General features: G+C 39.0%; 1 protein-coding gene and 1 long non-coding RNA gene across 3 annotated transcripts; one reads left to right on the forward strand and one right to left on the reverse strand.

The window, feature by feature from the left end:
- Window positions 1-51,183: 51,183 nt before the first annotated feature.
- Window positions 51,184-61,312, reverse strand: LOC123863253 (uncharacterized). Its single transcript, XR_006795490.3, has 4 exons — window positions 61,174-61,312; window positions 55,081-55,143; window positions 52,372-54,870; window positions 51,184-52,275 (listed from the first exon to the last, which is right to left on the reverse strand). It is a non-coding gene; the product is annotated as an uncharacterized LOC123863253 (long non-coding RNA).
- Window positions 59,527-109,024, forward strand: ADAMTS5 (ADAM metallopeptidase with thrombospondin type 1 motif 5). 2 transcript variants are annotated; one of them, XM_045902605.3, is made up of 9 exons: window positions 59,530-59,829; window positions 60,154-62,022; window positions 73,166-73,298; window positions 84,436-84,603; window positions 92,966-93,249; window positions 94,505-94,688; window positions 95,060-95,235; window positions 97,313-97,488; window positions 101,999-109,024. In XM_045902605.3, the coding sequence occupies exons 2-9, from the start codon at window positions 60,907-60,909 to the stop codon at window positions 102,564-102,566; spliced, it is 2,805 nt and encodes a 934-aa protein (XP_045758561.1). In that variant the 5' UTR covers window positions 59,530-59,829; window positions 60,154-60,906; the 3' UTR covers window positions 102,567-109,024. The 2 variants fall into 2 exon arrangements, with proteins under 2 accessions (XP_064435891.1, XP_045758561.1); XM_064579821.1 differs by lacking the exon at window positions 97,313-97,488 and having other exon boundaries at window positions 59,527-59,829; window positions 101,999-102,119.
- Window positions 109,025-144,179: the final 35,155 nt, after the last annotated feature.

Here is a 144,179-nt window from a genome sequence, read left to right on the forward strand (position 1 = left end):
TTTATTGCATTTATTTGTTCTTTTTCTTTTCTTTCTCAGTAATGTTTGTTTTGTAATTTTCTGTGTAGTTTTGCACATCTTTCATTAGATTTACTCCCACATATTTGATATGATTGATGCTATTTTAAAGGATATTATTTAAATATTTCACTTACTATTTGTCAATTTCAAATCTACCTTGAATCAGCCAACCAACAGAATCAAGAGCAAAATATATATATATATATGTACATATATGTACATATATATATGTACATATATATATATGTATATATATGTACTATAGAATTTGTTATATTTACCTTGCTTACCCTTTCTGATTCTATTTATTTATTTATTTGGGTTAAAAATACCATCTGGTGTCATTTCTTTACTCCAATTACAACTCTACTCCCACTTACCTCCTCTGTTCCCTTATTGTCAAATATATTGCATTTTCTTTGTGTTATAGGTCCAACATTATAATTCTACCCATATGTTTATACAATTCCTGTTTAAATCAGTTAAGAAAAGAAATAACAACAAATATGCATTTGTACTGTCTTTATGAATAATTATCTTTAGAAGTGATCCTGGATTTTGTAATGATTCAAATTTCCATTTGGATATACTTGCTAACAGCCTAAAGAACTTCCTTTAGTATATAAATAGTATATATAATAGCAACAAATTCTTTTAGTTTTCATCTGTGAATGGATTCATTTTGCATTCATTGTTGAGAGGTATTTTGTTGTATATAAGATTTTTGGTTGACTTGTTTTGTGGGGCTTTTTTTGTTTTTGTTTTGTTTTCTTTTCTTTCAGCACTTTGACTATGTCATCCCACTGCCTTCTGATCTCTATTGTTTTTTTTTTCTTTTTTTTTTTTATTATGTTATGTTTATCACCATACATTACATCATTAGTTTTGGATATAGTGTTCCATGATTCATTGTTTGTGTATAACACCCAGTGCTCCATTCACTACATGCCCTCTTTAACACCCATCACCAGGCTAACCCATCTCCCCACCCTCCTCCCCTGTAGACCCTCCTCCCCTGTAGACCCTCAGTTTGTTTCTCAGAACCCATAGTCTCTCATGGTTCGTCTCCCCCTCCGATAATCATTGAGTTTTGACATGATTTGTTAGGCAGGAATAATCAACTGTATACAGAGTCCCTCATCAGTTCAATGAAATTTTCCTTTAATACTAGTTTGCCCACAAAGTGAAGAAAGAAAAAAAAGAAATGGATATTGACTTTACCAATATTGTTCTCCATCTAAACAGATTATCCTATCTTTTCTCCTTTATTTTATTAATGTAATAAGCTACAGTGATTGGTAACAAATGTTACACTGCTCTTACATTACTAAAAAAAAAACTGCTTTATGCACTACTGGATTAATTTCACTAATATTTGGTTTCAGATTTTGTGTCTATGTTCTCAAAATAAATTTGTTAGCAAATTTCCTTCCTTAAAGTGCCCATGCCTTGTTTTGACATCAACTTATGCTTGCCATTAAAAAGTTCTGGGAAATATTCCCTCCACTTCTATTCCCAAAGGACTTTTTATAATAATAATGATATTGTCTCCCTAAATTTTTGGAAGGATTCAAAGTGAAATCTTTTTGACTGGGAGTCTTCCCAGTGGAAAGCTTAAATTGTGAATTCAATTTTTTAAAGATGTACAACAATTTACATTCAATCTTCCATTTTGTGTCAATTTCAGTAAGTTGTGGTTTGTAAGATATTGGTTCATTTAATTTTAATCATTTTAGTCATAATCTTAATTGATAGATACTGTCCATATCTATTAGATCCTTTTTATTTCTTTAAGAAGTTGCAGTATCTCTCTTTTCTTTTAATCAAGACTAGGTTTGTCAGGTTACAATTTTAACAGTTTTCAACTTTCAAACAACCAAAATTTATTTTATCTACTATGTATTTTTGCTTTTTCACTGACTTCTGCTTTTACTTTTTACTATGTCCTTTCTTCTACTTCATTTAGCTCCTTTTCAATTTCTTCACATGGAAGTTTACATTGTTAATTTTTCAGACTTTCTTTTTCCTTGTTAATGTATATCTACTGATTTTTCCTCACAGCACAGCGATAAGAACATCCTAAAAAATTTTATGTGATATTGTCATTATATTTTAGTCCAAAATATTTTATCATTCCCATGTGATTTCTTCTTTGGCACATGGGTGATTTAAAAATGCATTGCTTAATCTGGAAAGTTCGGGGATTTTACTAGTTACCTTTCTATTTTTGTTAATTTTGTTTCCAGTTTAATTATATTTTTGTCGGAACATATTCTCTATGATTTCATTTTCAAATCCTTTGAAATTTATTGAGACTTGCTTTGTGGCCCAGCATGTGGTGACCTATTTTGGAAAATGTTCCACGTACACTTGAAAAGAACTGCATTTTGCAGTTGTTGACTGCAGTGGTGTGTGTGTGGGTGTGTGTGTGTGTGTGTGGAGAGAGAGAGAGAATTACATATATTACATAGTATTTAATTATACATTTATATACTGTACCAAGTTGTTTAACTATGTCAAGTTGTTTAATTATATAAGTTTCTAACACTGAATTTTTGTCTTCTTCATCTATTAGCTACTAAATGTGGCATATATAAATCTCAAATTATGACTGACTTCATCTTGCTGTCCCATAAGGTTTTTTTTGTTTTTTTTTTAAAGATTTTATTTATTTATTTGACAGAGAAAGACATAGCGAGAGAGGGAACACAAACGGGGAGTGGGAGAGGGAGAAGCAGACTCCCCACCGAGCAGGGAGCCCGATGCAGGACTCGATCCTGGGACTCCAGGATCATGACCTGAGCTGAAGGCAGTTGCTTAACCAACTGAGCCACCCAGGCGCCCGATGGCCCATAAGTTTTTATAATATATTAGTTGTTTACAAATTTAAACATTGTAATTGTTTTTGTTGAATATCTCTGTGAATAATCATTTCTGTAAATACTTGACTCATATTACTAATTCTACAGTTTTGTGTTGGTTACTATTTGCACTATTAATCTTTTCCTTCCTTTTTCTTTCAACTATCCTATACCCTTATATTAAAGATGTTTCCCATGCAAGCAATCTACAGCTGTTTGATTTTTTTAATTCAGTCTTTATAATTAACATTATCTATGAATTTAGATTAATTTCTACCATCATACTATTTGCATTCTAATTTGTCTCATCAGTGCTTTCTTTCTTCCATCCTCATTTCTTGCCTTTTCTGGATAAATCAAGTATCTTTATTTCTTCATTCCTCATCCTCTATTAGTTTATTAGTAATGCATTCTTTTTTTTTTAAAGATTTTATTTATTTATTTGACAGAGAGAGACAGCGAGAGAGGGAACACAAGCAGGGGAAGTGGGAGAGGGAGAAGCAGGCTTCCTGCCGAGCAGGGAGCCTGACCTGGGGCTGATCCCAGGACCCTGGGATCATGACCTGAGCCAAAGGCAGAAGCTTAATGACTGAGCCACCCAGGCACCCCAGTAATACATTCTATTATTGTTTTGTGGTTGGTGTTAAGGTTCTTTTTGCTATTGTGGCAAAATATACATAACATAAAACTGATCATTTTTTCCAGCATACAGTTCAGTAGCATTATTACATTCACGTTGTTGTGCAAACATCACCACCATCCATTTCCCAAACTTTTTTTCATTTTCTCGAACTGAAACTCTACCTCACTGAATGGTAACTCCTTATCCATCCTTCATGCAGTTTCTGGCACCCACCACTCTACTTCTGTCTCTAGGAATCTGACTACTCTTGGTACCCAATTAAGAGGAATCATACAATATTTGACCTTTTGTGACTGGCTTATCATGCCATTTAGCATGATGTCCCCAAGGTTGATCCATGTTGTAGCACAGGTGAGAATTCTCTTGCTTTTTAAGGATGAATCATATTTCACAGTATGTATATATCATGTTATGTTTATCCATTCATCCATCGATGAACACTTGGATTGCTTCCACCTTTCAATAACTGTGAATAATGTTGTTATAAACTTGAGTGTACCGATGTCTCCAAGGCCCTACTTTCAAGTTTTTGGGGTATATACCCAGAAGTGGAATTGCTGGATCATATGATAATTTCATGTTTAATTTTTTGAGGAACGATGATATTATTTTCTACAGCAACTGCACCCATTTCATTCCCATTCAATAGTACACAAGGGTTCCGGTTCTTCCACATCCTCACATGCTTAATAAATTTGATTCTCTAGTGAAATTTTCATCTATTTTGGATGTATTGGTGATTTTTTTCAATTACATGTCTGATAACTTACATAGCTGAAGTTATATGGTCTGTTTTTATTGTCTGCTTTGATCTCCATGCTTTCTCTCACCTTCTTCCCCTTCAAATTTAGTAATATATCTGAAAAAGAATGAATCAGATATAAAAGATTTTAGAAAGGGCATGTAGTTGTAAATAATTTTTGCAAGCAAACCTGGATTTCCAAAGACTCTCTCGCCATTAAACAACAAACAAACAAAAATCCACAACAGGTATTTAAAGGGACTAGGGGTAAGGGGAACTACAATGGAAGATTAATAAAATCACTAAGTTTACAATTAGCCTCTTCATGGTGAGAAAGAAACAATATTCTCACAGGATTATCTTACACACAAGAGCTAAGTCTTCAGACATCACCATTGCAAAAGACAGAGATAAAGTTGTTTCTGTTAGGAAGTCAGAAATTACAGGTGGAAGCCCAAGTATATCATTCTGGGTTTTCCAGAAAAACAGAACCAATAGGAGATTTTATATAGAGATAGAGATAGGTAGATGGTAGATAGATAGATAGATAGATAGATAGATAGATAGATAGATAGATAATAGATGATAGACAGACCTATCTAAAGAAACTTAACATAAGAAATTGGCTCACGTGATTATGGAGGCTGAGAAGTCCCAGGACAGTGGATGGTATAGTTCTAGTCCAAATCTGAAGGTCTGAGAGCCAGAAGAGCCAATACTGTAAGTTCTAGACCAAAGTCAAGTGCAAAGGCAAGAGAACAATGTCTCAGCTCAAAGACTGTTTGTTTTCCTGACTAGAACGTGATAAGCACACTGATCCAAAACTCATTGTGAAGGGAGAGCAAGGTGTCAGTTTTGCTTCCATATGCCATTTGTAAGTTCATATCTAGCCCTGGAACAGGGTGTTTCTGTTCACTGGTATTGGACCATTTAGAGTAGATGAGAATCTTTGACCGTGATCAGCATTAACATTCTAATTTATTAGTTTAGAGGTCATGGAGTGTCCAGATTAACCACTGTATTGATTGCTACTATTTCTATTTTGCCACCAATTCTTCACATCACCTCAGGGTAATACTTGGGTCTCTCTGCAAACCAAACTCTAAAGATCTCTTTTCAAAGATCTAGGTAATCAAAATATTTACCAAAACAAAACAAAACAAAAGCAATGTTATAGTTATGATACATCATGCTGTGATTATCTTGCCTTAGTGAAACAGTTAAATAAATTAGGTGAATTTAATTTAAATTAGGTGAAATACAATTGACTCTGGAAAAACACAGGTTTGAACTGTGTGGATCCACCTATACAGATTTTTTTTTTAATAAATATAGTACAGAATTGTAAATGTATTTTCTCTTCTTTGTGATCTTCTTAATAACTTTTTTTCTCTATAGCTTACTTTATTGTAAGAATATAGTACATTGTACATATAACATACAAAATATGTCAATCGACTGTTTATGTTATCAATAAGGCTTCCAGTTAAGTAGGCTATTAGTAGTTAAGTTTTTTAGGAGTCAAAAGTTACATGCAGATTTTCGACTAAAGGGAGTGGGGAGGAGTTAGTGTCCCTAACCCCGTGTTGTTTAAAGAACCAAATGTAGTTGAATAAATTACTTTTTATAAATTACCCATCTGAAAGTTAAAATTATTTCATATATATGTAAATATATGTTACACACACACACACACACATATATATGTAAGCTTTAGAAGAGTATTCTTCTAAGGAGGGGTGCCTGGGTGGTTCAGTCAGTTAAGCATCCGACTCCTGATTTTGGCTCAGGTCATGATCTCAGGTTCATGAAATCGAACCCTGTGAAGGGCTTTGTGCTGGGTGTGGAGCCTCCTTAAGATTCTCTCTCTCCATCTGCCCCAAACTTTCTCTCTCTCTCTCCTAAAAAAAAAAAAAAATAGGGAAGAAAATTAAGGAAATTTCCACACTTGATAATGAGGTTTCTTTATCTTATGGAAGAATTTATCTCTCAAAGTTGTTTCTTAAAAATATATTTGAAAGGATAAAATGTTCCATGATGAAATCATAATAAAATCTGCACATTAGACATGACAGCTCCTATGTAAAACATTTCTGAAAGAATTCCAAAGACTCTACTAAATAATGTCTGGCATTTCTGTAAAACCTTAGTAGATATTTTTGGTATAACATAACATTACCTCAAGGAATTCCACAAGCTGTCCCTCCCCACATCTGTTAGCAAAGTTCTTGTCAAACATGGGTCATGAAATGTGGCTGAGGGCTGTAACTCTTTCAGTCAAAACTGGTGATGTAAAATTGTCATATATTACAATTGTGTCCCACAAGGGAATTGGGAGAGTATTATTTTAATCTCTTTAAAATTCCACGTGAAGAAATAGATTTAGAGAAAATGTTTCCACTTTCTCTAGATGTTAGGTTCATACAACTAGTTAGTGGCAGAACTAATCCCAAATCAACACTATTCATTAGCTTTAAAAACTTTCCCACAGACATACATTTAAAACAGAGAAGTTTATACCCTGAAAGTCTAGACAGGCAAATGGTAGTGATTCACAAGAAGCAGAACATTTCTTGGAAGTATCTAAAGCCATGCAAATTTTTCAGCCTATGTGGAATATAACTCTGTCTCTTTTAATGTAAAAATAATGTTTTGTATACCTTACCAATAAAAAAAGAACAAAATTCAAGCAGAATAAAGAGAGCTGATACAGTATGGTAGGCACAGAGTCCAGGTTTTTTGGTTTTCTGATTGTTGTTTTGTTTTTGCTTTTTCCACCCTTGGGAGATTAAAGCCCCTCCAGAGGATGCATTTATCTGAGTTTCAGAAGCAAAGAATGACAATTTGTGTCCTATGTCATTAATCTGATCAAGTGGGAGTGTGTTTGTAGGGTGGAGGTAATTTTAAGAAGTCTAAGAAACAACAGAAATGATGTGAGATTTCAAAGTAGACATTGGCAAATCTAGGCAAATCTAAAATGCCATGAATTTTTATTAAATTCTACTACTTCATGAATAAACTGACTTATATGGCATGTTTTCCTCATAACATAAGCACCAAGATATAAGTTAAGGAAGAATGGAAATGTCAGCCAAAGGCTAGCCCACTAGCCCCATGCAACACCCTAATACCCATCCTTACTACTTTGTATTTCTGTATTCAACTCTTCAGGGTCCAAAACCCATCATTCTACCTTTTTTGTTTTTCCCAGAAAGGTAAGGCCCAAAGCAGCAAAGAGACACCAGAATAGTCCATCTCTAAGTTTGCATAGATAGAAATGAATTGTCTCTCTCTCTTTCCTTCATTAAAACTTCCTTTCTTATGTCTGAAAATTTCAAGTAGATGTTAGGAAGAAAGCAACCTGATTAAATAAATTCAAATAAAGCATGCATAGCTAAATATAAAATATTTTTATCTTTATTTATTATATTTTTAAAATATATTTTATACTTAGCTACATAAATATAGATAAATAAGTATATAAAGTTACATATAGTCTGGTTAAATTACCCCAGGATTAGGTATAATTTGAAAGGAGTACTTAATCTAAGCTCAAATGAATTTGTAATTAGCAGAGAATCTGAAAATTCAAGCATAGTAGTAACTAAAAGGGCTGGGAATGTTATATGGCAGTCTCCTTTTAAAAAAAAAAAGATTTTATTCATTTATTTGAGAGAGAGAGAGAGAGAAAGTATGAGCAGGGCAGGGTGGGGGTGGGAGGGAGAGGCAGAGGGAGGAGCCCCATGCGGGCTCCATCCCAGGGGCTCAATCCCAGGACCCCAAGATCATGACCTGAGCTGAAGGCAGATGCTTAACCAACTGAGCCACCCAGGCGCCCTGTTATATGGCGGTCTTCTTGCTGTCACTACTCAGCTGTTCTGAGTTGTCATCACCTGTGGCTTTTAAGGCTGTCTTCTTCTAAGCCAGTTTTCACACCAGGGTCAGGGGAAAGCCAAATAGCAGGACTGCCTCGATTTCAGAATTTGTTCTTTTTAAGGTCTCTGTGTCTCCCTGTGTGATTTGCTCCTGCACTCTGAATGCTTGTGAGTCTGAGTTGCCTGCTTCATTGCCCTATAAAGGTTTCTTATGAGACTGTGCTTCCCAAGCCCTTTCAACCTGGTGCTGCTTAAGGTCCAGAGGATGAAAAAGTCCATGCCACTTGGGGAAGAGAATTCTGAGCCAGCTTTCTTCATGCAGTAGTCTGGCTTTGCCTCCAACTTGTTTGTGGAAAGTTATCATGGTGCTGTGCCTGGTTTCACTTTTGCAGCCTTTCAACTGCTTACAAGGAATGATAACAATTAATTCTGTTTGTAAGATGGAGGCAGCTGGGAGGGTTCACTTGACATGATATAAGTTTCCTCTAAGGAGAGGTTATTAATGAAGAAATGTGGATTTGAGTCCACATGTATTCCTTGAGGAGTTAAGCAATTTCACCTGCTAACTGGCCAATATGGATGTGGATAATTAAAAGCAGGCAATTCACAAAATATTAACAGCCAGCAATTTGAAACCTATAAGAAGGGTGTTGACCTATCTTCACAATGTTTCCACCCTTTGGATACCCTAGAGAAATTAAGAAATATTGGCTGATACTGATCCTTGCTGTAAAGAGCAACTTTTGTGGGTTATTCTGCCAAGAATCTGTTGTTTTAAGCAATTCACAAAGAGGGCCGGATTGGTATGCGTTCTCCCTACTTGAGTATTTCTGGTTTGAATTATTCCTTGCAACAATCAGTTTTTGGGGAAGAGTGAATTTACAGTGTACCGGTATTTAGATGGTGGGAGTAGGGGGCTGTTCCCAATTCCAAGCTATATTGAGGAGTAATTAGTTGCAGTGGAATAGATCTTTTCAGAGATAAAACCAATGGCTTCCTCTTTAAAACGTTTTTCATCAGCAAGATTGTTTTCTTTTAAATGTGGTCCATCACCCCCCTCTTCTGTGTGCGTGTGTGTGTTTTTCATTTTCCAAAGCATAACAAACAACATTTTGAAGGTTACATTTAAAATAGATGTTTATTTACATGTGTAAAAGTACATAGATAACATTGGTAATCCGACACACCAATGTACAAAAAACATTTTATCCTGCAATTTGGGGGAAAATCTTATTTTTGACTCTGTATTTGTACAGTGAAGAATTTAAAACTGTATTATTCTCTTTAGTATTTTAAAACTATTATTTGTCTTTCTCTGCAAGATAAATTGGTGACCTACTAACATTCTTGCACCATTGCAGGAGTCTCATTTCAAAAAAGTTCAGATCTTATCCGATTAGCAATTACTAGAATAAAACTATTAACTAGACATTTTTTTAAGGCTTGATGTTGTGATAGTATCATTTTCTGGAAATTAAGCCACTGTAGAACTGTCAAAGAGAACCAGGTCTTAACCATTCTTTTGCAATCTGGGTTTACGAAATCCCTAAGATGGTCCAGTAAGTACCCTCTCTGAGTTGAACATTTTGTCATTTTAATCTTGGCCTCCTCTTCACAGAGATTTCAGATAAACTGAACTACCAGCAATATTGGAGCTCTAACTTGTCCACTTGAAATTTTTACTGTTATTGAATTATTTATACTTGAAACATAGGTGTTTTAATTAGTCATGTAAGGAATGTAAATTTCTCCAGTACTTTCTGCAGACACCAAACCAACTGAAATTTTCCTTTTCAACATAGCCTATCGTAAGAGCAAGATTTAAATTTTGTAAGCTTTGATTTTCTGTCAATTTTATATTTATCCATTGTAGTTATAATCTAATAACTTCACAGAAATGAGGCAGGGATGTGATGAAGTTTGAAATATAGGCTGAATTTATCACCTATCTTATCAATAGTCAAAATGATTCCAATCATAGTGATTTAAAAATCATGAAAAATTATTATTTCACTAGCTTTTGGAGATGTATCTTGAAAGAAGTTGCTGCGGCCGGTGTCAAAGAGGTTACTGCCTATGTTCTTCTCTAGGATTTTGATGGATTCCTGTCTCACATTGAGGTCTTTCATCCATTTTGAGTTTATCTTTGTGTAGGGTGTTAGAGAATGGTCGAGTTTCATTCTTCTGTATGTGGCTGTCCAATTTCCCCAGCACCATTTATTGAAGAGACTGTCTTTTTTCCATTGCATGTTTTTTCCTGCTTTGTCGAAGATTATTTGACCACAGAATTGAGGGTCCATATCTGGGTTCTCTATTCTGTTCCATTGGTCTATATGTCTGTTTTTGTGCCAGTACCATGCTGTCTTGGTGATCACAGCTTTGATACATCTCCAAAAGCTAGTGAAACAAAAGCAAAAATGAACTTTTGGGACTTCATCAAGATAAAAAGCTTCTGCACAGCAAAGGAAACAGTCAACAAAACAAAGAGGCAACCCACAGAATGGGAGAAGATATTTGCAAATGACACTACAGATAAAGGGCTGATATCCAAGATCTATAAAGAACTTCTCAAACTCAACACCCAAAAAACAAATAATCAAGTCAAAAAATGGACAGAAGACATGAAAAGACACTTCTCTGAAGAAGACATACAAATGGCTAACAGACACATGAAAAAATGTTCATCATCATTAGCCATCAGGGAAATCCAGATCAAAACCACACTGAGATACCACCTTACACCAGTTAGAATGGCAAAAATGGACAGGGAAAGAAACAACAAATGTTGGAGAGATTGTGGAGAAAGGGGAACCCTCTTACACTGTTGGTGGGAATGCAAGTTGGTACAGCCACTTTGGAAAACTATGTGGAGGTTCCTCAAAAATTTAAAAATAGAGCTACCCCATGACCCAGCAATTGCACTCTTGGGTATTTACCCCAAAGACACAGATGTAGTGAAAAGAAGGGCCATATGCACCCCAATGTTCATAGCAGCAATGTCCGCAACAGCCAAACTGTGGGAGGAGCCAAGATACCCTTCAACAGATGAATGGATAAAGAAGATGTGGCCCATATATACAATGGAATATTACTCAGTCTTCAGAAAGGATGAATACCCAACTTTTACATCAACATGGATGGGACTGGAGGAGATTATGCTAAGTGAAATAAGTCAAGCAGAGAAAGTCAATTATCATATGGTTTCACTTATTTGTGGAACATAAGGAATAGCATGGAGGACATTAGGAGAAGGAAGGGAAAAATGAAGGGGGGAATCAGAGGGAGAGGTGAACCATGAGAGACTATGGCCTTTGAGGAACAAACAGGGTTTTAGAGGGGAGGGGGAGGGGGAATTGGTTAGCCCAGTGATGGGTATTAAGGAGGGCACGTAGTGCATGGAGCACTGGGTGTTATATGAAAACAATGGATCGTGGATCACCACATCAAAAACTAATGATGTATTGTATGGTGACTAACATAATAAAATTAAAAAATAATAAAATAAAAAATTTTTAAAAATAAAGAATAAATAAATTTTAAAAAGTACACAGTGCAAAAAAAAAAATTATTAAACTAATTTCTACCAGGTTTTTTGATAATACTATACATACACTTAAAAATTTGTACTTCATCTCCAAATCATAATGGAAAGCTAAGGCACAATTTTAGTCTTTTTTCCTCTAGACTGATAGAGATATGGAGCATCAGGGAAGTTATACAATATGTCTAGGGTCTTACAGTGAGTAAATAGGAAAGGGAATATTCTGGCTGTATTCCTCACCGCCACACCATCAGATTTTCTGTTTATATCATCAGTGAATTCCAGAAAAAATATACAGTTGATCCTTGAACACAGCGGTTAGGGGTACTGATTGACTACACAGTCAAAATCACATATAACTTTTGACTCCCCCAAAACCTCAGCTACTAAGAGCCTACTGTTGGCTGGAATAATATAGACAGTCAATTAACTCATATTTTGTATGTCATGTGTGTTATATACTGTACTCTTACAATAAAGTAAGCTAGATAAAAAATGTTATTAAGAAAATCATAAGGAAAAGAAAATCCATTTAGAGGCACCTGGGGGACACAGTCAATTAAGTAGCCACCTCTTAGTTTTGGCTAAGGTCATGATCGCAGGGTTCTGGGATCGAGCCCTGAGACAGACTTTGTGTTCAGCCCATAGTCTGCTTGAGATTCTCTCTCTCCCACTGCCCCTTCCCCCATTTGCACAGGCTCAGGCTCACTCTCTCTAAAATAAATAAATAATAAACAATCCCTTGAATAAAAGAAGTAATTATGAAATTAGAAAGAGGGTAGGTTCTAAGGAGAAAAACAAGACAGAGGATAGGGATAAGGAGGGTCTGGCTTGGGGTGGGACTTCCATTTTAAGAAGAGGGGACTAGAGCAGTATTACAGAAAAGGTGTCCTTGTGACTCAAGTCCTATGGCATTGGGGGTGGGAGAGAGAAGATACCTGAGGGACAGGAAACTTTCAATGAAAAATCCCTAAGGAAGCAAGATTCCTGGAGTGTTTGAGGAGTAGCAAGAAAGCCAATGTGGCCGAGGGATAATAAATAAGAATTAGATAGTGGAAGATAAAACCAGAAAGGTAAAGGCATGCATAAGCTTTTGTAAATCATTGTCGAATTTTGGCTTTTATTTGGAATGAAATATGAAGCCATTAGGAGGATTTGAAAAGAGAAATTATATGATGTAACTTATATCTTAATAATATCACTTTTTTTAGTTCATTTTTTTATTATGTTATGTTAATCACCATACATTACATCATTATTTTTTGATGTAGTGTTCCATGATTCATTGTTTGCATATAATACCCAGTGTTCCATTCAGTATATGCCCTCTTTCATACCACCAGGCTAACCCATCCCCCCCCTCCCCTCTAGAACCTTCAGTTTATTTCTCAGAGTCCATAGTCTCTCATGGTTCACCTCTGCTGGTCCATTTACCTTTCTACTTACCCAGATGATCATTTCATATCTTCTTTCTTCTTCAACTTCTAGAACTTCTTAACACATTTTCACACTGAACTGATGAACTTTTATTTGACTGAGAAAAGTAAAGCGATCAGAAAAGAATTTTAACCAACTTTCACCCCCAAGGGAGGACCTACCTAACACCAAACTCTCCACCTGTGTTCTCGACTCCATCTCATCTCACCTCTTCTTTCTGTCATATCCCAGGCACAATCTATTCCAAATACCATTAGCTCATCTTCAAAATAACCTTCTTCCACTTTCACTGCTTCTATTCTGATCCAAGACATTGACATCTGTCACATCTCTCAACTGAACAACTGTATTAGCTGAATCACTGCTTTTTTTTTTTTTTTAACTAACCCACATTTCCTAGCCTATTTACAGCACAGGTGTTAAGTGATATTATTAAGAAAATTTATCTTAATAAAATAAGATGGAAATGTGGGTCAGTTCAGTATGAAAATGTGTTAAGAATTTCTAAAAGTTGGGGCGCCTGGGTGGCTCAGTTGGTTAAGCAACTGCCTTCGGCTCAGGTCATGATCCTGGAGTCCCTGGATCGAGTCCCACATCGGGCTCTCTGCTCGGCAGGGAGCCTGCTTCTCCCTCTGACCCTCCCCCCTCTCATGTGCTCTCTCTCTCTCTCTCTCATTCTCTCTGTCTCAAATAAATAAATAAAATCTTAAAAAAAAAGAATTTCTAGAAGTTGAAGAAGAGAGAAGATATGAAATGATCATCTGGGAAAGTAGAAAGGTAAATGGACCAGCAGATACTACAGTATGATTGCTCAACTGCTTGAAGTTAAGGATTGTAAATTTAATATATCAGACAACACAGTTTTGTGTTTGATTCAAGCCACATCAAAATGCAGGTGCAGATGTAAAGTATTTGGAGAGTTGGATTTAAGCAGGGTTGGGATTTTGCCAAAGTATTGATTATGGGAAAGAGGGACAAGGCAGTTGAAAACTATATGCAAAGAAAACCTTTTAGTTGATTATAGAATTGAGGCTGAGTAAAAAAAAAAAGTGAGAACATCAAGTAAAGCAGCCATATAATTTATTGTCTAAAATAGGGCTTTATTAATTCTTTTTTTTCCCTTATGCTGAGATAACTAACAGGTTTAACCCAACCCTCTCCTATGCAAACCAGAACATATGGCCATTATAACCCAAAGGGACATGTGACAAGGAAAAGGCCTTGGGACTGTTGGAATCAGGGTGCTGGAAGGGATGGGCCAGAAAGCTTAGAAGGTGGTACTTGAAATTGATAGTATGGAAGGTTTGCAGTTGCTGTTAACAGCAAAATCATGCCTATATGGCTGAGTGGCTGAGTAGGTGGAGGCCAAAATAACCATAAAGGAAGTCAAAACCAGAGAGGCTCATCTATGGAAAGGTCCACACAGTTGTCTTCAAGCACAAAAATTAGGAGAAGAGTACTTTGGAGAGAGTGGTATTTACTGGGGGCTAATATTTTCAGGGAATTAAGGGCTTTGTCTTGGGATCAGTAGACACTTGCTGATATTAATAATGTTATAATCCGAAGACTTTATATTTAAAACTGGGGGAATTTAGAGAGGAGGAAGTAAGAATTGTCTCAAAGAAGCAAAGAAGCAAAGAAAGCAAAGAGCATGCCTACTCATCTCTGGGCCCATGAGACCAGGTTTGTTAGGAAGATGTAGCTGCTCTTGACACCACAAGAGAAGCTGTGTGCCAATGAGCCAAGTTTCAGAGCCAGAAGGCAAAGCAAACTGTCATAAAACGATTAAGGATATGAGGAATTTGGCTGTGTCATCAAAATGGGGGGAAGGATGAAAATAATGCTGAGTGGGAAGGGCGGAAATAGGGAGTGGGAGGTGGGCTCAGAATAACAATGTTCACTCTGGAGGGAGATTAGAGACATAGGAAAATGAGATGACTGACATCTCTATAGATAAAAGGAGCGATGAGATTGGGCCTTTTAGTCCCAAGGCAAATAATGATGCTCAATCCATTTTCAGCAAAATGAAGTAACTGAATCTATTTTGTTTTGTATTGTATTTTAAGGAGTCTTTAAAGCTCTCATTCTTTTTAATCTAAGAAAATAGTAATAAAATTTTAATTTGAGGCAACATTGTTACTTATTTAAAAATTTTAGTAAATGTAATACCATTGGAAAAACATTTTAGTTAGCATAGATTTGAGTAAACTATCAAACACCACTGCATAATACATTCAAATTTTTAATTAAAAACTCTACCAGTACTTAATAGTATGTTACTTATTTTAACATATTGAAAGCTATTTAGACTAAAACTCTAAGTCAAGGGGGAACACAAATATTTGGATGACTAATAACAGAAAAGGAAAAATTCAGTTTGGATACTTCTGTTTTTTCATTTAGACAAATAGAATGACAAAAATAAAGTTGTCTGTGTAAATGTATGGTTATTAACTCATTTTCAGTGACTCTTCAGAACAACTGATATTTTATCTCTGTGTTGTTTATCTTTTGAGGGGGAAAAAAACAAGAAGGAATTCCAGGTTCTAGAACTGAACAAAACAAAATAAGTTCACATAATTTTGTAAAAGGAGACTAACTGAATCCGTACATTTGGATGGGCAGTCTCATCTCCGGTCAATGGCTAAAACCAGTGATTCTGCATTCCTATGGTTTCCACTTTGGCATTGCTATTTACTCTTGATTCCACGTGTACATATTTTTTTTTATGTTTGTTATTTTCATAGATCTTGCTAATAACTTAAGAATTGTTCTGCTAGTACACTGTTACAAAATTAGTGGGTGCTAGTCTAATATCTGTTTCAATAAAAATGAATATGAAAATAGATTGGTTGCAAATATATGCCCAAACGAGTTAAGCGGAGGGTTATCCCAAAGTACTCATGAATGACTATGCTGTTTTCCAAATATGTGTTTTATTATACTTTGAAGAGTAGAAGGATCTCTTTAGATGCTGTCTTAGTATGAATGCCAACAGGAATCGCTTGTGGCTAAGACATTCCTTCCCACACAAGCCCCAAATGCTAGGGCAGCTGTCTTCATAACAGGTTAACAAGTCCCTTAAAATGTCCCCTTGCTCTGAATGGCCAATGCGAAGTTTAAAAAGAGTCAGAGTAGGATGTGGGGAAGCAAAAGTACAAAAAAAAAGAAAAAAAAAAGTGATGTAAATAGCTTCTACTCTTCACCTAATTTCAAACGCCTAGCTTTGGTTCACTGCTTCTTTCCAATCTTTGGTGAAGAGAAGAACAACTGACGATCATTGGGGTTCTTTCAAGGAATTATGGAAAAATTCCCCCCTCAACCACTTCAGATTTAGCATGTGCTATATTTGTCTTATATATTTTATCAATATGGGGTCAAAGACCCATCTATATCAGAGGTAATAAATTTTGTTCCAGAAATTCACCGTGGAAGCCAATGTAAAATTATTTTACCCTTTATCCTTAGCTTGTGTGTTGGGTTGGCATTTCTGCTGGACTGTGAGTCTCCTGAACATTTCCTTAGTCATGAGTTTCCTATCCTGTCTTATGATTGCCTACCTGTAGAAAAGCGTGAAGATAAAACAATATGTATTCCCAATAGTTGATATAACCTGTGTCTTCTATTTTTTATTTTTTAAAGATTTTTTTTATTTATTTGTTTGAGAGAAAGAGAGAGCACGAGCAGGGGGGAAAGGCAGAGAGAGAGGAAGAAGAGACTCCCCGCTGAGAAGGGAGCCTGATGTGGCTCTCCATCCCATGACCCTGGGATCATGACCTGAGCCAAAGGCGGACCTTGACTGACTGACCCACCCAGGCACCCTAGCCTGTGTCTTTTAGACAAGATTCAGCAGCTAAACTCTTCCCCATTTTTTACAGTTCTTGGACCCCTAGTCTTAAGTTGGGTATGAATGTCTCTGGGTTTCCATTAAATTTACTAAGATTCTTGCTTTAAAATTAAGGAAGCTGATAAGAACCTAGAAAAATGTGTCTTGTCACCCATAACTTGATCATGTGAAACTCTGAGTAGGAGCAATTAGGCTCTGGCAGCTGGTACCTTCAAAATAGAAACAATTTCATGAACTCATCCAGCTTTCTTAAGAACGCATTCCCTTCCAGAACCTTCCCTTACACTCGTGCGCACGTGTGCACGCGCGCACACAGACACACCTTGTATTTCAGTAATAAATGTTCTAGCCACCACTCAGATCTTTCTAATTGCATATGTCAAAACAGAGTCTCTTCCCTGATTTAGTGGAATCTTAGTATAAAGAGATGTTGTCTGAGCTAGTGACTTTGGTTCAAGCACCTCTATCAACTTTAAAGATCAGATTAGTATTACTAACTCTACTGGTTTTCTAGGGCTGCCATAACAAGTACCATAAACTAGATGACTTATGCAACAGAAAGTTATTCCTCAGAGTTCTAGAGACTAGAAACTCAAAATCAAGATGCCAGTACCATTGGTTTCTTCCGAGAGCTATGAGGAAGAATATATACCATGCCTTTCTCTTAGTTCCTGGTGGTTTTCCAGAAATCTTTGGCCTTCCTTGGTTTGTGGCAGATTATCTCCAATCTTCATATGGTGTGTTCCCTGTGTGCCTGACTGTGACCAAATCTCCCTTTTTATGAAGCCATCAGTCATATTATACTAGGGGCCAACCCTATTCTAATATAGCCTCATTTACAATAATTACATCTGCAATGACCCTATTTTCAAATAAGGTCACACTGTAAAATACAAAGGTTAGGATTTCAGTGTATAAATTTAAGAGAGACAAAATTCAACCCCTAAAACTGACCAATAGGTCCTTGGAGGTAACAACTCTTGAATCATCATTTGATATTGTTTCTAGTCTCCCAAGTTTAAGTTTCTCCATTCCTGTTACTTATTTATGTTTGGAATACACAGAGCTCCAATGCATTCTCATCTTCTCTTTAAACCAGGGCAGTCACTTATTTATTTAATAAACATGTTTATCAAGCATATAATATCTTCTGGGTAAAGGGGACAATGTGTAAAACAAACACTAAACACCTCCAGCTCTGATAGATGTTCAGTCAAATTAGAAAATCAAAAGAGCATAGAGAATTTTATAATTGAGAAATTTTAGATATTAAAGAAAATACATTTGTCTTCTACATACAGAACACTAAGGAAGAAGTCAAGAACTTGAATTTCCATGCCTTCCCCAAAGTTTAATTTTTCATTCTTAATCATCAGTTTAGGGGAAAATCTGACATTCTAAAGGGAATAGTTCCTAGCAAGAGAAAACAGACTCCACAAGAGTTATTTTTGAGGACTCACTGAGCATCTGTAGTCCAGCAGCCACAGGAAGATATTTTTTTTTTTTTTGGCCTGGATTATATCCTTAAGACCTTGAGCAAATGTTGTTCAAAAATGTGAATGGAGAAGTTTCACTCTAGAAATGATTTCCCTTTTATGCTTTGTTCTTTGCCACAAGCAGTTTAAGCAAATCATTCTTCAAGAGGCACACTGGGATAAGATTTAAATGGACCACAGAGTGGATGGGAATTATGCAAATAAGGAGAAAGGAGAAAAAAGCATTAAGTACCAAAATAGCAGCAAGGATACAGAGAAGGTAGGCAAGACTGGAATCTCTGACTTCACGGTGACTGTGGCCCCAAGGTGAGCAGGAAGATCTAATTCTTAAACCAAGAGTAGGTAGCTTAATATCACTATTTGTCATGTATTATTAGGAAATATCTATATGAAAGATATGCCTCATTTTGAATTTTCTGTTGTTTACAATAAGAAAAAATCTGACATCTTAAAAAAAACAACTGCAAAAGAAACAAGTTTCATTCTTCAGGAAAGATCTAAAAAGTTTCAAGTATCTCACTTCATTGGTATTGGTAGTTCCAATGCAAGGATATTTTTTCAATTTCTAAGAGGGTCTAATGCAATAATGGGTATACTAGGACACAAAACTGAGACCCCACAGCATCCCCGGCTGAAAGCAATTAAGAGATCTTTGTCCTCGTTCTGAAAGGGAAAAACATTAAAAAATCACTCATCTTGTGGAGAGAAAGGAGCCATAGCTTAACTTGACTAGATATTGTCATGTTATTCTGCAAAATGAATACAGCTATTTTCACTTCCACCAGAAAAGCATGAAGATTCCTTTGATTCCATGTGGCTGGGGACATATGGCTACTCCTGGCTAATAATTAGGGGTAGAAGTGCCATATGTAATTTATTTGTCAATCCAAAGTCTCACCACCCCCCCATCCCAACTCTATCCCCACCGTACTCTCTGCCCGGAGGGATCTCCTTTTCCCACTGGCATGACCAACAATTTTGGTTGTACTGTATCAGCCTGGGTCTCTGAGCACAGTGAGCAGAGGAGTACTGTTGACTCTACAATATACATGTAGCATGAGCAATAAATAAACCTTCAGTGAATTAGCCACCAACCCCTTGGTGTTATTCATCTTCATAGCTTATACTAGTCCATCCAGACACAGACTTCATAACCATATCACTATTTGACATTAGCTGGATTTGTAATTTTTTCCAGTCTTAGCTGTATAAATTTATATTCCTATTGTTTTTTTAATGTGAATTTCTCAGATACAAAATATTCTGTGTATTTTATCATATGATTGTGAGATTTTTGTGTTTCCTCTTCAACTTTACTATTCATTGATACTGCCCATTTTATATTGCTACCCTTATATACCATTGATTTTCATGAGGTTTACTCATGTTTTTTATTAATCTTTTTTTAGTTTTAGGCATTGCAAATATTATCTTCCATTCTGGCAACTTGTCTTTAACTTTGTGCTGTCCTTTTTGAAAAAGTAATCCTTAATTTTTATAGCATCAAATCATTAATTATTTTGCCATCAATGTTTTAAGAAATTCTTTCTGATCTCTAGGCCAAAAAAAAAATTCCTAAAAAAAAAGAGATGAATTCTTACTTTTTCTTTTAATAACTTTATGGTTTTCTGCTTTTCATATTTACTTCTTTAATCAGTCTAAAGTTTTATTCTCTTCCATAAAAGGAGTAGTTTTCTCGACACCATGTATTTAAACAATCTGCCCTTTTACCATTGATTTGTAAAGCCAGATTTCTTGTATTCTCAGTTCTCATATATTTGCAATGTGATCATTGACTCAAATTTGTTAAATATTCCCACTTTGGGATCTCATTTGGTAAGCAAGGGCATCTCCTTCCTCTGGGTTTTTTGCATTTTGGGGCTGGTGGGGCCCACGTATAGGAATTGGAGCAATGCAGATGAACACAAACACTTCCATCATTGTATAAACAACATCAGTTGATAACCTTTCATACTGGGTTAATTAACTTAGCTGAACACCAAAACTGCATGAATATTCTACACCATGTTAGGAAGAGGTGAAGTATAGGGTGTTTGGTTTGGGTTCCTTAGAAGCAAAGCCAGAGATAAGAATTTATATAGAGAGCATTTATTTTTGGAGGTAAAAGAGCCCTGGTAGGAAAATTGGAAAGTAAGACAGAGAAGGCAGGTAAAAAAAAGGTAGTTACCACTGTTGGGACTAGAGCTTAACTCCACTGAGGAAACTGGGATTCAATGCAGAACACAGGCTTTGCAATTATCAGACATGAGGGTCAGGGAGCTGGGGTATTTCCAAACAAAAAATCATTGTTTGAAGACTGCATTCCTGGACTTCAGTGGGCAGAAAAGAAGTTCCAGCACCAGGAGAAAGCTCTTAGGCCCAGATGCTGGCAGCTGATAGTATGCAGGTACATGGTGTGTGCTGAGGAAACAAGAGTGAGTGTAGATCATAACAGGATAACCCGATTTCGTAAGAAGGGAAACACAGGACCTTAGAACTTAATTAATAAATGTACCCCTTGGGAATCCTAACAAAACGCTACAAAGTGGATAGTATTAATATTCCTCTTTTACACATGAAAACACTAAGGTGTAGATAGAGGTGTTGGGGATATTTCCCAAGATTTCAGAGCCAGGTTTGGTTTTTACTTTTTTTTTTTTTTTTTTTTTTTTCAGGAATTCGGGTCACTGGGATATTGAGACTCTTGGTATAAATATTTCATTATTTTTCTTGATCCCCCACTGTATTTGCAAAATACTCTGCGGGGAAAAAAACATAATATATATATGCAAGTCAATAATGAAAATGTTTCGTTTCTGGGCGCCTGGGTGGCTCAGTTGGTTAAGCGACTGCCTTCGGCTCAGGTCATGATCCTGGAGTCTCTGGATCGACGCCTGCACCGGGCTCCCTGCTCGGCAGGGAGCCTGCTTCTCCCTCTGACCCAACCCCCTCTCATGTGCTCTCTGTCTCTCTCATTCTCTCTGTCTCAAATAAATAAATAAAATCTTTAAAAAAAAAAAGAAAGAAAAAAAAGAAAATGTTTCGTTTCTACAAAATGAAAGAAACAAATAGGTAAGATGTGAAATCCAAATGCCAAATTACTTTATGGTTAAAATGCACTAACACAAACAGGAAATATTATCCAAGCAGTGAGTGGACCTCATATTTAATGTTCTCTCTTCTTATTTCCTTACATTACCCACAAAGAAAATAGTACTCCAAAGCTCTGACCTAAGAGGCTATTTACCATATTTGTCCTTAAAATCTCTCAAATTAAATCTTGGTTTCAGATTTTTTAAAATGTAAACACAATGACAGCTTTCGAAAACTATTTTCCCCATTCTAATGTTTAGCTGCAATCATTCACTGCTCTTTGTTAAAAAGAATGATATAATGTGGCAGACTATCACCCTATTTATGAGGCTTTAGATCCATGGCCAGCCTGTTTGCAACATAGTCTATGTTAGACAGTTTTGGCTGTTCTCCACCTATACTTTTTCCCGGGGGTTGATGGTAGGTTCTGAAATTCTTCTCTAGGATCTACTATCTCAAAGCTAACAAAAGAAGACAGGAGCACCTGGATGGCTCAGTCAGTTAAGCGTCCCACTCTAGATGTTGGCTCAGGTCATGATCTTGGGATGGAGGGATTGAGCCCTGCATCAGGCTCTGTGCTCAGCATGGAGTCCGCTTGTCCCCCTCCCTCCCCCTGCTTGCTCTCTCTCTCTCTCTCACAACCTCCAAAATAAATAAATAAGATCTTCAAAAAGAAAAAAAGAAGACACACATGGTTCTTGGTCATAAAAAGCTTTAATGGAACACTCTAAGATTTCATAGATTTTTCTAAATTGCCCCTAGGGAAAGTGATGTTTAATTGTCAATATTTCACATATTGCTATCCACACTTACTTGGCACAACCTCCAAGCTGGAATACCATATAATGACATCCCTGGTGATGCAATATATCTTTATGTGTCCTTCTGTATGTGCACCAAAGATATTTTGAAAAAGAGCATCTTATTTCATCACTGAAAAATGTATTCCCTGTTGTAGACTTTTACAAAAAAGAAAATTGAGGTAACTATCCCAGAATCAAAGAAAACTAGCAATTGCCAGATGTATAAGTTGAATTCAGGATTGCTAATGCTAATATGAATGTAACATCAGTGTTTTTCCCACTAAGTCATGTTTGAGGACTATGATTCCAAGTGAAGCATGGGACACTACCAATTTAAAATGTAATCTCATAGAAGTTCCTCCCGATGCCTGTAAGTGATCATTCGTTTCTAGATATTTGCTCCTCAAATATGTCTGCGAAGTGAGGCATGAGATAACACTTAACAAAGATAAGATGCTTGTTATAATTACCTGTGATAATTACCACAAAGAATCTCTCTCGGTAATGAGAGAGAAAATGAGACAGAAAAAAAATGTGCCATAAAGTGTGCCAGCTAGAGAATACACTGGAAAAGAGTTTGCTCTCAGAAAGTAAGTGGCAATGCGGGTAAATGAAGGGACTAGTGTTTCTTGTGCACTGCTGTTACTTACGTGTTGCTTTAAGCACTATTCTGTTAGGGTATGGCACACATACAAAAAGTGAAAAGACATCATCTCTGGTATCAAGAAACATGCACACATGCACACACACACAAGGGCACACATATAATCACTGGTCATTAGTGAGTAATGGGTGCAGGTATGTTTTAGAAATTCAGAGGAGATATTTCTGTGGCCTGATAAACAGTGGTGGCAGTTCAACAAATTCCCCAAATGAGATTTTCGAAAAAGCAGCAGAAATAAGATATAGGTTCTTGATAAATTTCTCTCCAAAAAATTCATTCTGGTTCAGAGAGCAACAGGATTCTCCGCTAAGAAAGGGTGCCAATAAACACTGTTTAATAAACACAATCTGCCAATAAATATTGTTTAATAACAAGGCTTTATTTCATGCTGAATACTCCCTGAAATCCAAGACAGAATGCTGGCAGGGCCATCAAAGAAGAGGCTTAGCATCATCTGATTATACTGCCGAAGCTGGTAGTTATGCCACAGACTTGTGTTAAAGGGACAAGATGATCATTTTATGGCTTAGGCAATGAAATTATTCTAACCCATCTAAAGTTTACCTATAATCTTCAGATGGTGTTCCTTTATTAGCAGTTAAGACTCCTCTAGATTTCATCTGGCTTTTTCTTCTTCAGCTAAAAATGGTGCTCTGGTTAAAATAACATGCATTGCTCAAGCCAAACAATATCATTTGTATCCTTGCTTTAGACATCTAAATTTGACGAGAGTAGAATGAAGTGAACCCTAAATGAGTATTATTCTTGAGGCATACATTATATATTCTTATCTTTTACATATTCTTGGATTAATTTAATCAATATTCAAATGATTTCCTAAATTTCTTTTTCTTATGTTAAAACCTCTTTGCTTGGTCATTTGCTCGCTCAATCAAAGTTGGTAATATGTAGCTTGATCAGGGTAAGACAGGCTCAGTAATTATTTAAGTAAGTTGAAACATCCCATTATCTAAACAAATTAATCCAGATTTTTCCCAGAAAAAGTAATCATCCAATTTTGGAAGAAATGAATGTTTTTCCACTCTTTCTTACACTCAGCCATGCATGGAAAATGTATCCTGGACAAGCGATATTATTTGTTCTGGCCAAACCTAATTCAAAGATCACTCATGTATCTCACAAATTATCACTGTTTACTAAGTGTGTGTTTCACATTCTAATAGGAATGGTGGAGAAAAAGCGAAAGTCCCCACCATCCTAGAATTTACGGCATAGGACAAGAAACTAGTCAGATATATAACTCATTTTCTATGATCAATAAAATTTTTAGTTCATGTAGTATCCTCAGATCCTGTAATCTAATTTATTGTGATATAATTAATTAAGACAACCAGAAGAATCTATGAAAATAAGACACAAGAAGCTTGCAGCGATCTAAGGTTTAATCCATGGCACAACCACCTTATATCTCATCAACTGCTATCTCATGGCTAACTCCTGCATCATGTCTTCCCTGGTCGAGTCAGTAGGTATTGCGTGGTGGAGTTGAGAGGCACCCCTACGGCATTATTATTGCATCCTCCATGTCCCTAGAGTTAAAATCAGTATCACAATATCTATGGTGAGAATTTTTTTTTAGTTGAGAAATATTAATATGCTCCACTCAAAAAGTGATCCAAGTTTTGGAGGTCTTTTGCTTATATCATCATGGGGGTCTTCTTGCAAAAAATAAGAAGACACATATGAATACAAAATTAGGTAAAGAGATTTGGAAGGTGCTAATTCGAGGGAAGCTCTGAAAGCCAAGCTTTGTCAGCCTCACAATAAATGTTTCCATTAGTAAATAAGAATAGAGCACACAATCCCTCACATAGACACCTTCATACACACACGTCGAGTGTAGGACTCTCTCACCTATAAATAAGGTTATGAAAATCTTATGACAATATTGACAGATGGGAAACTACCAAACTGTCTTCCAAAGTGGCTGTACCATTTTGCATTTCCACCAGCAGTGAATGTGATTTCCTGTTGTTCCACATCCTCACCAGCATTTAGTGTTGTCAGTATTCTGGGTTTTGGCCATTTATTAGGTGTGTAGTGGTAATGTCATTGTCATTTTAATCTCTGTATCCATGATGATATATGACGTGGAACATCTTCTCATGTATTTATTTGTCTTCTCTGTATCTTCCTTGACAAGGTGTCTGTTAAGGTCCTTGGCCCATTTTTATGGGGTTGTTTGTTTTCTTATTATTGAGTTTTAACACTTCTTTGCATATTTTGGACATAGTCCTTTATCAGTTATATCTTTTGAAAATTTTTTCTCTCAGTATGTGGTTTGTCTTTGCATTCTCTTGACAGTGTCATTCAGAGGGCAGAAATTTTAAATTTTAAGGAAGTCTAGCTCATCAACTCTTTCTTTCATAGATCACACCCTAGATGTTGTATCTAAAAGTCATCACTATTTGCACTGGGAAGGAAACCATTAACAAAACAAAAAGACAATTTACTAAATGGATGAAGATATTTTCAAATAATATATCCAGTAAGGGTTAATATTTAAAATATATAAAGAACTCCTACAACTCAATATCCTCCGCCCCCCCCAAAAAAAACAATTCAATTAAAAAATGAGCAGAGGACCTGAACAGACATTTATTCAAAGATGACATACAAATGGCCAAAAGACACATCAAAAGATGCTGAACATCACTAATCATCAGGGAAATGCAAATGAAAACCACAATGAAATATCACCTCACACGTGTCAGAATGACTAGTACCAAAAAGACAAGAAATAACAAGTGTTGGCGAGGATGTGGAGAAAAGGGAACCCTTGTGCACTGTTGGTAGAAATGTAAATTGGTGCAACCACTGTGGAACACAGTATGGAATTTCCTGAAAAACTTAAAGGTAGAAATACCATATGCTCCAGTAATTTTACTACTAGGTATTTATCCAAGGAAAACAAAAACACTAATTCAAAAAGATATATGCACCCCTATGTTTATTGCAGCATCGTTTACAACAGCCAAACTATGGAAGCAGCCCAAGTGTCCATCGATAGATGAATGGATACAGAAAATGTGGTATGTATATACAATTGAAATATTACTCAGCCATAAAAAGAATGAGATCTTGCCCTTTGTGACAACATGGATGGACCTAGAGGGTATTATGTTAAGTGAAATAAGTCAGACAGAAAAAGGCAAACACCATATGATTTCATGTATATGTAGAATCTGAAAAACAAAACAAATAACAATCAAAGAAGCAAACAAAAAACAGACCCTTAAATACAGAGAACAAACTGGTGGTTGTCAGAGGGGAAGTGAATGGGGGGATAGACAAAATAGGTGAAGGGGATTTAGAGATACAAACTTCCAGTTATAAAATAAATAAGTCAAGAGATGAAAAGTACAGCATAGGGAATATAGTCGATAGGATTGTGATAACATTGTATGATGACAGATGGTGACCATGCTGATTGTAGTAAGCACTGAGTGATGTGCAGAATTGTCAAATGTAAAGAATTGTCGAATGTGTTGTGCACCTAAAACTAATATAACATTGTAGGTCGATTATACTTCAATAAAAAAATAAATAAAAATAAAAATGATTGTTGTGATTTTTTTAACCATATCAAGATATTTTCAAAATAACCCTGTCTGTGAATGTTTTTATTAAGGTCTGTCAATTCGGAATTCTTTCAATCTAAAACCAAAGAGCATTGTTATTAAAGAAGTTTAGTTTTAAAGTCTGATTCTCTTTCAAAATGTTTTGCTACTGGTGAGATTCTATATCACCATCTATCATGGGGGCTAATAATTCACTTGAAAAACAATTGAGTTTATATATTATGAATATCTACATATGAAAGAACTTGGGAATAAAGCAATTGCCTCTTTACCTTGAAAGAGCTGTGTGTTTGAAGTAAAAGTATCACTTTAACTAGAATCATCCAAATAATTTATGTTTCTGCTCCTCTTCTATCTCATCAGTATGTACAGAAAACTTGTAAATAAAACCATTTTATTCAGATTCTAAACACAGACTGACACGCACACATGAATAAACACACTCTTATACATCCATAACCCCTACAATTAAAACAAGACTATTCCTTTCAAAGTAATACCAGCCTCTACAGTAAACCCAGAATGTTAATGTGTTTGTGCATGAGTTAGAGATAGAGCAGCTTCCCAAACCCATGTGTGGTGTTTACAAGCCTGTGCCATTTGTTTACCCCTGAATGTTTCCTGAGGCCACGTCCCACCACTTTTAAGACATTCCATCAAAGGGAATACCCAACTGCCATTCTAAAATGTGAATGTTACAAATCATTCCACCCTAGCAAAATATTTTGCTCTTCAAATTCATCTTTGAAAACCCACATAGCAAGGGCAGAAACAACAACCTTAAGGGCATAATTTCTAAGTAGCAAAAGTTAACAAGTTCTCATTATTGCTCTCATTTGGCCATTCAGCATAATTCTTTCTTCTACTTCACAAAAGCTCTGGCCAGCCATTCACCAATAATTGTCAAGATGTCAGCTAATAAACTTTATTTTAACCTTAAGTGCAGTTGGATTTTAGTGTGAGATTCTAAATGAATTAAAATCCCTTAAGACTCACAGAAATAAATACCCTTTGGAGAAATTTCAAGCATCATAATCATTGGTGAAAGAATATTTGAAGCAGGAACCTTCCCAGAAACCACATTCTGCAAACATTCACTTGCTTGGCTCCATTTCACTGAGCTGGGGGCAGCAGGGTAGTGGAGAAAGGGCCTTATCTTAACCTCAGAAAGAACTGGATTCCAACAGCAATTCAGGTATTGATTACATACATGACTATGGACAAATGATAAAACCTTTCTGATCATCAGTTTAGTTAAGTGCATAAGGAGAGTAAGAATATTTATGTCCTAAGGATATTGTTACTTAAAAGTTTAAATGCGGGCGCCTGGGTGGCTCAGTCGTTAAGCGTCTGCCTTCAGCTCAGGTCATGATCCCAGGGTCCTGGGATCGAGTCCCACATCGGGCTCCCTGCTCAGCAGGAAGCCTGCTTCTCCCTCTCCCACTCCCCCTGCTTGTGTTCCTGCTCTCGCTATCTCTCTCTCTGTCAAATAAATAAATAAAAATCTTAAAAAAAAAAAAAAGTTTAAATGCATATGAAGTGTCTGATGGATAGTAGGTGCTTAATAAATGACAATTAATAGCCATAGCATTCATCCATTTGCATCTTCAAGTAAACGTCAAAATATGATCTGTATTGTAATAATTTTGGCTCTTTTTCACAACTATAGTTTAACATTCCAATCTTTAATATTTATAAATTTAAAGTGAACTTAACAGAAACTGGTTGCTGATGTTGCTTTGTTTTTTATTTTTTAAAGATTTCACCTATTTATTTGAGAGGGGGAGGGGCAGAGGGAGAAGGACAAGTAGGCTCCCCGGTGAGCAGGGAACTGGACGAAGAGTTCCATCCCAGGACCCTGAGATCATGACCTAAGCCGAAGGCAGGTGCTTACCTAACTGAGCCACCCAGCTGCCCCCTGTTGTTGCTTTGTTAATGTGGAACTTTTTCTCAGTGTTTAAAAAAGTGTTCATTGCCCTCACACCTATTAGAATGGCTAAAACAAAAACACAAGAGACAACAAATGTTGGCGTGGATGTGGAGACAAAGGAACCCTCTTGCACTGTTGGTGGGACTGCAAACTGGTGCAGTTAATGTGGAAAAAAGTATGGAGGTTTTTCAGAATTACCCTATGTTCTAGTAATCCTACTATTGGGTATTTACCAATTAAAAAAAAAAAAAAAAGAGCCACAAAAACATTAATTGAAAGGATACATGCACTTCAATGTTTATTGCAGCATTATTTACATTAGCCAAACTATGGAAGCAGCCCAAGTGTCCATTGATAGTTGAGTGGATAAAGAAGATGTGGTATATAAATACAATGGAATATTAATATACAGTAAGAAAGAATGGAATCTTGTCATTTGCAACAACATGGATAGTGCTAGAGAGTATAATGCTAGGCAAAAGAAGTCAGTCAGAGAAAGACAAAGACCATATGATCTCATTCATATGTGGAATTTAAGAAACAAAATAAACAAGCAAAGGAAAAAAGAGAGACAAACCAAAAAACAGAGTCTTAACTATAGAGAACAAACTGATGGTTACCACAGGGGAGGTGGGTAGCGTATAGGTTAGATAGGTAATGTGGATTAGAAAGTACACTTATCATGATGAAGCAAAAAAAATAAAATAATTTTAGAAAACATGTTCCATGCTAAGCCCTTTCAACTTCTACTCTGTAGTGGCATTTTGGATAGAAATGGAACAATATCATTTGCTACTTGGATTTGAGTATAAGTGGTATGGAAATTCTACATGCTTCTGAAATCAGAGAGAGGAAATTCACACATAGAGGATTTTATGTTCTCGATAAATTCAACATCATAAAAGTATGCCTCTATTCTATAAAATATCCATGTTCAGTACCTAAACAACACTTTATTTGTATAACTAGAGAGTCAAAGCAGGGAGAGGAGAGAAAAGAAATGATTTTTGTTTGCTTTTTAAAATTTCTATTTGGAAGTAGCATTGTCACCAAAAAAATAAATAAATAAACAATTTACTATTTCATGAGGGGATAACTTGACAGGAATTATTTCATAAGCCTTTTATGCATAAATTATAGATATCTGAGTATGATATCAGAATATGCGCCAAATTTAAGTATTTATTAAGTTATACTTTGAAAAAATGAAGTTTTCCTACTGACTCTATTGTTTTATCTACTTTGTTTTCCTGGTGAGTCTATCCATAAAGTTCCAGAACTTGTGGAAGTCTAGTTGATACAATTTCTGTGAATAATTTTTTATAGGGTAAGAATAAAAATTCTTACCATTTCAAGTTTTCTCTATGTGCCAGTTACTGTTCTAAGACCTCATTTAGTCCTTAGAACAATCTGTAGGATAAGTATTACTATTCTCATTTTTAAAAAGAGAAAATTGATTATTTTTAGAGATGAAAGAGCTCCATTTTTCCAACATCACAAATGTAGGGCCAGGACCCAAACCCAGTTAATCTGATTCCAAAGATTTCATTCTCCTTAGATGGCCCTGAGCGTATACCGATGATGCCATTCATCTTCCAGATTGGATAGCTTTTAGAGGGCTCTCACCTTCTCTGGGAAGCTGCCAGCATTGGTATGGTCAAAGTGCAAAAAGTTTCTTGACCTCCAAAACTGCTCTCATAAAAGCCCGTCATGGCTTACTGTGTGAAAATAACCAGAAAACTAGAAAACAAAGTAAGGGCATTACCTAAAAAGAAAAAAGAAAAAGAAAAAAAAGTCATAGGTGACACCTGGGGTGAGCTGACAGTCTGTGTGAACAATCATGTGTGTTTGGTTTACAACAGAGAGACTGGTGTGCGTATCAGTGCTGAGGGGAAATTAGGTGAGTATAATGGATAGATGTTGATTTTTTCAATCACTATAGGTTCCATTGGCATCCCATTATACTTTCCAGGTGTTTCCTCATGGCCATCCTGCAATGCAAATAGAGCCAGAATGACCCCTTGTGACAAAATAAATATCAAACTTAATCAATTGACTTACCTAAGATTACATCACCATTTGATAACGTTGATAAGGTAGGGTAGAGGTTCTCAAACTTTTGGTGTGACTGAAATTTAACAGGAGATCAGTTAAAATTCAGATTCCTTGGTGCAACCCTAGAGGTTCAGATTCCTGGATGATGCTCCAGGAGCTACATTTTTAACACTACCTCAACTTTTTTGTGGTAAATGACCCAGTCTGTGTTTGAGAAACAGAGCTTGTCAACGAGCTTCTTTGTCTGCAAATGTTAAGGTGATTAAGGACAGTCTTGAAGAATTGTGGCCTGGAGTTTCCCAGAGTGTTGGACTCCCATTGGAAATATTACTTACAGGATTTAACAAACGGTTTATAATGGTTTAAATCAAGCCACCTGCCAAGGAAATAACTATCCAGGAGACTGGGCAAAGAAAGGGGCCTCAGATACCAGGTCCCAGGGACATCACAGGGAAGCTCTGTCCACAGAGAAAAAAGGACTAACTGATCACAGAGCTAAGTACTCCAGACAGACCAGCCTACCTGCTTGGTCACTATCAGGTAGTGAATATACCTAGGGCCAAGTCCTCAGTCTGATCTTCCTCATTCTTCTGTCTTAGGGATGGCTGACTCCTTAATGAAAATTGTCCTAAGGGAATGATTTTTGGTGTTCATAAGAAGCACTTAAATCAAAAATCCTTCTAAAAAACATTTGACATCTTTTCTTATAAAGATTTTCCTGATCCTGCCAGCTGAAAGCAATCATTTCTCCCCTCATTTCCCATTGCACTGGATGCTCACCCCCAACTGACACCATGATTGCTCCATGAGGCATGTTAATTTATGTGCCTTTCCTATCCCTGCATATAACTCTGGGCACATTATGGACAAGATCCATTGTGGATTCACTCTTTTATCCCCCCAAGTATGTGAGGCACATAACTGGAACTTCTATGCTACTGTGTACTGGGGATTTGAATTAGCGAAGGTTTCATTTGCTAGAGTTCTTGCAGAACTGCTATTAACAGCCCTGAAAAGACAATTTGAGAATCCTGCCAAGCAGGTGATATTCCAGAAATTATCCCTGCCCAAGAAAGAACAGTGAAAATCTCATTTACCAGATATGTTTTTCCTCTGATCTGAGACTTATGATCTTGCAATTTGTGAAAAACAGTGAATCCAATTTGAAGTCCTTAGAAAGAAAACCATTATTATTAGGGAAACTAGGAATCTAAGATTTTAACTCTCTTCAGGGGAAGAGAAGCAGAGTTTCCTTGGACATGGACTTGGCAAGAAGAAATTGGTTAAAGGTCTTGGCTTACTTGCCAAAGCTTGGTTTGAGGGGAAGGCAGTGCACACACCATTGCAAGGCCAAGTGCATCCATTTAGTCCAATGGTCAATTGTCAGGCAAAGATGAAGAGAAATCTCTTTCAGCTATTGCAATAATAAAGACTTGTGGGTTGGGTGTGGTGGTCAGAATGTACCTATCCCCTTGTGCATTTATTGAATATCCATGGAGTCTAGTGCTGTTTAACAACCAGTGAGGCCTCTGACTTCTCTTTGTGGCCTGTTTGGCATAGGAATGGCATGGTCCATGCTAAAAAGCTGTGGTTTGGTCTCAGTGACACCTTGGTCCAATAGTGTATCTTGGCCCAATATGATGTATCTTAGACAATTTGGTTAATTCTCTTAGTACACTGTTCCAGAGGCAAGAGTTTGTGGTGTCTTAGCAGTGCTTGGAACCTGGTAACATTTTTCCCTTGTACTTTAGTCTGGATGAAGTTTTAGCTAGATAGTCAGGTCATGGCAAAATCTTGTAAAGATCTAACTGAAATGTGTTCTAGTATTCCAGTTACGATAGCTTCGACTGTTGATTTGGGTCAATAAGTAGGATTTAGAAATAACTCCATAATGTGATTTGTCTGGGGGGAGAGGGGCAACATTAGCTTTCTGGTCAGTTTTTACTACAGTTTGTAACCAATGCTCCATTTAGGAGCTCTCCTTCCCCTGCAGGTGATGCCAACCCAGGGGGATCCTGGCCCCAGTAGCCGAAGTCTAATGAAGCCTCAGTTCTACTGCCCTTACCTTATGAGGCCTCTGCCTGGTAATGGGATAATAGTGCAAGGGTGAATTTAGAAGGTCTCCAAGTATATTGATAAAGCCTGTGGAGTCATCAAAAAGCCATCAATCCTTAAAGAATTCTCAATGTCTACTACTGTATGCACCTGGACACTTGCATTTGGAATGTGAGACGAGATACCAAAAACCCTTGCCGCTTTTGGAACTTGTGTTCTTTCAGAGACTGTGACAATGTGTAGTTTGTCATGGTGACTCCATTACTCTCTAATCATTACTGGTGGCCAATAATAAAGTCATGTGGGTGCCACACTTGGGTCATGGTAATGGTATCCCAGTGATTACACACCCATGTTACCGTGTGGAATGGACTAATGGTAGAGCTTGTCGTTTAGGTAGTCAAATATAGCCGTAGCTCTGGATACCTGAATCATCTTTGTGTTGTAGTTATACAATTTTATGGTGAAGATATAGTATTGGCTACATTTTATATAGATTGTGACACATTTAGGAGGTGACTAAACATAAGAAGCTGATGTTTTTCCTATGTTAATACTTATCTGGGAGCCCAAATTTCAAGTGCTCGGTTAAATGACATGTATATTTTGGTTTCTACCAATTACCTATCCTTCTCAAATATCATATTCCTATTACAGAGTGAAATTTATCTACTTCCCAGAATATATGTAACATAAGTTTTTGGTGTGCTACCCAGATTCCTTTTACTGAGGCACTGTATTTACCCCTCAGAAGCTGGAGAAGTTTTCTGTTAACAATTCACACCAGCACCCTTCTCTAGAAGAGCACCATTGGGGAATGGGAGCAGACTCATCTGGAGATGCATAGGGTTGCTCCATAGCCAATGACTAATAGAACAGGGGTCTAATAATCCAGTCCCCCTTGCCTTTGGGCAGGGCAAACCCTGTAATGTGATTTATACTCCAGAGTGTCCCGTGGCTCAGTCCAGACTTTTGCGGAACAACATGCTTGCCTAGTTTTTTCCCTGGTCCATCCTATTTTCCTCATTCCCTTAGAAGTTTTTCCTGAGACCACTCCATCAGTAAGTCACTCACACAGGAATCTCAATCTCAGTTCTCTTTCTAAACACATGAAATAGGGGTGCCTGGGTGGCTCAGTGTGTTAAGCGCCAGACTCTTGGTTTTGGCCCAGGTCATGATCTCAGGGTCGTGAAATCAGCCCCTTGAGGGGCTCCACTCTCAGCACGGTGTCTGCTTGGGATTCCTTCCCTCTTCTTCTCCCTCCCTCTCTGCCCTGCCCCACCCTTCACCTCCCACAAGCACATTCCAGTCTCTCTCTCTCTCCCTCCCTCAAATAAATAAATAAAATCTTTTAAAATTTTTTTAAAAAAATAAAATAAACACATGAAATAAAACAGGTTAGAAGCCAGGCAGCCTGAGACAGAAATGAAAAAAAAAAAAAATAGAGAATTTATTTTAAAAGAGAAAGACGTACTTGTGGCCACGAAGGCTCAACCAGCCAACTCCTCATATACATTGATCCCTTTTTGGCCTATTAAATAATACCTTCTCCATGGACACAAATCTATAAGATCTATCATCAGCAAAAATTTTGTTTTTTAGCAAGGGGAATTGCTTACTAAATAAAATCTCACTCATACACTCACTGGAATTCACAATCAGTAAAAAGGAATATTTATTGGTTTGAATTTGTTTGCTAAGTTAAAACTTATGGCAGAGTCGATCAATGAGAAAATGGAACTGTGTTAACTAAAAAAAAAAATTAAGTGTGGATTATGCGTGTCTGTTTCTATCTCCTATGAACCAAAGTATGTTATTTATTTTTCTGTAGTGCTTTTAAGAAAATATGAACACACACATATGAGCAGTTGTAATAAGACCAGTTTTTAGTGCCTCACTTTGTAATCCCAGTCACTCTTAACCAATTCAAAATCTTGAAAAAACTCCTAGTAAAAAATTCCTGTTTCAAAGTTGAATCACTTAGAGTCTAAAACGGTATGCCTTATCTATAACAAATGTTGACAATCACTACCAAATTGTCATAATGAAAGGTTATGAGAATACCTGTTATTTCACAAGTGAAATTAAGCTGTGATCCAATTATCCGTGGAATAAGTGCCCTGAGTATTTTTTCTCTGGTCATAAATATGGAAGGAGTGGGTTTTTTTTTTTCCTAATATTTTACCTTACCAAGTATGCATTAAACTGTTTTATTCAAAAACAGTGCAATACTAAAACTTCTTAATCAATATTACATTTATTAGACATTTACATTTTTATAGAGATACTACAGGAAAAGAAATCCCAATGCTCTTTCCATCAGAAGAGGTTCTCTTAAGGGATGTGCAGGATCAGGGGGTGAATGATGCCTTTAAGAATCAGATCGGAGAAAAAAAAAAAAAAAGAATCAGATCGGAGGATCGTGATCCAAAGAAATTTGATGCAACCCAGTGTAAAACTTGAGTATATTCTTCGATGGCCATGACCTCCAGCAGGATAGTCCTTCTTGGCCTTTTACTCATACTGAGCATCATGTTCCCCTTGATTAGAGACCTGATATTACCCTGGTATTACACAGGCCCATCACCCACGTACAGTACATGTCAACCAACAAGACCTGAGAAAACAGCAGAAGTAAATGAATTACATAGGTGTTGAAGTTACCTAGAACCATCCAGCCCAGGAATTATGGTCAACACTGCGTCATCTTTGTATCTTCACTAAACAGGAGTCTTTGATGGCCCTTTCAATATGTCCCAGATAACTTTCTGATTAGCCTTCCAAATCCATTTCTCAACCTTTTTCTCTCGACTTTCTCTCTTTGGAGGCTAACCTGTATGGACTATATTAGTGGGCATCGTTGCCTTCTGGCTTCTGTTGGATTTGGTCAACAAGAGGAAGAAAGTAAATTTAAGATACTTACTTCCACAGCTGTCTTCTTGTGTGGTTGCCTCAGACTGGCTGCATTCCTCAACCAAAGGGCAAAGGTCATTGCTCTTTTCCGCCAGGTAGCCATTTCTAAAGGCTCTTTCCGCCCTAGGTTCTAGAAATTGATCTCACCTCTTTTCCTGACATGCAGGCTCAACTGTTACCACTGTCATTATCCCATTATCATGTTCTATCTCTTGATTCTCCACATTTTGCCCACTCATTTGCAAACAGTCCCTTATGAAAGCTTCCTGGAATGCTCACCATTAAAATGTGTTATTTGTTTCAGGCTGGCTGGCTTGATTGGTAAATAATACCACACTCACTTTCTATGGAATTTTCAAGATAGCTGAAGTTTCTCCCTGAGCTCAGTGTCTAGGATTATATTTGTATATTGTCACAGTTAAGTGGATTTGATTTTGTTCATTAGAAATTTGAACATCTATGCAAGCTAAAATTGAGCCATGATTACTGGATACCAATTATTTTCCTAATCTATATACATATATGTCTTTAGAATTAAGATAATTTAACTGAGGATCGTATAAAGCACCCAACACAACTCTTGGTGTGGTGGCTGGCTGGAGGAGGTGTGGAGGCTGGCTGGGGGAAAGGACGGGAGGAGATGGACGTAAGAGTCATGTTGAAAGAGACTCACTGAGTGATGATGAGAAGCGTGGCCACAGTGTGGTGATGGTGGCGGTGGTACATTCAGGAAAACACAGTGGACAAAAGTTCATTTGAATGGCAATAGGACAAATTAAGATGAAAGAGGAAAAAAAGTCAATACGTACTCAAGAACTAGTGACCACAGACCTCAAGATTGAACTTCAAGTGAAAATTTTTAGTTTATGTGGAAAAAAATGAAAAGAATTTCAATGAATGCTACTTGAGGGCTAGCACTGTGTTCTTTCCTGGAAAAATTTCTCTTGGGGAGTGGAAAGGGAAGTGAATTCCAAAACAAATGGGTCGAGCAATTAAGGACACAATATAAAGAATTTACTCCCCATTGATTTCTTTTTTTTTTATTCTTATGTTAATCCCCTACATTACATCATTAGTTTTAGATGTTTTAGATGTAGTGTTCCATGAGTCATTGTTTGTGCATAGCACCCAGTGCTCCATGCAGAACGTGCCCTCCTTAATACCCATCACCAGGCTAACCCATCCTCCCCCTCCCAGAACCCTTAATTTGTTTTCCAGAGTCCATCGTCTCTCATGGTTCGTCTCCCCCTCCGATTTCCCCCACTTCATTCTTCCCCTCCTGCTATCCTCTTCTTCTTTTTTTTCTTAACATATATTGCATTATTTGTTTCAGAGGTACAGATCTGAGATTCAACAGTCTTACACAATTCACAGCGCTCCCCATTGATTTCTAACATACTGTTTTCATGTGTTACTTGTTAGTTACTTGAATGGACCTTACTTTTTGTTGAAAAGAGGCAAAAGAGGCAACATTCATTTCTATTAAGGGTAATAAGACCAATGAAAACTACATTTTGCCAACGTTTCAACTTCTTGGCCCATCTGAGTGGCAAATGTGGTTCAAAATTTTTCATCTAAGTTCAAGTACAAAAGGGGAAATAGTTCTGGATTGAACAAGGCAAAGGTGTAGAGTAGCATACAGATATTGTGGCTATAAAATAATTATTAGAAACTATTTTGTGAGTTATGTATAAATAAATAAATAAATAAATAAATAAATAAATAAATAAATAAACAAACAAACAAACAAGAAGCATATGGACTGCATTTCCCTGGAAATACACTTGGATTTGAAAATTAGAAAGAAAAAATAACCACTTTGGCAAAAAGCTGACAAGAGTTTGCCAAACCCCAACAGTTGGAAAAATAGCTTGAAACATTTGATGAACCCAAACATGGATGAGTTTGCCCTAGTTAGAAGGCCTTTTACGGTCAGATGAATGTGGGTAACAGTGGAGGAGGTAGGATGGAAAAACAAATCACGAACAACACACAGTTTGGCATTTTTCCAGCCAATTTAATGGGAACCCAGATTAAAATATTCCACAGAAGGTACCTGACTCAAATTTTCACACTAAATAAGATCAAGAATTTTCCGGGTAGTTGACCCAATTCGAAATTGTATATTCACATCACCTGGCATCCTACCCTTTCAAGTGTACACTCCGAGACTTAGTGACCAGGATTTCAAAAAGCTCAGGGAATGAGTGACCACATGAATAGACACTCTGCAGGAGAGGAAGGACTAAAAGGGCAGGTGATATATCAGAAGTGAATTCTAAGTAAGTAATTAAAAATTCTGCCCATGGAGAAGAAAGGAATGATGTCCCCAAGGCAATTCACAAATCTGGACAGAGAGCCCTTGGTTACCTGAATATTTGCCAAGCAGAAACATAGAAGAGAGAAGTGCTGGTTACTAGGAAAAAAATTACAATGGAAAAAACTAATGAAGAAACAGAGCACAAAACTGAGGCTTTTGAGAAATGCTAAGAACCATAAAAAACTTATCATTCCCTCAACAACAATTTATACTCTGAGTAAGAACCAAAAAGATGAGATACAGTATCAATTTGTGTAAGTTTAAGAACTGGGATTCACAGGGTGGAATAAACTACCATCTTATATATTGTTTTCATTTTCAGGGGTGATAATTATCATACTCAAGTGAATTCATTTCATTAAAATTTGAGCCTCAAATTAGCAAAAAAAAATACACACACACACACACATATATAGCAAAGGACATTAACTTTTCGACATGTTACAGTGTCTAAGCCTGGTAAACTTACAGGAAGTACTTGCAATATTTTAGAATATTAACTCAGGAATAGTTCCCATCTTGAGAAATTTAAAGATTTAACTTCAGTTTGACTTATTGGAAGTTTTCTAGGAGAACCTGGAAAAGCCTGTGTAGGAAGTAACAATCACTAGATAATGTCTCATATTCACGGTTCTGGGAGGGAGTTTGGAAGAAAAGGAATAGATGTGGAAAGAGATGTGGAATAGTAATTGATAAGAACAATAAACTCATTTCAAATAAAATGAGACAGGATAATTCAAATAAATTCTTAATGATTTAATAATAATTAAAAATTCTGCCCATGGAGAAGAAAGGAATGATGTAATGTAAAAATAAAATGAAACAAACCATAAAATCCAAGCTCTACAGAAAGTCTAGTATACCAAAAGTATAGCTCCTAGAGGGGACATCATGCATTTGTTTATTCAGCATGAGGAAAATGAAAGCCTACTGTGTGTTAGAATCTGTCCTACTAGAGCACTCTGATGCTTAGTTTTATTATCAACAAGGCTATAGTCCTCAGTTATTCAAACAGTGATCTAGGTATTTCTGTGAAGGTATTTTATAGATGTGATTCACATCTATAATCATTGACTCTAAGTAAAGGAAATCATCTTTGGTAATCTGGGTGGGACTGATTCAATCAGTTGAAGGGCCTGAAGAGTAGAACTGAAGCAATTCTGAAGAGGAGAATCTGTGGACTTCAGCTTCAGAGGGTACCTGAGAGTTCCAGCCTGCCTTCCTAAAAGCCTGCTTTAGAGGTTTTTGGAGTCACATAGCCAGCCCCCTCAATTGGACAAGCTGGTTCCTTGGCAATAAACATCCCAATGTATATGTCCTATCCATTCTGTTTCTCTGGTGGAAGCTTAACTGATACCGATTTTAGTTCCAGAAAGTAAGATGCTGCCGTAAGAAATAAGTAACTCCATGGATGTGGCTTTGAAATTGGATAGTTGAATAGAAGGTGGAAGAATTTTGAGACACATAATAAAAAAGCCTAGACTGTCTTAACCAAACTGCTGGTAGAAATATAGATGTTAAAGCACTTCTGGTAAAACTCCGAAGGAAATAAGAAGCATGTTATTGGAAACTGGGGGAAATGTGATTCTTGTTATGTAATGGCAGTAAATTTAGCTCATCTGTGCCCTACAGTTGTGTGGAAAGCAGAACTTGTAACTGATGCACTGGCTATTTACCTGAGGAGATTTCGAGCAAAGTGCTGAAGATGAAACTTGGTTTCTTCTTTCTACTTCTAGTAAAATATGAGTGAAAAGAGGTAAATTGAGGAAAGAACCATTAAACAAAAGGAAAATTGATAACTGGGGACATTCTCAGCCTATCCAGATTACAAAAGATGCTAAAATTAGCAGATTCATTGTTGGGAAAGTGTGTTCTGAAGAGAAAGCACAAGTGTAGCCGGACGACTTTCTGCTCATGCAAAGAGATGAGGCATAGGACTCATGGATCTCCTTAGCCTTCTCAGAAGAACATAGGGAAAAAGATTGGATTGTACAGGTAAGATCCTTGGAGGACACTTTTGTCTAAAGGAGTGAGTCCACATGACATACACCAAAGAGCCACAACATTTTTTTTTAAAGATTTTATTTATTTATTTGACAGAGAGAGACACAGCGAGAGAGGGAACACAAGCAGGGGGAGTGGGAGAGAGAGAGAAGCAGGCTTCCCGCGGAGCAGGGCGGCCGATGCGGGACTCGATCCCAGGACCCTGGGACCATGACCTGAGCTGAAGGCAGTCGCTCAACCAACTGAGCCACCCAGGCGCCCAAGCCACAACATTTTTTAAGACTGTTATATCAGGGGCGGCTGGGTGGCTCAGTAGGTTAGGCGTCTGCCTTCAGCTCAGGTCATGATCCAGGGCTCCTGAGATCGAGCCCCGCATCGGGCTCCCTGCTCAGTGGGGAGTCTGCTTTTCCCTCTCCCTCTGCTGCTTCCCTTGCTTATGTGTGCTTGTTCTCTCTCTTTCTCTCTCTCTGTCAAATAAATAAAATCTTAAAAAAGAAGAAAAGGAGGAGGAGGAGGAGGTTATATCAGCAAAAAAACTGTCAAGACAAAATGAAAGAGGGTTGTCAGACTCCAAAAATTCTAGAGGCAGGAAATAGGTTGATAACACGACTCAGTTGCAGACATGTGCTACCATTCAAGAAAAATAAAACACAACTCCAAAAGCAGAGACTTTGTCCCAGAGGCTACACCCACGGTTTGAAAGGCTGGGACAGTGGTCACAGATGCAGGAACCGTAGGCCCAGAGTGTGGAGCCATATACCCAGAGGCCAGAGACTCCAAATCCACAGGGGATTATCCCTTGCCTTGAAACCCAAGGGAACATGCCCTACTTCGTAATTGCATGAGACCAGCGACCCTCGTTTTCCTTTCATTTTCTCCCTTTAGGGGTAGGAATTTTTATATCTACTATACTAAGTCTGGCCCACCATTATATTTTGTGAACAGATCACTCTTTTTCTGGCTTCACAGGTTGGCAGACAGAGAGGGATTTTTTGCCTCAAGGTGGATCATACCCAGAGTCTCATCTATTCCTGATTTAGATGATTTAGGTGATGACATTTGGGACTTTTAATCTGATGATATTTAAATGAGATTTTTGGACTTGAGTTGATGCTGTAATGAGTTGAGACTTTTAGAAATGAGGGCATGGTGTGATTGTATTTTGTGTCCAGATGGGCATGACACATGGGGGCCAGAACAGACATAGTGAATTGAATAGTGGTCCCTTAATCCCTAGAACCCATTAAGTGTTACTTTATTTAGAAAAAAAAAAAAAGGTATTTGCAGATGTGATCAAATTAAGAATCTTGAGATGAGGAGATTATCCTGGATTATCTGGACAGGCCCCTAAATCCTAACACACGTGTCTTTATAAGAGGGAGTCAAAGAGATCTGACACAAACAAGAGAAGGAAAAGTGACCAAAAAGGCAAGAGATTGGGATGGTGGAGCTACAAGGGAAAAAATGTTGAAGGCCACCAGAAGCTGGCAGAGACACAGAACAGATCCCCCGCTAAAGCCCCCCAAGAAAGCACCTCCCTACCGATACTTTGATTTTGGTCTCGTGATCCTGATTTTGGACTTCTGGCCTTCAGAACTGTGAGAAAACAAATTTTAAGACACCAAGTTGTGATCATTTGTTTAAGAAGCCAAAGGAAACTACTACAGGTACAAACAAAAGTAGAGAAGGATTCTTCCACAGCAATTGTGACCGTCTCATGGAGGCCAGATGCATGGGAAGCCCTTACAAGGGCAGGTGCACAAAAGAGGAAAGATTCGTTTCTCCTTGGGCTAAGGAACATATCACAGCAATGCTTTAAGCGGTAATTACAGGTTAAATGCATCTTCTCCAGATAAATAAGAGAAAGGAGGTCATTGACCCCACAAGAACAATAAGTAAAAGGATGTAGGGGCAGTGAAAGAGTAAGAGGTGTTTGAAAAGCAGAAAGCAATCCTATTCAACTAATATACAGAATGAATGAAAAGAAGGCCAGCAATGAAGTAACAGAGGCAATCTGGGGCCTTATCGTTGATGGTTTTTGATTTGGTACTGAAGATTTTGGAATTACTCATGTAAGAAACTCTGATGCAGTTAGTCAATAGGAGTTTATGAAATATTTATATATTATATATATATATAACATAAATATATATAATGTGTTCGCCCTAGAAGCTACGCAGGGAAGAAACTAAAGCGAGGGCCAAGAGACGAGATCACTTAAAAAACAATTGCAACACCCCAGCTGAGATAATATGACAAAGGTGACAGAGAGGAGGAGATGAATCTCATTATTTTTTTGAGGTCAGATTGCCTGGACTTGCTGACCAAATTAAATGTCAGGAATGAGGAGGAATCCAAGGTTTTGTTTTTTTTGTTTTGTTTTGTTTTTTTTCTGCCACGGATTGAATGGATGCCAGTGCTATGAACAGAAAAAGGAAAGATGGGGGAGCTTGCGGACTGTTTACTCAACTCATTCATTCATTTAATAAATATTTACTGTCCACCTACTTTGTCCAGGCTCTGGGCTGGTGGCGTTCAGCTTGGGGTGATTCCAGGACCTTCAGAAGGTCAAGCAGTACAAGAAGGGTGAGGAAGGAAACAAGTCACTCAGGCAATGTTTAATTTTTTGTGTTTGTTTTATTTCATTTTGGTTTTTGAGTGGGTTGGCTGTGTGGAAAGTGGTAGATAGTAGGTGAAGAGGTTGTAGATTAGACAGGGGAGGTGGCAAATGTGCCATTAAAGATGTGAAAGGTTGCTCAAACAAGAGGTGAATTGGCTGTCAATAAGAATGTTCTATCTCCTTGAGCACAAATGCAACTTGGTAACTTTTGAATGATTGATTGACATTGAAATGTTCTGGCTTTAAATATAAATGACATTCCATTTGAGTCTCCTCCTCCTTTTATATGAATTTTTTAGACTGTAGCACTATATATAAATGTACAGTGATCTACGGATATGGACATTCTAGGATATTTACAGCAGCTAGATAATGAGGCACTCTCAGTATTGGGCTTCACTAAAATTCCAGGAGCAAACTTAACAAAGAAGTTCAAATGAAACTGCATTTGTAATTTAGCAATTCTTACACAGCAAAATGGTATATATAAAATGATATACATTTATATACAGTGAGATACTTATTACATTTATATGCTATCCAAACACATTTAAAAAAATGTAACAGTCTAGGAAATAAACCAGATTATTCCTCTTTTTATCCCCACCCACGATGCAATGGCACAGGATTCCAAAAATAAACAATGATTATTTTCTTTTTTTCTTGAAAGTCAGGATCATTCTTAGTCTATGGGCATTATATTGATAATCAACAAGTGTCCAAAGATTCACAAGTCAATGACCACATACAAACATCTCACAAGTTTGATGTCTTGGTTCAAAAGAAGATAAACTGAAGTAACAGAGAAACTTTCCATAGCAAGAATTATGTTCATGGTACTTGGCATCCTTTTTATTCTGTGAATGGTTCATTTTCATGGATGTAAAAATGGCCCCATTCATATTCTGAGCCGAGTTCAAACTTTATCATATCCTTTTGGGAGGTATTCCATAGCATTGCTATTCTGTAATTCTGCAGCAGAGAAATTTTTTTTTCTTTTCTTTCCTTCTTTCCTTCTTTCTTTCTTTCTTTCTTTCTTTCTTTCTTTCTTTCTTTCTCTTTCTTTCTTTCGTCTTTCTTTCTTTCTTTCCTTCCTTCCTTCCTTCTTTCTTTCTTTCTTTCTTTTGAGAGAGGGAGAGAGAGCATGCAAGCAGGGTAGGGGCAGAGGGAAAGGGAGAGAATCCCAAGCAATCCACGCCCAGCACAAGCCTGGCGGGGGGCTCGATCCCAGAACCCTGAAATCATGACCTGAGCTGAAATCAAGAGTCTGACTGATCCACCCCGATGCCCAGAGCAATTTCTAATTATTAAAGGCTCCAAAGTACCTGGTACAATATAAAAATAACTTCTATCCACCCAACATTGCTGAAGAGAAATCTTATTGTAATAGATATGGAAACTGGTAATTTTCTCATTTTAATGGATGAAGAAAATATTATTTTGGACATTTTAATAGATGAGGAAATTTACCTGGCAGAATGGAGTTTCAAACCAAACACGTGATTCTTCAACCCCAATACCAAACTACTTCATAGACACACTATTTAAAATAATCAAATAATTAAAACACATATTTTGGGTGTGTTTGACCCAGATTTAGCTTTGAGAAAAAATATAATTTTTCTATTACAATCAAACTTCAGTGTATTTATGGATGATGCCTTTAGTTGGCTTAACGGACATAAGTAAAGAAGGGCATAAGTAAAGGACATTAGTAAAGAAGAGCTTAAAGGACATATATATATATGTAGTCTGTAAAGACTACAGATGCCATATCTTTGGAGTTCAAAATGTATAAGTTTATTTTTAACCAAAGTATACAAATTACCATAATATTTCAGCTAAATAAAAACTCAAAGTATAGTGAGTTGGATGCATTTTTTAGATAATTTTTTTCATTTGAAAATTATTGTTGTTCTTTAACCATGCAAGATTGACCACATGTATTTATAGCTTCTCCCTTACCTTCTCAAGAACGCACTGAAATGAAAAGACTAAGCAATTTATTCTCTTACTTTCCTGTCTCATATATTCCTCTCTCCTTGAAACTCTGACACCTCCTTCCCTTTCTTTGCCCAGCCAAAAACCTTGCTTCCTGCAAATTAAGAAAATAAGACTTTCATAAACTAGTGATTGTATCCAAGCTTTATTTAATTCTTGGGTATGGTTGGAAGGCTATTTAAGAGATCAATCTATAGCTACTGTAAGAAGTCATTGTGTGATTATCAAAATTGGTAAATCATTATTAGCCCATCACCAATCAATATGGAAGTCAGTATCAAAAGAAAGAGCTAAACTTTTTTTAAATAATTATTTCTGAAAGGCAGAACTAGTAGGTGTGGAGGCATGGGAATACTATTTTTTAACTCCAAGCCCTGTAGCATTTACTTAAAAATCTATATGATAAAAAGTAAAATTGATAAAATTATAAAATTAGAAGCTGGAATAAAATACACAAAAAATATAGTTGCCTTACTATTAAGATGTTATTCTGGGTGATCATTTTACTATGTTTTTTGCAACATTTTAGAATGTTACATAATTCATACAATTTTCTAACAGTTCCTTATACAGAATAAATTCTTTTGTATTTTATTCTATTTTAGAAAACATTTGAAGGGTTTGCAAAAGAACTAACTCAGTAGTGGAAGAGGAGAGAGTACATAAATGTGTTTGTATATATTAAATTATACTCCTGTAGCCAAGACAAGAGATTACCCTCTCCTGGGCCCATTCTTGGACAGAACACATGATGAAACATTTTCCAGGATTAACGGAGCTTCTGGTTTTATCAGTAAATGTAATATGCTAAAGAAATTACATATCAAGGAGGGTTTCCAGCTCTGAAAAGTGGATGTGCTAGGAAAATGAAAGGCCCAGTTTCTTATCTGCAAAACTAACAATCCAATCTTAGACCAGGAAAATTCACCAAGGTAATAAGAATCTCCCAAGGTTTCTTGGTAGATGGTAAGCTGATTTCAGAAGGCAGTTCATTCATACCTCAGAATGATATGTAAACCATCAGAATCATCAACAAGAATTGTCCTTGGCAAGGACGACGTGAAGGCAGAAAGAATTGGCTAGATTTCTGAATCTCTGATTTTAGGTCAATAGCACATCATCTATATCCAAAAATCAAAAGTGAAGATGATTTAAAAAAAATGAAGATGAAATCTCTCTTTCAAAGACTTTGCCTTCTACCCTATTCTTTTCCTAGATCACAGTAAGACAGTCCTTAAATGTATAGCTAATCACTTGGGCTGTAAATGAAATGATCCCAGTTCCCTTTGGTTTTCCCATGGATGCAATGTTGTAATAAGAGGATATTTCCTAATCAACAGCCTGATGCTCATTTTTTTTCATAAAATGATCAGTTTCTCTATTAAAACTGTTTCTCATCAAATCATAAATTTCTATGCTGCACAGTATAAAAGTTGAACAGTATAGAGAAGTTGATATACTTGAGTAATGCAGTAACTAGACACACAAAAATACTTAGTTCACTGAAGGTATAACTGATAGAAATACTTTGTGGATAAAAGTAAGCACCTAAGGACCTCCTGGGGAGGAACAATATTGTATATTAAGGGACAAGATCTGGAGTCAGGAAACTTGGGTTAGTCTCTTCTCTGCCACATACCACTCTTGGGCTTTAACCAAGTCACACATCATTTTCAAGTTTTAACATACCTGTAAACAAAATAAAATTTATAATGTCCTTGTCATAAATTTCTTAAAGAATTAAATACGCGCATCTAAACATAATGACTGCTATCGTGACTGTCACATGGGAAGTGCTCAGTAAATATTTGGGCGTTGGTACCACTTGGTAAAAAATGAAAGAATGTTCACAAAAGTAAGCCATAAAGCTTTACATCATGTATTCTACGTGATTTTTATTGATTATTGGTAAGGAATGCTTGAGACCAGGAGTCAAAGAGAACCCAGGCAGAGGGAGCTGTATAGACTGTCAGGAAGCCATCTAAGTCTTAAGTATTGGTTCATGTCAGAAAACAGACATTCCCAATGACGTAACTGTAAGTGACCTCCTGCCAGAGTTCTGAGCAGTTGGCAGAACACTGAGCATGTGACTTATCATAAGTCAAATCAACGTAAGTGAGGAACCACCTGTTGTTTAAAACAAGTGCCTCATTGAACTTGTTAGAGCATGAGAAAACTCAGGGAAAAAGTGGTATCTCTGATGGAAAATGCATAGTCCTCCCTCTACTTTCTAAGAATTCCCTTTGCCACACCTGTATCTGGTCCAAGCATCTCTACTAAGCTTCCTCTTTGGAGAAGACTGGGAAGTGGTAGCTGGGGCTTCCTATGGCAACACTTTACCTGGGCTCTGCCTTCTTCACAACATTGTGGATCACTCTACAAAATAAAATAGGGAGGTATTCCCTTTAGCTTCATGTATAAACTATACTAGAAAGTCCTATCCTACCTATTTAGCCTGAGTGCTGTCCCACGTATAGGTATTCAAACTTTAATTCAGGTTCTTAAACCAAACACCATCACATTCACAAAACCTGTTTATTTTTTCTTTCCCTTCAACTTAGCTAAGGGAAATTCTCTCTCTCTCCTCTTTCTCCTCTCTCTCTCTCTCCCCCTCTCCCTCCCCCCTTGTCTCCATTTTTATTGAGAAATAACTGATGTACATCACTCTATAAGTTTAAGGTATACAGCACGATGGTCTGATTCACAATTACTGTGAAATGATAACTATAAGAGGTTTAGTTACCAGCCATCATCTTGTATAGATGTAATAAAAAGAAAAGAAAAAAAGTTTTCTCCTTGTGATTAGAACTTTTAGGATTTAATCTCTTAACACCTTCCCTGTATATCATACAGCAGTGTTAGCGATGGTCTTTATGCTATACATTATATTCCTAGGACTTAGTTATCTTATAAAGGGAAGTTTGTACCTTTTGCCCACTTTCCTCTGATTGCCCCCAATTGAAAATTTTTTGCTTTTTAACATTAAAGCTAAATCCTGCTTGGATATTGCCACACATTAGCTGACAATTTTCTCTTTCTTCTCTCCTCACTGTTAAAGCTCGCTAATTCTATCTCCATTTGAACCTGAATCAACCTTCCTTCTCTCTTTTTTAAATTTATACTTAATTTCTGTTTCACTAAAAAGCCTCTGTGCTCCTTATAAACTCCCATTTCTTTCAGTGACTGAGTAGAGGACCCTTAGACCATACTGGCACCCTGATCTTGGACATCCAGTTTCCAGAACTGTAAGAAATAAGTGTTTGTTGTTTACAAGACACCGGTCTGTAGTATTTTTTGTCATAGCAGCCAAAATGGACTAAGACAGAGGCACACTAGATGAATTAAATCTTCAATACCTTCTTCCAAGTCACTGTCTTCAGCTGTATGCAGAGTATATGGGTATATTGTATATAGTTTTATTTTCTGTATATTGTGATGTTCTGGCATCTTAACAAAAAATTTTAAAAAGCCTTCTGACTAGGGAGGCACTGGGCACTGCCCATCCCAGGACCTGCCTTTGATCTGCAAGCTGACCAATCCAGAGCCATACCTCCTCTATCTAGCTCATGTACTGCAGGAAACTGCCTTAATCAGCCCATGGCCATGCATCAGGCAACCAGGGACCTCACCTGTGGCCCAAAGCCTGATGAAATTATCCAAGTTAGATAATCCTAAACTCTTTACCCTGCCTTGCCCTGCTGTGGAAACACCAGTAAAGGCCTCAGTGCTTGCCATCTCCCGCTCCTGGGTCCCAACCAACCCCTGGTATTCCCTCAGCCTCCCCTGCGAGGCAAGCCGTGCCTATCATTCCTGGGAGAACTGGACTGTTAAACTGTTTTCCAAAGGCACAGACCTCTCAGTATCCTCAGTCAGAACCAGGCACAGGTTATTAGTTTTATATTTTAAAAAGATGTTTTTTATTTCCAATATTTCTGACTTGTTCCTTTTTACACCCCCTCTTCTTTTTTATTGTACCTTAATGCTGTTTTATAATATCCTGTTTTTTCACGTGGAAATTATTTATTCATTTACCTCTCCACATATCCTCAGAAACTTTAAAGTATTAATCAGCTGGTTCCATGAAATTCATTTCACCCCTGAAATTATATTCCTATTTTGACTGTTGATTGGGTTGGCTGCACACTTTAACATTTGATTTCTGTGTATGTGTCACCCACATGCTTAGATAAGGATGTGTTTGTTTGTTCTTCGCTTTTCTTCCATGCTCACCCATCCTTGCTTAGTGATCATTAGTCGTAACACCCTGATATTGCATATTTCAGTGTTCTCACTAGAGGAGGCCCTGGGGACATCACAGATAAATTCACTAGTTCACTAGGTTCCCTGGTTTCATTTCTGAGCTTAGATCCATAACTAACCTTAGTATACAGCTTGCTACAAACCACTGATGCAAAGAGCAGGTACTAGCCATTTTCTTAAACCCAATGTCATGATCTAGGCATGCGAGAGAGAGGATTTAAGTTGAGGCTACAAGCAGCAAGGCTGACTCCAGACCTCCAGGTATGATAGAGCACTTTGGTTTTACCCTTAGTTCCTTACAGAACCAGAGTCCTAATTTCCACTGCCCACCTGTCCCAGAGTCCATAAAGCCTATGCTTCTATGACTCGGAATTTATTTCTGATCCAAAGAAACATCTTTTACAAAATACCTATTTCTCTTTTTCTATTTTACCTTATCCGTCTTTGTTACATTTTTGAGCAGAGGGATGTAAACATGTGTAAGTATAAACTTAGTATAATTTTATGTACTCATACATGTAACTCACATAAGCTTTGTGTACTGTCTTGATCATAAGTCTGAACACCTTGTTAAAGATAGCACTCTCTAAATCAAAAAGAATACAGCATATTTTTTCAAAGAAAAAGCATAATTGAGCAAATAGTAAGTTCTGGACTATGACTTCATCTCCACTAGCAGCAGCATAAATACTGGGCTCCCATACTGGACTAAGCTTTGTACAGAAGACTCAGCATCTGCTGGGTTTAGAGACATGGGAGAGTGATAAATTATCACAACCATCCCTTTCTGAACAAGCTGTGAAATAGGCCATAGACCCTGCTAAGGATCAAAATATAATTGTCCCATGGAACACCTGGGTGGTGCAGTCTGTTAAGCATCCGACTCGGTTTCAGCTCAGTTCATGATCTCAGTGTCATGAGATCAAGCCCCAAGTTGGGCTTCACACTCAGCGCGAGGTCTCCTTGGGATTCTCTTTCCCTCTCCCTCTGCCCCTCCTGCTCACATACTCTCTCTCTCTCAAATAAATAAATCTTAGATATATATAATATATATATTTACTGTACACACACACACACACACACACACACTTGATTCTCCTTCCTTCTGACTTCCTTGTTTAGTCTTTTGGACCTACGTTTTTTGGGGGGTTTTTTGGGGTTTTTTTTGGTGATACCTCATTTTACTTTTTTTTTTATTTATTCTTATGTTAATCCCCATACATTACATCATTAGTTTTAGATGAAGTGTTCCATGATTCATTGTCTGTGCACAACACCCAGTGCTCCATGCAGAACGTGCCCTCCTCAATACCCACCACCAGGCTAACCCATCCCCCACCCCCCTCCCCTCCAGAACCCTGCCTGTTTTTCAGAGTCCATCGTCTCTCATGGTTCGTCCACCCCTCCGATTTCCCCCGCTTCATTCTTCCCCTCCTGCTACTTTCTTCTTCTTCTTCTTTTTTTTTTTCTTAACATATATTGCATTATTTGTTTCAGAGGTACAGATCTGAGATTCAACAGTCTTGCACAATTCACAGCGCTTACCAGAGCACATACCCTCCCCAATGTCTATCACCCAGTCACCCCATCCCTCCCACCCCACCCCCCACTCCAACAACACTCAGTTTGTTTCCTGCGATTAAGAATTCCTCATATCAGTGAGCTCATATGATACATATCTTTCTCTGTTTGACTTATTTCACTCATGGACCTACATTTAAAAAGAATTACAAACAAGATATTTACCAATCCTGCTCCACACAACTTTGAGCACAGAGAACTCTGCCCCATCAAAAAAAAAAAAAAAATGTTCATCTAGGCTTACTGACATTGACCATATTAATTATTCCCAACAGGGAAATCTGACCAATCCAGATTGGTCAAACCAGCTTTCTTTTTCATTTACCTATTAGCTGATCCTCTCTTTTTGTCTGGGGAGAAGTCAGTAGAGATGTAAAGTAACCAACAGTGTCCTTCGATTTATATCCAAGAGCAGCACATTTCTCAATTTAATGAGTGTGTGACATATCTGGAGAGCTTCTGAAAAAGCAGGTCCAATGGGTCTGGGGCAAGGCCTGAGATTCTGCATTTCTAAAAGCTCCCAAGGCATGAAGACATGGGTTTCAAGTACCAAGTTCCTGGAGTAGTGTTTTTCAAATCCTTTCGGGAGATCCCCAAGATCAAAATTATTTTTATACTAATATAAAGGCATTTCACTGGAGTTTTCCAGAAGGTACATGACATATGATGTTACAGTAATTGAATACAGAAGCAGATATGAGAATCCAAATATAGTCTATAGAGAGATTTGCAGAAATATAAAACAATATCACTCACTTTACTAAATGTTTTTCATTTTGGAGAATATAGTTATTTTTCAAAAACAATACATTACCTAAATCAGCATTGAATAGGTTTATTGTTGTTATTAGTAAATGAATCAACAAATACTTATTTTTAAGGTCTCATTTCTATTATCATAACTATTAGTAGATATAACCACATATTGAGGACTGCTCATAAGCCAAATATTTAGAGGTTCTCAGTAATTTTTAAAGGGATAGCAGGGTCCAAAATACCTGAGATCCACTGCTTTATAAAGGGTGGAAATTTATTTTCCCTGTTTCAGCAGAAAAATTAAGAAAGAGAAAGCATCCTACTCCATCCTATGAAGAAAACATTGAGAACCTACACATTTTAAAATCCTACCTTAGCACAAAGTACTTGTGGACATTTTTGAAGGAAAAAAATAAAAGACTTTGGCCATGCCTTATACGCTTTTTAATGGAATGTCAATAAACATTCAAGGAGTTCTTATTCAAGTCCCTTAAGGTTGGGAAATGACAGAACAGGAAAACAAGTGAGTCTTAATCCCAAAATATGCTACATTGCCACAAAAGTAGATGAGTCAGTTTATCCTTGGCCTCTTTAAATTCCCATGTTTTCTTACCCATCTCGTGGATGAGCATTTGGGAAGGTATTTTCCTTATTGCACATATTATTTCTTCTTACAAGCTTCTCTTCAAAACATCTGTGGGGCAGTGAGTGAAATAATGCATTTGTTGACTTCACATGTAGCAAAAAATACAATGATTCTGGAAGTTTCAAACCAACATTTTACCCCAGGCATGTTTAATCCAACTGCCGGTGTTTTGTGTTCACCACCTGTAGTTTATAGAAAAGTTTGCACTCTCTTGCCTTTCCCTTCAACCTCACTTTATTGGCGATTCACTGTGGTGTACTTTTTGTGCATAAAAACACATTTTGCCATCTTGCAACTTTTTTCAAATGTTTATCTCACTGGTGAGTAAACTCTGCATTGCACTAACCACCTAGAGGTTCCGACTCATCTACCTCCTTTTCTTATGCCTCCAGGCAGCAGAGGTGAAACTGTTCACGTGGTAGATCCGAGCCACCACTGGATTCTCCTTTCAACTGTTTCCATCTTCTTTTCTGTCTTAAAGCACAGGCTTACTTATGTTCTTGTCACTCCTACCGACAAAAATAACAGTTAACCTCCTTTGAACAAAAAGTTGTAGGTTTGTTTCATTGGTTTTGACTTCAAGCAACAGAAATGTATTCTCTCACCTTCTGGAAACTAGAAGTCCAAAATCAAAGTGCAAGCAAGGCCACACTCTCTCTGGAGGTACTAGGGGAGAATCCCTCCTTGCTTCTTCCTGGCTTCTCCTGATTCCTTGGCCTTCCTTGGTTTGAGCTGTTGTGTCTCTCCAGCCTCTGTATCATCTCCACACGGCCATCTTCCCTCTGTGTGTGTGTGTGTGTGTGTGTATCTGCGATTTTTTAGGACACCAGTCATTGGATTTAGAGCCTTGCCTAATCCCAGGATGACCTCATTTTTACTAATTATATCTGCAAAAACCCTATTTCCGGATAAGGTCACATTGTGAGGTTTTACATGGTTCCTTCTGAAGAAACAAAGAGTTGTGATTTTAGTTTTTGCTCAATCTCTTTACGTTAGTTGCTTGCTACGTGATAATGAGTATTCAAAACGAAATAAACAAGACACAGAACCAGAAATGCCAAAGAGCTGTATAAGATGACCACATTTCAAATTATGAATTGGTGTGTACTATATACATAAATTCTTCAGGGAACTACCCAGTGATTGGAAATGTGAATACCATATCCACTAATCTTAAGGGTCTGATAGATTACATCATGTGGTTGGAAACACAAGAGTCATTGAATCCTCCCTCAAGTACCGACAACTACCTGAATTCTCGTCTGGATTTAGGGGTCTAGAACGCAAAAATTTCTATTAAGCTGAGTTAGAATCATGGTTCTTTTCATGAACTATAATTCTTTCTCTCTTCCTTCCACTCAGGCCAAGATCGTGAAGAATAAACAAGAATTATATTATTATTATTTTTTTTTTTTTTTTTTGCTTTGTCTCTCCTCACTTAAATCCTGTGGGATTAAATGAGATTGATTTAACTGAAATCAGTTAAGCACAGGTCTGTTTTGGAGGTGCTGGAGGCATGTGTAAATGAGGGTAGCAGTCCTCACACTCTGTGACTGAGTGTGACATGTGTCAGAAGGGACAAAAAGACAAGCACATTAACAACTTTAATACTGTCAGGAGTATAAACACAAGAGGACATGAATGAGAAAGATACATTGGTTGTTTTCTGAAATTTCTGTAGGGTTCATGTGTGGATTATAGGTGGGAAGCTTTCTCTTGCTATACCTGGCAGTTTCCCTCTGTGAATGCCTCCATCTTATTTAGTCTTAATCTGCACTGTTTTCCTTCTTCAACTTTTTTAAAAGAAAGCCACTTTATCTGCTAACAGATGAAATGAAATAATGATAATGCAATTAATGCTTTGGCAGAAATAAATGAAAATCTGAAATGCAGAAAACAAATGCTAGAGGTTATATAATTACTTGTAAATATGTATTTAGTAATTCACATCCAACTACTTGTAATTAATTCTAAAGTTATGTGTCAAAAGAACCCTTTCAGATGCCACTCAACAGAGTCACCTAAAACATTTGGGCTTAAACTGACATGGGCCATCAAAGATCTCATAACCTTTGTGGGCAGATCTGGTGAGTGATGTGGGAAACAAAGGCAAAAGAAAAACCGAATTTCTTTACCACTTACAGCCCAATGACAAGTCCTTGAAATAGGCAGAGTGACCTTCCTCTAGAAACTCAGCTGCCTCGATGTTAATACTTTGCTAAAGGCAGAAGACAATTCTGGTCTGGCCCCTCCCCCCCAATCCTGTAAGTCTACTTTAACATATAAAAATTCCTTTTGAAACTTCCTTTATCTCTAAACCCCCACAAGATACATGTTGGCAATCATCCCCCGAGCATATGGCCCACCGATATACATCTGAAGGGTCTCATGACTATGGTTTTATTAGACAGTAATAAATGACCTTTTCCCAACAATAGCTAGCCCCCTCAAGGTCCTGGAAAACTTGCTTCCAAAACTCCTTAGAGACTTACACTATCCCTAAGCCCCTCCCAACTTGAAAATATATAATGGGCCACTACTCATCATCCCAGTGCAGCTCTTTCTACCCATGGGTCCTGTCCCCACGCTTTAATAAAATCACCTTTTTGCACCAAAGATGTCTCAAGAATTCTTTCTTGGCCGTCAGCTTCAAACCTTAACATCTTTTCTACATCAGTGAGGACTCCCTTTAGGGGATGATTTTGAACACAGATTTGAATGTTATGAGTACAACTTCATCCTTTCCTACCCAGATCTGTTCTCTAAAAATTTGATATTCGACATGCCTGAAGGACAAGAGGAATCTTGGTTTTATCACGCACCTGGACTGGAAAGGGGATGGATGGATTGGAAGAGGATCCCGAAATGAGAAAAAGAGAGAAGCAAAAGCAAGAATCTGGCTTTGGGGAAGAATGCAGGAAAACGCGGTCAAAGATGAGTTCCTTGAACTAGAAATCAATCAAACTCTACTTCCCTGTCTCTTCCAGCTGCCTCAAGCTCATCTGCTCATATTTTCAAAGATCAGAGATAGCAATTGTGTTGGGACTCTGGGGTGTTCCAGCTACTGGTGAAAGGAAGTTTCCCACAGGCTCAAGTCTGGTTGTCTGGAAAGAGAAAAGGGAGAGAGTTGGTGGTGATTGACATGGAAGAAGTATCCTCCCTGGGACTTAGAATCACATCTTCATTCAGGCAGTAAGTAATGGTGGCATTCTCGCTTGGTGTTTCCAAAATGATTCTGGGGATGGGAAGTGGGGTATAGGAAGAGCAACACCTCCTAAGTAAAAGAAAGTAAGTAAAAATTTCAATGCTTTTACCTGAACCCCTGTCTTCCTGGAGGATCATCTGCTCTTCCATCTGTTAGTGCCTGACTGGGAAAGCTGTGTGTTAGAGAGATACGTATTAGTCCATGGACAGTCATGAAAAAATGATACTGGGTATCTTTCTTAAACCACTGAAGAGACTTGCAGTGACCTCAGCATCGTGAGTGGGCGGTAAGCTTATTGACTACACGTTTCCTGTTTCTATTTCCTGCCTGCCCAGGGGGAGTGAGGCAGTAACCAATTGGTGTTTATCAACTTTGTTTAGATTAACGGGTCAGTGTCTTACTTTACTGACCAGAATAAGGCAAAAACATTAACACAGAGAGATTGAGTAGTGTTGAGGAAGACTGTGATACTCGGGAGCTTGAGTAAGGTGTTGTTACCATGAAACCTTAACTTAAAAAAACAATTAATTGTTGCTATGAAACAACAACTCCTACCAGTGCAATTACTACTCATTATGGAATTCGAAATCTTTGCTTGAATTTGCCATCATGAAGGAAAAAATAAAAACCTCAAGTGTTTCAAATTACTCTAGGCTGGAAATTCCTGATTTTCCATGTGTTTCCACTAAGGTTTGATTTTGAGATGATTTCCGGAAAATAAAGGGGGAAAAAAAAAAGAACCTGGGTAACTCATAAAAGCAAGTAATATGCGCATAATTGTGTGAGAAAAGCTAAAACAACATTTCACAGCTGGTCAGCATAAAAACTGACTTGTCGGTTTTACTTTACAGATAGCACCTGTATGTCTTAAATAATACACATGTACATTATTCATTTGAAGACTTTTATACAGAATAAACTTTCTGTGTATAAGAAAAATAAAAATCTATCTTTTCAAAAATTTATTTTTCATAATATTAAGTAAAACTGACTCTGAAGTGTATGCTATCCATCACAACAGAGAGAATGCTGTGTAATACGTCCTAGGCAGATAGCAGAGACAACAGTTTTAAGTTTTATCAGGAATTGAAGTAAATTTCGCTACAAAAAAAAAAAAAATATCTACTATGCCTGTCTCAAGAAAGTTTTCTTTGCAAAGGGCAAAGAGAAGTTGGTGTCATACCCTGTCTTATTATTCCAGCTTTATTCTCAGGACTTTCTATGCACAGGTCAGTGCAGCCTAGAGGGGAAACTGAGTTAGGGGTGACTGTGTGTGCGTGCATGCATATGTTGATGTGTGTTATGTGTCCAATGTGTGCGAGATTGTACAGGTGGATTGGTGTGTCCAGGTGCATGTTAGACCATTGTGGGAAATAAGATTTGTGGAAGGAGGTAAAGGGTTGGGAAAGGAGAGAAGGACTGATCAGGTAGAGTTTCATCCTCTAAAAACTTAGGATTCATATCAACGCTAACATAGTAAATACATTCCTTTCCATATTCCCAAAGTTTACTCTTTGGTTTTGTTTTGCTTTGTGTTAAGAACATTTAACACAGAAGTATACCCTCAATACATTTTTAAGTGTACAATACAGTATTGTGAACCGTAGGCACGATGTCAACGATGTACAGCAGATCTCTAGAACTTATTCATGTGGCAGAACTGAAACTCTGTACTCTTTGAACAGCAATTCCCATTTCCCCCTTCCCCCTCTGGCAACCACCAATCTGCTCTCCACTTCTATGAGTTTGACGATTTTATAGACGATAACATGGATGAACGTGGAGAACATTCTGCTAAGAGAAATAAGCCTGTCACAAAGAAACCAATACAGCATAATTGCACTGCACGAGGTGACTAAAATAAAGTCTAGTTCTGAAGCAAGTCTTCTGAGAACTAGAACTTGCAAAGCTGAGTAGCGCCTGAGGGAGGGCTGGCCCGTTGTCTTTAAGGCATTCCTAAAGGGCCTTAACCCCCAGGGGGTGGAGGGAAGGTTCTGCTCCATGCACCCACCATCAGGCCTCAGAGGGAGATGATACTAAGGAAGCTCAAAATTCAGCAAGGCCAGGGGTAGGGATCTTGATGAGGGAAAGGAAAATTATTGCACGGAGTTGAGAGGCTGTGATTCTCCTCCATGGGAGGTAAGGACCAGGTGTTTGGTTAGAGTGGAACGTTTTATTATCAGTTATTTCCTCAGTAAAATCATAGATGGGGAGGGGGAGGAAATGACACTTTAACAAATGGAAATTTGAGCAAATACTACTTAGGAGGATACACAAACCCTATGGACTGAAGCTGTCCTGGAAATACATCACTCAGAACACCTGTAGTTCTTCTCTTGCTCTTTTCCCTCCCTATTTGTATTTTCCAGCTTGTACTCCCAAGTATCTCCTGGTAGGATTGGTTCCATCTCTGAACTGTGAGCTGCTCTGAACGTTAGTCATGGCTTATTCATGTTTATGTGCCTCCAGAGACCTTCACACAGCAGGGCCGCCAGCCCTTAACAGATATTTGTTAAACTGGATAGATTTTAAGAGGTGTCGTAGATTGAACACCAATGGAGGGAGTAAAGTCTTAAGGATTCAGGCGAGCTGGCCGCTAGTGGACTTTTTATCCATGGGCAATCAATTTGGTCTCTATTCTTAGCTTCTCATTGGTAGATGGAGGAAGTTGCCTTACATGATCTCCAAGATAACTTCCTACTCAACTGTCTGGCATAGAAAGTCTCGCTTCCTTTTCGGAAATGTAAAACTATATATCAGGTGTGATCACATCCTCCATAAATGCAGGAAAAAGTTCTCATGAAAAATGCACAAATAAAACTGTTTTTTGGAATTATGGAAGACTGAAGTGGCAATTAGTCCACCTAAACATGACTGCTAATATATTTTAGCTTTCTACTGTAAAAAGAAAATAAAAACTTGGACGACTCTCATCCAGTGCAAATTACTTCCTTGGACTGACAAGACATTCATTGTTCTGGAACACAGCACTTCATCCTAATCCACTAGGGTAATATCTGAAAAGTATTACCAAATGAACTTCCTAAAGTATCCAAGTTACTCTCACAGAAAAATAAAAATTATACCCAAGTAGAAATTTTCTGAATATGTAAGAATTTACTTATTATATTTATAAGCTGTATAAGTGCCTTTCTTTGTGAATCCTCATGTTTGGAGCTTTATCTGCTTCTGTCCTGTTCTCCAATATAGTTACATTTGAATAATCTGAGTACAAATGTCATTATGTAATTAAATTTAGAGGCATAAAATCCAGACGCATGATTCACTGAGAAATATAGTGGTTTTGAAAAAGGAGAAAAACTTTCACTAAGAAGAAAATTCATCTGGAGTTTGCTCTCCATAGACACAAGGACCACAAGGCTTTAAGGTTACTGGAAGGACAAAGAAGACTACTGGAATCTAGATTCTCCTTCTTTAAATCCTCATCCTGAACATCTCTGGTTCCTCACAACATTCAACTAGTAGAACTGGCTTTGGGCAACTGACCACTTGGAGACTGAGGGATTGTGGAATAAGAAGGGGATGATGGCCTTAAGCAACAGCAATTTCCTGCCAAGTCTGGAGGTAGTTCAGAATCCACTAGGGGTTGTTGGGTGGTCCCCAGTCTCAACAATCATTTCATTTATGCAAGTGAACTAATTCTCAGGATATGCTTCACTCTGCCTCCTAGATGACTGACTCCAGAGGGTTCTCTAGGCACTGGCCAATAGGCTTCATTGCTGGACAATTCTGAGATTCCCACCTGGGGCTCACCACCAGCCTGAGAACCTCGAATCACCCCAGGACCCTCTGATTCTCACCCTGAAAAAGTGATCAGGTCTCTTAGCAAGGATCTGGGAAAAACCACCTGCAGCTTAGGATCCACAGAGGCACCCCTGCTCTCCTTCGCATCTTTGTAAATTAAAGGTAAGAAAGACAGAACTGTGCTAATCATTCCGAATTCATTTTTACTGATGTATTCACTAATTAGCCCTGAAGAATGAAGGAGGGTGGGAGGTGCTCTTGCAGTGACAATGCCACTCATCTACTAATAAGCACCGACCGGAACCCCCTGTGCCCCAGTCCCTTTTTTTTTTTTTTTTTTTTCTTCTCCTAACAGGAATTTCTGAGAATGATAGTAAATCAAGGCCTGGAGCCATGAGTGGTTGTTTTCGGGTATCTAATTCTCATTTAAGCAGGAGGAAGAAGAGAAAGTGTAGGCACAAATTTTGCAAATCTCACGAAAAAAACAAAGAAAAAGCTCAATTTTCTGCCACAGTTAACACTTTCTCGCCCTGCCTTCTTAAAGCAAAGCGAAGGAAGTTCCAGTCACCCGGGATTAAGGGACAGATTGCGGGCACCGATGAAAGGCGCGCGGAGAAGGGGGAGCCCTGGGCTCGCACACAAAGGAGCGGAGTTCCCAGGCGGCTGGAGGCCCTGCCCCGGGCACCGCAGCACTCAGGGCGCAGCGGCGCGCCAGGAAGCGCCTGCGGCTCCCCGGCTGCCCGGCCCCTCTGCTGGTGGCTGGGAGAAGTTAGTCACCCGGAGCCCGAACCCGACGAGCGTCCCAGCGGGCAGAGGCCGGGGAGTGAGGGGGGAGGAAACCCGGTACCCGGGCGGCTGGGAGGAGGCGAGAAGAGCGCGGGGCGAGGGGGCGCACGGGAAGCCCAAAGCCCTCGGCTGGTGGACGGAGTTGCAAGGTCTTCGAGACCGGAGCGCACGGGCGTGCGAAGAGGAAAAACTTGGGCAGGAACTTCCTACCGAGGGAAAGAAAAGCAGGAGAGAAGGAGGCAGGGAGAGACTTGAAATGTCTCAGTAACTTTAAAAACACACCAAAACACCCCTTGCAAGAGATGAGGTAAGCCGGGGTTAACCAACCCCGATTGGTTGTGAAATATCAGACAAACCCGGAGCCACTGTGGCTTTAAATGAGGCCAAGTTAATCTGTTTTTCTTACCCCAATACTTTCTTTTTTTTTTTTTTTTCCCCCTCGCCCTCGCTCCCTCCCTCGTCCCTCCTTCCACCTCGCCGGGTCCTTCTCGGTCTCCCTTTCCTAGATCACCCCCCTCGCCCGCCCTCCCCCATCTGATTAGGCGCGGACCGGGAAGGGTGGGAGGGGTGGGGGAAGCTCTCCCTTTAAGAGGCAGCTTGCAGTGACGAATTGTTGAAATTGCCATTGCAGGATGGCATGCCGCTATAAATTCATTGTTCCACCTCCTCGCATCTTCACAGCGCTCGCGCTGCTCTCGGCGCTCGCAGCGGCCGACTGGGGATGACCGCGGGCAGGAAGACACTGCATCCGAAGGAGCACGGACGCGCCGCTTCACTGGCTCCCCGCGGGCCGCCCCTTGCACTTTTTGTTTTAATTTTATGGCTTTTTTTCTCTCTTTCTTCCCTTCCTCCTGGTTCCAGTAGAGTCAAGGAAACCCACAAAATAAGAAAGGAAGTGGGCTCCAGAGCTTGGAACCCCCGCCGCCGGCGGGTCCAGAGCAGCAAGGGGCGGGAGGCAGCGCGCACCGGTTGCCCGCCTGGTGCGCGGCACCATCCTTACTTTTCTTCGTGCCGCGATAGTGGTTGCACTTGGGGTTGGATTTAGGTGGTGGTTGTTGTTGTTTTCCCCCTTTCCTCGTATTTGCGGAACCTCCACAACCCGGCTTTTCTCTTCTTAATTTTTTCCCCCTTTTTTTCCGGAGCACGAATCCAAACATTTTCCAAACCAACAAAGAAAAGTTCGCACGCTGGCACTGAGGCTGGGACAGGCTGGCACTGAGGCTGGGACAGGCTGGCGCTGCCGCCGGGTCCCCCTCCTTCCGACACTTGACTCAACCTTGCAAGCGTGTGTGTGCCCCCACCTCCCGCCCCGGTAACTTCCATAGCGAATAACAAATACCCATAAAGTCCCCGTCGCGCAGCCCCTCCCTGCGGGCAGCGCACTATGCTGCTCGGGTGGGCGTCCCTGCTGCTGTGCGCGCTCCGCCTGCCCCAGGTCGCTGTCGGCCCCGCCGCGGCACCTGCCCAGGATAAAGCCGGGCAGCCTTGGGCTGCTGCAGCGGCCGCCCAGCCCCGCCGGCGGCAGGGGGAGGAGGTGCAGGAGCGGGCCGAGCCTCCGGGCCACCCGCACCCCCTGGCGCCGCAGCGCAGGAGCAGCGGGCTGGTGCAGAACGTCGACCAGATCTACTCCGGCGGCGGCAAGGTGGGCTACCTCGTCTACGCGGGCGGCCGGAGGTTCCTGCTGGACCTGGAGCGGGATGGTTCGGTGGGCGCCGCCGGCTTTGTGCCTTCAGGAAGCGGGCCGAGGGCGACCCGGCGCCACGGGGACCACTGCTTCTACCGCGGTACGGTGGACGGCAGCCCACGCTCCCTGGCTGTCTTTGACCTCTGCGGTGGTCTCGACGGCTTCTTCGCGGTTAAGCACGCGCGCTACACCCTGAAGCCGCTGTTGCGCGGGCCCTGGGCCGGGGCCGGGGCCGAGGCCGAGGCCGGGCGAGTGTACGGGGATGGGTCCTCGCGGATCCTGCACGTCTATACCCGCGAGGGCTTCAGCTTTGAGGCCTTGCCGCCGCGCACTAGCTGCGAGACTCCCGCGTCCCCGCCAGGGCCTCGCGAGCGCCCCCCGGCGCACAGCAGCGCAGACGGACGCTGGGCGCTGGCCCCGCAGTTCCTGGACCAGTCAGCTCCCTCCTCCGACGGGGGGCAGGGACCCCAGACGTGGTGGCGGCGGCGGCGCCGCTCCATCTCCCGGGCCCGCCAGGTGGAGCTTCTCCTGGTGGCTGACGCGTCCATGGCGCGCCTGTATGGCCGGGGCCTGCAGCATTACCTGCTGACCCTGGCCTCCATCGCCAACAGGCTGTACAGCCATGCCAGCATCGAGAACCACATCCGCCTGGCCGTGGTGAAGGTAGTGGTGCTGGGTGACAAGGACAAGAGCCTGGAGGTGAGCAAGAATGCGGCCACCACGCTCAAGAACTTTTGCAAGTGGCAGCACCAGCACAACCAGCTGGGGGATGACCATGAGGAGCACTACGACGCGGCCATCCTGTTTACGAGAGAGGTAAGTCCAACCTGCCTGGGTGGTCCAGGCGCTGGTGCAAGGAGGTAGGTGGAGGTCCAGCCTTGCTCACGGCCTCGCTTCTCGCACAGACCTTCTGCCACTACGGATGTGCTTCACTGCTCCTTGCAGGAAACCCAGCCAGCCTTCAGCCCTGCTCCGGTAGTCAGGGTCTCCCAGCAGCAATTCCTGCCTTAAAGGACTAGCCGTGCACTGACAATCCATCTATCAGGCAGGATGTCTCTAGTCTGAGACATGGTGTCCTAGATGCACAAACGGGTAAGAAGGGACTGGAATGCTTGGGAAAAGGTACATAGCTAAATGGGAAGTGGGGGAAAGCAAGTTTGTCTTTGGAATGGAAGATATCTCTCTCTCTCTCTCTCCCCCCCTTCCTTTCTTTCTTGTTTTTGTGGGGGAGATCATCTACTTGCCAGTGAACCTCAATATACAACTTTGTCCAACCTAATGGGAAGGATTTTGTTGGTTCATTCGTTGTAGTCACTTTTATCCACACCTTTCCTTTGTAAAGGTCCATACCTTCTTCCTTGAACCACTTCTGTGACATAAGTTGAGGAAAAACTTTCCAAAGGAAGGACTCTTTTTCCCAGTCTGGCTTTTTAATGGAGTTCTTACATGTCCACCTGGTGGAATTTCAGTTTCCGGGAAGGAAGGAATTCAGGAGGGCAGGGAGGTAGGGAGGATATGGAAACCTAATCCTGTCCGGTTCCTTAGCAACTCCTCTGCCTAGCCCTCCAATGCACCACAAGCATGGTTGGTCCCTCCAGAGCTGCCAGGGAAGGGTCACATCCAGCTTGCATGTTTGGGCTCTGGATGAATATGTTTCTGAAGCCCCAGTGTGGAAAGATCTGGGCAAAGAGTCAAGACATGAGGAAGGAATGTTTGCCCAGGATTTCCCTCTTTTGAGGAAGATGGTTACAGGAAGGGAAAAAAACTGATCTTTATAGGCCCAGAGGTTCTGGGAAGAGCACAATATCTATTTGCTCAATCATTCCATCACCATGCTAAGTGTGACTTTCAGACACAGAGTCTGGGCTGGTTTGGAGCCTTGGCTTGCTCAGAGCTCTGAGCCTACTTCGTGACTCTCCTCTGATTGGCAGCTTTAAGTCATGCCTCTCGGAAACCTGGTAAGAGCTGCCTTTTAAAGCTCATTCTTTATTTTATTATTATTATTATTATTATTATTATTATTATTGTAGTGTTTGGGATCCACCCAGGGTAGCTGAAGGATTCTGAAATTTTGAGGTATCATGCAAAAGCATGGTATGAAAGGGGGCAACCAGAGCTAGGATAGGAAATGCACTGATGGCTTGCAGAAAGCTTCAGAATCACACAGCCCCACTACCTAATTCTTTGTTTTTACTGAGGCACCGCTGGTATGAAGGAAAAGTGTCGATAAATTTGGAATGGAGGAACACTTGTGGTCCATGGGGTGGACATAAATGTAAACCACATGTAAACAAGGGTGCCAGAGGGCAACAGTTTAGGAAGAACCTGCCAGCCCACGATGCTAGGCATGATGGAAAATCTGCCTTCTCATTAAGTGATCTAAAAACCATCCTTTAATTTCTCTGCGCTACATAAATCTTTGACGTGGAAGAACATTTGTTTTGTAGCCTTCCATATGAAGTAGAATTCTCCTGTAAAACTATCCCTTTCTTATTTGGTTTCCAAGTCTTTTTCTTTCTTTCTTTCTTTTTGGTAAGCAATTTTCCACGTCTGGATTTCTTGCTTTGCTGCATCACAAGAAGCTGCCAAGAAGAAGGCTTCAGAGAGTTTGTGGAAGGAAGTTCTCTAAAGACAGAGGAAAAAATACTTTCGTAAGCACACTACTCCAAAGAGTAGGTCATTTTAATAGTTCAGTTTCATTTTTGAATACAAATGCACATTCCGCAACTTTTAAGACAAATTAAAATTCATAGAAGGCCCCATTCCTCCCTACCTCCTGCCCCATCATTTTCCTAACTGCTTCCCAGAAAAAAAGCAAAACTAGTCAGTGGTTCTGAATGATCTGTCTGTTGCTTTTTCTGGATTTGTGGTTTTTTTTGGATAGCTAGCAATTCTTATTTTCCAAGCTTTGAAACATATCAGTACATTTTAAGTAGATAAAAGCAAGGGAGAAAGAAATTAATGGTCTATCTTAATAAGTATTATAATAACATACATTTTCCAAAGTAGTCTGCACATGGAAAATATTTTACATGGGCCCTCCCTGGCCTCCCTGCCAAGCAAAAGGATACTTTTGGTAAAGCAAATCTCGTTTAGCTTGCGGCTGGCCCTCTGGTATATACATCTAACTTGAAGGGAACCAAATATTTGAAAAAGCATGTGTATGGTGAATATATATACTTAGTTTAAAAGAATGCTGTTAATTAGGGGGCTGAGAAAAATATTACAAGACCCTTTTGCGGCATTCATTAAGAGTACTTCAAAATGTAAAGTTAAGCTCCATCTAATACTTCAGACTGTGGAAAATGAGAGGACTAGAGCAGAAATAATCTGAGCTCTTCTACCATAGAAATCAGATATCTTAAGACCTAAAAAAAAAAAATGCTCATGACTATTTTTTTCTTCAATGAGAAATACCCTGAGTTGGCACCAGGATCCTACTTTTACAACTCTGTTTTGAATGTAAGAAGTACGTTGCTTAGCAGCCAGACGCCAAGCCATCAAATCCATGTTTTGATGGGCTCCGAGCACTGTTCAAATTTTGTGTCCAGATGTCTTCTCTTAAATTGCTTGTTTTTCAGGCATGAAGCAAATGTGTGAGGATATGTTTTCCACCCCTGTTTACTAGCCCAGGCCACCTTGAACGTTGTGTCTGGGAGTCAGCAGAATAGTGCTAGTAATTCTTTTATCAAACTAACACACTTCACCAAACCCCAGCACTCTAATTAGAGAAACTTAGCACCAGCCAATTTTCTGGAATAGGAGCCGTTTTCATTCTGAAATAGCACTCATGCTGGAATTCACACCACTTCTGCCATCAAACAGCAGAAATCTGATCTCAGGATTTAATTTTGCTTTCCAGAATCCTTTCCTTGTCCCTGGCTTCCTGTTTTATTTTAAAATAGGTTCTTCAAAGACATACTCTTAAACCCAGTTTGGAGATCACGCATTCTTCTTTAGAAACAAAAGCTCTACCTGGCGGATGACAAAATTGGAGACTGTTTAATGTCCCCTCATCCCAAACCTCACACGGATCAAAAGCATTGGACTGAAAATGAACCAGCTACAGACTATGCAAAATACAAGGTCTACTCACTTTCATTAACTATGACTGTGCCAGTTAATAGGCAATTGTCTCTAACACCTCTCTTTATGTTCTGCCTCTCTTTATGTTCTGGACCCCACAGAGGGCATTTCTCCTCTACCAGCCAGCGCTTTGTTAGGTTGTGACAATAGAGAGCCCTGAAGGGGGAGACCAGAAGCTAGGAGGAAGAAGAAGGATGTACTGCTTCTTATTTGCTTGCTGACTGGATTGGCTAATCCAATTGCATATTTGAGTTCAAATCCCGTTTAAAGTCTGAAGTGAAGTCTTAGCCAGGATTCCTAGCCTATAGATCAATCCCAATCAATAAAAATCTAAATAACTCAGAAACGGGAAGACTGGGAGCAGATTAAACAGCTCTAGTTGACGTTTTAAAAACACATGTGAATTGCAAGTTGCTAAGCGAATAGATCTTAAAGGTTCTCATCACAAGAAAAAAATTGTAACTATGCATAGTGATGGATATTAAATAGACTTATTGTGGTGATCATTTTACCACATAGACATATATCAAATCATCATGTTGTGCCTAAAACTAATATAATAAGTCAATTGCATCTCAATGGATAAGTGAAGAATATTCTGAAAAATCTAATGTCCACTACAGACAATATACCACAACGCACAGGATGTATGTCATTATCGTCTCTCTCTCTCTCTCACACTTTTGGCGCATAGCTAGGAGTGCCACCTATGTGTGAGGCACTCATTTATGCCGCTGAAGGCAGCAAGACAGAATATACCTGTTCCCTGCACCGCGCCTCGTCACTAGGGGAAAGGAAGCAGATACATGCAAGAGTCTCTCTAATATTAGGAAAACTGGGGTAAATGTTGTGACTAAGTTATAAACAAAGTCTGTGAAAAGAGAGGGAGGAGTAATCAATTCTGCCAATGGATCTTTATATAGGCTTCGCTACAGATGTACAATTGAATTAGCACTCAAAGGATGGATAGCTTTTATTTGGATTCAGCCAGCTTTTACTGAGCATTTCTTAGGTACTATCCGTAATCATAAACCACTTAACAATTAATCCAGTCTATTATCTGCATCCATACTATCATCGTAATGGGACAGATAAGGACATTCGTGAAAAGAGATAGTCTTCTAAGAGTAATAACTGCCAAATGGCAGAGAGAGAACTAGTCTTGTCTAGTGCTCTCTAAACAAAATATTATAACTAATTTATTCAGACAGAATAATAAACAGAGAGGGATTCAGAAATTTGAAATGTGACCCCTTTCACAAGAATCTGTTCCAGGAAACAGGCAAGGAAATGGATAACTGTTTTTGTTTTGGTTTTTTTTTTAAAGATTTTATTTATTTATTTATTTGAGAGAGAGAATGAGAAAGAGAGAGAGCACATGAGAGGGGGGAGGGTCAGAGGGAGAAGCAGACTCCCTGCCGAGCAGGGAGCCCGATGCGGGACTCGATCCCGGGACTCCAGGATCATGACCTGAGCCGAAGGCAGTCGCTTAACCAACTGAGCCACCCAGGCGCCCCGGAAATGGATAATTGTTATATAGCATGATGATTTTTATGATACATGTGGTCATTAGATACCATGGAAATACATTAGAAGGTTGCCTAACCTGTCTGAGTTCAATTTGGAAGAAGGTCTAGGAGTTAGCCAGACCCATAAGGAGGAGATAGGCTTGCAGACATGCCCAGCTATCCTGTTAAATGGCCCAGAGGCAACATGTGAAATGTAGGGGGTCAGGAGTGTTATGATAGACAATATGAGGACAGAAGGGTGACGGAATATAGTCTAGAGAAGATGATAACAACTAGATTATAGAAGAAATTGTATGGAGAGAGAGAGTTCTCGTCTTTTAAGGACACTAATCCTATTGGATCAGGACCCCACCCTTAATGATCTCATTTAATCTTAACTAGCTTCTTATGGATAAGTCTTCAGCATATGAATTGAGTTTTGGTGGGGGAGACACAAGTCAGTCCAAAGCACCCTGCTTAAGAGTTTAAATTGTCAAATCCAGTGGGAATCTATGGAAGAAAACAGCAGTGACCAGCAGTGTTCCCAGAATGAGCCTTCCAACATGAGTAGTTGAACTCAACCCAGGGGGAGCCTTTGCAGGCTATTTGAGTAACCTTCAGGAAGAGACTTGAGATGGTCAAAATTAAAGCATTAGCATTAGAAATTGAGAAGCAGGGACCAAATCAAGAAATTTTAAAATGAGGTGGATGTGAGTTCATTAAGCCTTTCCAGCAAAAAGAATGTTTGGGCTAAGGTTTGGCACCAAAGGGTTGATAAGATATGCAGGAAAGAGGGGTCATAACAGTGCAGTGGAGGCTGACAGGAAGCCTGGGTTGCATTGTGCAAGGTTGAATGCATGGTGCAGGCTAATCAGATCGGGGCTCTAGAAGGTAACTGACTGCAGCATACAGGCAGGGGAGTTATAGGAGACAAAGGGACCACGTAAAAGCCTCAGATGACAGTGCAAGCAGGAAGGAATAATGGAAGGAAACAAGAAGGTGTAAACAGTTACCTGAGACATTTGGTAGATGGAATCAGTGACTTACAGTGGCCAATCAGATGTGGCAGGGGAGAGAGAGAGGTACAGGAAGAGATGTCCAGGTTTCTTATCCAACACTTGCATTTTCTTCTTTTTTGGAATATCTTTCTCAGCACATTTTGTAAGTTTTGTACGCTTCTAAATTATTGAGTCTTACCAAACACACCATAGAGATAAAGACCATGCCGTATTATTTGTCGCAGTAAAGGAATTTACTTGGTCAGGCACAGGTTATAAATGTAAAAGATAACAGTAATGTCAAGAAAAGCATGCGTGATGATTTACCAGTATCCTGGTGAAGGTGGTTCAGGAATTGGGATGTTTAGATATAGGTCTGAATTTTGACTTCAGCAGTCTCAAGCTTGCAACTTTGGACATTTACCGCCCCTGAGCTTTAATTTCTCCACCTATAAATTGAAGTGTTTTCATTTAATACCAACACAGGTAGAACTGGAAAGACGTAGAGATCAACTGATCCAAATCCCTTATGTTAATGATGAAGGAACTTTGTCTCAAAGCATATAAACAACTTACGTAATGACTCTTACTAATAGCGTTAGAATTAAAAAGTGATCTACTTTGTATTCACTGTGTCTAATCAGCTTCCATTCCTGTTCTCCAAAATGACTCTTCCAAGCATGTCCTCTCAGCAATCCCTAACTCACTGCCTCCCTCTCCCCCTTCTTCTTACTTCATGTTTACAGACAAAATGTCCCATCTTGGAACTCTGGGCCCAGACTGTCTTTCCAGCTTCTCCTGATTGCCTTCCACCCAACAAATCCTGTATTCTCCAGTCATGACAAACTTCCTGTCATTCTCCCAAATAGAACCTACCTTTTACCATCCCCTGATGTATTGACCAGTCTTTCCTAGTTAGGATCCCTTCCTCTAAAACTGTCAGACTTCTATCCATCCCTCGATATCTAGTTACCTCCTTCGAGACAATTTTATTGATTCACTCAGGGAGAGCTTGTCGGTTCCTCTTCTGCATTCCCTCAAAAATCTGTTCATAATAGCATGTCATAATCTGCTTCCCTCTTGGCATATCTGTTCTGCTCACTAGACTGTGATGTTTCTTAAGGTCAAGATCAGATCATATTTATTTATCACAGTATCAGCAGATTGTGGGCACACAGTAATTAGGAATAAGTGAATCTGGATCCCTTGGTCCCTAATCCAGCTGGGCTCTGTAATGTTCGATATTACCTGGTTGTATTCAGAAGCGTGGATAGAGATTGTATAATATGGGTCATTATAATAATCAGACTAATAGACCCAATTAATATAGTTTCTCTTGAGGGGCGCCTGGGTGGCTCAGATGGTTAAACGTCTGCCTTCGGCTCAGGTCATGATCCCAGAGTCCTGGGATCGAGCCCCACATCGGGCTCCTGACTCAGCAGGGAGCCTGCTTCTCCTCCCTCTGTCTCTCCCCCTGCTCATGCTCTCTCTCTCTCTCTGTATCTCTGTGTCTCAAACGAATAAATAAAAAATCTTTAAAAAAAAATATATAGTTTCTCTTGAGATCTAAATCAAGACCTCTGTGATTGGGGATTGCTGCATAGGTAGCCAGAAAGATAGATGACACCTCAAGAATTGGATGCACAAGATAAATGTAAAATATGGTGTGTAAGTGTATGTGTTTTTTGTTTGTATATTTTTATGCAATCCCAGTTTTTAAAAATATGTTATTTACTTATTTGAGAGAAAGAGTGAGAGAGAGGGAACAGGAGCAGAGTGAGGGACAGAGAGTGAAGCAGACTCGCCGCTGAGCAGGGAGCCCGATGAGGGGTTCATGACCTGAGCAGAAGGCAGACACTTAACCAACTGAGCCACTGTATGTTTGTATAATACATATAACTTAAATATGTACCACATCAGATTAATTCTTCTATCACTAACCCCTCTTCATAGGAATTGGGAAGAGAGACAGACATCTAAGACTAGTTAAACCCTCTTCTGTGTCCTTCTCTTGAGCTCCATGCTTTACCATGCTTACGAGATGGGAATCTCTATGGAAACAGAAGTTGCTGTTATTTAACTTCAGATTCCATTGTACAAGGTATTCTTGGTTAATCTGGGCTTTCATTGTTGCAATTGTGATGACATCTGCTCTTCTCCCCTTGTGTTTCTTCTGGCTCCTTCCCTCGGTGTGTTTATGCTTCTTGAAAGACCAGCCTCCCAGTCAAGGCTAGAAATCCTGCAGCCTCTATTACTCATTCTACTCTGTGCATTCTCATGTGTGCTTGGTTCAGTTTCCCCACCCAGTACCGACCACTGGGATTTGCTAAGTTGTACTATCTTCTGGGCAACTGCTTCTCACGGTAGCATACTTCACTGGATCCCTGCCCCCTACTCCATCCAAAAGAATAGATCTGGGTGCTACTGGGCCTTCTAAATTCCATGATGAATCACAGATATTGACATATTCATAGCCCTCTAAATGGCCACACCTGGTGAATGGTCACCATGTCAATGACCTCCCCGTCAAGTCTTCATTGGTCTTGCTGACCATCTCAGCTCTGTTTTTGTGTTACATACATACTTTTGCAACCCTTCCATTTTACTAAATCTTCCTTTGCATTGCTATCTACACCATGGTGAGAAGATATTGATCTTGCATGAAAAGAACCATCTTTAACGTAACAAAGAAGTAACTTACCTTCTATCTACACTGACCAAGCAGAAAAACTCTTGTCAGCACTTGTAATTTAATTACCTTTTCTGTGGACAGTGTATGTGATTCACATTTTTCCAGTATTCGCCTGCCTCCAGATCCATAAGATGGATGGATGGATGGATGATAGATAGATTGATTGATAGATAGATAGATGCTATTGCCACTTTAGTTTCCTTACTCCTGTTCTGAATTAAAAAAAAAAAAAAAACTCCTACAAACTTTGAGGTTTGCACCTATAAATGTTGTTATAAAATTCCACCAGTAAATAAACATGAGTGTGATGTGCTGTATTCTTAAAGTTTGATGCACAAGTTGAGTTTTAATACATTGAAATGAACCTTGGATTGCAAAGAAATACAGACATTCATTGTACATCTTGGGAATGAAACCATAACAGGGCTGTCAAGGTTTGAAATTGTGTGAATGAAATTGAGAGCCAGTTTACATAATTATTGTTACAAAAATATATAGAGTATGGCCATGTCATCAAGGGGTTTAATCAGTATGGTTAAAAAAAAAAAACCTGCTTCTGTTCACAATTTTGTCACATGCACACATTTTTATGGCAAAGGGCCAAATGAATTTAATGCAATTCAAGGATAACAAGGACAGTTGATAGCCTCTAATGAGCAATTGCTACCAGCAACAGAGAGATACTAAGAATCCAGTTTAAACTCTATTCAGAATGGGAGGGCCATTTCCATTGACTGTGGTTCTTCATCTGAGCTTATAAATGACATATGGAATAAGAAGGGAAAACAATTCTTGCATTTTATTATTTGAAGATAACGAACCCCAAATCATGAAGATAAACATAAATCTTGGTTTAAAAAAGTGTGTGCAGAAATAACCTACGGTGTCTAGCAATGACAACTGAGTCTTTCGTCTTAAAGTTACCGAAATGATTGGAGAAAAACTGAATTAAAAATGTATTGTACTATATTATTATCTCAAAGACTGATTATTATGCGAAAGTGTGTTCCAATTTCAATTTTAAAAACTACTAATTTGTTCTCAACAGCTGTAATTTGAGATCCCACGGATGACATATGAGGATACACAGGAAACTTGGGGAAGCTATTGCTGGTTTGGTCACTTGATTCACCAAGGCTACTCGGCCGAGATTTCCACTGTCTGAAGCTGTAATAACGTGGTGGCAGCAATGTAATTCATCACAGCTGGGATCTCATAATATATAGAACACAATAAGAACCTGAAAATGTACTAGAGAGATCATAGGGTATATATTTTAGATATTCTTTACCTTGATTAGATTTGTATGCAGCAATATAGGGAAGAGTTAGAAGAGTATGTTGACATTGAGTAGGTGACATTGGTTATGTAGTAATGATATCTTGCACTGACTTCCAAGAATCTGTTGAGATCTTGCTAGCATATTGCATATTAAGGTGTGCAAGGTCTACATTGCATCTGACTGTATGTCACAATTCACCTCAATTAAGCAAACGTTCGTTGAGTTTGTAGCATAAGCCAGACGTTGTGGTAGTTGGGGATACAAAGACGGTAGCTATAATAGAAACAACACTTATTATTGCAACTGGTAAATATATCATCTTTCATAATAATTGATGTTTTTTTTAAAAATTCTTTCCTTCTACGATTATTCACTTACGGCTTACTCTAGGATATTGTCTTGCTTTTTTGGATGTAAATGTACATGATTTTAATTAATTTTCATTGAAAACAGTAGTCAAGCACAAGAAGTTCTAATGTCTTTTAATGCTCAAATAGCATATAAGGGAAAGCTGTTCATTACAAATCTATCATGTCAAAAATTTTGGTTTATATTTTCTCTTTATGCTTCATAACTTAAAATTATCTTGTGATGTCTCTTTCATCCAAATTGATCATTTTTAATGAACATTTTAAGGGGATGTGATCCTGTTTTTCTTTGAGAATCTCTTAAGAGCTCTACAACTTCTCACCAAAAAAATGCACACACTCACTTATACAAACACAATATACTACATGTATTTTCTGCGGATCGATCAAATTGAGAAATCTACATGAAATCTACATCTTCAATCTACATGAAATGCTATGAGTAAGAGCGTATACATTTTTGAAGACACAACCTCTGAAATTACAGCTCCATTTGGAAATTGGGAGATGATCTTTCCAGGAATTACACTCCTGGATTACAATTTAGTTTCCCGTTTGAATTACTGATACACTGATATTTTGCCACAAAAAGTGCTTGCAGTTTGCCCCGGTGATGGAAAATAAATTATTAGGCCAGGCTTCTGATAAATTAGCACGAATTCAAGCCAGAACATTAGGGCTTTAGTAAGCCGGACTCTATGTGAAAGTGATCCCAGACACATGTGCCTGTAGATACGCAGCAGAGCTTTGGGAAAGCTGCAGCGGCTGTTGTAAGGGACAAACCACAATCCTAGGACATCTTTTTTAAATGTAATTGAGTCCCATCCTCCTTCTGTGCCTCTGGGACCCAGAGAAGCGTAGAGGAGTCGATGCCGTTAGTTTGTCTTTGGACCATTTCCAGAGCTGAACAGGTGATACCATAAACATATCCCACTCTTGCCGTTTGGAGTGAGCAAGTGGCTCTACAAGGTGGCTCCTTCTGGATGTAAATTGATTTTAATGATTTCTTTCTTTCTCCCGGGCAGGATTTATGTGGGCATCATTCATGTGACACCCTGGGAATGGCAGACGTCGGGACCATATGTTCTCCGGAGCGCAGCTGTGCCGTGATTGAAGATGATGGCCTCCATGCAGCATTCACCGTGGCTCACGAAATTGGTATGCAGCGCCTTTTCCCTGCCCTCGCCAAATCAAACACTCGTAACAGCTGCAACAGGAACCAAAATACTTGGCAATTAATTCCAGATTTCTCCAGGTTCAGATGGACTGTTGGGGATTACATTTGTTTACATTTGCACTTTTAGGGTTAACTAGTTAGGGAGGAGGAAGGCAAAGCCAGGCACACAGTAGATGTTTCCTTTTTGACAGTGTCATTTGAGAGTTTAAAAGAAATTTGCTACTGATCCTGTGTTCAGTAGCAAATGGAATTTGTCACAGTTGATTATGGAATTGCAGGGATGTCGCTCTTAAAAGTTACTCGAGGCTCTACTGACTCATCCAGGGCTAATCAGTTTGCACAGAAATTTGTCAGGTTTATTCCATTGTGCGTGATCAGAGCTCCTGTCAAAGGTAAACAATAGCTCATGGTAAACAGTCCTATCTCCTTTTTTAATAGCAAAGACAGTGAACAGGGTTCAGGCCAGCAGTCAACAGGGTTTGTCTTCCAATGTCACCCGATTTCTGTGTCCTAAGAAACGAATCTAAATCTTAAAATTAGAAATTTAGGACTGAGTTCGTTGTTGAAAAATATCCCACCAGTTAGGAAATGTGTTTCCGAGGCGATGACCCAGGCTCAGTGTATGAGTACTTTAGTACTTAGAATTAGACATTAGAATCAGACACATCTGGGCTCAATTCTTGCTAGAGTACTTTCTACTGGTCTTACTATTTAAACTCTCAAAGCTTGTTTTCATATCTGAAATACAGGAATATGCTGCCGATTTCATGGAGTTATTTGAGGGACCAAATTGGGTAGGTTATAGATACCAGTTGTAATTTACACCCACATACCCTTCTGTTTTTGCTTTTTAGTTAACTAGTTCATTTCATTTTAAATGTATTTATCACCTTTTATCGTCATCCTTTCGGGAGCAAAGTACGGTCTGATACCTTTTTTGCTGTATTTTTATTAAACGGATTTAGTTTTTAACCTAAAACCATAATTTTTAAACAGAAATTAAAGCTTCTTTTTCACATTCCTAGTAGTAGTAGGCAGAGAACATTTCATAAGGGGTAGATTTCTAGCTGCTATGTTTTCTTTGGAAAGTTAAAATAACTTCAAAGCAAAGATGTCATTGTGTAAGACAATATATTGCAGCAGTGAAATAGAAATCGGTAGTTAAATTTCAATTCCTAAGTATTAATCATAACCTCAGTTTTCTTAACTGACCCTCTTTTTACCATCTAAGAAAAAACACACACACACACACAAACATAAAACCTTAACATGAATAACCATCCATCAGCATCACTGATAATAATTTACATGTTATTAATTAGACTTCTTTAGCCTCAAGATGGAGTCCCATCTCTGCCTCGATGGTCTCTGTTTGGTCTCATGCAAGAGATTCAGACATCTAGTCTCAGTCTCTCATCTGTAAGGTGGGCTAATAATGAGGTGTGACTCTCTGGTGTGCTTCTCTAGAAGACCTGGCATATCCAAAAAGCTTTTTTAAAACACATAAGCCACCTGAGCTTCTGGCCTGGGAATATGTTTTCACCTATCTCTCATTCGTACCTATTAAACTGATAATAAAACAGCCAGATATAGATCCTTAGTATTTCTTACCCATCTGTGTCGGTGCACGAGTCAGTGAGAGAAAAACAAGAGCTGCCCAAGGCAACATTGAGAATGTGCAGTGGAAGCTAAGAAGATTTAGCCCAAATCCTTGAGAGGATTGTAATTGAGCAGAGATGATTTCAAAAGTACGCCAGTAATTAATCACCATTATTCAGAGTGACGGAAGTTCTAAAAGAAAGGTCCTAAATCCCTGGGTAGGCAGAGGCTGGTTCGTTTCGGACTGGGTAAGCAACACAGTTGATTTGTGGCATCATCCATCCATAAGATTACGAGCCCTAAATCCTGATCTTCTCAGGAAGGGATTACAGAGGTCTTGAGGGAAGAGCTATCTTTTCCTTCAATCCTGCAGTGATCTGCTCTCACACATCGTTAGCATCGGGGAGGTTTCTCTGTAAGAGAACCACTGAGGCAGTAAATGCAACGTCTCTGGGGCTGCACTGATTCTCAAGGCAGCTGGGCTGGAATGAAGAACCTTCTAGCATCACTTTTCCCGGACCTCCTGAATTCCTAAACCAGGGGTTGACACCAGCCAACCTGGCAGTCTGAGAGGTAGGAAGACAGTTGCTGATGAGAACAAATGTTTTATTAAAACTATACATGTACGGTAAGAACTTTTCTTAACAGTGCAGGATTGGACAGTGCAGGTTTTACAAGGGAACGATGCAGGAGAAATGTAGGCTTCTATGGGAAAAATCAAACCTGAATCTTTGATCCATGACTCTGCCCTGGGTTCCCTTTAATTTCTTGGTTGGGCCAGCTCTATTTAATTCTTTAGAATTCTTTATGGGCCATTCTTCATTCAAACACTGCCTACTTAATTTGCCTTTCTGCATTACGTATAGCCGAATCGGAGAAATTTAAGATCTGGGGGTGGGGGATATGGACTTAATTTCCCTTTCATAAGGGGATCTGGCTTTCATTTGCTTTATTTTCTAATTGCTTTATTATTCTTTAATTTCACTTTTTGCCTAAATATTGTGAGCATGTGTCATAAAGTACGAGCCTTATAGACATTAGAGATGATAACCTCACAAAATAGTTCCTAATCATCTGTCTATGATTACGGTCTTGCCTCTGCAGCGAGTGTGATCTTTGGTAATGCTTCTGGCTGATCTGTTTCCAGGGCTTTATTTTTAGATTGTTGCATGAAACCATGGGTCTGAGCTAACCATGCTCTGGATTCTAATTCCACTCCATTCTTATGTAATTTCCTCCCTTCCCTTTTATTAGACACTCACCACTTTACAGATTGGGAGGTTATATATACAGGCCACGGACGGTGACAAAGTGACCTCAGTCTTGCCCGAGTGCGTTGACTCTGCTTGAGCCCATTCCCAAATGTGCAATCCGCTTCGTGTACACAGCATAAATATATGACCATGCTCAAAATGCAAGCCGTGGAAAAAGTTTCCAGGCTGTTCCCGTAGTTTTTCTACTTTATTTCTCCTATACAGACTAAGAGGATAGATTTGATTGAGAATAAGGCTTTTCTCAACAGACTTAAAGTCTCTCATGCAACGCCCCACCGTTGCTTCTTTCGGCACATACTGGTTTAAAATACAAAGTCATTGTATCTGAATCAAAACTTCCCTTTGGTCTTTTACCCCCTCTATCTGAAAAACGTCCTAACTTGCAAATGAGCATGTAAGATAAATAGCAAGTCTGAAGTGCCTCTGTTACACCTTTTCTATCCATCCTGTAAAAATCAGGATGGTTTCGAGGGACAATTCTGAAAAGTGACTCTTTTCCTAGACCACATATTAAGGTGAACACTTCTCTTCTCCTGCTAATTGTTTCTAAAAAAAAAAGATGGGGCGCCTGGGTGGCTCAGTCGGTTAAGCATCTGCCTTCGGCTCAGTCATGATGTCAGGGTCCTGGGATTGATCCCGGTGTGGGGCTCCCTACTTGGAAGAGAGCCTGCTTCTCCCTCTCCCTCTGCCGCTCTCCCCGCTTGTGCACTTGCTCTCTCTCGCTCTCTCTCTGTCAAATAAATAAATAAGATCTTAAAGAGATAAATAAATAAATAAATAGAGCTAGACTCTGAAGGTATGTCATCAACTGATGCCAATACAGGCTTCCGGAAAATAGATTTTGATAAGTATAGACTACACAGGCAGTAATAATTTGTCTTCCCCCTTGCTCTTATGTATATGTAAACATTAACTAAACCATTAGGACATTTTAAAAAGTTGCTTTAAACCATCAAGAACACAGTCCCCATCCCTGTGCCTTGAGTGGAGGCAAGAAATGTGGTTATGGCCATTTTACAATCCAAGTGTGAACTGTAGAGAGTTTTCAGATGAATGTAAGTTTACATTTTGAGTTTATATTTTTAACTTGTCAAACTTTTATTATTGGCTTGTAATAATAAAGATTGCACCTGCTGCCCACATGGTTCTTCAAAATAATAATTTTATTGATGTTGGGCCAGCTTCTAATATGCTAGGGGGAACAATCTGATTTTATTTAGACTAATGAAATCCATAATTTGCAAACTTGCTGAAGCTTGGTTTTATAGTAGTTAATTATAAAATGTGCTAAGTGAATCTCTCCACCATGAAAGACTCCAAAATGCTTCCTAAGCTAAAGTCAGGCAACTTAGAAAGTCGAAACCAAGGGTGCTTGGGTGGCTCAGTTGGTGAAGCATCTGACTTTGGCTCTGGTCATGATCTCAGGGTCCTGGGATCGGATCGAGACCTGCATTGGGCTCCCCACTCAGTGGGGAGTCTGCTTCTCCCTCTCCCTCTGCCCCTTCCCCCCTTCCTCCCCCCCCCCGGCTCGCTCTATCACTCGTGTTTTCTCTCTCTCTAAAATAAATACATAAAATCTTTAAAAAAAAAAAAGTCAAGGCCAAATATTCAGCTGGAGGCTAAGGAAGTGGCTGAGAGGCAACCCCATGGCTGCCCATGTTTTGCTGTGGTTAGAAGGAGTTCTCTGGTTGTGCTGATCTGCATGTGACTGTACTCCCATGGATGATTAGATTAAACAAGGCTGGGTTTTGAAAAGCTGCAGAGGCCCTAGAAACACCGTAGAAGGAAGCCAATGCCCAGAATCAGATGTCAGGACGGGCTGTGAGATGTGAAGTGAAAGGAAACTAGGATTAAACTTGGTATTTTCCCCCAAACCTAAAGCTTTAATCAATGAACTGAGCCTTTTTTTGGGGGGGGGGGCGTCTAGCCTGGAGCAATGCTACCCTATGTCTTTCTTGGCCCCCAGATGAAAGGTGGGAATGGGTCTATACTCATACGGCCAGCAGCACTGAGAAATTTAGTGTTTAGTGTCAGTTCTGTATTTTTTAAATCCTATCCCAATTTCCATTCCTCTTGTGGAGGCCAAGAGACTGTCTGCCACACGTGTGGAAATCCAAGTTAAAGGTTGCGTAAAAAGTAAATATATTACAAACGTAGTGCATGATTTTTTTTCCTCTAATGAGCAGTCAATTTCACCTTCTCTCCCAAATGAAGAGTGTCTAGTAATATCAAAAAATTTTTTTTAAAGATTTTATTTATTTATTTGAGACAGAGAGAATGAGAGAGAGAGAGCACATGAGAGGGGGTAGGGTCAGAGGGAGAAGCAGGCACCCTGCCGAGCAGGGAGCCTGATGCGGGACTCGATCCAGGGACTCTAGGATCATGACCTGAGCCAAAGGCAGTCGCTTAACCAACTGAGCCACCCAGGCGCCCGTAATATCAAAATTTATCAGAGCTACTTGAGATTAGAGTACCAGTAAGGAAAAGTATAACAAAGCCAGGATATCAGTGAGAACGATACAGTTAGCTCACAATCCCTGGGCCTTTTGATATTTGTCAAGCACATTTTCTAATCACTTTGCCTCTTTTATATCATTCAGTCCTCACAAAATGCTATGGGGTCAGTACTCTCAATGAGACACCTAAGAGAGGAAAAAACTGACACACAGAGATACAAGTGTTTTTAAAGATTTTATTTATTTATTTGACAGAGAGAGGTAGAGGCACAGCAAGAGAGGGAACACAAGCAGGGGGAGTAGGAAAGAGAGAAGCAGGCTTCCCACCAAGCAGGGAGCCCAATGCGGGGCTCGGTCCCAGGACCCTGAGATCATGACCGGAGCTGAAGTCAGTCGCTTAACCAACTGAGCCACCCAGGCGCCCCAGAGATACAAGTGTTTTTAAGAAGTTTCTAAACCTGTCTGAGGTCAACAACTAGTATACTGCTAGGGTAAGATTTGAACCCAATTCACCTGGCTCTAAAGCCCAAGATTTTCCTGCTACCCTATAATGGTTTGTTAGTGTTCATTTTCAGGGAGATAATACTGAATTTGATTCAAAAGGAGATGGACACAGCTAGCTATAAGGTGAAAAATTAAGTTTTCTTCCTTCCAATTTATATAATTGATACATTTACTCACCATTTATGTTTAATGTTTTGAAATGGGAGTTTAAGAATTTTGTCTTCTGCATAAGGATTTGCATTTGAATAGACATGCATGATCCCATTATTGGAGCTCCTGGTTCTCTTCAAGGATTCTGGATTCTGATCCCATGTGAGCTGTTGGCTCCCTCTTCAACCCCTGGCAAGACCTTCTTACACCTCAATAATCCCAGCTGGAAAATTAGGTAAAATAAAAACATGACTTCATTAAGAAACAGATGCTTCATCTGAGCAGTGCTTTCTTAAGTAAACACATTACAGAGCTTCTTGTGACTATTTTTTTAGGATGTGGTGCTGTGTCCCTTTGTTCATTGGTCAGTTTGGGGTCAAGAGACAAGAGTTTGAAATTCTGTTTAATTTTCAGACCAAAGTTTAGAAAAACAAGTTAATTTCCTTCCTGAGGTTAATGTGATAAGTCAGCCCTCGTGGTATAGTAATACCTGAGCTGAATAAGGAGCTGGACCAGTTTTTTCCTTTATAGTAATGTGTCTTCACCTGGTGTACATGATCTCAGATTTTTTAACATGATTCATTTGTGAATTTAAGGAGGCAAGATACTTTTTAAGTCTAGATTGTGAATATCAGAGATGAAATGTATTTAATGAAATGTCACCCATTGACCTTTAAAAAGACGATTATCATACTAGAGAAATTACTGGGTGACTAATTATTTGCTAATTCTGAGATAATGATATAATTCAAACGCTTACCCTATAGACTTTGCTTTGACATAATTTATTGTGAAACTCATGTCCTTAATGTAATCCAAAGAAATTCCTTCTTGATGTCACTTTGTGTGATGGGCACTCATTAGCAAGACTGTTCTATTTGTGATACGATTTAATATCTATTAAGAATAGATCAGTATTTTCTCCAAAAGTGCAATTTACATCTTGATTTTTAATAATGATTTCAAAAAGCAAGATAGAGTTTTGAGGTCTGCATCACCTGGGAAAATACTGGATTACACAGTTGCATTATTCTCTGAGTTTCCCTGACTCCTGTAATACCTTTTATTTTCTTATTGCGTATATAAATACAAATGCCATTAACAAGTGCACCCACTACTCGAGTGTGTTTGTTCCTTCATTGCCTCAGGATTTGAGGTGAGAAGTTTCCAATTACATCAATCAAGAATTAAAGATTGACTAAGAAAGATAGCATCCTGAGCAAGATTGCTTAAAGCAAACAAACTGCTCTTCAATCTTTTGCATGTGACTAATTACAAAATACTAATACCTGCAAATAAAAACATGAATACAAATACACATACTAATTCTTCCAAATACAAATACTAATTCTTCCTTAGAGGGAGACCTTGAGGCCTCTACTTGAAACCCTGACAGGAAATTGTTGCCTTAAATCTAGTATCTGCATTGTCTCTTCTCAGGAGGGGTTTTACTGTCTGAGCTTGGCTGAGCTTCTTCAAAACTCTTACCTTCAAAACTGCTCTGACTCCCCTTCACTCTTCTTTTCTACATGGATCCGAGAAAGAAATACCTGAATTGCCTTTCTCTGTGGGTTTCTTGACTCTGTCACCCCGCCTCCTCCAAGGACCTCACCCCTCAACTAACTCTGCTCTGTATCATTCCAAAAACTCATCATGAGATACATCTCGATAAAACAAGTTAGTTTAGGGGTTGTAAACATTGTCTCCAACAATCCCTTATATTCTTCATGTGCTGTCTTATTCTCTGGCACACATTTGTGTAAATCCCATCTGTGCTAATCCTGCTAGAGCCTGCTTAGCGGAGAAATGCTTAGTTTCCAACCCACACCTGTAATTTTAAACATCTCTGTGGGTGATTGATCAACCAACTCTCACTGGAAAAGGCGGTTGTCCTAGGAGAGCCGTAACATCATGATGCATTCTGATTAAGCCTTTCACAACACCGACTCGAACTGTATTATTGTCAGCTACAACATTATATTTTAAATTTCCTGGATTCTGGATTTTTCAGTTCATGAGCTTTTAGTCTCATAGTGTGTTTTCTCTAATGTGAGTGTCCTTTTAAAATAGCTTGTGCTTTTATATGTCCCTTGCCATTTCAGGGCTCAAAGATATGGGCATTTCAGACTGACATTAGATGTCTTAACGTCATGATTGGGTGATCACATTTGAAAATAACCACCTCTTTTGCTGTTCCCAGCCCTTAGTATGGCTGTCACGTCTCTCCTGAAGAGCATCCAAACATTCCTCACACTGATCTTCCATTTTATTCCTGTCCAGCTCCTGAAGGGAAGTCACATGGGTCTCTCTCACTGTGCCCTGGTTCCAGCTACCGGAACCAGCTGCCTGTTTCCATGGGTGCTTAAATGTTCTTCGCATTGACCATGACTCCCGTTATCCTTGAGAGAGTATGCCTCTCCCAGCCAGCTGACAGACTTTCTTCATGGAAAACAAAACATTCCTCCAAAGAGTCTGTCTCTCAGTTGACCCTTAAGCAGCCCATTCCTGACTCACTTTTGCAGACCTGACAAAATTCACATCTTCTTTTAGCTCTTGCTGAGGTGGAACTAAGATTTGTTCATGCTCAGAATGGCAATCTTTTCTGGGTGCCATATAAAAATTTCTTACACGTTATCTTTGGCAGCAATTAAGTTACATTGATAAATTAGTAAATTTAGGTAGTATAAAATTCACAATATTATGCCAAGTCACATGCCAAAAGATTCATAAAACTGTACCAAAATATTTTTAAATAAACGGCTTTGCTTATATAATTGAAACTATAAAAATTAGATGCCTCGCCATTCTGTATGAAAGAAAAAATTGAGGTACTCTGCCGGGTTTCTTAAAGCGAATCTGGTGTTTGCTACATGGCCTGTATTTTAAATCAGAAATCTGAAACTTACCCTCCAAATGAAGTGAAAATCACTTAGATGCTATAATAAAAATTCATCTAGGAGCACCCGGTGGTTCAGTTGGGTAAGCATCTGCCTTCAGCTCAGGTCATGATTCCAGCCCTATGTCAGGCTCCCTGCTCTATAGAGAGTCTGTCTCTCCCTCGCTCTCTCTGTACCTCCCCCCTGCTCATGCTCTCTCTCTCTCAATCTCTCGCTCTCTCTCAAATAAATAAATAAAATCTTAAAAATACTCATCTGGAAAGTGCTATGTGTTTAGATACATTTGGAGGAAAAGACTGTTGCTTCATTAAATAAATATGAATATCTTATGAACTAGAATGCAAAATCACATTTTTCTAAAATATAAAACCTGGATTCAAATAAATGTTACGTGGCAGAGGTCGCCTTAGGCCACTTTCCCTCTCTCTTTTCTATGCCACGGAAAAAAACCCAAGTGTGAAATTTCCACACAAATCCCACAATGTTAGCCGATAAAGATTCAACAGTGGAAAAGTTCAAGAAGCATGGAGTGCCTTCTCAACACGTGTTAGATGTACTAAGTAACTTTAAGCCGTTTTGAACAGGGCATGATGAAAGTTTCTGTTTTTTTTCTGAGCTGTGGGTTGCAGGAAAAAAATTAACATACCACCCAAAACTTGGACAAAGTCCTGCCAGTCTTTGGCACGTTATTTGGGATGTACTTCACAAACTCTGATGCACATTTATGCTACTGAGCAAATAAAACGTGAGAGCGGGAGGGTTTCCCATCGAAAACTTGCTAGGCTGGCAAATGCTATTGAAGTAAATAACTGCATAAATACCATAAAAATGTGGAGCTTTGGAAGGTCACCGAGCCCTAGCCACTTAATTTCAGCCACAACAGCAAACAGCTGCTCAGTGGACAATTTTGTTATGAGGTGTTGGTGATTTAACAAGTTGGCCAAAAGTAGTTGGAATGTGGCATGAAAGATTTCATCTCTGTTGAGTTTTACTATTGCATGCTGGACTTTCTTTTTTTTGTTGTTTTTTTGGCAGAATGGCCAAAAGCCCCTGCTTTTGGCATACAGGAGCCTAAAGAGAATGTATTAATCACTTTTCTGTAGTATTTTATACACCCTTTTTAATGCTTTGTGTATGATTCTATAAAGCTTTACCAAAAAAAAAAAAAAAAGCAATTAAGGTCTACTTGTCTGCTTTTTTAGAGTCTCTACAAACTACTGTCCTGGAATTTTTTTTTAATTGGCATTTCAGATTTACTAGTGAATGTCATTTATCCTTAGACTATATGAAAATTAATCTTATATGATAAAAAACAATTTTGATAATAAGAATGTGGTTAGGATACCTAGCTTGATAGACTGGAACTGCAGCGTGGGATTACAGAAACCATGTGTGGTGCGCTGAAGCAGAAACACCCGCCTCGCTGAGTGCTTTTGGACAATGACTTATCTTTCTAGTATTTGTTTTCTCTTCAAGCTCTAACACTCCATGATGGGCTTCTTGGTGTTTTAGACATTTCCTCAATGTAAATGGGTATGTTTTCAAAATATGTTATTTATTTGTGGGATTAATAAAAATGAAGAACTTTCCAAATGAAAGAACTGAAAGGGTGAAAGCAAGCTTACCTTTGCCTGGAATCGGCGAGTTCATAATTTCTCTTTCTTTCCCCCCCTAGTCATCTCTCAGATAGCTAGCTACCCATTAACGTGACCAAGAAAATAGAAGTCACTAATATTCAAAAACCATCTATTAAGTGTTTACAACTTGCAGAACATTGAGTTAAACACAAATTTCAACAGTGGATGGAGGAGATGCTCTCTGATCTCATGGGGCTCATGGTTGATCAGAGAAGGCGGAAAATTAGACAAGTAATCAAAATAATATGTAGTGAGGTTATGACATAATCCCACAGTTCCTTGCAAATTCTGGATTCTAAATGAGGCCTGTTTCTACATGTCATTGAGCATGTGTGATCCAGATGGATTATGGGAATGTCCACTTCTTAGTGTAATTTCTCAGTTTTCCCCTGAATGTTCACCCAAAGTGACTGCTCTGACTACACACAGCTTTAATTTCTCTGGGGGTCCAGTCTGTGCATGAGAAGGCAGTTAAAATGGACTCATGGACAGTTTGGGGTGGAGGGAGCCAAGGTGGAAAACCAAGTGCTCATGTAATTGTCATGGATAAGTAGAAATGTGAAATCACCCATGATTGCACTCCTTCTCTTCTCTGCTTTAGGACATCTCCTTGGCCTCTCCCATGATGATTCCAAATTCTGTGAAGAGAACTTTGGTTCCACAGAAGATAAGCGCTTAATGTCTTCCATCCTAACCAGCATCGATGCATCCAAGCCCTGGTCCAAGTGCACCTCAGCCACCATCACAGAATTCCTGGATGATGGCCACGGTACGTGTCATTTAAGACAACACAGGCTCACTAACAACATTTGGGGGGGGGGATTATTACCAGGGCTACTTTATGACATCCTCACAAAGCCCAGCATGCCCCCTGAGACAGTGGTTGTTTAGATAGGGTCAGGGAAAGAGCAGAGGGACGGTCTGTTGGTGTATAATGCCAACGTCCTTGGTGGCATTATAGCTATGGTATTTTTGCTTTGGAATTGAAAAGTTCAAAAGAGAAGCAGTGTGGGAGACCACACAGAATGCCTAGCCAGTGCCCTGAAAGCCTGGCTTTTATTCCGCCTTTCACCACTAGCTTCCTGTGAGAATGTTGGCAGACATCTTGTTTCCCTGCTATTAATATGACTCTCAGAATTATTTGTTACATGCCTATTATAGGGGTGTGGTTAAAATGTAGGTGACAATTCTGTCGGATCCTCTTTATGGCAATGGAAAACCCGGAAAGGAAGCTCTTTAGATTTGCATTCACTGGAAGAATCTGACTTCATCCTGACAGCAGATTCTCCTGGAAGTAGAGTGAAAACTGCAGAACAGAAAAAGAAAAATCAATCTGAATAGTGGGAAAACACTTTAAGAACTTCAAAAGAAAATCTTTGGCTTTGTCTGCTAGATACAGTTCAAGAGCATAACCTACTTTATTAAATTCTGCAAATCGAGGATTAGTCCTGTAAATTATATAAAAATACCAAAGAAGTCACGGTTTTTAGAAATAATAAATTCTGACCGTTAAGTAATCTTCAAAACAAACTGTTGCTAATTTCCTAGCATCCCTTGTGACTTGAAACTACTAAAGGCACAGGAGGATAGATTCATTAGAGTTGAAGTGGTTCAACTACACACACCATGTAGTTCAAGTTTCTCATGTTATAGAAATGGACATATTCTCATTCCTTTTTTTCTCTTAAAATTTGTCTCTTCCCAAAACTGGCGGTTGAACCGAATATGAACAGAAATTTTTGATCATATAATTGTCCATAATTGTCTATAAGATTATCTCATGTTGTATGGTTTAAAGTTAGCTAAAGAGAGTCTGTGATAGTTGTTTTTCCTAGTTCCACAAGGTTTATGGCCTAATATTTCATAATATCTTAGTGCGGTGGCCACCTTGAACTTTGGCTGCGTAATGTCAAAACAATTGATGAATTCAACTCTTTTCAGACAAAAAAAGAATTCTGTCACACAGTTCTTTGGTCTCTCGGAGGAAAAATCTGTTCATTAACTCAGTTTTGCTACATTAGTGGTGAACTGGTAATGTTTTAACTACTTTAAACTTTTTAAAAATATCCTGTTCCTGAAAACAATCCATGCCTAGCCTAGTTTACAATTTCCCTCAATATAAACTGTTCTCTGTTCATTGAAAGGACGTCGCAATAGCTCAAAGATTTAGAAAAAAAAAAAATATCTAAGAATCAATGTATTAGGCTCTTCCTTTAGACTAATAAGTGATAATTTTCTATGTAGCTCAGTTTACAATGCTGACTTAATGCTGATAAAGTCCTGTAATGGATGTTTACCTAATTATCTCCCTGTCCACATTAATCAAGTCAAATATCTAATAAAGTCCCTTTGGGGTGGAGCCCTACTCTCCACTCCTAATATTGCTTTTGCTGCCTTTTTTCAGGTTTTCTGAGAATGAAACATTAATATTTTATTTCAGAATCACACATTACACATTCCAAAAGTTTGAGCTAAACTTTGAATCCCTAAATGAATGGATTTAGTTGCTAAGGCAGCAAATACTTATGGCTAAAATGGGACCATTTTTTTTTTCCTGTGCAAGTATTAGGTCAGCTAATTACAATGCTGTGCAGAATTCTGTTCCTTATTGCCATAATTTTGGAATGATTCATTTATTTCATGTTTGTGGAATTCATGATCTTACTTTTTGTGCAGTAAATGTGCTTTCAGTATTGTATTCATTTCTTAGCATTACTTCTGTATTTGAGTCCACACTCAGCTTTTTAAAACTTTTGCAACAAATTTACATATTTTATACATCTCACTATGTCCATTCCAGAGATCCTCATGGTAGATAACAACCAAAGAACATACATTTAGTAGACGTAGATTTTATTCACTGGCACTAATACAATCTTTTCTGAATTTCCCATGTATATGTTAAATAAATTGATTAAATTAGCAAAATTCTTGGAACAACAAATTCTTAAGAAGGCTACTTATTAATTAATTCATTTCATCAAGCTTAGACTCTCTCACTTTTGAATATGTTGGTTAGGCAGTCTTGTGTTATAACCAAAACACACACACACACACACACACTGATTTTATCAGTAGCCTATAATGAATAAAGTCATTTCAGAATATGGAGAGCCAAACAAGGCAGTAGAACCAAAGTTAGGGTTAGCAAAGCTCAATTACGCTCAATTCAAAACCGCACTCAGAGATACTGAAACAGTGGTATGCTTAAGCACTGTCATTTAAATGTGAATTCAAATAATTTAGTAACTTTTGCCCTGCCACCAAAAAACTGACTTAAGTCAGCTTAAGTGAAAGTGTGGTGATAGGAACTACTAAGCTCGATTTTTGAGATGGTTGAGGCTCTGACATTTCATCTTCAGAGCTTAGGAGAGAACCGGGGAGAACATCAAAGTCCTAGAGGAAAGGAAAACAAACAAACACATCTTTCTTGGAAGACTGGACTGATACCAAAAAACCATATGATAAAACCCTTTTACTTTGCTCGTAGGAAATGACTCAGACTTCCATCCTAAGCCCATTCATTCAGAGTTAATAGAAATAGTTCTACTCTTTTTCTGTACTAATTTTCTAGGCCATAACAATTTTAAGCAATGAAAGAGTCATGGCAGAGGGGTCTGGGGGTACACTTTAGACAGAGAGACCGAGAGCGAGGAGGGATATCATTTGACAATAAGGGAGAAACCAGAAAAGCTGTTATGTGTAGCCCTGAATCACTGAAAGCTCAGAGGTCTGGCTCCTTTTCCCAAAGGGTCAAAAATGGTATCACACCACCATGATCCCTGAAGGTACCTCTGTATTTCCACATGATACCATCATCGATACTCAGAAAAAAACGTGATTTGCAATTATTGAGGAAAATTAAATTGTGACACTAATATAAAGACAGCAAAGCCATTGCTATGGTGAAGGAGATACTCTCACAAAACTTAACACAATTTTTCGATGGGACCTAAAGAGTTCCTTATTTGGAAAATCCATTTATGGCTAATAGCTCATCTGTCTCCCGCTCACCTCTGGCGGCGCTAGAGAAATGAGGTCTTCAAGCACAATTAAATTCAAATCATTTGATTTGTTTTTAAAATTATTACCCATAAGTAGCTGGACATTTGTAGCACTCTCCCACTGCCAAATTTAAAATCATTAATACAGAGTGTTTCCTGATTTAGTTCCAAGAACTATGTAGCAATTCGGTTATGGTTGAAAAGTCAATGTGCACACACTAAAATAACTGTGCTTGCAGATTTGTGATTCAGAAAAGGAGAAGCCATGTCTCAGGGGAAACCCCCCCACCCCACCCCACCCTGCCGCCACCAGCCTTGCCAAGGTACTTGTAGACATTCTGCAGTGTTTATACAAGTTAGTTCTAGGCAAGCTGGCGAGGCCTCAGAAATAAAGGTAAGCACTGGCAGGGAAATTGTGCAGTGAAAGCAGGTTATTGAATTTCCTTTCTCAAATGTTAATAACCTTGAAGCCAAGAAAGATAGCCGCATCCGCTATATCCCTAAGTCCACGGTGCCACGATGAGAAAGGCCGCCTCCCAAACAGGCACAGCTCAAGAACCCTCTTGACACAGACTGCTAAGGAAAATCTAGAGACAACTTTGGAATATTAACGTGCAGCATGTTTAAAGAGCTAAGTTTACAGTCATCCCCTAAACACAGAACTTCAGAGATAAAATGCTATTAGAAACCCAGTTCCCTGAATCCTTTGTCTGTGGAGACTATAGGCTGGTAATAAATAAGATCTTAACATTCAGTTTTTAAGGTAGTACTCATGTACTTCAAGGTCCATCATGATAGTATCTCGATTTTCACAGTAAATGTATCCTTTGAAAGAGTCTGCAAATAAGACATATATTTTAAGGACACGGTGACCTGTGTTTTTAAAAAACTGTGCTTCATCCTTTAACAAGGAGACTTTTCCATCTAATTTCCTTGGCATTACCTTTGCTAAAAGGGCCCTTAAACCTTGTGACAGTTTCACAAACAGACCGCTCGGATTGCTTTTGGTTCAGCAACCACGCTCTGTACATTTCAATGCCCTTGAGTTTTCTCTGCCCGTAATGCATCAGTTTCTCTTTTATGTTAGCTGTTCAAATAAAGACCTAAAGAACTTTGAGTTGCCAGGCCAGGGAGATATGGTTGGAAGTAAAAGGGGACAGTTTGTAATGGATGAGTTTCATTAGGAATAGTAATTGATTTCTGATATGCTGTGGATATTTGGGCAGATGCCTAATTTCGTGCCTGTGTACTGAACAGGAAGAGAGGACAGAAATAACCATAGTGTTAGAAACAGAGAAGAAAATATGAAAAGACTAGAGAAGAACTAACTTTGATCTGATAATTTTCATTAATCATGAAAATGAAGGACAAACAGTGCTGGCCGTCAGATACAAAAAAGGCAACGATTTTTCTGTTCCGTTTCCCGGAGATCTGGCATGCCTTCCATCACCCTTAGTGCACTCTGTGGCAGTGGGGAGACTTCCACTTTCTTTCCTTTGTTTCTCCGTCACACATCATTGCCTTTTACTTTTTAAGTTTTCACCTTTAAGCATTTAACTGAACATGGATGGTAAAAAATATGCATTATAGACACACTTCTATTGTCTTTCTTTTGGAAACTATCCATTTTTATACATAGGAAACGTTAAAACAAAAGAAAAGAAGGAAGCAGGGAGGAAAAGAAAAAACAAGTTGGCAATTTGTGAAAAAGAACAAGCAGGCAAATGTTGGCAGCAAAGCCCAGATAGGATTTCAGACTGGGATAAGGTGAAAAATATGTGAACTATATAGGAAGAAATGGTTGAAAATAAAAGCCAAGCAGATTAAGAAAAGTCAGTAGGACACTGGCTGCTTTTAGAGCTCAATAAAAATGATACTCAAAGATTGACAGATCTGCCTCTTTGACTCTTCCCCCAAACTATAACATTAAAAAAAAAAAATGGGCAATGTATATCCAATCCACTATTAGATTTTGAATATTTCACACAATGAGATTCAGAACCAGGCTCTAGATTCATTTTTTTATTTTTTGTTCCATAGTACAACAATGGAAGGCATTCCATTTGTGAGAGACATCTGTACCTATTTTATTGCAAAAGGACATAATTCAATGTATAGATGAAATTGATAGGCTGTATGTTTCAGGGTAAATAGAAACTAATGCAGCAACAAATCCTGATGAGAACATTGGAATAGTAAGTTAATGGCAATTCTGAAATAAATCATTTGATTATAAGCAGGAAGTCATCCCCAGGTGACCTCTAAGGGAAAACCATAGAGCTGAGATACAGTATCTTTCATAGCAAAGCAAATGTGTGATTCATTTTTAAAACTTATACTTTGGACCTGAAACTAATGTAACATCATGGGTCAGCTATATTCAAATCAACAAAAACAGAACAAAACATACTTTGGTATTAAGCTTTTTAAAGAGATGCCACATCTTGAAGTCTCCTTGTTATAAGTTGATTTCAAATTGAATTCTACATTTCTTTCTGCTCATGATGTCCTAATGAGGTAGAATGAGGTCAGTGACTACAAGTCCACGAAGAGGTGGTGAGTTATTTTGGCTCGAGACAAACAAGGTGGACCCATGCTGCATGTACCCACACGCTAGACACTTCCCAGCAAATCCTTAGTGACGCAGTCTTAATGGTTCTGTGCTTTTCAGTAAAATAAAAGTTTCTTAAAACAGCACTTTTGAAGAATTGGAGAGCATTCTTGCTGTCTCAGAGATTTGTTGACAGTCTTGTAACATCAGCAGTCTGTCAAGCCTTCCCTGGTTTATACAGTCTTCTTTTTTTGATTTTATGTAACAGTGAAGATAACAGTTCTCATGGAGTTCTCGGTGCCTCATCTTACCCTCTCCTAAACAAAGCTTAGTGAAGGTTTACTGTCATTCTTTCCTATTGACTCGATGTTGATGTTTTTCTTTTAACTCGATGTTTTTCTCCCAAAGTTCTCTTTGGCTGGATACTTACATTTAATGCTTTTTCTGGCTTGCCTTCAGAAGCTTTACCTCTTCAAACATTCTGGCTCAGAAATTAAATAGGAACTCTGCTCTGTATTCATTTTCATATAATGCTTCCATCACAGATTGACAAGTTCTAAGGCATTCACTTTGAAGAAACGAACATAGTTGTGAAAATATTTGCAGTATACTTAAAACATGCTGGCTATTCCATGTCTCGGTGGAAAGTAGGATTGAAATGTGATTTTCTTTTGTTAAGTAAAGAGAATGACTCGAATAGATCTAAATTGTTGAATACGTTGAGCATAGTATCAACTGTCATTGTTTTGTATTTTTCTGGTCACCCTTTATATCTCTTATTTTTACCCTTACAGTGTCACAGTGAGAAGAGAAACATTTCACAGAGTTTGAAAATCAGATAGAGAGAGGTTAACTAACTTGGTCAAGAACACTCAGCCACTTAGGGTTTCACCAGAATTAGACTTTAGACTGGGTGTTTCTACCATTAGGCACGGTATCCACCCTTTAAAGGATCCCTCCACACACCTTCCCGGTCAGCAGTAAGACAAGAAATCTATCTACATGAGGAGCAGAGGTGAGATGGTATATGATGAGGAAGGCAGGCTCTGAGCATAAACCCCTAATAGCTATGTGACCTTGGCTCAGTGACCTATTTTTTTATTTCTTGGTTTCCTTATTTGTAAAATAAGGAAAGTACTAGAATCTGCTGTGTAGAGTTCTTGTGAGGATTAAATAAGTGAATACATTTAAGAAAGGGAGAATAGTGTAAATTGTAACAAATATTTGTTATTTTTAGTACTGTGAATAGTTAATGAGCAAATCCCCAAATCCCAAGTAAACAAAAATGGACAGAAACTAATGGGCAATGTGCATGCTCCCATAGACCCAGAGAAAATTCATGGTGTTAACCACAGGTCAGGGATTCTTAGGGAAGCTTTTGAGGGGAGGGGAGGCACGGCACGTATCATCTTCTGAATTGGCATTGCCTGCGTGAGTGCTCACTTCTATTGATACCCCCAACCTCACTCCTTTATACCCCCCGTATTATGTAAAGAGAGCACCAACTTATTTGTGTGACATACTTCGAGCACCCAACAACTACTAGTTGCATTAAAGAACAGACCCAAACAGCGACAAAGAAGAAGGATTAAAAGATGAGCTTCATCCCCCAAAGATAATGTCTTTTCTTTGCCCACTGCTCCTTTACTCTGTGACTCTTGAATTCTTTATTATATAAGTCTAGAAGAAATACTTCTTCTATTTTCTCCACTTTATTGGGAGACCCTGGGGGGTGGGGGTGGATCTGGGTCATTTTTGTGTTTTCCCAATATCTAGTGTGTTTCCTAGAACATTGTAGGTGTGACCAAATGCTTATTGAGGGCAAGAAGGAATGAGGTCTGGCCTTGTTACTATTTATGGAATTAATGGGGAGGAGACTTGGGTGGGCACATGAGGAAGAGAAAAGCTAAAAGTCAAGAAGCCTATAAATAGAGCACACGGATGAACTGTTTCTCAGAGTTGTAAATGCTTATTTACTATTATTGTTGTTGCTGTTGTTATGTCCATTATATTATTTCCTGTAGGTCCATCCCGATTTCTCCTAGTCCCTCAGCACAATGGCTATTTTCACAACTAATTATTACAAAATAATTTTATTTGATCATCCCACTGCCATCATTAGATATGCCCCAGACTACATAGCCCATTGAAAATCTCGGAGTGGGGGCGCCTGGGTGGCTCAGTCGTTAAGCGTCTGCCTTCGGCTCAGGTCATGATCCCAGGGTCCTGGGATCGAGCCCCGCATCGGGCTCCCTGCTCCGCGGGAGGCCTGCTTCTCCCTCTCCCACTCCCCCTGCTTGTGTTCCCTCTCTCGCTGTGTCTCTGTCAAATAAATAAAATCTTTAAAAAAAAAAAAATCCTGGAGGGGGTTGGTGAACGCAAAGAGGTGCTGCCCTCCCTCCTGGAGGGAGTCCCCCCTCCTCCCCCGGGGGAGTCCCCCGTCCAGGGCCTCAGCCTGCAGGTCTGTGCGTGCCTGACGCTCCCACAGCACCTGGAGCACTGCATTTTCAGATCCACGATTTTAGTAACTTGAAACGGAAACAGGGAACAGTGTTCCATCTCGGTTATTCTTTTAGGTAACTGTTTGCTGGATCTACCACGCAAGCAGATCCTGGGCCCCGAAGAACTGCCGGGACAGACGTACGACGCCACGCAGCAGTGCAACCTGACCTTTGGGCCCGAGTACTCCGTGTGCCCCGGCATGGATGTGTGCGCCCGCCTCTGGTGCGCCGTCGTGCGCCAGGGCCAGATGGTGTGTCTCACCAAGAAGCTGCCAGCCGTGGAGGGGACACCATGTGGGAAAGGGAGGATCTGCCTGCAGGGCAAGTGTGTGGACAAAACCAAGAAAAAATATTATTCGGTAAGTGATTTGCTTGTCACGCAATGCCTGGAGACACGGGATCTGAGGTCCATTCCTGTGACATGTGTGGGTACCATCTCAAGAAGTCTTTCTTTCCCGGGTCAAATATGTTTCCTCGAGAGGCCCAAGCAAAGCATTTGCTGGCTCTCCTCTGAGTTTCAAAGTCCCGAGGAGAGCACTGACACAGGGCACAATGCTCATGTCCTTCAAGACTATCCCACGGGGCGCCTGGGTGGCTCAGACAAGGTTAAGTATCTGCCTCCGGCTCAGGTCATGATCCCGGGGTCCTGGGATCGAGCCCCGCATAGGGCTCCCTGCTTAGCCGGGAACCTGTTTCTCCCTCTGCCTGCCGCTCCCCCTGCTTGTGCTCTCTGTGTCAAATAAAAAATAAAAAATCTTTTAAAAAAAGACTACCCCACAACCGTGCCCTCTCAGATACTCTCACAGCAGCCCCAGGAAGTTCTCCACCCAGTCCTTCAGCAAGGTAGTTTATAATATTCTTCCCTCTGGAAGTCGCTCCGCTTCCTGCTACCATGTTTCCAGAATGATAGACCTGGAGTCTTTTATTCCCCCGTGGTGTGGGCGCTCGTGATGTGTGCCTGGGGGGTGAGTGCACTTCAATATCTGTCACAGTCCCTCTCTACGGAAAAGGACTCTGGTCTGATGAGGACTGAAGCCCAGCTCAGGTCAAATACATTTATGCATGTGACAGAGGATCTGTCTGATGGGATGTGTGATATCAACAAAGCGATGCAGAACGTCAGCGCCAAACAGGGAGAAAAAAATGTAAATAGAACCAACTCTTCCAGGCATCATGCGAAACCTTTAGCATCATTTATTTTGTCAAAGATGAAGGATCAGAGTTGACGGAAAGTTAGCTATGGTTCAAGTGGTTAACAGAAATGCACCATATCAGAAAGTGCAGAGAAACCTGTGTGCTCAGTACTGCCAGGGAAACATTCAGATCCTGGTGCCCGGGGAAGGGAGGGTAGGGGGAGGGGGGAGGGGAGGGGGGCAGCAGGGAGCAGAAGAGATGACTCGCTTAGACTTGGAATTACACTATAATTCCAGGATGTCCAATATCTGTGGCCATGTTCAATTCAGTGAAAATTTATACTTGAATAATATATATTTATATATATATTATATATTTATTTATACCTGAATATTGAATGCAAGTGATTTCCAAATGTACATTTTGAAAGTTCTTTTTTTCTCCCTCCTGTGTTAAAATGTCTTCTGTTTTCCATTTCAGACATCAAGCCATGGCAGCTGGGGATCCTGGGGGTCCTGGGGCCAGTGTTCTCGCTCATGTGGGGGAGGAGTGCAGTTTGCCCATCGGCACTGCAATAACCCCGCACCCAGAAACAGTGGCCGCTACTGCACGGGGAAGAGGGCCATCTACCGCTCCTGCAACGTCACGCCCTGCCCACCGAACGGTACGCTACTCCCAAGTGTCAGCAGCCACCGTGTGCCACGTGTAATTTGTATTCAAGCAGTAATATATAAAGGAGGCTGGAGAAATAACCTGTTAATCGCGCACCACACGGTTCCACCAGTGTGCAAATCAATAACAAATACATGAGTGATTTTTTAAACTATTATTAAAAACAATTAGGTATTTAGAGAGTAGGAAGGAAATAATAGTTGCTTTCAACTCCCGTGTACAGATAAAATCCAGTGCTGGTGGTGTGTGAAGAGGGTCTGAAAAATAAAGTTCGCATCTTCTTGTTAAAATTACTTCAATGCACAAGACTATGTCTAAGTTTCAGAATACACAAAGTAATACCATGACATGTTTGTTTTTTAGGTAAATCTTTTCGTCACGAGCAGTGTGAGGCCAAAAACGGGTATCAGTCTGACGCAAAAGGAGTCAAAACGTTTGTGGAATGGGTTCCCAAATATGCAGGCGTCCTGCTGGGGGACGTGTGCAAACTGACCTGCAGAGCTAAGGGCACCGGATACTATGTGGTGTTTTCTCCAAAGGTAATTGCACACCAACTGTCCAGAAACAGCAGACTTCCTTGCGGGAAATTATTTGGTAGAGTAAAGCCTAGAGATACCAAATATCAACAGTCATTATTTATCGGCTGACTAGATTTGGGAGCATTTTGTTTTCATCTCTATAGTGTCTATGTTTGCAAACCTTATACAAAGAACAAAAATCATTCTGTAAACCAAGTAAATGTTTTAAAAGCTGTTTGTTGAAAAGTTGTAACTCTCTGTCAGAGAAGGTGAGGTGCGACCTTCATTTCAAAACTGCCATGGAAACAACTAGAATTTCCTAGGTACGTTTGTACAGGAAACTGAAAGCAAGAAAACTTTCTACTTTTCTATCATTTAATTAAGAATTCCTTTGATGATTTATGAAGATAGGTTTCAAGATCATCTTCTCGGACCCAAACCTTTAAATGTCTTGCACCCTTAATATGAATCAATGTCCCTATAGTTATAGACGTTATAATATATGCACATGAAATTATCCCTGATTTTTCACAGGAAAGCATTTTTAACACTTTTATTTCTCACAATCAGTGTTATGCAGCAATTTAAAATACTGTTTATCTAATTTGTAAGCAGGTGCTACATTTCAAATCACCTCTGAAAGGGGCCTTCAGATTTGTATGAAATATGACAGAAAAATAAGTTAACGTCCAACTTATGCAATTTTTAAAATACTTTTTTTATTGTAAGATAATACATTTTCATTTAAAAGATATGACAAAGAATAAGAGCAGAAATATCACCTGGCAGTGCCACCATCTGAAGAGCTGTGAGCCTGTTGGACACCCTACTTTAGTTCACACACATACACACACTCACATACTTACACGCATATGAAAAGAATTGTATATACACAGATACAAAACACATCGGTTTATTTACATATACGACTACGTATGTTATTTATATATACTCACATGCACAAACCACAGGGTCCATATATGTATATGTACTCTTTTATAACTAGCTTTTTAAGTATATACTGATTCCTTTACTCAAAATATATTCAGTGTCTCCCAGTAAGTACTTCCCTCTGAGTTCCCCAGACTCTTTCTCCACTAATTTTTTGGTCTCTATTTCAGCATCTGACAGTTCAGCCCGTGATAGGGAACGCTTTCCAGCCATTAACAAGGTTCTGAATGTCAAGTTCAGATTCTCAAATGTATTACTATAGTAACCATTATGTCCCAAAGAGGGATCTCGGTGATCTTGAGCCTGCTCATTTTCTGCTCTCCATACAAGTGACAAGTCCCCCAGGCTAAGCGAAATGATTGCTTCTATCGATGTAGAAAGGCAAGAGCGTACCAGGGGGCTGTGCTCTGCATGCAGAAAGCAAGGTGAATACCTTGGGTCTCCTGGCGTATTTGGAATTAAGCTCAAGGGAGAAAAGGCATAACCCAGATTTATCCCGGATCTGCTACTGCCAAGACATCAAGGATTTTTCAGTTAGATATTCTGGGGCAGGGGCGCCTGGGTGGCTCAGATGATTAGGCGTCTGCCTTCGGCTCAGGTCATAATCCCAGGGTTCTGGGATCGAGCCCCGTATTGGGATCCCAGTTAGGTGGGGAGCCTGCTTCTCCCTCTCCTTCACTGCTCCGCCTGCTTGTGCTCTCTCGATCTGTCAAAGAAATAAATCTAAAAAAAAAAAAAAATCGGGCGCCTGGGTGGCTCAGTTGGTTAAGCGACTGCCTTCGGCTCAGGTCATGATCCTGGAGTCCCGGGATCGAGTCCCGCATCGGGCTCCCTGCTCGGCACGGAGTCTGCTTCTCCCTCTGACCCTCCTCCCTCTCATGCTCTCTGTCTCTCATTCTCTCTCTCTCTCAAATAAATAAATAAATAAATAAATCTTTTTAAAAAATAAATAAATAAAAAATAAAAAATCTTAGAAAAACAAAAAAGATACTCAGGGCACTATGGTTTGGGGTTGGTCGTCTATTTTCCGATGCGCTATCCCAGTCAAACACAAAACTCCACGTGTTAGAACTTGCTGTTTTACCATGGACACCAAGTACCTGTGCACAGATATCTTCCCGCCGCTCACGGGGTCCTTGTTATGCAGGTGGCGGATGGGACTGAATGCAGGCCGTACAGTAACTCCGTGTGCGTCCGGGGCAAGTGCGTCCGCACTGGCTGTGACGGTGTCATCGGCTCGAAGCTGCAGTATGACAAGTGTGCCGTGTGTGGGGGGGACAACTCCAGTTGCACAAAGGTGGTCGGGACTTTCAGTAAAAAAAGGTAAGGTGATAAATCGTTGCCCTGACAGGAATCAAACAAAGCTTTAGACTTGCGCGACTGAAGAAGGGGCCTCGTGTCACGTCACAAGCTGTCTGCGGGAGGTGGCCCAGCATGGCCCTAGTAACGTATCATGCATTGAGAACCAAGGTGGGGCAGGGGGGTTGGCGGGAGAGAAAGTTCTGGTTGCAGAGTGCAAACTCTCAGCCCCTCTGGAAGCAGGTACACTGCAGTGGCTCTGAGGTCAAGATCTTGCAGCGTGCAAACACTGAAAAGAAAAAGGCTGTGACTGGGGCACCTGGGTGGCTCGGTCGGTTAAGCGTCTGCCTTCGGCTCAGGTCATGATCTTGAGGTCCTGGGATCGAGCCCCGCATCGGGCTCCCCGCTGAGCGGGGAGCCTGCTTCTCCCTTTGTGTACACTCTCTTTCTCTCTCTGAAATAAATAAATAAAAATCTTTAAAAAGAAAAAAGAAAAAAGCTGTGACATCCCCACTAGCAATCTTTGGCAGATCTATTATTCCTGAAACATCATTTAGGGAAGGATGGCCAGTTTCCATCATAATTATTTCGTTTTACAGACAAATGTTGACTAGGCTGTATTTTTCTTGAGGAGACATCTCTCATTGCAAAATATAAGTTAGTGGCAGGGGTGTAGACGATAATATCATTTTATAATGACCTCTCCTGGTTTGTATCTACTGTATAAAGAATATACATACAGTAATGTCTGCTGCTTCTTATGGGCCTTGATTATGCTTTCATTTTAAATATGTAAGTTTATAAAGTACCAGTTTCTGGAATTAAATATTTTTTGCCCAAGTGCAAGTGAGGGGAGGGGCAAAGGAAGAGAATCTTCAAGCAGACTCCCCACGGAGCCTGACCCAGCGCTCCACATGGGGCGCGATCCCATGACCCATGAGATCATGCCCTGAGTCGAAACCAAGAATCGGTCACTTAACTGAATGAGCCACTCAGGCACCCCTGGCATTAAATATTATGTTATCAGTGAGGATGAGGGAGCCAGCTAAAGTGTCTGCTGGAATGCAGGATTGTCTTTTTTCTTCACCAAACCACTCTTATGCTGAGTGGTATTGGTCCAGCACCCCCATATTCTTGATGTATGTGTTATGTTGTCTTTAACTGGAGGGTAATATGCAAACCATATTAACAGTAAGGATTTATTAAGACAATCTCATGCCATGTTATTGTGGAAAACTGGAAATTATCCTTGATATAATAAAAAAATGGTATGGCTGAAGAATTTATTCTGAGTTTAAATATGCATTACTAATCCTATTTTCTAGTGATTTAGCAATTATTCATCCAATTGTATTGAGCTATCTTTATAAAATACCCCACAAGTCGATCATATACTGCATTTTTATATATTGCAAATATGCAAGACACCTTAGAAATGATGAAGTCTGCCTTATTGTTTTACAAATGAAGAAACTGGGACTCTGAAAGTTTAGGGCTTATCTAATTTTGCATAGCTGATGAATGCCAAAGCAAAGGCTATACCTTAGGTCATAAGAAGGAAAAAAAAAAAAAAAACAAGGAAAGAAGGAAGGAAGAGGAAGAAATTCAGGAATCAAATAGGAAATAAAATACCTTATGTACTAATAAAATGTTCTGTATATTCTTCCTACATAAACTTATAAGCCATAAAAAGTGGCTGTTTATTTATTAAAAATAAATACTAAATTTGGCATTTTGTTCTTTGGATTGGCAACCAATATCTGCACATGTGTTGTCCCATAAAAAGATGAAGGAATTCCTGATAGTGACAAGCAGTGGGCAACCTGATAGCTTGCAAATGGATTTGACCAAGATTATATTATGTGGTACAAATGATCTGTTTAACTTTTCCAAATAAATTACCTTGGCCTACTGTGATGTATAAAAAAGGACATTGATCTTGGAGCTGAGATCTTTGTAATCGAGATCTGTATGATCTCTCAAGAGTCACTTCATTTTTTTTTTTTTACTATCAGAATTCTTGAGAGTCGAATGGAATTAATAGTAATTTTCTTGCAAGTTAATATTGCTGTGAGGATCCAGTGAGATCATGCATATTAAAATATTTCATCGGAGCGCCTGGGTGGCTCAGTTGGTTAAGCGACTGCCTTCGCCCAGGTCATGATCCTGGGGTCCTAGGGTCGAGTGAGTGCCGCATCGGGCTCCCTGCTCAGCGGGGAGTCTGCTTCTCCCTCTGACCCTCCTCCCTCCCATGCTCTCTGTCTCTCATTCTCTTTCTCACAAATAAATAAATAAATAAATAACAAAATCTTAGGAAAAAAAATATTTCTTCCAGCTCAAACCTCTTCACGAATATGACCCTACCTTAATTCACCCCTCTCTCAGTGTTCTTCATCTCAGTATGTGGCAACTCAGTCCTTCCATTGCTCAGTACCAGAACAAGAGAATCCTATTTTACCAAGGCACTAAGAGATCAAGGCACCAGTCCTCCCACTGACCGTTGCCTTATGAAGCTCAGCCTGAAGACCCCTGCAGTGGATTCTCATGAATCTGAGACAGATTCTCAGGAATAAGGATAGAAAAAAAGCTCTCCTACCTGATTCCCTTACCCTGCATTCTTTATTTGCTTTACACTGTGATAGGTATCATTTAAACTCTGAATATAACCGGAACATATTTTCATGTAACTGTCAGAAAGTATGACTGGCAGAGGTAAGGGGTGGGGGGGATATTGGGAAAGGAGTAAACTAGGAGTAAGGGGCCATGGCTTTTGAGCCTAGCACTGCCACTGGATCTAGAGTGCACTTGTTCAAATACTTTAATATACCTCCACTTCATATGTTTTCTATGTAAGACGAGATACTCTCTCCAACATCCCTCCTGGTTTTGTTCGAAGCCACTGTAGGTTTGCATATGACCTCTTGCTATTAGATACTTAAAAAAAAAAAAAAAAAAGTCCTGTAACAAATCCTAATCCAAAATGTCTTACAAAACTAAAAATAATGAGTCACGTTGACTGGATAAGCAATATCATCTCTCCCAACTCAATAAGAAACTCTGACACCTGTGTGGCCATAAGTCTGTCCAACAGATGCTCAGTAGACAGTGCGCTTCCCTGGGGAGGAGCCTCCCCTCTAATTTAGAGGGAATGGCTGGGCAGGGAAAATACACTTGGATTTTCAGGGTATGAATCAGTTGCCCTATCACCTCTAAACCTGAATAAGAATTTTAACAGTAGATAATTAAATTTCACACACATCAAACTTCACAATTTATTTATTTATATTCAAATAGCTAAGAAAGCAAAACATGTGGTGACCTTATTATAAACTTGCTTATAGAGGCAAAGAGTTTCACAAATGACTCCTTACTGGTATAGTCCCTTGGCACTTAATTAGCATTTCTGTCCTAGCCTTTTTCAAAAGCTGTGATCAGTACTAGAGGTATCGATGCCTTTGCCCATTTTCCTGAGCAGATGATGGCTCATTAGAGACCTACTTTATTTGTCACCCATCATATAAGCTCACTCAATCTATCATAATGTTCATGGGCACGAAGTATCTGAGGAAATTTGCTATGGCATTAAAGATTCATTTTTTTTTTCTTTTGATGATACTGGTAAGCTATGGTTACCCACTTACAGAATTTTATATTTCATGTGTGTTCTGCTCAAGAAATCCAGTGTTCTAGTAGAAATAGAAGCAGAGCTTCTACTCCGTCTCTAGTTCAACAGTTAAATCCATGGTTCCCCAACTACTCTGCACATTTGGAACAACTCCCAAAGTCCTGCTGCCTCTGCCCCATCCTGACAGATGGGATTTAATTGGCCTGGGGTCTGGGGATTTAAATTTTTAAAAGATCTCCACATGATTTTAATATGCAAATGAGTTTGAGACATTAATTTAAAGCTTTCTATGAGATTGAGGGCAGATTTTTGTTTGTGTTTACATATATCCCATTTTGTGCCGGAACGATAGGATTTGATAAGGATGTTGTAATGTTAAATAAAGCTGGCATACATTTTTTAAAAAAGACAGGTTGCTAACATCATCCTAATTTTGAACATCGTAATAAAAATGTATACAATATCATAGTCTAATTGTAATTCTATTTTGTTATAAGAAAACTAATCTTTGAAGCCAATTTTTTTTTTTTTAAGATTTTATTTATTTATTTGACAGCGAGAGAGAGAGCACAAGCGGGGAGTGGCAGGCAGAGGCAGAGGGAGAAGCAGGCTCCCCGCAGAGCAGGGGGAGCCTGATGTGGGACTCAATCCCAGGACCCTGGGATCATGACCTGAGCTGAAGGCAGTCGCTTAACCAACTGAGCCACCCAGGCGCCCTGAAGCTAATTTTAAATGAATCTCTTAACTACATTAAAACTTTGTGTTAAGATAAAGACTTTTAGAGAACTTTGATTTGTTTATCCATTTATTAAGTGTTTACTTATTTTTTCCTTCTCTCTCTCTGTCTCTCTGTCTCTCTCTCTTCTCTCTCTCTCCCCCTCTCTCCTCTGGGGACATTTTTGCTTCCAGTAAGGGTTACACTGACGTGGTGAGGATCCCCGAAGGGGCAACCCACATAAAAGTTCGACAGTTCAAAGCCAAAGACCAGACTCGATTCACTGCCTACTTAGCCTTGAAGAAGAAAAACGGTGAGTACCTCATCAATGGGAAGTACATGATCTCCACCTCAGAAACCATCATCGACATCAATGGAACCGTCATGAACTACAGCGGCTGGAGCCATAGAGACGACTTCTTGCACGGGATGGGCTACTCAGCCACGAAGGAAATTCTCATAGTGCAGATTCTTGCAACCGATCCAACTAAAGCGTTAGATGTCCGTTACAGTTTTTTTGTTCCCAAGAAGTCCACCCCAAAAGTCAACTCTGTCACCGGCCACGGCAGCAATAAAGTGGGCTCGCCCAGTCCACGGCTGCAGTGGGTGACGGGCCCGTGGCTTGCCTGTTCTCGAACCTGTGACATGGGCTGGCACACCAGGACCGTGCAGTGCCAGGACGCCAACCGCAAGTTAGCGAAGGGATGCCTTCTCTCTCAGAGGCCTTCCGCGTTTAAGCAATGTTTACTCAAGAAATGTTAGCCTGTGGTGATGAGGTTCTGCAGAGATAACTGGGCGTCTCATCACGGAGCAGTCTTGGCCAATGGGGGTGATCCGTCGTGGTGAACGAGAGGTCTACCTAAAGCACAGAAAGTCACACCTCGATGGCATTGTCAACAGGAGTCTAATTATGGGCAGAATCTGCTCTCGGTGACCAAAGGAAGATGTACACTGTTCCGTGTGAACAGTGGTGACCTTGGAATCTAAGAAACACTTGGGAGTTATTGAACATCCCCTGGGCTACAAGAATGAAAAAACACTGATGAATGTAGAATCAGGGGACATTTGAAGATGGCAGAACACCAGTCTCCCTTGTCACCTACCTCTTCTAGAATGTCTTCAGAGGCATCATAATCATTATCATCCACAATACACAGTAGCTTATTTTTACTGTTTGTAAATACATTCTCCCTTGATAAGTCACTTTATATCACTTGGTTCTATTAAAAATATGTGTGTGTGTGTGTGTATACAGAACACACACACACACACACACATATATTTCTATAAAAAATGTTTGACCAAAGTAGGTCTGCAGCTATTTCAACTTTTTCTAGTTTCCAGAAAGAGCTGTGGATGTTTTACTGGAAATGAAGAACTTGCTGCAGTTTTAATAGGATTTTGCATACTTTCAGACTACAGGAGATCAAATTTTAGTCAAAAACCATTTTTGACAGCAAGCATCTTCTGAGAAATTCTAAGAAGAAAAAGGATCTCAGTGTATCTAGTCATTTAAATACATACACGGGTCCATTTCCTTAAACTTTTGACTGCCTGCATTTTTTCAGGCAGCCAGGCGAACTGAGGCATAATTAGGATGTAGAAATAGTGTTTGCGTGTGTGTATGTTATGAGTATTCAAGAGTCTGAAAACTAGTTTCTCACCCTAAAAACTAGTTTCCTCATGTTAGAATTTAAAAGGAAAAAAAAAAGACCATATTTCACCATAGTCTCGATTTATATTCTCACACCACTTTCCCCGTTCGGAAGCTTTCATCTGATACCTTATATTGTCTAATATTCATACGAAACACACTGCAGAGAGTTTTCTGTTCGCATCCAAAACCTTCAACACTGGTATACCTCTTACCAGCAAGCCTTTAAAATGTGTTTGTTTTTGCTTGTCTGTCTAAGGGTTCTCTAAGACCTGCAATGTTTTGTACTTCTTGTTGACTTAGTTTGATAGGAGTATTAAAGATCACTTTGTAGTTGGCCACATCTAGACGTGGTTATCATTAATGTGGCTCAAGCAGAAAAAAAGTAGTGGTTAGTATTAATAAGACTGTTTCCACACCGTACAGGCAATAATTCTTTGCATTTTCTTTTTAAATCCAAGTATACTGATAGTGTACTTAAGATTTTTCCCAATTGGAAAGCATTTGGTTGTACCCCTAAGTGTTTGAGTGATGAAATGTGATGATTTTTGAGAAGTTTGTTGCTTCTATTTCCGTAGTCTGTCTAGGTAGGTTGTTAAGTTCGGTTATTAGATATGGAAAAGTTTTACAATCACATGCATAAAAATCCTTTTTTAAACAGTAAACTGCACCCCTCCACCCCATAGCTCAGAAAATCCAAGGTGTTCAATTTCATTGGAATTTTTTTCTTTATGAAATATTACAAAGCCAACTGTTTGTTATAAAATTTTATAATAATCGTACCAAATGTGCCTACTCTTAAAGATTTGCATATAAAGACGTTAGGGGACCATTGTTTGAGTTCCCTTAAGCTCACAAGAGTTTATTTTTATTAGAAGATATTTTTAATATAAAAGAATTAATGTAATTGATCTAGCTATATCACATTCATTTCAGTGGGAGAGAAGAATGGATGTCTCACTGTTTTAAATATTTTCTTAGGAAATTACTTGGTAAAACAGATAATTGTTCTACAAAACTGATAATCATCCTTTGGCTTTTCATAGACGGTCTTTCCTTTAGACGTGGTCATTTATTCTTTAAAGAATTTTTTTTTTATTTATTCATTTGAGACAGAGAGATACAGAGAGAGAGAGAGTAGGAGCAGTGGGGAGAGGCAGAGGGAGAGGGAGACGTAGACTCCCCGCTGAGCAGGGAGCCTGATGCGGGGCTCGATCCCAGGACCCTGAGATCATGACCTGAGCCGAAGGCAGACGCTTAACGACTGAGCCACCCAGGCGCCCCAACGTGGTCATTTATTCTTAATAAATTATTCATTAGGGAAATGAGGCCCATATAGAACTTTTGGCCTCCATACATTTGATGGAGGTCACCAGATAAAAGAGAGAGGGAAGGAAGCTAGTCAAATCAGTCAGAAGAAAAATTTTAAATTACATCAACTATTTGACTATTCCAAGAGAATTAATAGTGAGGCCGACATTACTTTTTCCCAATTTTTGAAATAATTTTAATCAATTCTGATAAAGTTTATTTTTATCTTTTGTGGCTATATTCACAGCAACGTTAAGAAATAACTGAAGGGCAAACATGCTTGTCTCCTACTCTGCTCCTCTATACCGTATGCATAGAGGTTTTTTAGCACGAACTATCATTATTTTTCCCCCATATAAAGAAGTTTTATACTTCTCAATGAAACAACTCTAGAGAACTTAAAAGGAATAAACCACTATTCCATGCTTTTAAGGAGTTTTCTTTAGTTTTTTCATATGAGTATTGATAGATTGACTGAGGAATGTATGTCTATCTAAACTCCTGAGAAAAACGATATAGACTAGAAACTGAAATTCAGAGAAATGGAGTGTTCAGTAGATATAAGGAATGATAAAGGGAAAATCCTCCATAATGAAATCTAGTTCAGTCCAGTTGAATGTTGGACTATTCATTTCACCTTTCCAGACTTGCATCGTGAAAAAAGAGTCTGCGATTCATGATGCTGAGGCTCCTTCCTTAGGGAAAAAAAAAAAAAAATTTTGTCTGAAAATGCTCAGGTTAGTTAAGAATCTAATCCCACAAAACAAAACACTCCAGATTAAGTTTCACTGAATAAAGGGAGCCCAGAAGAAAACAGCATTTCTTTCTTCTGGAACAGAAAAGGCCAAATTAAGCCCTGCCTTGTTGTTTAAAGGTTTAAGGGTGTTATTTTGATCTATTCAGTCAATTCAACTTCCTTTGCCTTCCTGTGGAAACAGTTTTATCCCATTAAACTAAGAATTAAGGGATTTATCACAAACAAAAATAAAGTTGCAGCACTGAAAAAAAAAAGTAATTTATTGTTTTTGCGACTGGTATGTGAATTTGTGTGATAAAAATATTTATTCTTATTTAACAAAAATATGTGCAAATTCTATATTTAAAATGTTTTGCTGTTGTCCTACTTTTAATTTATGCTTCATGTTTGTGTATAAAGTACACTTTGTGAGTTTACATAATATACAACACTGGTTGCTTTCGTATTTTTTTACAGAAGGCTTTCTGCGTGAAACAGGCATATATGTATATGTTCTCCACGTATCCTTATTCTGATAATACACTTTTCCTTTCTAAGGAAGTTTTAAATTTAATCTTTCTTAACTAGTAGTGTTCATTACTTGTAGTTACACTAATCGGTCTTTTGGGTTTCATTAATACTAATTCTTCCAAGTCACAGATAAGAAAAACACTTATTCAAGCAACTAAGGTCTAAGTTCCAAACTTGGTGTAGATAGCTGGAAGCTTCCCATAGAAGCTAAGACACAGTTGAGAATCAGGTCCATTCATTTCACTGATAAACCTGGACAAGGAGCTGTTGATGTATTATATGAAATTTGTGTACACATAACTTCCCAAGAGACACTGATGATAATAAAACCAAATATTGTCCTTTGCTGCTTTAAAAACACTCTTTAAAAGTTAAAATCATTTAGTCTCTAGTATTGGTAGGATTCGATAGGGAGAGTAAACAAATTGAATTTAAGTTTTTCAAATATTAGTAGTCATGGGTAGTTCTACGGCTATGGGGTCTCCATTGATAGAGTGTGACTTTGTACTCTACTAATGAATCTCATGGAGTGCAAACAGGACTTGGGACAAGCAGGGACACCTTTGATCACATCAGCTTGCCTCTGACTAGGATTTCAGTCTGGTCACAGCAATAAAGCAAAGCACCCTTGGATATACAATTGACCAGATCAATCTCTGGTTCTGACATTTCCCCCCTTGACTCCTTCCTTAGTAACAAGGTCATTGTAATGGTTTAGGTGAGCACAACAACCAGATTCAATGAAGTCCAGAACCCGTGTATGACTTAGAGTTCACTTTTTTTGTGAAATAAGATTGAAATTAATAATGGCCGAATTTTGCTAACAGTTTATGGCTGAGGATTGGGGACTATTACTAATCTATTTATAATTAAACTTGAGGCGATAAAAATCCCTTATATTTTTAACATTTCAAAGTTAATAAATGAATAACCGTGAGTACAGAAATGATCATCCAAAGTTATAGAACCAAGGTCAGGGTCAAGGTAATCTATTACTTAGACACACAAAAAGGAACTCGTGTATTTTCTCTATCATTTTTCTTATTTGCCAACAACCTGTAGTTTTAGACTATCAAACAGGTAGATCAGTTTAGCTAATTAGTCCACTGAAAAAAAAAATCTTCCTAATAATCTCCCTGCCAGCATGAACTAGAGAAATACTTCTCAAGTTATAGGATCACGAAACGTATCAGTCTATAATGTATAATTATCTTCTAGTCCATTAACATATGGGAACATATTGAAATAAGAACCGATTGCATTAGTGAGACAAAAATGCAAATATACATGATGTTCAGATCACAAAAGTATTCGATCTGCCAAATGTCTTTCTGGTGCAATGATACCATAATTCTCAATGCAGATTTTGTGGGGAAAAAAAATAACAGAACATGTTGTTAGAAGTTGTTGGTTTTAAAAGAGACCAAGACTGAAATGTACATATTAGTTAACCCAGTTAATTGCACCTTCTTAATACAGTAGCACTTTAGCAGTAACTTGGCTACCTGTGGTTCTGATCCTGGAGCTCCACCAACTGGTCCATGTGGACTGTTGGAGGTCAAATGAAAAACCAAATGGCCCATCATCTTAAGGCATGGCCACATCAGAGTGATCCAAAGTCTAACACTGTGAGGAAAACTGTGATTTGTAAATAAAGCAGCATTCTTTTTTCTTTTTTCATTTTCTTTTAGCACATCCAATGAACAACCGTAATTTTTATCAAGGTGCTAATATCTTCAGTGATCAACTGTCAAGTGTGGGATTTCTGAGTTACCATTTTATTCTGCATGATTTTTCAATTTGCAAAAGAGAACTCAGTTTTGGGTCAAGGCAGGGCACAACTTGATACTCCCTGTTTGGGAAGTTGCATCGAATGGTCAGTCTGCTCAGCAGGGTTCAATGACATAAGCTATAGGTACATCAAAGATTTTTAAGGTGACATCAAAACTTGACAAGCGTCAGGCTAGAGGAACAGACTTTCAGAGGAGTCAGGTTTCATCACTTACTAAGCCCTCGGTGTTCCTTTCAAATCTACCTTTCAAAAGAACTTGTTTGTTTCCTGTATACAAACTTGTGTGTATATTTAGCCTGACTCTTTTTAGCTTTGCGATATTTTATGTCCATTGTAAACACTTGGCTACTACTTCTTGGTCTTTTCTTTAGCAATCCACAGCATATTAGAAGCACTTCAACCCAGACTGAGTATAGGAGAATAGAAGAATAGAATAGGAGATCATGTGTGGGACTTTGTGAGACTAGACTTTGGATTAAGAAAAATACATTGTCTCTGGATGGTGTTTTTGGGTTACACACTCGGGCATGACATAAACATAGGAGTTGACAAATACTGCTTACATTTTAGTATGATGTATGAGCAGAAATCATACGCATGCTTTGTAAATAGACCGCAGGTAACTAAACAGATTGCAGAAATGTATTTAATTTGATGTAACCAGTGGCACAAATATTTGATTCCTATAGTAGAGTCTGTGAGTAAAAACAGGTGATCAACCTAAGTGGGTACAACTGCCATTTTTAAATCTTGAAACATGTTTTCAAGGTAGAGTAAAATATTGAAGATTGACATGTTGTTGTATATAAGCAGTAAAATGTAAACTGCTTACTATCTTCAACTTTTCAGAAGTGATGGTATTTTTCCATAAATGTTAATGCAGTTGAAAAACCAAAATCTTGGGAAACTAAGACGGGTCTTGTTTAAAATGTCTCTTCAGTTTTGGCAAATTTTGAACCTGAATCGACTATTGAAAGCATTACTGTGTCTTGTAGCCTGCATTCCACGACAGCTCTGTTATTCAGGAAAACTACTTGAACTGAGTCGTTTGGGACGTATACTGTAATATTTTTCATTGAGGAACAATATCCTATTTTGTAAAGCATTTCCCTATGTGTGACTTTAAACTGTAAAATTAAACATTGGCTTTGTGGTTTCAGTGGGCATAATAAATGTTAATTGTAAACTAGGTTAAAGTATGTACTGCATATAATATGTTTTAGAGTTGGAAGCTATTGTCCATTTATTTTTAATTTTCCCATAACAACAGTAGGACCAAGCCAGGACTTAAGGAAGGCCTAGGCTCCTCTGTAATTTCTACCATTCTTCTTCGGTTTGGCATAGACAATTCATACTTCTTCTACATTGGTTACAGGACTTTGGACTTACTGTTTTAAGTTCTTCTTATCAGACTGTCACCCCCTAAAGTCTGTCTAGTGTTGAAATTCTGGTGTTAAATTAGGAACAGCAAGCACCACAATCTACCTGCTTCATTTTTACTTTTTTAAAGATAAACTTATGCCACATAAAAAATGAGTCAATACTAACGCATGCCTGGAGATTCAAAAAGAGTTGGCATTCATTCACTAGCAAAAGCCTATTCATTTGGTAACAAATTTATGGCATTAAGGTTCCGAAGGACATTGATTCCTTCTAAACCTGAACTCTTTACTGTTTAGTGTACATTGCAAACATGGAATTTCTCCCTCATATCGAATAATATTTCAGAACTCATGTGCTTTAAATTCCCTTCTTAGTAGGATATATAGATTTTAAAGAAGTAATTCTAAACACCTAAACTTTTAAAAGATGGCCTAGAAACTTAGTCATCATCGTAATACTGCTAAGATCAGTTGACCATGTCTTTGGGTCACGCCCTGTATTAGAAATCTCACAAACTTTCCCCCACATGTTTCTCCCCACGACCAGTATGAGGTCTTAAGATCCCGATATTGCAGATGACGATCATGTTGTATGACTGTTAATGATGACCTAGTTGTTACCAAGTGTCAGGCATTGTGATAAGCACTTTAGGTTTTTATTATCAATTTCTAGCTCCTTGAAGCAGTGAGAGTCTTCAATCTGCATGGAATGTGAGTCTGAGGGGGCGACCGTGCGGTGAATGGAGGACTGTGTGAGATTGGAGACATGTGGGGGGCGTTTCGATGGCCCAATGTGCGGTGGGCCCCCTGAGTAAATGCAAGAGCAGTCCTGAAATTCCAATAAAAACAGCAAGGAAACTATGGAGAATCAGAGAAGCAGCGAGAAGAGAGGCAAGTGCTCAGAGTGTACAAAGGACTGTTGTTTTAGGAGAGAGAATTCGACTTAGAAAACTAGCAAATTGCTGGAAAGAGTTTTTTTAAAAAATCGGTATTTAACCTTGCAAACTCCTTCACAGCTCATAATGAGCTGGTTCAGACAAGGTCAAAGGCATAAAAATGGTCCTGAGGGGAGCTTTGAGATTAGGAGAGTGAACAAAATGGTTAGAAATGGCACTACAGACACGGGAAAGGCCCAATCATCTCTAATTCCTAGATTCCCTGAGAATCTTTTTTGAGGTCTTATTGTTTTGGCTGTTCAATTAAACTCATGTTTTCCCACAGAATGAATGATCACCTGTCTAAATGCAGACACAAGCAAGGGGCTGTAACTTCCTTTTCTCTGTTCCCCCACCATGTCCATCTCACAGGTGAAAAGAATCAAATCTCAGGACGATCAACTATCCGGGCTGTTCCTGGAAATGGAGAAAGATACGAAGCAGGCCCAGGACCTCATCTGACATGAATTCATAACGTTTGCTATAATATTGATTTTTCTTTTCACTTCTAGTTGCCCGTAGCATCTTGTCTCCCTATTTCAGCCTTCGTCAGGGTTTGCCTTGAACTGGAGCTACAGACCTTTTGTTGTGCTTATTCATTATTGAAAGCATCTCAGTCTTGGGGAGCAGGAAAGTGTATTCCTTAATCACTTGGAAGTAGACTCATTCCAAAAACAGCGGCTGAACTAGTTTTAGGTTAACCGAATTCTTCCATCTACAAAAGTGTTGGCGGCTGTTAACCTACTCAACTTTTACGTATGTCTGGTACCTACCAGGCATTGTAAGAATGTACCTAGATTGTTCCTTTGCTCTTGAGCCTCTTTACTATCTCTTTGCCTCCTCAAAGGTGTTTGTTTTCTTTCACTCCTTAGATCTTCATTGCATTGTTTTAGGCGCGGTTTCAAGATGAGAGCTCAGACTTTAGAGCTGGGTAGGACTGGGCAGAAGATAAGACTCAAGAGTCTACACAGGTGGAACCCAGAGGAGGTGCCTGGAGCCATGACTGCAGTGGGCATGCCAGACAGGATATTAGTGTCCAGGAACAAACAACAGAGATCCCTTCCCTCCAGATTATGCAAGAACAGCTTCTTCTTAGCTGCTCCACTGCTATCCCCCTAGTCCAAGCTATCAACGTTTTCTACCCTGAACAACAGCAAATGCCTCCTAATCGGGCCTCCTGCTTCCTATGGCACAGCCAGAATGATCACAGAAAATCATGAGTCAGATCAGTTAGCTTCTTTGCTAAAAATTCTCCGATACCTTCCTACCTTACCCAAAGTACAAAACACGCCTTTCCATGGCCTTCAAAGTCTCCAGGGATCCATTGCCTGCCTTCTACCTGACTTTCCCTCCTAGTTCCCCTACCCTGGTGCATCACTCCAGCTGCTGTTCCTTACCGTACCAAGCATGAACTCCATCCAGAGCCTTTTGCCTAAAACATTTTGTCCCAGAGAAACACTTGTTTCTTCCCTCCCTTCAAGTCTCTGCTTAAATGGTACCTCTCAGAGAGGCCATCCCTGACCACCCTAAGTCCAATAGAACCATTCCTCCTTCATTTTTCCTCATGGTCTTTATCAACACTTGAAATTGCATTATGTAATCATTGCATATGTCTGCTATTGTTATACATACATTTATATGTGTACATACTTTGAGGGCACTCTTTGTTCTTTTCACTGCCATATCATCACTTCTAGGAAGATGCCTGGCATATAATAAGTACTCAATAAGTCCTTGTTGAATGGAGGAATGAAGAATGGATGAATGAATAGATGGCAATCCAGGTCAATAATCATCATCGGGGGCTGCAGGAAACTGTCAATGGAGTTGAAGTGAGTGGGCAAAATATGGTAATGGAAATATTTTAAACAGGTCACACTGACATTATAGACAAAAGGAAGCCAATTTTGGCCAGGGAATCAGAGAAGCCAGGGTAGATGGGTGGTAGCAAGCACTCAGCTCCTTGATTCTGAGACAAATCTTTAATTCCTGAGATGATAGGTTGTAGAAGGAAGAATACTAAAGATATCCCTCCATAATTCCCATCCCTTGTTTATTCAATCAAACACTAATGCAGGTACTGATGTGAAAGGATTTTGCAGACAGAATTAACGTTACCAACCCACAAACCCTAAAGTCGGTGACTATTCTGGATTCACCGGGAGGCCTGTTGTAATCACCAGTCAAGGAAATGCAGAGTCTAGAAGCTGAGAACAACCCACACAGGGACTTCAGTTCTACCACTGCGGGGCATGGGATTCAAGCAACAACATGAAGAAGCTGGCAATCAGATTCATCCCTAGAGTCCCCAGAAAGGGATATATCCCTGCGATACCTTAATTCCAACCTGGTAATGTCTAGAGCAGAGACTCACCAGAGCCAGGCTGAGCCTCGACATCTATAAAACTGGGAGATAATAAATTGGTGTTGTTTTAAGTGGCTAAATGTGTGGCAACTCTTACAGTACCTATAGAAAATGAAAACGCAGGTGAAAACAAGGAGGGATCCCAATCTAGAATAAAATATGAGAAAGGCTATCAGATTAGACCCTTAAGCAGAAGGAACAAGGTTAAGGCCCAGTTACAGGGGCTACAGTACAAAGGCGAAACACAAGAAACACAGAACCTGAGTTACTAGAACTGGCATGGACAAAGGCCTGGGATGAGATCCCCATTTAAGCTAAGTTTGATATGGAGTCACTTGGGCTGCTGGACGAGAGATCCATAGGTGCACCCTGACTCGAGGACAGGATTAGTGAAAAGCTTGGTGTGAAGTAAGAATCACAGTGATAAGAACAAGCAAAAATGGGCTGAAAAAGGACAGGAGCTGATGGATGGGAAAATCTATCACCTGAAACAATGTTTTCCAAAATGCAGCTAACAAATCCTTTGCTGCAGCATAGAAGTGAAGAGAGGTTTTTGTCAAATAAGCTAAAAATTTAACAAGGATGTTTTGATTCTATATTGCTAGTAACAAGCCATCCCAAAACTTAGTGGCTTAAGACAACAGTTTATTGAACCTCATGATTCTGTGAGTCAGGGCTCTGTGGAACAACATGTCTGCTCCACAGGTCAACCGGGGTCATTTGGTGAGAAGCATCTGGTGGTTGGACTGGAGTGGAGGGGCAAAGACTGGTTCCCTCACATGCCTAGTGTCTTGGCAGGGACAGTCAGAATGTCAGTGCCAGCCCTGCCCGTCCCCTTTTATGTAATCTCGAGCCTTTTCCTGTGCTATCTTCACCAAGTTATAGTCCGTTTTCTTACAAGGTGGCTCTGGGTTCCAAGAGCAGGTGTTTCCAGAGAACCAAGTGGAATCTACAGGGTTTCTCACGGCTGAGACCCGGAAGTCTCAAAACATTCCGTTTTAACACAACTAATTAGAAATCCCACCATGTGTGAACTGGCCACACTTAAAGATCGTTTCTTGATTCTTCCAAAAGTTGATACCCCATACAATATGCCATTTTTTGTAGTTTGGCTAATCAGCCTTTTAAAGTTAATTTTTCTTGCTAATATGTCATTTCTACACACATAAAAATGGAGGTTTTCGTTTCAGAAACAACACTGTTTAGAATTGCAAAGGCATAATAGTTAACAATTACGTGGAAATCATTACCCTTTATATTTATTTTTGTATAAAACAAGCAAGCTACAGACAATAAGTCACACAGTCTTGTAATTAACTTTGTGTACCAGCCCTGACTCTGGGGAATCTCCTTGGTTGGGTGGGGAAAATGATATTTATTGTTATTTGTTTTGATTTTGTTTTCACAATCTGCATGCCTGTCCCTAAAATAACATTTCAGCATGTCTAAAAATTGTTGCTGCCATTCTATGGACCACAAGTGCCTGACTTAAGAAGGCCCAAAGTTTAATGTTGTAAAGAAAGGCTTTAGTATCAATCGTCCATGTGGAGTTGAACACATAATAAATCTTTTTTTTCCAAAACATATTAAGCCAGATGTATATAATAGCATAATAAATTGTTCAATCACTTACAAGTCATTTCACGAACAAGTAAAACCTTTCTACCTTACCTTAAAAGGATGAGGACTCAGAAAATGTGTCGTTTAAGAGATACAAATAGCATCTAATACAACTCTATTTAATGTAATGGTCAAGTTCAAATTCCTTTAAAATGATGGACCTTGCTTCTAATCCTACCAGTTCTTCTGCCATTGGTCCTACGGGGGGCCAGTCAGATTATGGATGAATCAATATATAAATGCATCAACCAAGATTATAAAAGGTGTGCACTCTTGAAAATGGATCAGGAGCTTTTAGAAAGGACTCCTGTGTATTATATCTTTCTCCTAGTGAAAGAACAAAAATATTTAATATTGGATTAAAGTGTTTCTGGAGCCCATTATTTTATGCCTATAATCCAATAAAGATAGATTCCTAACACTTTTTTTTTTTTTAATTTCAGCATTGACTAGTCTCCAGTATGTGAGCTCAGTGACAGAATTTGACATGAAACCCAGGCCTGTTAGTGAAGGTGTTTTTGTTTGTTTGTTTGTTTGTTTTTAACTTTAGGATCATAAAAAGAAACAAAAATCTCCCAACGAAGTTTCTTTTCTGGTTGTCCTATTTTCCTGAAAATAATCCTCCTCTCAAAGTACTTTTCCTTTGATCTTCCATTTATCCTTTTTTCGGTTAAATCTATATTGGATAAGAAGTTTAAATTTCTTGGGCGCCTGGGTGGCTCAGTTGGTTGAGTGACTGCCTTCGGCTCAGGTCATGATCCTGGAGTCCCGGGATCGAGTCCCGCATCGGGCTCCCTGCTCGGCGGGGAGTCTGCTTCTCCCTCTGACCCTCCTCCCTCTCATGCTCTCTCTCTCTCATTCTCTCTCTCAAATAAATAAATAAAATCTTTAAAAAAAGAAGAAAAAAAAAAAAAAAAGAAGTTTAAATTTCTTGAACCAAATAACACTTTAATAACCTGATTAAATCTGAGGTTTACTTAATAAATGCACACTCACACAAAATAGTATGTACAATTTCTAGAGAATTCATGGACTTCCAATAGCTCAACAAGTAATTCCAATGTAACAGAAAGAAAAATACATATGTTCTAAATGACAGTTTTCTAATAAACAACTTGCAAGTGAAAATTTTGCTCCTAAGTTTAGAGCATATTTACTACACATTGGTAATTTTTAAAAACATATGTACTGATCACTTATGTAATGTGGTCTGTAATAATATTGGAGTATGTTAGCAAATAACAGAGTTCCAGGATTCAAGGACATAAAGCCAGGGAGATGCATATATATGTGACAGAGAAATCATATTGTAGTAGAATTGTTTCTATAATACAGTTAAAAACTGTCATTTGGGACACCTGGGTGGCTCAGTGGGTTAAGCATCTGCCTTCGGCTCAGGTCATGATCTCAGTGTCTTGGGATTGAGTCCTGCATTGGACTCCTTGCTCAGCAGGGAGCCTACTTCTCCCTCTGCCCGCTGCTCCCCCTGCTTGTGCTCTCTCTCTGTCAAATAAATAAAATCTTAAAAAAAAAAAGTGTCATTCATGCAATATAATCGCCAAGAAAAGAGCTAGACTCCTGAAGCACATTGATAGAACTCTATACATAGTGATCCTCTTCCTCCTCTGCATGTTGCAGACGCTGTTAATGCTAACATCCCTTCCATCCTCCTTCCTGTGTCCATATTAACCATGGTGGGGCAAATGGTCAGGGAGAAACTGGGTCCTTGAGCAGTTTAACCAATGCCAACAGTCAACCGTCTGTGAAATTCTTGTTCAATGGGAACTTTTTTAAGGTTTTAAGTCCTTACTGGATTTTCTTTTTCTTGCAGACGAAAGCGTTTTTACTTGATTCGAGTTTTCATTTTAATCCTGGAAATCCTAATTTAGGAATTATATCAGCAGACTGAAACTCCATTACGGAAAGAAATGGGAAAGATGAATGAACTTAAAACTATGTTTTATTTTGTATGATGAAAAAAAGTTGGAAAGGGGCTTTAGAACAACATAGTAGATGTTTTCATATAGTTTACAGGCTAGTAATGGGGAGGAAAAATTATGATTATTTTATATAACCAAGAGGGTAGATTTAAAACCAGTGAGTTGGTCAAAATAAGGACCAGTGTAGAAAAACGTCTCTACCATTCTTACACCCTAATTTTTCTTCCAAACACAGTTGATTCAGAAGTACCATAACTGTGAAGGTTCATTTTTACCTCTCCCCTCCCCCCATGAAAGTGTTCTAAAAGTGTCAATGAATGCTGTGTGGGTGTATTATTTTTAAGTATGTTTAATAAATATTTGTCTTAATCACTTTCATTCTATAGATTGTTGTACACTTCTTGCATTCATTCATTATGCAATGCTGCCCCTTGTGAAAGCTTAGTTTTATTTCTTCCCAAGTACAGTGGTTCTCATTCAGGGGAAATTTTGCCCCCCATAGGATATTTGGCAATATTTGGAGATATTTTTGATTGTCACAATGTGGGGAGGGGAGATGCTACTGGTTTCTAATGAATAGAATCAAGGGATGCTGCAATGTACCGGATAGCCCCCCACCCCATGACAAAGAATTATCCCATCCAAAATGTCAGTAGTGTCGGTGTTGAAAAACACTGCTTTAGGGACGCCTGGGTGGCTCAGTTGGTTAAGCAATTGCCTTCGGCTCAGATCATGACCCTGGAGTTCCAGGATCGAGTCCCACATCAGTCTCCCTGCTCAGCGGAGAGTCTGCTTCTCCCTCTGATGCTCCCCCCTCTCATGCTCTCTCTCTCCCATTCTCTCTCTCTCAAATGAATAAATAAAATCTTAAAAAAAAAAAAAAAACACCGCTTTAGTGGATCCCTCCCATCTCACTCTGCCTGTGTGATCCACATTCTCAGGGGACTACTTCTTACCTTTTAAAGAGATGTGAGTCAACATGCCTGTGACTCTTTTCTCCTCGCTGCTATAGAAGTTGGAGAAGCAGGGGCTGGTCCCAGTGCTTCATTCCTGGAACATTGGCACCTTGTGTGTATTTCCTCACATAAGAACCAAATAATCTCAGGTAGGTTAGGAGCCTGGGCATTGTCGGGACAATCAATGGATTATGCAGGTGAATATGGATGGCATAGACTGATGACAGACAATTGCTATAAATCACTGTTAGTCTTACTTCCAGCCACATGCAACTGATTGCAAGAAATGTACAGAAACCAGCCCTGGCCTGTCCATTTTAGAAAATTAGTCTTGTGCCCAAAGCCAGGTCTGCACATTTTCTGAATGAGCTAAGTGGAATATTTTCCATATAACCAAATGAAAAGAATTGAGAAGAATGAAAGTTTTGTTCCTTCAAGGGTAATTTTACACAATATTTTATTTTAGGTACAAATAGTATTTATTTTTAAATAGTAAGGACTATAAGTGAGCATGTTTTAGTTTCTAGGGAATGTTCGAAGTATGAAAACTTTAGGAAATACAAAAACACGATAATACAACTGACAATCCCAAGTCAGTTTCGATGTGAGCCACTAACTATAGATCTTTGGGTTTTTTGGTTATTTGTTTAAGATTTTACTTTTTTATTTGACAGAGAGAGAGAGAGCACAGCAAACAAGCAGGGGCAGCAGCAGAGGGAGAGGGAGAAGGAGAAGCAGACTCCTCGCTGAGCAGGGAGCCCAACGTGGGGCTCCATCCCAGGACCCTGGGATCATGACCTGAGCTGAAGGCAGATGCTTAACAGACTGAGCCACCCACGGGGCCCCTAGATATTAGGGTTTTTTAAGAATCTTTTTTAAGAATGAAAGCTGTATAAAGGCTTGTATAGGAAGATTTATGCCAATATATATATATTCTCAAACTTGACTGTTTAGAACAGCCTTAATGCTATTATGATGGACTAAAGAGGGGAGAAAATGGGGTTTTGTTTTCTTTTTCTTTTTTTTTTTTAAACCACAATTTCCTAATTTTGAGAGGAAATCACCAGCAATGCAAAAGCTGGAAATTTGGTCAAACCCAAAAAGAAACCAAAATACACAGTATCTTAAAGACGAAGAAGAATGTGAGACAGAGTGGGGGTGGGGCAGAGAGAAGGTCACAGGCATTATGGTTAAAAGCGGGTAAGATCAGGGGATCAGGGGTGGACACACTATGAAATTCTGCTTACATTTTCATGAGGCTATTATTCATTTTCAGATATATACAGTGTACTTGCCACTGGATTCCGTCAGCCAAACCAGAAAGATTCCTGAGGTTCTCGTTTATTCCTGCTGTCTAAAGCCATTACCTTCCACCTCCTAAAAGTCTCAACACCACAGCTTTCAAGTCAAGGCCAAAGACGCTACATCTCTAGAAGCGAGTGTACCATTTGAAAAATGATCGCGCTTTGATGTGCTTTGTTTTTCTCTCACAGAAATGATTTTCAACCATAAAGGCCAATCTTGGCTCAATTCACTACCTGATACACAGTGACTGGTATGCTCACACAAGTCATCAAAACTGAGCACCATCTCTAAAAACATATTACCTTGGTTCTGAGTCACTGCTCATGTGATATACATGGGGGTGACTAATTTTTTTTGTCAGTTCAAAGCCAAATGCTGGGGCGCCTGGGTGGCTCAGTCGTTAAGCGTCTGCCTTCGGCTCAGGTCATGATCCCGGGGTCCTGGGATCAAGCCCCACATCGGGATCCCTGCTCAGCGGGAAGCCTGCTTCTCCCTCTCCCACTCCCCCTGCTTGTGTTCCCTCTCTCACTGTGTCTCTCTGTCAAATAAATAAAATCTTAAAAAAAAAAAAAAAAAAAGAACACTTAAAAAAAAAAAAAAAAGCCAAATGCTGGAAGCAGCATGTTTTCCTGGATGTTTAACTAAATCTTCTTGGCTAAGTTTACCAGGCTAGAGCTAAAAACTTCCAAAGCGCTGTTGCATTTAGAAACATAGTGGGTTCTCATTCGTGGGGATTCCACACTTTGAAGAGTATTTACAATCTATTCTTCACCCCAGAGAGCCTGGCTCTGGAATCTAGAAAATGATGGATTGTGGGTACTCAGAGCATTTAAATCCCAACCAACTTTTCCAGCCACACATCCGACTATCATATCTGATCATGCTACTCTGTGTATCATTATGTGTATTTGAATGGGAAGTTAAAAAGACGTATATTATTAAGCATGCCTAGTGTGCTAATCCAGAAATCTTACTAACTTCGATAATCAGTAAACTTAATAAAGCTAGAATCCCGGTGTTTGGCCTACATTCTGTAACATTAAATACCAATTTAGGAGCTATACCTGGATCCCTTCTAGCACCCCTGACCCTGGTGTCTATGCCTTATGCCTAGATCTCTGGTCCTGAAACATTCTTCCGCCTTGTCCCCATGGGAGCTTAGGTTTTGTTCATTCAACAAACCTGCTTCTGAATGTTCAATCTACAGCTCTCGGCAAGTTTTCAACCTCTCAGCCTTACTTGCCCTATCTGTGTAATGGAGAATTTGGCATGCCTATATAATGCATAGCACAGAGGAATAGCTCCATAAACATTGGTTGTTCTTCTTTTCTCCTTCCTAGCATACCCACTTTCTCATCATGGAACTCTACTTAAAATTGTCGATGTCTACCAAGTGCCAGTTATTCAAAACAAAACTCCTAGTGCTGGCAGCCCAGGGCATATACAAGCCTAATTTTCCCACTTTTTCTCCCCCTTTGCCTTTTTCTGCACCATAAGGTCACTCTCACTCATCTAATAAGAGTTGGCCCTCCACCCGTGTCCTAGCATTCAAGGATCCCATCCCTTCTGTAGGGGAGGACTCAACCCCATCATTTTGTTGCTGAAATTGTGCTCTTTTTCTTTTCTTTTCTTTTTTTTTTAAAGATTTATTTATTTATTTGAGAGAGCGAGAAAGTACATGAGAGGGGGGAGAGTTAGAGGGAGAAGCAGGCTCCTCGCCGAGCAGGGAGCCCAATGCGGGACTCGAACCAGGGACTCCAGGATCATGACCTGAGCCGAAGGCAGTCGCTCAACCAACTGAGCCACCCAGGCGCCCAATTGTGCTCTTTTTCGAAGGGCCAATTTAACTGTCACTTCCTCCAGGAAGCTAGGAGAACCTCACTCCAAATGCACTCTTCCAAATTTAGAGACTGAAATTCACCCTTTGCCTTTTAAAATCAGAAGTCAAATAAACCAAGAACATACCAAGAACTTATTTAAATTCGCAGTAGAGTCAGCAAATGGAACAGAAAACAAATACGGCTGAAAAAAAGAAACACCATTTGTTTCATTTTAGTTTAACCTTTTGTCACTCTGAAAGAAGAACCTGTGTTTACATTAATTCTCTATGTAGATGAAAGTTTTAGATCGTTGAGGGGTCTGGTATACATCCTGTTTGCAAACTAAGATTCCTTCATGAATGGAGAATAAAGTATGCATACACAGCCCTGAAACAGAAACCTTGCTTTGGGGCACTGCTATTAGTTTCAATCTTTATAATTGGCATCTCCGAAACGTTCCACTTTTCCAAAGTACAAAGCCAGGTTTCATAGTTCTCTGCTAACTTGTTTTCCTAATGCACTCCAATCAGTTTGATGCCAGTGAATTTCTGTTGTGTTTATTGTATTTTCTCTTCTCTCCACCCAGACCCTCAGATCCCACATTGTGAGCAAGGCTTTGAGTAACCAAAAGCTTATTAGCAAATTTTCCAGCAAATAGAATGTTTTGGAATTTTTTCCACCTTTGGTTGATGGGCTTACAACTGAAATAAACCAGTCATGTTTGTGCTAGACTTCTACTGGAACGTCGTTTCCACTCACACTTAATGAATGAATGACAGACTGAATATACCAACAAAATCAAGCCACAAGTGAAAATAGAGAAAGGCAGATAGACACTGAGTAAAACAGAAAGAATGTGGGAAGGAAAAGTTGGGAGGGAGAATGAATGTTCACTCTGGACTCCTGTAACAAAAACCTAAAAAATATAGTTTTCCCTACATTTAATATGAATATGTGAATGTCTGAGAGAACTAATTTAAGTAGCTAAACTCTTATTTTATTTTCATGTAGATCTATTCCGTAATCATGACATCAAAATATTGATAAATCTACCGATAACATAAATGTTAAAAGTCACAAAATGAGTATGAGATCACAATTAACTGATTTTAAATACTAACTAGACATATCCAGGTGAGTGGAGAGCCACATGATAACAAAGCCTTATCCAGAACGTCAAACAAAATGGAGGGGATCTAAACTTCCTTACTTCTGAAAAGTTTCCAACTCTCAACTACATTCACTCCCTTAGTATTGAGTCACACAATAAATCCTTTCGTTTAATTTTTTTCCATTTAATTTCTATGCATCTTTTTTATTACCTTTCAAAATGTACCAAAAGGTTAGCTTCGAACTAAGATGAATAATTTAATACCAGTAGGAAAATGAGAAGGAAAAAAAAAAGAGCCACCAAAGAAATAACATCTTGTAAGTGGAAACACCTTAAAAAATGGTCCCATTTCCATCCTCCAAATCATGGTTTCATATCTTGACTTAACCTACAACCATGTATTGTTAATTTCACTGAATTTTGTTTCAAGGATCTGAGAAGACCTGATGATGATCAGCATGTACATCCTGATCCTAAGTCATGCTAACACCTAACAATTTCTAAATACCTCAAGATCCTTCTAAAACCTCCAGCTACTAGATAAATGATAATAATCCCTTATACATAAGACATTACCATGCATTGTTTTATAATTGCTTTCAAATATTGCATCATATTTTGACTGATTCCAGATGGGTGCTGACTCAATGCTTGCTTCATTGGATTAAAATATATAGAAATCATGTGAGAAACTCATGAGTATTATGGACCTGGGAATGAGAAGTCAAAGTCAATGTTAGGTTGGAGACAGTACTAGGTTTGTATGCTGCCAAATCAGAGCTAGGGGCCAAGCTTGGTGGAAGAGATGACACACGAGTGCCTCTGGAGTTAGTTTATTTACCTGAGAAAGAAAACACGTACACAGGGAGATGACTAGAAGCTGATGATGCCAAAACTAATTAGAAAATGTGTGGTCACCTGCCCTTTTGCATTTTTATGGAAGAGATTAATAATTTATGACTAGAACTCAAATTACCTGCTAACACTGTTAACAACATCCTTTCATCTACTGACTCAAAAGGATCAGGTACACATCTATGTCCTCAAACACCTCACATTTCCATGTCACTTCAGGATGTTCTTCTATGGCAAGCATGGTACCATGCCCAACCTCTCTCATTGTTCCCCATTCCATCACAAACACTGACCCAAACCAACACCTCTTCGAGCTTCAGGGATTCTGGAAGTACACAGGACTTCTGGTCCTCACTAGGAATTTGAACTGTCCCACTTTTGAAGCTCTGTGCTGCCTCTGTGATGTGTCAGTCTGATTTAGAGCAAGAGCAGACAGGACGTAAGAAGGGAGAGTAGATAAGGGGATCAAAGAGAGATTGTAACCAGAGTTGGAAGCGTTGGGTAGACATGACTATGAACAGAAAGGAGTCTCTTTAAAGTCCTGTTTGGGGGCAGAATATTATTTAAACTTCCAAAGAGAAACATTGAAGCTCATCTTTATATATTATATATTATATATATATTATATATATTATATACCAGGGGGCACTAAATGTTTACTTGTCTCTTTTGTGAGTGTTTATTTGCATGGCAAAATAATCCAAGAAAAGAGAGCAAAGAAGTTTGCGTTCAATACATGATTTTATGTGTATGTATGCTGATAGTCTCATTTTTTCTTGTCTTTTTGCTTCTTTGCTTTGGAACTTAATGCAAGAATATGATCCTAATATGCAAAATAAGATAAAGGAATGAAGATTTTACAGTAGTACTAATTCATTCTAAACATGAATTTTACTCTGAAACTTGTAAATGAGAAACAAAGAAACAAACACATTTCACCGCTTTTGGGGATTGGTTTGTTAAAAGGTTTTAGTCTTGTACGCCATCATCAAAATTGAAGTCATATGATTCAGACAGAGATATCTAAGAAATTCCATAATAAAATCTTCTAATACTACTTCCACTTAAGACCAGTGTGTATAACAAATGCAGATTATGAAAGTATACAATCACAAACTATTGTTTTGACATAGATGTAAATTTCCAAAAAGAGATTACAATTTTAGCAAAGGACTGTCCCTTCTGCCTGCGACCAAGTCATAGGAATCTGGGCACGCCTTCCCATCGTAAACAACAAGAAAATTGAAAAAAATATATATATGCAAAACCACTATTTTCAGGCATTGGACAGCTGGCAGTCTAGGACCATGCTAATGGAGAGAAGGGAAATGCGTGAGGTGAGCTGTGTGATCACCGCAACTTTCTTCCTGGAAGCACTTGCTCAGTTTCAAAGCAGGCAAGCAAGGCGTGGCAGTCCCACTGAGTTGATGAGGCAGGGATTAGAATTTGGAGATGAAGGGAGGTGGATTTGAAGGCAGAATACTGATGATGAGGAAGTTCAGAGAAATTGCTCTAGAAATCTGCATGGGACCCCTTGAGACCTTAACTGAACAGTAAGTAATGTGTGCAGAGGGTAAAACTAAACATGGCATAGAGTAAAATGCAGTAAGACAGGGCAGAGGTAAAAAGGCACAAGGGAACTAGAAACTGAATAAATCCCAAACTCCCACAGGGGTGGGAGACTATTTTGTCTGACCACTCCATCTGGAGAAACCTTGTTGAGTGCCTGAGGCATTCAATAGACACCCCAGGAAAGGTCTTTATGGTAGGGCTACTCCATGCTACCTCAAAGAAGCTGAAAGATAAACTCAAAATAATCCACAGGTATCTTCATTTCCTGCCAAAATAGACTTCAAAACTCTTGAAATGAAGATGCAAAATCCATACACTTATCACCGTAATATACGCAATGTCTGTAATCATATAAAAAAATACCAAACAGGGGGCGCCTGGGTGGCTCAGATGGTTAAGCGTCTGCCTTCGGCTCAGGTCATGATCCCAGGGTCCTGGGATCGGGCCCCGCATCAGGCTCCCAGCTTGGTGGGGAGCCTGTTCCTTCCTCTCTTTCTACTGCTCCCCCTGGTTGTGCTCTCTCACTCTGTCAAATAAATAAATAAAATCTTAAAAAAAATACTGAATAAGAAAAGGAGAAAAATGTAGCTCATAATCAGAAGAAAAGTTGGTTAATAGAAATAAACTGAGAAATGACAGATGATGGAATTAGCAGACAAGCATATTAACACATTTATCATAAATAGCTTCAAAGATTTAAATGAAAATAAAAACATAATGACAAAAGATATGCAAGATTTTTTTAAAATGTGATATAGTTGACAAACATAATATTTGAGAGGAAAAAGTAACAGGATGGGCTTAATAGCAGATTAGAGACTGGACAGTGAAAGATTAATGAACTTGAAGACATAGCAGTGGGAATGCAAACTAAGTGCTAGGGAGAAAAAGGTTGAAAATAAATAGACAGAACCTCCATTACCTGTGGAACAACTTAACTGCCAGAAAAAAAGGAAGTTAAAAGGCAGATTAAAAGGAAAATAAAGAAAGAAAGGTCAAAATTTCTCCATAAAGCTGCAATAATCAAGAAAGGGTGGTATATCCAAATGCATAAACATATCACTCAAGGGAATATGATAAAAATCTTAGAAATAGTTCCCCACATCTATGATCATTTGATTTTCAATGTATATGTTAAGGAAATACAATGTGGAAAGGAGTTTGTTCAACAAATGGTGGTAGAACAACTGGATATCTATGTAGCAAAAAAGAATGTCAACACTTACTACCATAGAGACAATTTTCTCAAAATGGATCATCAACCTAAATGTAAAATCTAAAGCTACAAACCTTCCAAAAGAAAACACAGGAAAAAGCCTTTAAGAACTTGATGAAGACAAGGATGTTTTAAGGTAGAAACAAATTGTTGTATACCTATATAACGGACTCAGCAACAGAAAGCAATGAACTTACATGATGCACACAAAAACACAGTTGAATGTCAAAAATATTCTCCTAAGTTTCAGAAGGTACATACCATACTGGTGCATGACACATGGACATACAGCCTATACTTGTCCGTTCAGAAAAATCCACCAGTCTTCAGATTTGCTGCTTGTAAGATAGAGAAACAGAGATGGTAGGGAATCCATTCTAATGCTGGCTGCAACCACATATATTTTCCAAAGCCCCAGTAGAAGTGGTGGCATCCAGCAGTCTGACCTGGAAGTGAAGGTTGTATAAGCTGAGACACCATCTATGCCATTATTCTTGTCTGTGCCGTTATGGCTGTCTCCCAGCTTCCTTTGCTCATGACAATTTCCTGAGCCTTGTTCTAAGCCTTTCTGGCAATCCCATGAGTTATGCAACATCCATTCAATATTCTGTTCTTCTTGAAATGGTCCCTGTTCATTTTTGTTTGCTACTAAGAATTCTGATTTATACAAATTATGTCAAGTACCATGCATATAGTGATGATTTGAAACTCTATATCTGTAGTTTGGGTTCCATCTGCAGACACATTAACACCTCCTTGAAATCTCCCTTGGATACAAACTCAGCATCTATAAAACAGAAACAGAATTCTCAATCTCGGGGTGCCTGGGTGGTTCAGTCATTAAGCGTCTCCCTTTGGCTCAGGTCATGATCCCAGGGTCCTGGGATTGAGCCCCACATCGGGCTCCCTGCTCGGCGGGAAGCCTGCTTCTCCTTCTCCCACTCCCCCACTGTGTTCCCTCTCTCGCTGTGTCTCTCTGTGTCAAATAAATAAATAAAGTCTTAAAAAAAAAATAGAATCCTCAATCTTCTCCTCCCCATGAAGCGGTAATTGGCCAAAGTATAGTATTTTCTTTCTATAGTTCATCAATTTGCAGCAACCAAACAGCTCCATCTTTCTTTTCATTATCACAACTATCAAATTATACAGATGTCATCCAATCCAGTATACCCCTTTCTATTTGTATCCCATCCCAATTCACCACAGGTAAAAGTATCAACAGAATACAACCAGCGGGCCAGAGGTTATCACCCCTTCACTTTATCACAAACAAAAGGAACTCTGTTGCCATCTGGCCATTGCGTGATCCAATTCTTGACTCTCATTCTGAGTCAGCTTCCCAGAACCACTTCTAGTACCTAGGATTACTGGAATAGGGTTGGACTCCCCAGGAGCATATACTGATATAAGGATATCTGAGAAAGTGATGCATTTCAAATACGTCTAGCAAGTAAGTGAAAGACTAAGGATGTGGGACCAGGAAAGGAAGGAGGACAAAAAACAGGGGGGTAGCACAAAATCCCACAGAGTGTAACTTAAGTTCAATAATTCAAAGACACCCTGCCCTCCACGTAGGTCTCACCTCAGAGTTGGCCCCTTAGGAACACAGTATTTATATTCCCTCATGCATCAGTCATTGGCTAAGAGCTGTTTCTAAGGAAAACAAAATTCACACGCATTTCTCCTCTCTGTGCTTGCAGGCAAGGCTGGTTCCAGCAGCCTGGCACAAAGCCCACAGCTGTTTGTTTTTGTGCCTCTCCTAGTAGACTGTGGGTCACAGGAGGTTACAAGCCAGGTCATCCCGAACAGTGCTGTATCAATGCCTAGCAGGGTGCAAAACAACCATGCCTTTTGCCACCAGGTTGGCACAGGTCCGGGCCCCTAGAGTTGGGGTGTGGAAGTGGGAAGATAATACTTAGGAAGCAGCATTCTGAGGAGAGCCATGGGAAGGAAGTCATTTAGATCAGAATTAACAAGTGCATTGGGGAAGTGACAAGGAGAGTGAGCCTCTAAGACCAAGTTCAGAAATCTGCAAGAATCAACATATTATTGGGACTGAAGCAGACAGAATTAAGAGATGCTGAGGGCATTACCGAATCCAAAATATAAGCAAAAAATATTTTTAATGCCATGATCATGGCTGTTGGCATAACTTAGCCTGGAGAATTAAGGGGATCAAGGAAGAAAGACACTTTGGAACACTAGGTAACTTTGCCTATCTGATAACAGTGCTAAGAAAAGACAAGATACTCTCCACGGAACTGGAAAATTGCATGGAAGAATCAGAGTCATTTCTCCTTAAACCAGTTATAAAATCAATTAATGAAAAACAAACATATAGCCATCATTTTATGGGGAGAAAAAAAGGGAGAGATTATGCCTTTAAGTAATTTAGATGTATTTGAGCCACTACCGAGTACAAGGCAAAGCTGGGCTGTCCGATAGAAATATAATGCAAGCCACAAAGTCATTTTAATTTTTTGGTAGTTGCATTAACAAAAAAGTATGAAGTAATGGGTAATATTATTATTAATAATATACATAATATGCTGTATTTAACCCAATATATGAAAAAGTTACCATCTTCACATACAGGCAATATAAAAATGTTAATGACATATTTTATATTCAGTTTTTAAGTTTAAAGAAGTTAAAAATTCAATTAAATTGAAAATTCAAATCTTCTCACTAGCTATATTTCAAGTATTCGATGTGTAGCTAATGGCTACTACATTGGACAAAGTAGCATTAGAACCAAATATAATGACAATGTGAGACTATCTGAAAAACACTGAATTTAATGAATTTATCTATTGCTTATGTCAGTGAAATTCTTACTCATCTTTCAGGAGGGCAAATTTTTAGAAAATTCACTTATTGAAAGCTTCTTAATGACAGATTATCAGTGAGGCTACTGCAAAAGCCAAAACAATCATCACTTACTGAAGAACATTCTGAGTTAAGCTGCTTTTATTTAGAATTTGGGGTGCTCTGAAATGATCCATGCCTTCAACTTGACCTTTCCACTCAGTTTCCAGATGTGTTGCCATATAGGGATCATGTGCTCACTGTGATCAAACCGTGAGAAGAATGTAGGGTTCTAAATTGTTCTGATGTTAAGTATCACTGAAAATTTTGGTGTAAATTTCTGAGACTCCAAATAAATACTATCAGTATTATCCTACCCAAATTGAGACACAGCAACACAGAAAATGTAAACTCTAAAAATAAAGCCAAATATTAAAACTTTCTCTTTTCTTCCAAAGATTTATTTATTTGAGAGAGATTGTGGGGGGAAGGGGCAGAGGGAAAGAATCAGACTCCCCATTGAGCACAGAGCCCAACACAGGGCAGGGCTGGATCCTATGACCCATGAGATCATGACCTGAGTGAAACCAAGAGTGGGACACTCAACCAGCTGAGCCACCCAGGTGCCCCTAAAGCTCTCTTATAATAACTTATTATGATCCCTTCTCCCACTTCCCTTCTCATTCCTCCTCCCACTCCCGGCGCAGGGAGGAGGGAATCCTGCAAAATCAACTTATTGCACACTGGAACACAACTGGATTTGAAAACTTTTTGCAGTTGAGAATTTATTCTTATATTATAAAATCAAGGACACCTCCTATCCATGAAAAATGATCAGGAAATATAATCATGAATACAATGCAATTTTGTAGGCATTTCTCAGGGAACACGATTTTTTTATTTTGATAACTCAAAAATGGCTTCAGGTCCAGTAACTTCCATTTCAAACCTCTCTTGAAATAATCCTCCAAGTGAACAGATAGTCTCACAGTTTTGTTGCCAATAGTAGTCTAAATTAATTTAGTTTGAGGAATTTCTCCCAATTATCATACATGTTTCATCACTCTCGATAAATGATGACCTGAAAGGACAGTAGAGATCACTAAGGAAATTCTGGGAAAAATTTGACCAAGATTTTCTGGGTTTTCAACCCCAACATGCCCCTCCATATTCCATATCAGAAGCTATCTTGATTGCCACTTATGGGACAGTATCTTAACATTCACATCAATCATACTCTCCCTCCCAGATTGAAAAGGAGCTCACAAGACAGAGAAGGATCTATCTTGGATTCCATTTGATTTCCACCTACCTTCTTGTCTCACCTGTATTATAAAGGAGTAGACTGTGCTAGACAAAGGACCTAGTGCAAAGTGGTTTAACCCCGCTATAACCATATTCCACATGAAATGGGTTAGAAAAGCAGTAGTACAATAATCAGTCATGGGGTACCTGGATGGCTCAGTTGGTTAAGCGTCTGCCTTCAGCACAGGTCATGATCCCAGGGTCCCGGGATCGAGCCCAGCATCAGGCTCCCTGCTCAGTGGGAAACCAGCTTCTCCCTTTCTCTTTCCCCCTGCTTGTGCTCTCTCTCTGCCAAATAAATAAATAAAATCTTTAAAAAATAATAATAATCAGTCAAGTATTCCGCTTAGGATAGCTTGGTGGTATCAAGAGCTGTCTTTATTAGAGCTCTCAGCTCTTTATTAGTGACACATACATAAAATTCATTAAATACATATTTACATGTACACATACATGCATATATGTGTATATCATATATCATCATACATACAAGTATGTAGGCAAAAACACACAGGCACACACTTATCTAACTCTCTCCAAAATAATCAAATGCGAAAGCAACTGATAAAGTGAAATTTCCAGGACTTTCTGCATCCACTAGTACGTATACTTGAAGCTCCATGAAAGGCCACTTGTTTGTAATTCACGGATGGTAGCTGATTCCACAGTTGGGAGCTGATATTCAGATCCAGGCAGTTTGGATCACATCCTTGACCACAAGAGCAACATAAATATTCACATAAATATTCATCTTGGGAATCTGAGAGGTTCCCTCATCCAACTCACAAATCAATGTTTAATGTCAATATCATCCCTGACAGTGTATTAATAATTCTCCTAGCAGTAGGGATAGGAAAACATTTCTGAAGCAGAAGGGGTATGTCATGGTGTTTTGTTTTGTTTTTTTTTACTGTATGACAAATTAAAAATAATTTAGCTACTCCTTAAGCAATTCTGCTCTCTGATTTCCAAATTTTGAAGAATTACCCCCTCCCATCTGCTGTTCCATAATCATCTTTTTTTTTTTTTTTACTTAAAGAAAGGAAAAACTCACATCCATGAGAAGTAAAATAATAAATGTAAATCAATGAACTATCATTCATCATATATTTTCTAAGATGTCTCCATAGCTTAGGGGGAAGAAAAGAAAAACTGAAAAGTGCTCGAGTGAATTATAACATTAACTGTGTAGATGTATTAAGCCGTTTATATAACACGTCTAATACAGCCACGCTGGTCTCAGAAAATGCTAATTAGGTTTTCAAAAGTATTTTTCACACATTACGACTCATGCGTCATCTCCATTTTACCCCATAAAGGAATTCAGGCATTCTCAGGGTTGAGCTCATCTATGTTTGCAGAAAGAGAACACTTGTTGACATCTAAAAGAACATACTGGAAATGAAAGAAAATACAAACATCATCAGACCAACTGAAAATCCTTCCATAGTTTTTGGAATCAACCATACAAGCAGTTCTATCAACCAAAGAGATGGGGTTAGGCATTTTGTTGTGTTCTCCAAGCAAAACTTCCAATAGGACTATGGTCTTGCTTCCCACTTTTGTATAAACATCCTTCGTGGCGGTTCAGCGGCAGCACCAGGACCGTCTGGCACACCAAACAAAGCCAGTGGCACAAGCATCTCCCTAGCGCTGGAGTGAGATTAGAGATGGAAGAAATATCAACATCTCCCAAGGCCAGTGGAAGCAAATTTAAACTCTCTTACCACCAAACAAACAACCACAGCGGCATCTTAAAAGCCACCATCAGGATGGTGGTTCGGGCCCACAACCCTGAAGTGGCTTCTTCCATATCTGCCTCTTATAATTAGTGGCGGGTGTTTCCTCCAGACACTCAAGAGTTAGAGATTTGGTTTGAATGTTGTTCTGAAGTTGATCCAAATCAGGCTGGATTTTTTTTTTTCTTCTGCGGGTGTTCCTCCCTTCCCTCGCATGTTTTCTTTCCCACCTCACTCTCTCCCTATTTCAATTTTCTCCTGCAAAATCTATACATTTCCTTTGAAGTCTAGAATTTCCTATTGTGTCTCATGAGTTTAGTGCTTGTATTTTATTTTCTAAATGTTCGTTTTACTTTCCACAGACAAGATAAGGGATTAAATTTGTTGTCAAAGAGCGTGACCACATTGAAAAAGATCCAAGTTCCTTTTAGCCAGAAGACAAATTACTCATGCCCGTACTTCACAAGCTTCATTTTTGTTTTTAATTTTTTTTTTGAAACAGAAAACAATAAAGGAGAAAATCAGCATTGTCTTTATTTGCCTGGCTTGCCTTCTTCTTCTCTTCTTAAGAACACCACGATTTCCAAATGTTAGAGGAATTCCCCTCTTCCCCTCTTGTGGGACTATAATTAGGGGCCCAAACCTCTCATAGTTAAGCAATGGAGATGTTTTTCAAGGTGGGCAATAATTCAGAGCCCTCTGGAACTGGAATCTTGAACACAGGAACATAGGGACAGAAAGTTATGGTTCATCTGTTTCCACCTTGGCTTCCTGACTAGATCCTTCGTGTTACAGAACATTTCCTGGGGTTTTTGCCTGGTTCTCTGCATCTGCTTTTCTTCCTGCCTAGTTTACATTAGAGTCAGTTTCCACTGCCTGTAACCAATGAATCCCAAGGATTATGCAGTTAAGACTTGTCACTCATTCTTAGATGGATAACACATATACTGGATTCACTGGGTTATGTGTAATTGGTACAGTCCTTGGTGCTGGAAAAATTACAAGAGAAAAGGAAGACACTGACTTATTCTCAGGGGGTTTGCTGTATAGTTAAGATTATTCTCCATGCAACAGTCACCGTTCCCAGGCACACAAAGACCTCGGGAGGAATGTGTTCATTCTCTGCGCAATGAGTTTTCTTGTCACCCACTTAGTTTCGCAAGCCTAAACCTGTAACTCATTCTTGACTATTCCCTCCTCCACACCCCACACGTCTAATTAGTCACAATTCATTCAGTGAGAAAATATTTATTAGCAAACCATGTGGATTGTGCTGATTTTATGTCTCCTACTTCTTTCCATGGGCAAAGCCTCTGCTTAATTCAACCTGTCACGATGCATTTCTCAACCTAACTTCAGCAACTGGCTAACTGGCTCTTCTGTCTCTGTCTTTTCTCCTTATGGCCCCTTCTCTTCTAAAATACAGCATTTTCTTCCTAAAGGGCAAATCTTATCATGTTGCTCTCCTGGGGTTTGCTAACATCTCAGGAAAAGCTAGAAATGTCTTAGTATGGTGTTCACAGCCCTTCAAGGCGCTTGAAAACTCTCCTGGAACAAAGGGAGTTGTAACTAAAAAAAACAATTGAAAATGTAAGGTTATCGTGACGTGGCTCTACTTATCTTTTCAGCTTCCTCCCTCATCACTCCAAGCCACAAGCATATTGAGCTACTTACAGGTCTTCCCAAAACAATCATCTCATCTCCTGGCTTGGGGACCAGCTACTCCTCCACCTGCAATGCCCTTCCTGCTCCTTGCCCTCATGTCACCTAACTGACTCCCACTCTCCCGCTCTCTGGGTCTAGGAGAGTTACCCCTCCTTCATTACCCCATTTGTCACTCTGTGACACCTCTCACACACCGCAGTTCTCTATATCATAATATACACACTAGCACTCTGTATCATAATGTTCTATTCCTTTGTATGCCTTTCTTTCTAGAAGGCAGATTCTATTCTTTGAGTTTAGAAACACTGTCCAATTCATCTTTGTATTCTCTGTGCTTAGTAGAACACCTAACACATGAAAGCATTCAATAAATGTTTCATTGACTGACTAGATACACATAAAATGTTTTCAGGAATAATGCCTGCATAACCTATTTTATAAACCCAAATAACAGAGAAGACCTGGATAGAATAAACGCAGGAAACATCCTAATACCTCAATGTTGTTGTTTCAAGACTCTCTAAAAATGCCAACCCTGAATTATAACAAATGTATTACCTCAACAAACAAATAAATTTTCTAGATTTATGTGAAGTTCCCATTGACTCAGTTCTCCATAAACTCTCATAAAAACATCTTTAAAAACTATAGGTTTTCATAAAGCTCTGGGTTTTGTGGGATAACACTTTATATATTGATGCATCATGCATACTTGGAAGTATAAGCTAGTCCAGCAGAATTGGTTTTACAGAAGGAAAAGGATGAATTAAGCCAACCTGTTACAGCCAAAGAGGAAATATGCAACATTTTTTGGACAATATTCTCTGTTTAAATGAGTTAAGACAAAAGGAATGGAGAGCTGTACAAGAAACAAGGAACAAGAAAGTTGCTATTATGGCAGATACTCTCCTAGGATGAAGTCAAAAGAGTTACAAAACATGAACATGGTTCCAGAGGCATTTGTAACAACAACAAAAAAGGCAACATGCATATGGTAAAATGTGGGTATGCTAGTCACAAGAGATAGTTGATATGGTCCTTCAAGTTGATATGTCCTTCTTCTACCATGAACAGGTCTCTGTCATCAGCCCCATCCTTCAGGAAGATGATTCTCTCTTCCTATAACTGCTATCTTAGGCCATTAATGCCCACCACTTAGCATTAATCCCAAATTTGTAACTCCCGTTCTGGCTTCTAATTCAATTCTTTTTCTTTTTTTCTTTTTTTTTTTTTTTTAGATTTTGTTTATTTGACAGAGAGAGACACAGAGAGAGAGGGAACACAAGCAGGGGGAGTAGGAGAGGGAGAAGCAGGCTCCCCGCGGAGCAGGGAGGCCTATGCGGGGCTCCATCCCAGGACACTGGGATCACGATCTGAGCCGAAGGCAGACGCTTAATGACTGAGCCACCCAAGCACCCCCCCTTTTTTTTTTAGATTTTATTTATTTGACAGAGAGAGACACAGAGAGAGTCTAATTCAATTCTTATACACAACTGTCCTTTATATACCACTGTCCAATGAGTTGGTCCTTATCACAATAAAATTTACTCAATCATCTTTTGCCTGTCAGCACCTCTTTCCATCATCTATTTCTGCAGATACTACCAATCTTCCAATACCATATCATTCTGAACTCCTTTTTCATCCTTTGTATCAGACCTCTCTCTCCATCTGCATGTGTGTGTGTCTCTGTGTCTGTCTCTGGCTCTGGCTGCCATCACAGAATGCTTCAGGAAATCAATTCGTGTAGTTGTAAAATATCCCTTACGTGACAGATTTTCTGATACTAGAGAATTCAGTGGAATATCATCTTATCTACATATTGTGAGTCTCATTGCCAAAGTCATGTCCCTGAACCATTGTCTACTGCTTCCATCTTGCCACTTCTTCTCATTTTCCTCAAAGACCTTCTATGGATTCCCAGTCTGTCTTCTCACTCTAGATTCGTCATACCTATGGAAATTAATCTTGTATAGTGTTAGAATTTAAACTTTTTCTTTGGGGCACCTGGGTGGCTCAGTTGGTTAAGTGTTTGCCTTCGGCTCAGGTCATGATCCCAGGGTCCTGGGAATGAGTCCCGCATTGGGCTCCCTGCTCAGCTGGGAGCCTGCTTTTCCCTCTCCCATTCCCCCTCGCTTGTGCTCTCTCTCTCTCTCAAATAAATAAATTAAATCTTAAAAAAACCAAACTCTTTCTTCTATCCAAGCCAGTTTTACTGTATCACAAACATTTCTTTCCCACCTTTGGTCAGAGTCCCCTGCTAAATACGCCTCCATGTCTCACTCAACTTATCCCCAATTCTACCTGTCTTCTAAAAACTTGCTCTAGGGGCACCTGGGTGGCTCAGTTGTTAAGCATCTGCCTTCAGCTGGTCATGATCCCAGGGTCCTGGGATGGAGCCCCGCATCAGGCTCCCTGCTCAGAGGGAAGCCTGCTTCTCCTTCTCCCACTCCCCCTGCTTGTGTTCCCTCTCTCACTGTCTCTTTCACTGTCCAAAAAAAAAAAAAAAGCTTGCTCTAATCTCACATTTATGAAGATTTGCACAATTCCACCATTAAATCCTTTCTGATAATATAATAGTACCTCCAGTGACCCATGCAAACTAACTTGGATTCTTTTCATACCTAAAAGCTCTAGATAACTCTATTAGTCAAGATTGGCTCATTTATGCTGTACTAACAAAAAAAATCCCTGAATTTCAGTGACTTAACAGAAGTTTATTTCTCATTTATACTGTATGTCCCATGTGAGTCATCAGTGAGCTCTAGTGTGTGATCACTCAGGTATCCCAGCAAATAGAGACTCTAATATTTGGTGCTGCGTCATCCTCAGTTGCCATGGCAGGGGAAGAAGGAAACCAGAGAATGATGCAGAGGATTTCTTTTTTTTTTTTTTTAAGATTTTATTTATTTATTTGAGAGAGAGAGAATGAGAGAGAGCACATGAGAGGGGGGAGGGTCAGAGGGAGAGGCAGACTCCCTGCTGAGCAGGGAGCCCGACGTGGGACTTGATCCCGGGACTCCAGGATCATGACCTGAGCCACCCAGGCGCCTGATGCAGAGGATTTCTTTTGCTTCTGATCAGGAAGTGGCATAATTCCTTTTAGCTCACATGGTCTCACCAAACTGCAAGTGGGCCATGGAATGTAGAGGAACAACAGAACACTTAGGGAGCTCTGCTATTTCCACCACAATAAATTTGTATTAATAATCTCAGCTTGGCTTGTGTGAAAAGGGAAGGTCTCAAACCAAGCATTACAGCATTTCACACTGGAACGTTACTATCTGCAGGAAAGTAATTGAAGACTATGACTGTCTCTCCCGTATGTCTCCTGCTGTAGGAGACCAAACAGAAAGCAGCATGGGTAGGAGCATAATCTCAAAATCTTAAACCCAACAGCCCAGGCACATTAGCAGCTCCCTAGTCAAAGCAGCTCCTTACAAAAGACTGCCACTTACTGACGTCGAGCTACGCTGACCAATAAAGATGGTCTTGAACGTATCTGATGTGATACAGCCAAACTGCCTCGAGCTTCCAGAAAAATGTGCAAGATGGGAGTTTGCAATTGTTTTGTTTCACTGTGTCACTGCTTCAAGGGTCTATGTGTTCTCCATAATTAGAGAGAATTATACAATCACAGGAATTGCTTAAGACAGATTCCCCCTTATGCTCCGGCACCCTCTTATCAAGAAATACTCAAGGCTGTTTCATAGTGGACGAGAACCTCTTCATTAGACCATTTGAGGAGGGGCAGGAAAGATTTCTTCACTCCTGGCCTTCCCTTCTGTGTGAAGAGGGTTCCATGGTTGACATACTCCCAGGTCCCCTTACCCTCCCTCTCACTCCCACACAGCTTATCTAACTCGGGTGTTTGGAAAGAGAAACCGGGCTACTGAAACCAGCATCTTCTCTTTTTCTCTTGAGAAACAGCTGCCTATATGTTCTACTTTACTTCTCTGTGGGCTAGCTGTATTTTTGGAGGGAGTGCCCGGGCACGCACTCCCGTGACAAGGTGAGTAAGGCTATACAGAACTCTATATAGCTTAATGTACGGAAGCCTACATCCTCCCAGATGCAAAACACATTCTCCAGTTTCAGTTTGAATGGTAATAAGAGTGATATTTTTGTTCTCCATATGTTGGCTCATTTATCGTATTTCTTAATCGATAAAGACTTTGAGTGGGAAGCAAGGTATAACTTGTTACATCCCCCAAATAACCTCTAAAGGTAGCATATTGTTTTGTATTATTTATTTAAATACATTTGTCATCAATATTTACAGTAGGCTTTTTTCCACTGCTAATATACTACAACTACTACTTTAGTATTTAGTGATACTAATACATTTTTGTTAGTTATTAGAATGTGCAGCTATCGTGAATTTTTCATTGTAATATGAAATAAATATTTGCAAGTGTAATTTGCAATATACATGCATTATATTCTTAATCTACTTATATCATGACTTGGTTATCTACATAGAGGCAAAAAAAGAAGCAAATAATAAAAATCAGCTTTAACATAACATTTTTACTAGCATTTTCTATAACCCATAGACACGTAATAATGTATTCATTTGGATTCAGATAAGAGCATCTGTTCGTTCAAAATTTACGGCAGAGGCGAAACTTCAGAGAAAATCAAATTAGCCTACAAATGCCAATGTTTTCTGATGACAAAAAAAAAAAAAACCCACTGGTCTTAAAAGCTAAAAGATATTAAACACAGCCACAATTCAAATCAACTTCAAATGTTTCGTGTTGGACTGAAAATAGAAGTCATTGCTTCAGTCCGTACGGTCTATAAGCTGCTAAGAAGACAACGTATGCATTGAAACACACACAAAAAAAGAAATTTGTCAACCATCTCTCTCTCTCTCTCTTTTTTTTCCCCCCCTCATTAAATTACATTTACTGGAAGGTCACATAATGACTATCTGCTTTTTAGTGCCACCTTTTGGGGAGGGGGGGGGGGTCTTGTTATTACATAACATCAAAATCGAAAAACTAGAAATTTGTGCATGTTAATTAAATTCTACCATATTAATTATGTTTTTTATTTTTCCCACTAACTGTACAGTTTATCGATATAAGCAGATATACAGTTTAATGAATATCTTCACCCTTATATTCTGTAATAAAACGGGAACTGAAAAGTTTCCTTAGAGCTTTCTGACTCATGGGACTCAACCCCTTCCATCCCCGAAAACAAACCCCAGCACTCACATCCATATAAGCTCTGATCTAAGCTATGTTTACTCTTCCCCTTGTAGGAAACTTAAAATTCAGTGGACAACCGTGGACACTGAGAAGGACTGTGTCATCGACTGACAGACACAGCCAGAGAAAACTCCGTAGCTTTTCTGATGCCTCACGATTTGCAGGTGGTGGAGCTAAACTCAAACCCAAGTCCATCACGGTAGTTCTATGCATGACATTTGCCCACTTCAAAGAAAATATTGGCTCTAACAAACATCCTCTGGTACTCCTATCCTGGTGGAGTGGGTTGAACTCCAAGGAAGAGGAGAAGCCGGCTCTCAAAATTTCACAACAAAATAACAGAAATGCTAGCTGACGTCTGATATTTTTAAAATCACAGTTCTGAATTTGGCCAATGACAAAGACTGCTTTGCTATAAGTTGGAAATGGGAAACATCATTGATTGACCCAGCAGCACCTGTCACTGACTCCCAGAAGTCTTTCATTAAAGAGTCTGTCTGGCATATTACCCACCCATTCATCTAGACTCCCAGGGTCCCATTCCTATAATGAGTTAGATCATTGAAAAATAAGAAACCTAAAAAACATTAACTTAGTTGAAATAATAAAAAGAAAAATGTGAAATAGAAAATATTTCACAGATTTATAGTATGATTTTCAGCCTTCAGCTCAGTAAAAACATCATCTATTTAAACATGATTTTTGAGTGTGTTGTAAAACCATAGTAGTTTGCCACTGAAATTTAATGTTCCTTATACAAGTACTTCTTTTACATTTAACTCCTGAAAAAAAAAAAAAAACTGTTGCAAGTGAGTTTGTATCATTTAAATTATTATGACTATAAAAACAAAATTAGCCTAAATCTCTTTGCTTCCAGGCAAATCAAACTTTGTGCCCAATTATGGTAATTAAATCATCTCAAGTACTTGATCACATTTACTTTCCCGCTCTTTGCTGTTGACCTCTGTTCTGTTTTGTTTCTATTCCAAATTGTTCTACCTTATGCTATGTTTACTTTTACAAATTGTCTTAAATCTTGTTGGATGTAGCTCAAGTGCCAAAATGTAAGGAGTTAATTTAGGAATTCAATTCCAGCAAGGAGGTTGTGGTTACTAGACCTTAGTATCATCCAGGAGCAGTATGGAAGAACCAGCAAGACTTCATGGGTCTTAGCTGAGGCCATCGATAATCATTGCCAGCGGAGAGGTAAAGCAAAAGAAAATGACAGCAAATGCAAGCAAGCACAGGAGACAGATGCATCAAACACACTGGGATAATAGGCAAGAAGACTTGCAATCAGTTTAAATGGAGCTAAGGATTTTTAAGAGAAGGCTTATGAAGCCCCCTGGGTCTGAACAAAAAACTGAGTTAACAAGAGTTTAATTACCAGTGAGAAGTCAGGGTGTCTTTTTCTTTTTAAGATTTTATTTATTTATTTGACAGAGAAAGCGAGAGAGCACAAGCAGGGGGAACAGTAGAGGGAGAGGTAGAAGCAGGCCCCCCGCCAAGCAGGGAGCCCGATGCGGGGCTCGATCCCAGGACTCTGGGATCATGACCTGAGCTGAAGGCAGACGCTTAACCATCTGAGCCACCCAGTCGCCCCAGGGTGTCTTATTAGAAGCAACACCACGGTGGTCAGGTATTTAGGAGCTCATGACAATGAACTACAGAGGTAGAGGTAGCACTTGAGAAAGGGTCAGTGCTTCCCTCCTGGACCTATCCATTCTGAAAAATACTGTCTCCATGTGAGAAATGAGGAATAGGATAAAGGAACAGTACAAATCAATGAATTGTATAAATGAATACATTCCATACAAGAAAAAGTACAGAACTGCATCATGTTCATTGGTTTTTCTAATCTTTGGGACTAGTTTCCATATGTCACATGGCGTGATGAAACACAAATTTGTTTCGAAGTCTTTGTTCTCGGGAAGTGTAGGTTGGCCACTTTGGGTTTGTACATTGACAAAAATTAAAGCCAATAAAAGATGTGCTACACATTAGAGTGGAGAAGAATTTTGTTTAGGAATCAACATAAATGTCCACAAACAGGAAAAACTACAACTTTTCAGATTCTCATTTGCTTTAAATTCTCCCTCTCTCTCTCTGCCTGTCATTCCCCCTGCTTGTGCTCTCTCTCTTTCTCTCAAATAAATAAATAGAATCTTTAATTTTTTTATTTTTTAAAGATTTAATTTATTTATTTGAGAGAGAAAGAGATAGCGAAAGAGAGCATGAGAGGGGAGGAAAGGGAGAAGCAGACTCCCCACTGAGCAGGGCGTCTGATGAGGGGCTCTATCACAGGACCCTGGGATCATGAGCTGAGCCAAAGGCAGATGATTAACTGACTGAGCCACCCAGGCACCCCAATTAAAATCTATAAAATAAATAAACACATAAAATGCAAATCTCATTGCCCTCTTTGTTACTACTTCAAGAAACTATTCTAGTAGTAGAAAAGAAATACAGCATCTGTGATATTGTTTCTCTTTTCTATTTACAAATTCTACAAATCAGTTAATTGTTTACTTAAATAGAATCCTCACATAGTGCTTAAACACCCCATAAACTTGTCTTCATATTTGAGAATTTCAATATATTGATTGTTCCTCTTTCACAAACTGGAAATACAGCCTCAGAAATTACTTGATTTTTACCAAGTTCATTCAAATTTGACTTGCTCATTGAACTCTAGGAAATTTACTAACTTAATGCTGCTTTTGCATGTTATATATTTATATATTAAAACCCTAAAGAATGTCCACAGTTATCTGCTCTGCCCATTTGGCTCCCAGCAGAAGATCTGGTTGATACTTAGAGAACTTTATCTGAAATTTATACCTGGACTCATCTAAAAGAAATGTTTTCTAAGGTGGATTTATATCTTCTACAGGCAATTGTATGTTTTATATTGCTCAAATAAGAAAAAATTATGTTATATGACTTCTAATTCTAAAATTACATTAAATATAACCCAATTTTCAGGAAACAGAGTTTTAAAACATTAGTTCAAAACTAAAACTATATTCATTATTGTATACTATATAGAATAAGTTTACATGATGGAAAAAAACTAAAAACTACCATTAATCTATAAAATCCATAATATTAACTAATGCACCTAGAAACTAAATGTCTAGGTTCTTTTTTTTTTAGAGAGAGAGGGAGGCGGTGGGGAGGGTTTGAAAAGGGAGAGGCAGAGAGAGAATCTTATGCAGGCTTCACACCCAGCATGAAGACTGACCCAGGGCTTGATCTCACAATCCTGAGATCATGACCTGAGCCAAAATCAAGAGTCAGACACTTAACCGACTGAGCCACCCAGGTGCCCCTAAATTTCTAGGTTCTTATGCAATTTCTCCTTTTAAGTAAAAAAAACTTCAGAAATTCTGATATATACATTAAGTGAAATAAAATTTTTACTTAAAAATTACATATGTTATTTTCAATTAAACTTTATTTTTAATAATTCTAGATTTATAGAAAAGTTGCAAAGAAAAAATACAGGGATGTCTGATATACATTGCATTCAGATTTTCCTAATGTCACCTCTTATATAATCACAGTTTACTTGTTAAAATTAATGAATTAACATTGAGACATTGATTGCTTAGGTTACAAACTTCATTTAGATTTTACCAGTTTTTCCCATAATCCTTTTTCTGTTTCAGGATCCAATCCAGGAAACTACATTGCATTTCACTATGTTATTTCTAATAAAAACATCTTTATATTTATTTTGGATAAAGAAAATAAATATTATTTATTTAATACAATAAATCTTATTTTAATTTTTAAAATAAGTTTTAAATTTTTAAAATAAATTTAAAAATTTTAAATTTTTAAAATAAGTTTTTATAAAACATAGAAAAAATTTTAAAATATGTCTCTGATTTTAGTCCATTTGGTACCTTTAGTGTAATTATTATTTTCGTTTGCTCTCAGTTATTATTAATTTACATGAGTTTATTGTAGAAGCATAAAATAATATGAAAATATTGAAATAATAAATTCACATAAGCTCTGAAAAAGTGGAATTTATATTTTCACGTGTTTATTATAGTATTATTTGCACAGTATATAGAAAGAGGTGGGAGGGCTGGGGTAACTGGGTGATGGGCATTAAGGAGGGCACATGATGGAATAAGCACCAGGTGTTATATGCAACTGATCAATCACTGAACTCTACCTCTATATATTAATTAATTGAATTCGGATAAAATTAAATTAAAAAAATAAAGATGGGTTTCCATGACCACAAACTATCTGGGTTAGAAAAAAGGACAATTTATGTGGAGATGGTAGATGACATATCTGAGAAAGTGGAGGGAGAGGGAGAGAGAGAGAGAGAGAGAGAGAAACTTCAGCCATATCAGGCCTGGGTATATCTGAGGAATTGTGAATAGAGAGCAACCTTATTAAAGACTTTTTGGAAATTGAATCTGGAACCACTACCTATGGACTTGTAACTGATATCATAGGAGGTACAGCAGGCAGGAATCAAGAGGTCATTAATCCATTGCACTCAGGAGTCGTCAATTATACTGAACAAGGTTTTTAAGCCAAAAAGTAAGAAAAACTCGAAGACCAGAGGAATCATGCAAATATGGTTAAATAATTAGAGAACACAATCTTTAAGACATAGAATTATTTACTCTAAAGAAAGTAAGCTAAAATCAATCTTCAGTTTGAAGCTTGGCTACTACCCAGCGGATGCAATTACTACATCTACTGAACCCATAACAGATGGAATTAATTGTAACAATGGAAAGATATATGTGAGATAAAGAAAGAAAAACTCCTCCTGATTGTGGAAGTTATTAAACTGTTGTAAGTTCAGCAGTTATTTTTGTTCTTAGTAAATAAAATGAAATAGCAATTTTAGCAGAATTGCATGTCTATCATGTCCTTGATTTTCTTTAGAGTGTCGCCACTTAGGCTTCCTTCCTTTAACAGCATGCCCATGTCTGGGTGTTTCTAACCTTCATACAAATAGAATGATACTGTATATATTCTGCAATATATCTTTGTTTGATCAAAATTATATTTATATAAATTAATCCAGCTTAGGGTTGTGGTTTTTTTGTTTTGGTTTTTGGATTTTTTTGAGAACGATCTTATTTTCTGGCACCATAAGGTATTCCGAGCACATCTTATATTTCCTTTTCCCAGCCAACCACTTCACAAGGAGCCGTGGTTCCTTCTATTGCAAAATGATATTTAGGAATCAAGATCTGGGCTCCAAGTGTGCTTATTTCTACTGGGTTGTCATTACTTTCAGACCTGCTCAGCACATAGAATACAGAGATATGTTTATGTATACTAACCCATGCATACATACACATTATATTTATTTCTATATCTATTTGTGTGTTGAAAACATAAATATTTTCTAGAAAATGAGATGCAAGTATATATATTGGGAATATTGAAAATATTAATATTAGATATTCAAATATATGTACATATATATATGTATATATATGTGTGTTGGATGGGAATTGGAAATATCTGTATGAACTTGTGAGAGTTCCCTCTTGCCTTTCCTCCTTTGCCTGTTTGTAAGGTTTTCCTCAGACAATAAGAAAAAAAATTCGGCTCCCATTTTCTACAGTACCTTTATTTATTTATTTATTTATTTATTTATTTATTTATTTATAATGAAAATCATACTACATAAAGTGGTTTCATAATTACTAACCCATAACTCTATGAGAAACAAATTTACTCACTACAGTGCATTATTTGTGTAACACATTTTTTGTATTTGGCTTTAGATTATCCACTTATTTTTTGTGGTGCTGATTTTAAAAAAATGCAACAAGTCATGTATCCGCCATTATTGTTGTGATACCAGTTTCAACTTCCCCCAAATCCTCTCATGTTGAGAGGATTGTTGTCAACATCTCCCTTCATTTCTTACCCTAGCAACTATGGATCTGTTTCCCAACCCTATAATTTTGCTTTTTCCTTAATAGCGTGTAAATGGAATCAAGCAATGTGTAGTCTTTTGCAGTTGGCTTCTTCTACTTAGCAAAATATATTTGAGATTTATCTATATTGTATAAATCGGTAGCTCTCTTACATTGCTAAATAGATAGTCTATTTTACGACTGTACGACGGTGTCTTTATTCCTTCATTGGTTAAAGGACAACTGAGTTGTTTCTAGGTTTGAACAATTAGGAATAAGGTTGCTGTACACATTCATAGAAGGGTTTTTATGTTAATATAGGCTTTTATTTATCATGTGAAAAATACTGAGGAAAAAGATTGTTGAGTCATGTGGTAAGTATACGTTTAACTTTATAAGAACAGAATGAAGAGTTCAGTGATATTCATTTAAATTATTAACATGGTGCTAATGTAATTCAATGGGGAAAAGAATGATCTTATCAGTGTGATGCCGTGGTGGAGTAAGGATGGCCACAAATCTGTAGATATCCCTTCCACTGAGACATAGTCAGTCTCTCTTCCCTTGAGCTTCCTTTGAATTGAGCTTCCTGTGACTTCTCTCCCCAAAAGAGTATGAAAGAATTG

The sequence above is a fragment of the Mirounga angustirostris genome, unplaced genomic scaffold, assembly GCF_029215605.1.
Source record: "Mirounga angustirostris isolate CCGP_5_RB_7025 unplaced genomic scaffold, mMirAng1.0.hap1 SCAF_1, whole genome shotgun sequence".
NCBI classification, from domain to species: Eukaryota; Metazoa; Chordata; class Mammalia; order Carnivora; family Phocidae; genus Mirounga; species Mirounga angustirostris.

Coding starts and splice junctions, on each gene's coding strand:
- ADAMTS5 (XM_045902605.3), top strand. CDS start 60,907: ATGCTGCTCGGGTGGGCGTCCCTGCTGCTGTGCGCGCTCCGCCTGCCC. Junction 62,023..73,165: donor CCATCCTGTTTACGAGAGAG/GTAAGTCCAACC, acceptor TCTCCCGGGCAG/GATTTATGTGGGCATCATTC. Junction 95,236..97,312: donor ATGTGGTGTTTTCTCCAAAG/GTAATTGCACAC, acceptor CTTGTTATGCAG/GTGGCGGATGGGACTGAATG.